The sequence below is a fragment of the Miniopterus natalensis genome, chromosome 1 (genome assembly GCF_054644295.1).
Source record: "Miniopterus natalensis isolate mMinNat1 chromosome 1, mMinNat1.hap1, whole genome shotgun sequence".
Taxonomy (NCBI): domain Eukaryota; kingdom Metazoa; phylum Chordata; class Mammalia; order Chiroptera; family Miniopteridae; genus Miniopterus; species Miniopterus natalensis.
Genome location: NC_142081.1, coordinates 54,043,163 through 54,179,088, shown reverse-complemented (window position 1 = coordinate 54,179,088; position 135,926 = coordinate 54,043,163). Strand labels below are relative to the sequence as shown.

The following is a 135,926-nucleotide window of genomic DNA, read 5'->3' as shown; positions in this document are numbered from 1 at the left end:
TCCACAGTCATCAAGGACTAAGGTTCTTTCGGTTTTAATCTTACACCGCCCTCATGTGAGGCTTCCATTCTGCGGGTCGCCCTCTGGCCCAAGATGGCTCTGTAGATCTAGGCATCTTGTGGGCATTGGAGGCCAGGAAAAAAGTGTTGCATCCAGAATTCTCACACAACACTTCTGCTCATGAGTGGGAACTTAGTCACATGACACACCCAACTGTAGGGGAGGTTGGCAAATAACTTTTTATTTGGGCTCACTGACCAGAGTTCTACTTCCAAAGAAGAGACTCTAGTGGCAACTAGAATGTGATCATCCTTCTAGCCTTGCATTGGTGGTACGTATATACTAATGGAATATCACTCAGTCATAAAAAAGAACGAAGTCTTGTCATTTCCAACAATGTGGATGGACCTAGAGGGTATTATGCTAAATGATAGGTTAAACTAAGAAAAACAAATACCATATGATTTCACTAAAAACCAAAATAAACAAGCAAGCAAAACAGAAACAAATTTATAGATACAGAGAACAAATTGATGGTTGCCATATGGGACAGGGTTGGGAAGATAGGCAAAAAAGATGAAGGCATTAAAAAATACAAGTTGCAGTTATGAAAATAGTCACGAGGATGTAAAGTAACAGCATGGAATGTAGTCAATACTATTGTAATAACTACATATGGTGTCAGATGGGTCCTAGACTTATCAGAGTGATCACTTCCTAAGTTATGTAAATGTCTAATCACTATGTTGTACACCTGAAATTGATACAATATTGTATATCAACTGTAACTGAAAAATAAATTTTTTAAAAATTCGAAGGCAAAGACCAAAAATATGAAGTCAAACAGAAAGTATAATGTGATTTTTAAATCAATTTGCTTGGCTTTAAAAAATTAAATGGCTAATCAGAGACATAGAAGCATGTAACAGACTCATGAATCTCGGGGTAGGGGGAGGTGGGAAGAGATTAACTGAAGAATTTGTATGCATATATACATAATCTTTGGACACAGAGTACGGTGAAGTCCTGGGGAGGGGGCGGGAGCAGGGAAGGGGGGGTCAATGGAGGGGAAAAAGGGGACATCTATAATACTTTCAACAATAAAGATAAATTTTAAAAAATTAAATGGCTGAATTTGGAGTTTCTAAACTTTAGAGAATTAAAACTTAAAAAGGAATTTATAACTTTAAAAAATACTACAGGTTATATTTGAAATCCATATGTAGTTTCCTTTTGCATCACAGAAGTTTATTCTGTGATGAAAAAGTGGATGTCAGTTATTGTCACTAGAAAGAAAAGTATAGTCTTATTCTGACAATCAACTACTTACTATCCCCCCACCCCCAACCCCATTGCTCTGCTTAATTTAGGAATCTATTTTTTAGCATTTAGCATTCTAAAAATACATCCTGAAGAAAGGACTCTACCAGTGAAGTGAAGTTTAGAATTAGGGCAATTATCTGAATAATCAAGGCTGAAATTCTACTTTCACCTCAATTATTGAAATAATTCAGATAATACCAAGGGTTTTGCTTGAATTCCTTAGATAATTGTTACATTTTTCAACTTTATAACGCAGGGGTTATTGCCCAATAACAGATTTACTTTTGATTTTTGCAAGAAATATTGGAACTTTCTTAGAAGACTAAAGATTCCTTTGATTCCCCGATGTTTATTTGAAGTCTCAATTTTTATTCATGTTCTAACTTCTTAATTTAAATAATTTAATTTAAATTTTTAATTAAATTTCTTAATTTAAATTTTTCTTCAGTCTCACCCCAGTAACTGCATGAAAGGGAGGCTCAGCAGAGCCAATTTTCAGAGTTCTGCCCCACTGCCCTCCCTGTGTGCAGTTACTCTCCCCACTTTAACAATTCCATGAACTGGGCTTTCCCTGTCCAAAGCCATGGATATTGTATGGTGATATTTTTAACCATTCTAAGTTTGGTATACTAACCCAAAAAGTAAGGTAGTTCCCCCTTATCCACAGGGGATATGTTCTATGACCCCCAGTGGATGCCTGAAATTGCAGATAATACTGAATTGTATATATATGTGTGTATATATATATATATAGTGTATATATACATAGTATGTGTGTGTGTGTGTGTGTGCGTATATATATGTGTGTATATATATATATATATATATATACTATGTTTGCCCCATACATACATACCTATGATAAAATTTAATTTATAAAGTAGGCACAGTAGGTGATTAACAAAAATAATAATAAAATAGAAGTTATAACAATATACTGCAATGAATGTTAAGTGGATGGCTTTGGGGCCATCCTGAAGTAAAAAATAAAGCTTACTTGAACACAAGCACCGAAATACCATGGCAATGTGATGACCAAGAAGGCTACTAAGAGACAAGGGACAGGTAGTGGGTAGAGTGTATGGGTGTGGATATGCTGAACAAGGATGATTCACATCTCGCGCTGGACAGAGCAAAATTTCATCATGCTACGCAGAAAGGCATGCAATTTAAACTTACAAATTCTTCACTCCTGGAATTTTCCATTTCATATTTCAGACCATGGTTGACCACAGGTCACTGAAACCGTGGAAAGCAAAACCAAGGCTAAGGGGGGACTACGATATTAATGAAAACGATTGCTTCATAGCAGTTATTGCTTTTAATGTAAAAACCCACTTTAGCAATATCATTCTTCAGTTTTTCAATCACAACATTTAAAAGAGAAAACAGATTTCTTAGAGTGATGAATAATAAAGTTCAATCCACATGCTGTCCAGTGCATTTGAAGGTAAGCCTATAAATGCTGATCATAGAGATGACTGACACAATCCATGTTCCTCTTCTTATTTAATAACAAAAATGTATTTAAGGTGACTGAATATTGCTGAAAGTCCACATTTCCTAGGCACACTTGAAGCTATGCATGCACAGGGCATAACCATGCTCCAGCCAGTAAGATATAAGCAGAAGTGTTGTGAGGACCATGCAGGAGGTTCCTTAGAAGGAACTCACTTAACTAGAAGAATAGCCTTTGTCTCTCTTGCCTCGTCCTGCTGTGGGCTTGGAAGGAGCAAATGATGTCTGTAGCAATAGCAACCAGGTTGGACCGTGAGGTGACCTTGTAATTGGAAGCTAAGTGCTGAAGGCGGTGTAACAGGAAAATAAAATTAGGGTCTCTGATGACAACATGAAGCCACAGTAACAACCCCCATATTCCTACCACAAACTTGTTTTCAAGAGTAGGAAATAAATTTCTATCCTGATTAAATTGCTGCTACTTAAATTCTTTCTATGATGCATAGTTTAACTTAATCCTGATGATCCTGATAATTTTTGTATTGAAATAACTGATTTGCTTCGATAGTTTCTTCTACATTGTGGTCACACAAACACTACTTTAAACATTTTTTTTTGTGGAGAGGTCATTTGCATTGGTTTTTGTTTGTTCCTTTGCTTTATGCTATAGAACACTACAAGTTTCCTATCTGATATACATTCTTCCTTGACCAAGCCACAATTCTGTTTAGAGTAGCAATGTGCCCAGCTAAAGTATGGGGCCATAGGACACAGGTCTAGCTAAGAAGTTATAAAAAAGAAATATGCTACAGGTGCTAAAAGGGTCTTTCCTAATAAGTTCTTTGTATTCCTTCTTTTCTGTGAGACTCAAGGGTGGAATATCCCTCTTGAAAGCATGAGGCAACAATTTTGAGGACAAAAACTACTAGCTAAGGATGACAGATCAGTAGTTTAGGGGACTGAAACATTGATGGCCTCATAGAACCATTGTATAAGCCCTGGATTGCCTACATCTGAAGTTCTTGTTTTGAGAGAAAAATTAACCCCATTGCCTTTAGGCATTGCCATTGGATTTGTTACCTCACTTTTATGAATCTGAACAGAATCCAAAAATTCTACCCTTTTTCAGCCCTTTTTAACAAGGGTCACACCATTCCTGATGGTTACTTATGAGCCCAGTTTGTTAGAAGCAATGATTTTTCAGTAGTATGCAAATGTGACATATTCTTCATGGTGTATTGTAGAATAGTAGGCTGAAATTATTTCATGTCATTACATTTCAAGTCACAAACTGTATAAACATGTTAAAATATATATGTGTATATATATATATGCAAATATATACACATAAATATGTATTTAAACAAACTTGATTAGGTGTATTTCTATGATGTTCATGTCTTACTTTATTCAGCAGTCAACCAGGAACAGAAAAAAAATTTTGGATGAAGTCAAACAATATAGATATTTCATGTAGGAATTAATGCACAAAGACTGAGAGATTTACCACAATAATTAGTAGGACTGGGGGAGCAAAGGTCTAAGAGGGATTGCCAATTTTTAAAAATTAAGAAGGGCAGGAATCATGGGGAACCATCACCAACGATCATGGTTGTCTGTGGCAGCAAGTCGCAAATTCTTCTTATATCCCAAAGCTACTGGGCATAACATCTCATCTCATCAACCATTCGCTGATACCTACAAGGTCACTGCTGCCAAGGTGGACGGTTTATTTGTCTTCCTCCTCTAAAATTTTGCACCACCGCCTCTCAGGGGTACAGTCCAGGTTAGAATGCTGCTGGCAACAGAGTCTGAGGAATGTTTTACACAAGGGGGAGCTTCAAAGGATAAGAATGATGCTGAGCATCAATAAGTGATATTTGACACACTTTCTAAGCAATACGGCATTGTTCTTAGATACTCAAATACAAAGGACAGAATTACTTCATTCATTCATTCATTCATTCATTCATTCATTCATTCATTCATTCATTGTGCCTGTTAGATTTAGGAATGCCTGCACTTCTAAATAAGAGTAAGTATGTAAAATCACTTATAGCTTACATTATTCTCTTGACTCCACTAACAAATCTCAATTTTGAATTCCCCTCGATACCCTTCAGATTACTAAGGAGACTCCATGGTGGACATCAAGGTGGATGTTCTGACAGTCCCGAGGTCGCTGAGGAATGGTACACTTGCATAAGCATAACAAACTGTGTAAACATGTTAAAATATATATGTACATATATACGCATAAGCATTCCACCTGTATTTCTGCACCTGGCTTCCTAATATTTCTGGAAACTAGTGTCAAAAACATATCTGTAACATCAGACCTTATCCTTCCCAACTGTTTATTGCTTTGCACATCATGGGGAACTATCACCAACGATCATGGTTGTCTGTGGCAGCAAGTCTCAAATTTTTTATGACTGTTTTGGGACAGTCATATAAGAACAACTATGTACTGCCCGCCTTGTGTGGCTCAGTGGTTGAGCGTCAGCTCGTGAACCAGGAGGTCACGGTTCAATTCCCGGTCAGAGCACATGCCTGGGTTGCGAACTGGATCCTCAGTAGTGGTTGTGCAGGAGGCAGCTGACCAATGACTCTCTCTCGTCATTGATGTTTCTATTTCCCCCCCTCCTCTCTCTGAAATCAATAAAAACATATTTTAAAAATAAATAAATAACAAAAAAACATAGGTGTACTATATATAAAATACTATGTAAAAATTATTAAAATTAATCAGTCCTCAAAACATTGTTTATACTTTATCCTTAAACTCTTCATATTTTAAATATTCTTTTATAAAATAGCCACTAACTTCAATTTATTTTATACAGACTTTCAAGTAGTATTGAAAGATAAGGCCCTTTTGTTTTTCCAATTGTCTTTTATAGTTGCTCAAAGTGACTTTGTATCTTACCAAATACTCATTCGGTTTAATTTTGCTTAACATATGAGAGTTGTGAATTTTATTTGGTCAGCTTAGATTTAGAAATCTAATATTAAATATACAAGTGTTTCAACTTTAACAATGCAAGCATTTCTGGAAAGAAAAAAAAAACCTATCATGTTCTACAAAATAATGTGCTAAAAATAACTGGAAACCTAAGAAAATGAAAAGATATATCTGATAGAGGACATATATTCAAAATATACAAAGAACTCTTAAAACACAATAAGAAAACAAACCACCGAATTAGAAAGTGGGAAAATATCTAAACAGACACCTCAGCAAAAAAGATATACAGATAGATAACAAGCATAAGATGTTCAATGTTTTACACCATTATAGAATAAAAAATAAAAACAACAATGAGATACCACTACATAGCTATTAGAATGCCTAAAATCTGAAACACTGACAACAGCGAATGCTGCTGAGGAGTGCAAAGCAACAGGAACTCTTATTATTGCCGGTCAGAATGCAAAAGAGCGCAGCCACTTTGAAACACAGTATTACAGTTTCTTACAAAGCTTAACATATTTTTACCACTTAATCCAGTAATCAGACTCTCAGCTATTTACCAAAATGAGCTGAAAACTTATGTTCACACAAAAACCTGCACATTAATGTTTAGAGCATCTTTAGACATAATTTCCCAAAACTGGGAGCAACCAAGATATGTTTCGATAGGCTAATGGTAAGTAAACTGTGATATACCCATGCAAGGAAATGTTACTAAGCAATAAAAGGAAATGAGCTATCAAGCCATGAAAAGTCATGCAGAAACCTCAAATGTATGCTGCTATGTGGAAAAAAGCCAGTTTGAAAAGGTAACAGAGTCTACATGACTCTACACATACATTCTGGAAAAGGCAAAACAATAGCTACAGTAAAAAGATCAATGTTTCCAGAGGTTGAGTGGGGAGGGGTGGGGGAGGGGAGGAATGAGTAAGTGGAGCACAGGAGATACCTAGGGGAGTGAAACTCTCCTGTTCTGATATATAATGGTGGATACACGACATTATACATTTTTTAAAATCCATAGGACTAAACAACACAAAGAATGAACTCTCATGTAAACTATGAACCTTACTTAATAATAAGGTATTAATGCCGGTTCATCAATTGTAACACACGCATGTACTAATGCAAGACGTTAATAACATGAAACTGTGGGATAAGAGAAAGGAGGTACATGGGAACTTTCTGCTGACTTTTCTGTAATCCTAAAGCTGCTCTAAAAGATAAAGTCCATTCAATTAAAAAACACATGGAATGATTTAGGGGGAAAATCATGCTGAGGAAAAATTGAATGTAAAACCCCTGCAACTTCACAACCAGACACTACAAGAACATTTACAAACCTAAGGAAAACACTAGCGCCGTTGAAAACGAAAGTTAAAAACATACATTACAATATATAGAACTTCACAAAAGATTTAGTTAAGAGTGATGAAACACTCTAAGGAAAGGTTGAATTATGAAAATAAGGGCAAACGCACAAAGATCAGGACAAAGCGTTCAACAGAGGAAGAAGCAGTGAATGGGCACAGTGTACAGGACTGCTTTCCTCCACAGCGACTTCATCCCGCGGGGTTGGCGGAGCTATGGGTAAACTGCTTTTGCTTGGTGGTCAAAACACTAATAGACCGCAGAACATCATGTATAAACCAATTGATTTCCACTTTTTTTTTTGGCAACCCTTCTTGCCCATAACTGACTCCTGTTACAGAAACATAGACTGTAGCAGAATAAACTGCTTTTGCTTTCCTGTTTCTTTAACCCAACAAAATAATTCAAGTCAATTAAATATATGATACTGTAGTTATGGCTCACACATTCATGAAGACTGTGCCCAAGGCACCCTCGCATACTCATTAGATTCAACAGTAAATATACTAGAGGACTTGAAGTACACTTTAAATGAATCAGTTTAAGGCTTAGGAGCAGTAAAAAATGAAACCAATTAAATAAAACGTCATAGATCACTCTGAATTGAAATATTTAGTACATTTTTCTTTGCAGAAAAGTTTACCAGTGAAACATAACATCTCCTTTTCCGTGGGACTTGTCGCACAGGCAACATTAGATCATTATGTACACTGAAGTGTCATCGTGCTCAATTCACTTACGGGTCCACTCAGATCATTTCTTCACTGTTGACAAAAATCCCACATAGCGATTTTCTAATCAAATCTAATCATCCTGTTACTGTGCTCTTTAATCCTATTTCAGCATATTCAGCATTGGCTACTTTCTAGAGATCAGACGGTAAAGCAACTCCACCTGATTTCCAAGGAAATCCAAGGGGGGAAAAAAAGACCAGAAAACAAATGGAATGGTAAGGAAAAAAAAAAAAAAAGAGGTATTTAAGTCAGTCAATACTTAGTTGCAAAACTGAGAATGAGGCCATGATCATTCATTTATAAGAGAAATTTTTAAATTGCTTCTTGTATTACTTTGGGATTACAGAAATGGATTTCCAGGGGGCCATGAATGCCTTGAGTTGTGAGAAAAATCATCTATATCTGTGTATTTTTAGGTAGAAGACATATATTTCTTATTGGAATTCCAAAATCATTCTTGATTCTCAAAAAATATTAAAACCACTTACGTGTGAAAAAGGTGTGGGTAGCTTCAAATGATACTCAAAATAGGTAGAAATGCATTTAAAAAAATAAACAGTTGACTCTTGGATATAGCTAATTATCTAATACCATCTAAAGCTAAATAAGCATTGGATTAATTTTTTAAATATTTATAACAAAAGTAAATTATATTTGTCTTTAATCATTTTTAGGTTTTTTATTTGAAAGTTTTGATATCTAACATTTGAGTAAATAACATTTGAAATAACAAGTCACAGCAATATTAAAACATTTTAGCTCATAAAGAATAATCACACTTCAGCCAGACAGATTTCCATGAAAAGCTGAAGGGGACATGTTGGTCTAATAAGCTCAAGAGGTGATCCCACTGTAGAAAATGAGAGCAAGAAGTCAACTGGAGGCTGGGTGGAAAGAATTCATAGCAAGCAAAATTTTCCTTTCAAAGGAATTCTGAGCTGACCTGTCAGAGGAAATTCTTGCTTTCAGTTCCTTTGTGATACCCTCATTCTAGAGTATATTCATTATAGTAGAGTTGTCATGTTCTTTAAATTTCTGTAGTTACCTTGTCTTCTAACAAGGCAGCTAATTAACATTTCTACTCTCTGACATAACAAAAGGTCCTAGTCATGTAAAGGACACTATTTATAGAAACAGGGAAACATAATGTTTAGAAATAAAGCTGATCTGTAGTTATATAAATTGAACTTTTCTTCTGATAGCTTAATATTTATTCTTTAGTCATAATAAATTAGATTTTATCTTCATAGCTAACTAGGTGATTTTTTTTTCTATATTTTAGTTTACTTGTTAAAAACAAATTTATAAGACAATCACATATACTCACCCAGTAGTCAAATTTTTTGGCCAAAAGGTAGAGAAATAAATGTGTTTATTTACTTATTTTGTATTTACTGACTCCATTTCTGATTTTCTGAGTACATTTACATGAGGACATATATTAAAACAGATAATTTAAAGAAAAGAATGTACCAATACTTGAGAAAACAAAATTGTATCAGTCAAGGCAATAGAGAAGACAAAAAAAACATATATAAAGGCCTTAAAGTCTTATATAGTTACTAATTTGTAGTTGTTGATTTGTCTCTAATCCCTGGTGACTAAAAGAAAGGGCAAATGTGATGAATGATATGATATAATACATTGTGTACAAGAAGAGAAAACACCACTTACCTCAGATGTTTTAAGAGAAGAGGAGGGATGTGAGAGTTCAATTCATGACATTGATAGTGAAAGAAATGTCTTTGGAGGGCTGTCATAAAGGAATAGAAAGTGATATGCTGGTCAAGCCTTTAGTAACAATTCTATAGATGACATAGAACAGGTTGTATAACAGACTGAGGGGTGTTTTATATAGAATATTTGTGTATAAGCTGAAAGTGTAATGCCAAAGCATAGTAAAGGCAATTCTGTTGAGGGAGGTCTAGACAATGACTCCCACATATTCACCTTTCTAATCATCTGGATTGCTCTGAAAATGAATCATAGACTATCCAGAAGTATAGGTTAACCACAGGTTCTTTAGAAGAGCATTCAACTCTTTCATATCTTTCAACAACTTAAAAAAAATAAAAGTTGGGCAGCAGACATTGGTAAGAATTTAAAATACAGGTATTCTGGGTTTTATTCTATTCTCCATTACTATTCTTCATACTTCTTTGGCAACAGAGAAGAAAATATACATTATTAATCTCTGTGCTTCTATAGAACTTTGTAAAAATTGCCAAGTTGTTGTGCAATGTATCTCATCAAGGGCAGATACTAAATCTCATCTATCTTTGTATCCCAGAATCTAGCAAGGGAAGTGGAACATAATGGATTTTTTAATCCACTATGCTTCCCTGAATAAGCCATTTTGCAGACTTTTCAGAACATCGCCCTTGTTTGTATAACTTGAAAGGGGTCAAGGTCATGCACCAGCTAACACCAAAGAACCCAATTTATAGTCAAAACTTTCCTTTGGCATCAATTCAAAATCATTAACTAAAAGCACTGTATCAACTGATGTAGGTATGGATTTTTTTAAAACACCAGAAAACCATTCAGAGGAATCTTCAAAATCTAACTATACCTTTATTATGTCAATGACACGACAGATCAACATTCATTCAAATGATTTATGAAATAGTGGCCAAATCCTACTTTCTAAACTGGGTGAGAATTATATCTGTAGCATCTAGATTTTTAAGATCAGTGTCATGAGAATTTACTATGGAGCCATATTTAAAATTATAAAATTACCAGGCAAAGGTCTCCAATCATAATACATTCTTGCAGTAGGGCCCCATACATCAAAAGTAGAATTATGTAACTTAGTCCTGCTTCCTTGAGCTGGACTTGAAAAGAGAATGGATGATTGCAGATTATAGTATGGAAATATAGAGTGTAGTAAACTATAGTGTGTGTCCAGACAATGTCAAAATCAAAATCAAATGATCAAATTCATGGAGTTTGTTAATATTGTGCAAACAAAAGAGTTAATCCCTGCACTTACTTGAATAAAATATTCTTGCAACAGTCTGGAAACATACATAGAATTCTAGATGGAAGAAAATGACCTCCTTTCCCATACTCTATAAGTGACTGCGTTGCCAGAATACAGTATCTCTAGCACCTTGCTACTTGAAGTGAGGTCCTGAGACTTGTAACCTCTGGCATCACCTGGAATATTGTTCAAAATGCAGAATCTGAGACCCAGCCTCACATTTGCTGAATGAGAATGCACATTTTAGCAAGATCCCCAGGGGATTCATATGCACATTAAATTTCAAGGGGCACTGCTTTAGCACCTAGTATATATATGTTAGTGATCTTTTAAAAAAGTCAGTAAAACCATGCTTATGAGATCATGTTACTGGAAGAAGATACTTCTATTTTTTTTTTTTTTTTCCCTGGGTGAGCAGTTAATTCACTTGCATTACAGGGTGTTTACTAGTTTTAAATGAAAAAGAATAACCTTTTTTGGTTTTAGTGTACTCTTGTATGAACTCCCAGTTCATTGTCCATTTTTTGTAATACCATAAAATTTTCTAAATTAGTAAGTACTCCAAATGCCCACAAAATTTGTCTTCACTTTATTATTAAACTATAGCACACCTTTACATTATGTTTTATTTTTATGCGAATGATGACCCGATTTGGCATTTACATCTTCCCCAGTCGCTGACAACTTAATAATTCATTAGGTCAATAATTAAGCGTTTAGGGAATCTACAGGTGTTTACAACTTGTAGGTTCTGGATACAGTATCCAAACAGGAATAGAGTTGGAACCTTATAACTGAGTTTGGAGAGAACGACAAGACCCCTCAGGAAGGAGAAGGTGAGAGATTTTTGCTGTTTTCGTTTTGCTTTGCTTTCTAGGCGGCGGAGGCCTGGATTCTACATATTTAACAGTGTGTGGAAAGCGTGTGTCCCAGCCGCATGGGGAGCCCTGTGGGAGCGGCGCTCGCCGGGAGCCGGGTCCTGCTGCGCAATGCTTCAGCACTACGGACAGCGCCCAGGCGCCTACTCCTGCGAAAGGGAGGGGACCCGGCTGGGTTTGCGTAGAGGGAGAAAAGGGGGGGCGAGGGAAAATAACCCCAAGTGCCGCATGCAGTCCCCAGTTAAACAGTTCGCTCGCGCCTTTCCCCTGTCGGAGGAGAAGACGTAAGGACCCAGAGCCCTCACAGCCGCACAGGCGCGCGCGCGCGAGTGTGAACACGCTGCCACATCGAAGAACCCCGTGCCCGCCTTCCCGCAAGTACACTCGCTCGCGCACACGCACTTGGCGGGCGCCCACGCCCTCTGCCTCTCACCGACAGACACCCTGACACAGGTAGGCCAGGAAAGCGCTCCCCGCGGTCCTGCGACGCCACGCAGGGCCCCGGACGCGCCTGTTACATTGTTGCTGAGCCGATCCGCGCGCGCAGACCAACCTGCCAACCCTTAGATGTACTCGCGGGATTCCGTCTCCATGGCAACAAGCATGGAAGGTGAGACAGCCCTGCCTCAGAAGTAACTTTCTCCCCCAACCACCGCATTAGCCGAATGGTTCCCGGGCAGGTGCAGATGAGAAGCATGTCCTCCTTCTCGTGTGTTTCCGAACCTAGGAAGAGGGACAGGAGGTGGGGGAAAGGAGCCTGCAGGTCTGGTGAGTTCCAATTCTAAAGGAGAAAGAGCACTGATGTGTCTGTTGCTGCTGCTGCCAAAAAAAAAAGCAAAGCAAAACAAAAGAGCGTGCGTGTACGCAGTTTGCTGATGTTTTCCCCATATTCCGTAGGAGGTTTCTAGGCTCCTTCGGTTTACTGTGCCCAAAGAGAACTGGAGACAAACAAGGCAGAATGATAGTGATAGTCGAGGTTTCTCTGGTGAGACATTTTGAGAATTTTCAGACAAGGGTTTCAGTGCTCTAAAAGGAACGAAAATCATAGTCCTTCAGGAATCATGCAAAGATTCTCTTAAGAAGGAAATTATCTTAAGGTTGAAATCTGAAAGGTTGGGGGTTGAGGGGTTCTGGCAGATCCCAAGGTTTGGGATCCCTGGGAAGGCCTGACATTTGTGCACTTCATCATGATGAAGACATCTGGGTTTGTAATTTAAGGTTTCCTTTGATTCCAACACATTCCATTCCTAATGATGAACCAGCTCTGTGCAGATGAGGCCTCAATAATGTTTTGTTTCCCCCTTTACTTTTAATGGGATTTAATAACCTTGATATACGGGGAGGGGGGATATGTGTGTGTATGGGAGTATTCATTATTTTTTAAGCTTGGGTTTTCTTATATGTCTCATTTCAGGAAATTGTGAATGTTCATATTATTAACATCAGAGATTATTATATCTAATAACCAATATCAACATACCTTTCACCCAGAACATCATATTCCACTAAACTAGTTGTTATATCAGATTTACTGTTTGGAATATTATTAATAGGTAAATAAATGGGGGGAAACCTGTTGATTAAAATAAAATATGAGAGGTTCTTTATTTTTAATGGGCAACATACTTTTCAATATTGGTCCTGCAACTGCACATTGCTGCATGCAAATTAAATAACTATATGTTTCTGAAAAATGAATTTTTATACCTCCAATCAGTAAACTTATTTCATAGAATAAACAAACATCACACATAACATTCATGTTTATAGAAGGCCATATATATATATCAGTTATAAAAATACTGTTATATTTGCTTGACTACTCAAAATGGTATGATTTATAAGACTTAACATAGAAATATTTTATTTATTGGTTAATAACTACAAAGCAACCCAGTGAGATTTGGGCCTTTTGGTATCTACAAGTATACCCTTGCCCAATTCTATGACTCGTCAAAACTTAGAGATTCCAGTTTTTGACAGTTTCCATGAAGGAAATGATGTGTTTTCAACTCAATTGTTCATTTCTAAAAGTACCTAAATATTTATTCCAGTGAATATGGCCTGAGGCAATATTTTATCATTTGCAATAGTACTATACAATTGTACTTAAATGCTTTAATCATAATACATATAGACCCTGATATTTAAACTGTACAGTGTTGATAATTTTACCCTTTTTTTGTGGAGCACGTTTAAAATGATTATCACACAATTTTACATTTTATTCTTTTTTGGAAATTTTATTTCTTAACTATTTTTTTCTCATTAATATTTATTCATGGTTTTGTAACTTCATGGTCTAATTTTGTCATTTTTCTTTCATTTACTATTTCCCAGTAAACAGGATTCCCTCTGATGTGGGCATTAAAGTGTTTGTTGTGCAGAAGGAAGAACTTGCTGATTTTTTTTTCTTTCCCATCTCCAGGAATTAGAGAAACTGAAAATGTATTGTTTATCCACAGTTGTTGAGTAATTTTGGATACTTATTAATTATGGAGAAATCAGTGTTGCAACTGAAGACTTCTATTTATTTTTAACAATAAAGTTATTAACATTGCTTTTATATTACATTATCCTCTACACCAATAGAAATGTGCGAAGCTCAGCACACTTAGCAGTATGTCCTCAAACACTTTAGGAGTTGGTGTTGAAATGAGACAAGTTGTTCATTTCACAGAGCAAGAAAGATGGAAAGTTTGGGAAAATATTTGAAAAATTTAGGCTTGAAAGTACTGGTATTTCAACTGCTATGCATATGGCTTAAATTACCAAGAGCATCTATTTGCTGAAGATATTGTTAGGCAATTCCTTAATTTTTTGCTTGCGTAGACACAGCCTACAGCAATGGCCAGACTTTCTTCAACCTTGAATATTTCCCTTTCCTTTATTCTCCTTGACCTGTATTTTGTTTTCATTTTTAGTAGAAAGAATTTTAAGATTAATATAAAGGTTTAAGTTCTTCCTTTAAAGACATTAACAAAGCATCTGTTCTTTCTCATCCCAAATTTTTTATTAAAAATGGAAATATCATAGTTCTTTTGAACCCCAAGTGAATTTACTCAGCTCTATTTTTAAAAACTGAATATATAGTCATGTCATTACTGAAAGCACTTAGTCTAGTGATCTCAACTTCTGCACTTTAACTTTTGTGCAAATAAAACTTCCTTTTGTCAAGTTTCCTTTACCACCTGACTCCATTTCTCTCTTCGTCCATCACTCCTAAACCCTCCTCAATTTAGTGCCCCTCCTGGACATTCAACTGAAATTTTTAAATGATGAAGAAATTCTAAGTGGCAATGCCCTGTTTTTTCAGTGCTTAGTTCCCATTACCTCTGCAGAATTTGACACTGTTTACTCACACTTTTTAGACATTCTAGCCTCTTTTGTTCCAGGGGAACTTCCTATCAGTACCCACCTGGCACCATATATAGTTATTACAATATTATTGACTATATTTCCTATGCTGTACTTTACATCCCCATGACTATTTTGTAATTATTTGTAAGAAGATACCTTGTTTTAATTTAATAGTGACAAATGAGCTGAGTGTCTTATTGCTGTAGCTAGAAAACACCTTTGTTTGTTTGTTTGTTTGGTCAGTTGGTGGGTTTTAATAAGACTAACAGTCTAGTGGATTAATCATTGGCTAAGAGCCAACGTAATAGGACGTATCTCTTCTAATAATTAGCTCTGACCTTGTGTCTGTGTCTACATTATGATTGTGAAAAACACATAAATAAATTTAGCTAATATCATTAAAACATCAAGTGGGAAAAATTTTTTGCTTCAATTCAAAAGTGCTTTCCCAACACTTTTGTTGTAGTTTTAGAATCTCAGTATAGCAGGAGCTTAGGTGTGAGAATCTCTTTGGGAGGGGACTGAGGAGCTTGCCTTGAAGCTACATTTTCATAGAAAACATGCTGCTTAATTTGGATTTTATGTTTATTTAGGGTATTCTGCAAGCTAATGGAGATGGTGGAGAGATGGCTAATGGTCCACAGTTACTGCTGCTTGCTTCTTGCGAGCTGCTATGTTGGGTACTGCACTTATAAACATAATTTTAAAAATATAATTTCTCTCTTTAACAAATTGAGATTTAGTATATGGAGTAGCCATGGAAAAGAAAATACATGGACATAAGTCTAAAAGCTAAGGAGTGAAAAAGAGAGAAGACATCGAAAAGATTAGAACCTGCATCAGACAAAATGGCACTAGAGAGAAACCTTGAAACATGGACGTCAGAGAATTTGACCAGCTCACACCCTGTTATTATTTATGGTAGTATCTACACATGTGAAAATTAGATGACAATTCGGGTCAAAGAATCAGTGACTTAACTACCTCGCAATGCTTATGATTAAAAGCTTGTAGGGTTAATCATTTGAATATTTACCTTCATACTTGATTTTATATTGAGTGTATCTCAGTACAGTTTTATGAGTCCAAAAGGGCAATTCTGTAATTACTACAATAGAAGTAGCATCTCCAATGCTAATTTGATCTTGATTCATACCTAATGATGTTTTCAAACATCTTTTGTGAGTTAAATCAAGAGGGTTTGAAAAATGCCAGATTTTATAAAATAATTACCTGTTCAATACCACACACGGATACAACTAAACTAATTCTAATTTTGTATCTAGGCCAAGAGGTGACTGCAGCTGGAATTCTAAAGAGCCATGACGATGTGACAGTGAATAATGAGTAGTACCTACTGCGGCAACTCTTCAGCTAAGATGAGCGTCAACGAAGTATCAGCTTTCTCATTGACTTTGGAGCAAAAAACTGGCTTTGCTTTTGTTGGGATTTTGTGTATTTTCTTGGGACTTCTTATTATCAGATGCTTCAAAATCCTGTTAGACCCATATAGTAGCATGCCTTCCTCCACATGGGAAGATGAAGTTGAAGAGTTTGATAAAGGGACATTTGAATACGCGCTAGCGTGACAGTTCCAGCTTTACGGATTTTAGTGTTAAGCTACTGGGACATGTGGTGGATACAATTATAATTATCTTGAGCATGCTGGAGAGAGGCTCATTTCATTCACTAAATTCAATAAACATGTGGGGTTAATTTATCCCCCATGCTGTGGAAATGATAAACCATTGTTGGGGTTCCTCACTTTCCTCTATCCCCTAATATTGAGGTATCTAATGAGTAGAGTAGAAGGATCACTTCAGCTTTATATACCATCTTTATTCTAATCTCAAATATCTGCCTTAAATCTCTGCTTCCTTTTTGTGCTAATGAACTGCGCTAGAGGCTTTCTGCTCCTGCCCCTCTGCAATGCCAATCTTCAGATTCCCATCTCCAGCCCAAGTAACATTAGAGAATCAGGTGGCTTAAACATAAGGGACCCTTGGTCCAAAGGACAAATCGGCCTGGCCTGGTGTGGCTCAGCGGTTAAGCATCGACCTAGGATCCAGGGGATCGTGTTTTGGTTCCCGGTCAAGGCACATGCCCTGGTTGCGGGCTCGATCCCCAGTCGGGGGCATGCAGAAGGCAGCCGATCAATGACTCTCTCATCATTGATGTTTCTATCTCTCTCTCTCTCCCTCTCCTTTCCTCTCTCTGAAATCAATAAAGATATATTTTTAAAAATAACAACAAAGGATAAATCTAATATGATTTTCCTAATAACAGCCATTGGTCAAAAATGTATATGGGTGAAAAACAGTATCACAAACCTACAAATAGCCAGAGGCCCTACAGATTCCCAAATCTCACAGTGCCCTGACCCTTCCAATTATTTTTCTTCTAGCATCTCTTGCAATAAAACTCCCTAGCTTGAGATCCAAACCAGACCTGCTTCATACTGATACTTCCTCCTCCTCCACCTTTTTAAATTAAACTTATTGGGTGACATTGGTTAACAAAATTATGTATGCTTCAAGTGCACAATTCTGTGATACATCACCTATATATTGCATTGTGTGCTCACCACCCAAAGTCAGATCTCCTTCAGTCACCATGCACTTGACTCCCTCTACCCTTCACCACCTCCCCACCCCCTTTCCTTCTGGTAATCACCATACTGGTGTCTGTGTCTATGAGTTTTTGCTTGTTTGTTTGTCTTGTTTGTCCATTTGTCACTTTCTGTTTTCTATCCCACATATGAGGGAAGTCACATTGTACTTGACTCTTTCTGTCTCATTTATTTCTCTTAGCATGACATGGTACATATATATACAATGGAATACTACTCAGCCCTAAGAAAAGATGAAATACTGCCATTTGTGACAATATGGATGGATCTTGAGCATATCCTTTTCTCCTTTTATAAAAAGCACAAAAAAGGGGGAGTTTTTAGCATGACCTAGTAGAAAGAGCACTTCTCCAGAAACTAGAAGTCCAGGCTCTGCCCTGCCCCCACTACAGCTATGCAAACATGGCTACGTTATCTAATCTCTGTGGGCTTCAGTGAGGCAACTAACTAGAGGATTTTTAATGTCCTTTCAATCTTAGTGTCCTATGAACTCTACGAACATGCCTGGAAATCCCAAGACATGAGAGGAATGCAGACTTAAGATGTGATGAAAACTTTCTTAGTTTAGGAGCCTAAACTCAGAGATATGATTTATAATGTTGGCCCAGCCAAGAACAAGCTGCATGACCTCAATATTTACCTAAAGGGGACTCCTCTTCCACACCTGCAAAACAACGATGAGAACACCCCCCCTCTCCCTGCGTGTCTTGCAGGAATGAGAGGACTGTCACATAATGAATGTGAAGGAATTTGAGAACCATAAAACCCAGGTTAAACATACCTTTCGTTATTTGTTATCCTCATTGGTAATAGTAATAGAGGTTCTCAAACCTTAAAAAGCAATGGTTTAGAGTAAATTATTCAAACTCTCTAGTCTTCATTGTCTTTATTTGATTAGTGAAAAGATAGAATTATGTAATTCCAAAATTTTTTCCAACTATAAAATTCTGACTATGATCACTGAATGGAGGACTAGCAGGAGATAAATACAAAAATATCTGTGTCACTTGAGAACAAAGAACTGTCAAACATACAAAAAAAGAATGACTGCCCCAGCCAGTGTGGCACAGTTGATTGGAGAGTCATCCCATGCACCCGAAGGCTGCAGGTTCAATTCCCAGTCAGAGCACATACCTAGGCTGTGGGTCTGATCCCTGGTCAGGGTGCTTTGGGAGGCAACCAATTGATGTCTCTCTCTCTCTCTCTCTCTCTCTCTCTCTCTCTCTCTCTCTCTCTCTCTCTCTCTCTCTTTCTCTCTCTCTCTCTCCCTCTCCCTTTCTAAGATCAATTTAAAAAAAGAATGACATATTTACTGAGAGTGAACACTAAATTAGATGCTTTCTGTTTATTATGTGATTTGATATTCATCAATTCGTTGAGTTCAGTATTACTAGTTCCATTTTATTATCTCAGTTTCACAGATGGGCAATTGAAGTTGAGAGAAACTATTTCCCAAGGTCACCAAGCTAGGGGGAAATTGAACTTGGGCAATCTAATGTCAGAGTCCTTGTTTGTAAACATCCTGCTGAACTCCAACACTGTCCCCATACTTCTACAAATCTTACAAAGATGATTACTGCTCAGGTCTATGGCACTCCACAACCAGCTGTCTCAGTGGGATTCCCAGATACTTTGTATCTCCTAGTAGATTTAGAACACATCTGTGTTGGCCATGGGTCTTCTGGAACAAGCTCATACCTCAACAAGGTTCTCTGAACCCCAGTAGGCACAGGAATGTCAGCCTGGGACATCTTGTAGCTAGTTAGTAATTTGGTCTGAGAACTCCTCATTGAGCCATGTCAGCTGGACACACTGAAAGCTGTATGTACCAGGACACCAGGCATATTCTTTGTGACCCACATTTTAAAGTACTCACTAAGATGTATAAGTACCGGATGCTCCATTTGTTTCCCAAGGAAGACACCTATCAAGACCCTTTATTTTAGTGACTAGAATATAACAAAGCCAGATATTTATTTCAAAAAGGAAAAAGGCCCAAAACCCAAAAGACAAGAACACTTGATGAAGTATGAGCATTATTTCTGAAAGTTCAACCTCCACAAGCTTTTTCAGATCTCTTCAACTTCACCATAATATTATTTCTATCCCTCTAAAGAGAAATTATTTTAACCAAAAGTGCCTTTAGCCATGGGATATATATGGCCTATTGTATGTCTTAGACTTTTTGGGGAGAGAGAAGAAGAAAGAGAGGTCAACATCTGTATTTTCAGAGCAAGAAACAATATAAAGGACATAAAAGGCTGGTTCTACTATGGACACAAGATAGAGATTTCCTGAAATGTTAAGCCTTCTAGGGATAGTTGTCCAATGTCACAGCCAGATTATCCTCTGGCTGTCCTTTCCCAGGAGCCCTGTCAGGGAAGACAGGAGGAAAGGGAGAGGAGCATCCCTCCAGACAGTTTCCTCTTGGTACCTTACTCACCTGTCTGGAATACCTGTATTGGGTTTACCATTCAAGGTTGGCTTTATAGATGGTGTAATTTCATCTTTATCCCCCAAAGCATCTCCTCAGTGCTCCAGGAAGTCTGAATTCCTTTAACAGAGAACAAAGACTTTCATTTCACAGTTAGGCTTAAAATAAAAATGTCTGCTTGATGTAAGACTAAAGCTAATTCACACTACTCTGTAGTCAAGTAGTCAGTCAGCAAGAAAAAAGGAAATTGACCACTATCAAAGGCATCCGCCAACTTTGGTAGAGTAAAAAGTATAAGAAGTAGGTAGAAAATATGATAATTCTATTTTTTATTAAAGTATAGTTGCATACAGTATTATATTAGTTTCAGGTATACAGTATAGTGATTCTACATTTATACACCTTACACTGTGACAGGTGGTCTGGTAACCAACTGTCACCATACAAAGTTATTATGATATTATTAATTTTTTCCCCTGTGCTGTACATTATATCCCCATGACTTATTTTATAACTGGAAGTTTATAGCTTTTATTCTCCTCTACATTTTTCACACATCCCCCATGTCTCCCCTCTGGGAGCCATCATTTCTGGGTATATACCCCAAGAAATTTAAAACAGGGTCTTGTAAAGATATCTGTACACCCCTATTCATAGCAACGTTATTCACGGTAGCTAAAAGGTGGAATCCACCCAAGGTATACCAATTGGTGAATGGATGGTTAATTGTGGTAAATGCACACAGTGGAATATTATTTGGCCTTGAAAAGGAAGGGAATTCTGCAATATGCCACAACATAGATGCACCTAAGGACATTATTCGAAGTGAAATAAGCCATTTACAAAGAGGAAAATATTGTGTGATTCCACTTAAGTGAGGTACTTACAGTAGTAAAAAATCACAAAAAACAATAGGAAACAGGGGAAGAATGGGGAGTTATTGTTCAATAGGTATAGAGGGGGCTTTTTACAAGATAAAAAGAGCTATGGAGAGGGGTGGTGGTGATGGTTGCACAGCCATGCGAATGTATTTAATATCACCGAATTGTACACTTAAAATGGTTAAGGTAGGACATTTTATGTTAAGTGTATTTTCCCACAATAAAAATGCAAAAGCAAAAACCAACAGCAGCAGGAAACCTGCCTATCACCATATCTGGGACATGGAATATAATAAATGTCCTGGAATATAATAAATGTCCATTGGACCCCCACCTTCCCCCAAAATAAAAAGAAAGACAGAAATAGGTAGGCTCCTGGAAGAGGGCGGGTGTTGGGGTAACAGCTGGAGGAAGGGAGGCTGGAGGTGGCGGAAGGAACTGCAAGTAAGTCCAAAGCTCCTGTCCAAGGCCGGTGAGTAGGACTTGTTTTGGGTTTCAGCCTCATCTCAGGAGATTTAAATAACCAGCCACCTAGCTGAGTCTGAGGTGTGACTCATTCCTATGCCTGACTACTTTCTATATGGGGAATCAGAGCCCTGTGTGGAACAGGCCAGTCAGTGCCTTGTCCCAGAGGCCTTTTGAGAGCAGAAGGAGTCATAGGCACCTATTTGTAATTCTGTCTCTATATGATACGGCTAGCCCCATGACATCAGCCTGACTGATTAGCATGACACTTACCTAAGAGCATCTAAGGGGTTTCACTTAGGTACCTCCAGCCCCCTTTCTACAGCCTGGTATCTGCAGGCCAAACTACATTTCTCCCTATTTTAATAGTCGTAGTACCTATCCCAGTCTCTAATGATTCACCCCAGAATCTTGGATGTAGCTGAGTAAAAGTCACCAACTCAAAATACTGCCAAAACAGTAAAAGTGAACGCTAAGTATGAACACAAATTGACTCATTTAATCCTCACAGTAACTCCACAACAAGGTAGGTACCACTATTATCCATAACTGCATTTTGCAGATGAGAAAATCAAGGTAGAGAGAGGCTGAGGAACTTGCCAGAGATCACACAGATAGGAAGCGGCTGGGTCAGGATGGGAACGGAGCATTCTGACTCCAGGGACTTGCTCTTAGCCACTGTATCTCACCACAGCCACGCTTGTCAGGCAACTGGAACTCACTTGGATCATTTCTTATAAATCACAGGGAGGACTCATTCAATCTTCACAATTGAAAACCATGACAGAGCCTGCACGGAGGGATTGTTTGTGCTGTCTTAATAATTACCACCTCACAGATGCGAGCCAAACCTTTCCCTCTACAAATCTCAAAAACCAGGTTTGAAAAAATTTTTCCCAAAGGGAGACAAAAAGGCCATTTAGCAGTGCCACTGGGAAACTTGCCCACTGTTTGATTTCTTCTTGAAACCATTTTCCCACTAGGTAGAAATATTTTCAATAAATCATTGACTGAACTCTCAATCTGCTCACTTCCCATGCAGACAAAAGTCAAAATAATATGTACTATAAGCAAGATAAACTAATGTCGGATAGCATTTTCTAGTTACAAAGTATAGAAACTATCTCTGGAGGACTATATTTTCTGCACATGCTGCACAATAGGAGGTCACGAAGGTTCATGTGAAATAAAAAGACGGGACTAAATTTATTTAGTTCCAAACAATTAAAGCACTGCTCGTATTTTGTTAAATAATTGCTGTTGAGTAATACAGCCCCCCTTATGAATTAAAGAAACTTTATTTTACTTTCTATCTAAAAGGATTAATGGTTTACTACTAGTTACTAGTTGATGTAGTACTTAAGGTTCCTGGGGGCTAATGACTGGGCGGGACATACAGTATTATTCCAGGCCTCTCACTGCTCAGTCATCTCCTTCAAGTAAGATTCTAACCAATAAGAAGAAGCCTAAGGTTCTGAGCTGAAAGCTGAGCGCCCCATATATGCCTGGGTGATGCTGAAGCAGATTATGCTTCCTGAGAAGGCAGCTCCGGCTGGTGAGTTAAACATTTCTGGGCAGGGTAAAAATGACACTTAATATTATGTCATAAAGTAGATTCTGAGGAGTGGAGTAAGGGCAAAGATATCGAGGACTCTAAAGAGAAGTGGGATATTCTATAAAAACTAAAGAGATAACAGATTCACTTAGGATTTCCCCAGGAAAGGTTATTTGAGAGTTGAAGTTGAAAAAAATTTTTAATTCAAATAAATAGTTTTAGTAATTTCAGGAGAGAGGCAAGTTTTTGGGTTTATCTTTCTAGAACCTTCTTGGAAAAGACAACTTTTAAGGTGTAAATAAATGACATTATTCTAAAGAAAAAACGCTCTAAGATGAGGTTGTACCATGGATTTTAAAAAATGATTATATAGTCTGTTTATCTGAAAGTTAAATATAAACTTCTTGGTAAAGATTCAGAATATTTCACTAAGAGGAATCAGTGGAGCATGATTATTTAACTTAAACATCACATACGACTTTATTGAGGACTGTGATTTATGTCCGTACCCTGAATAATCATGTTATTTTAAAGATTTTTATAATAGCTTTTGTAAAACAGACAAATTTATGAGAAAATCAAATATTTTGAAGGCAAGTAAAAGATCTGATAGTTAAAAGAGACATACTATCTTGACAGGACTTATTTTTAAAAACTAACAAGAATATATTTTTAGGCGTTTAAATATTTTAAAATTTTACTTATAATTTAATGTATATAGATATCAAGCATAAAAAAACTTTATTTAGTACTGTCAATGAACTGTGTTTCAGGCTAAGAATATTCTCATCAGCTCTTCCTGTACTAAATCGGTAGTTCTATCTTTTCTAAAGTCGTATTGAATCCAATCGCACAGAGTCTAAGCAAATACTACAAACACAGGTAGGAGTTTAATAACTCCACTGGAAATCCTTTTTGCTGAAGTGGGTCCCCAGTTATTTATTATAGGATTTAATTACTCAGGTGATTAAGGTTCCTGGACAGGTAATTTTTAATGAAATGAATTTAAAATTATATGTCTTATGAAAGAACACTCTTTCCTCACCCCCTCCCATTTCTACTTAAATATAGTTATATTACTTGGACCAAGTTTAATTTTCTTTTTCAATGACAGTCTTGAAGAACAATGTGAAGATCGCTTAGGAGACAATACATCAGGAATCTCCTTACTGAGTTCTTCTAACAAAAGCCGGGCGCTCCCTAATGTAAACATATTAGTGTTTATTTTGAGGAGAAAATATATAGTTTTTTTTTTTTTTTAAAAAAAAGCATACAGTAAATAGCTGAGTCCTCCCAAAACATCGAGTTGGAAGATGTCCCTGAACAATTCTTCCAGCGCATTTGTGGACTCAGCGCCCAGCAATACCAACCGCTTTCAGGTCAATGTCATAAGCGAGGGCCAGGAGGGCAGCGCCGCGGCGGAGAGCGCCGACCCCCCGCATTATGAGGAAACCTCCTTTGGGGATGAAGCCCAGACCAGGTTCAGAATCAGCTTTCGGCCTGGGAAACAGGAGTGCTATGACAATTTCCTCCAAAACGGAGAAACGGCTAAGACAGACGCTAGTTTCCACGTCTATGATTCCCACACAAACACATACTACCTGCAAACCTTCGGCCACAACACCATGGATGCTGTCCCCAAGATCGAGTACTATCGCAACACCGGCAGCGTGAGCGGGCCCAAGGCCAGCCGCCCCAGCCTGCTGGAGATCCACGAGCAGCTTGCCAAGGTAGGCGCCCGGCTCGCGCGGCCCCTCCCTGTCCTTCCCCTCCGGGGGGCATCTCCTGCTCTTCAGTGACACCCGGGATGTCAAGGCTGCCAGGGCCCCGGCCTGTCCCAAGCCGTCCGTCTCACTCACACGACTGGCCCTAGTTCCCAATAAACAGAAAATACGCAGAAGTGTTCCACAAATGTTTGCTGACCGAGGACAGGGAACTAGAGAATTGACTCTGAAAGTTAGGCAACATGTGGTAGCTTGTTTACAATTGCTGTCCACTCCATTCACACGCGGTTAAACATGTCAAACTGAATGCTAAGCTGATTTCACCTTAGGATTAATGCTTCTACAACAGTTGTAAAAAACAAAAACCAGAAAGAATCCCTGGTGCTTGCTGTAGTTAAGACTGTGGTGCCAGCCTTTAGTGCACATGGGTATTTTTTATATTCTTTAGAGGGACAGCAGAGATTTATAAGATTCAGCATTTTTGTCCCTTCCTCTTCAAAGCTTTGCCTGAGGCTCCCGGGTGCACTTAAGCATATAAAAGTAACTAAATTAAATTTAAGTACAGATGCAGCAGATGTGGCTAAACTTTTTATTATTTAAGGAATATAGCCACGGTTCCCCACTCTGCCAGAAACGTGAGGCAGCACTTTTTCTACTCCTGTGTCAAATCATTTGTAAGTTCCGTAGATTCCTTCTTCCATAGCTTGCTCTAAAATATGCTGATGGCCTTTATCTCCCTGTTCTTCTGGAGCGCAGTTGGGAATGAATATCACTCTTTATGGATATAATTACTTACTAAGAAGAATAGTTAGCTGTCACATGTCCAAATATAGTTTACTCTTGCCCAAGTGTTGCAATAAGGAAAAGAATTGATTGAAAAAATTTCTTTCATAGCCATTCATTCAACAATTTTTTCATTAAACGATTACCCTAAGGATTCTAGGAATACTGATCTTATGAGAGATGCTAATAAAGGTGAAAAGCTCCTTTTAGTTTCTGCTCATCCTTCTTTGCCCAAGGAAACCCATCCTCAAAGCTTGTTCCCCTCGGCTGTTCAAGGTCCCAGACCCTGGGTTCTAACCCCAGAGACCGAGTGACTTCCCAGGGAGGAGCCCATGCCTTGACCTTCGCTCACATCTCTCCCCACCAGGCCTGACCTGTTCCCTGCACCGTGTCGGCCACACTCCTCTGCACGGCTGGTTTCTTTACAGACATAAGACTTAGACTTTATCTGGGATGTTCGATGCTATAAGCAAAAGAAGTTAGCAATGTTGCAAAGTTGGACAAAATGACAGTCCCCAAGGAGATTTTTGAGAAGTTCTTGAAATTTGAAGCTCTTGAAGTCAGATTGAGGTGCCACTTTCCTTTTCTGAGGGGAGAGGAAAGGAGAGAAAAAGGGGAGAATAAATAGTGAGAAGAAGTCTGAGAGAAGAGGGTGCGGGAGCTTCCAAGATGCGGGAGGGGTGCAAAGAGAAATGTAAGGCCTTAGAGAGATTTCAGGTTATTCTGAAGAAGTAAATGACCCAAAATCCTCTTTAAAAAGACTGGAAATTCTACTACACCACACTCGACGTCATTACACACGGTAGTTTTTAAAGCTGCATCCTTCATAAAATTGTGATCAAAATTTAAATATTCTCATTCATCCCCTTCCCCAACTTACAACAAAAGAAAAGAAAATTTTAAGTCTATTAAAAAGAAAATGGAATAAACTCACACTGTTCTTAGGACTGATATTCTGGAGAGAAAAGAGTAGCTTATTTACAATTTCTAAAGCCATAACACGTAAATCATTATACATGGAAAGAAAAACTCTGGGGGAACGTTGTTCAAAAACCATCTGATTCAGTAGAAACGCAATTGCTGCATTTGACAAATGTGATAGCTGGGATATCATGTTCTCTTGGAAAAGATAAAATGAAACTGAGGATACAAAGGAATGGCAAATTAAACAAATAATTAAAAATTAGATTTAGGCCCCATGCCCTAAATAATCATTCTGAATTAGTACCTAATGAGTTACTCTTTGTATGAACTTGACCTTTACTTATCTAGGGTACTTGGTTTTGATTGAACCATACAGAAGTATCCACATAGCCAAACTGGAAACAGAATTCAAATACAACCGCAGCATCTGCAATGGGCACGTTCCTAGAAGCCGGGACCACTGTAGTGTCACTAAAGTTGTAGGGATAAGCCTGCCTCTCCACGTGTTCTACCCGGTGATGTCCTTTGACTGCAGACAATTACAGTCAGTGCCTTAGTCACTTCATCTCTTTCTCCCTTGCCAGTGAATTTGCTACCACTATTTCCCCTGCTTTTCTCTGCCCCACACCCCCAAATAAAAGATGAAAACCTGCAATATAATGTAATGTAACTCTACTGCCACCTCCTTGTAGTCCTTGACATTTTTTAAGGTAGTTTCTCAAGTCACAACTAGAGCAAACATTATATGGTAATACTCAGATAGGTCAAAGATTTTGTATACAAAAAAATTGTATGTGATAGTGTTTACTTAATTTAAAAGTGGGAAGTATATATATACACACACACACATATATATATTCTTTTTTTCAAACATGTTTAGGACATATTTTACACACTGTCCTGCATTCTGCTGTTTTCACTAAACAATATACTTTGGAGATTTTTCCATATCAAAACATGTGTAACGATTATTATATTATACATCTGGCGAAGGTTAATCTAGTATTTTTACTTTGTAAAAATAATCCCACTTTTAGTGTCCAGACTATTCTTATAGCTGCCTTTTCATATAACTTCTTTTCAGCCTTACTAATCACTGTTAGTAAAAAATATGATTATAGAAAAAATATGATTACTGTCAGAAAAAACATGATTACAAGGGAATCAGGAAAATACATAACCTTTCTATCAAAGTCAGTGTTCTGATGTCATTGAAATAAATTGTCTTTGAAATGTATAAAATAGTATAAAAATTAAGATAAATTATTATTTTAAAGAAACCAACTTTTAGAAATTGATTTAAAACAAAAACAATAGAATCACTTCACATTTTGGTCATTAGGTTGTTAGCAACTAAAAGAAACTTATGAATAAAAACATTAAGTGTGACTCCGATATATAACAACAAACTTTTTACTGAGAAATTTTATGTATCAGGCACGGTGCTCACACTTGACAAATTCTCACTCAATCCTTATAACAACTCTTCAAGTTAGGTATTACTATTATTTTTATTTTATAGAAGGTGAAAGTTTTTAAAAATCTTATGGACCTTAGAAGAGAAAACAATGACTTAGAGAACTCAAACCTGCAAGGTCAAGAAAGAAAGGTCACATGGCTGATAAGTTGAACCCATGCCTACACGACTCCACAGTCCACACTCTTTACTACTATAATTCAACCTAAGCCTACTCTCCCATGCCTGTTTACCTCAGCTTATTCCATGGCTATAGAAAATGATGGAACTCAGGCACGTAGAAATCGCACCTCAGTCATGATGGGTTGAGCAGGAGATCCCATCGCAGTTCCTTCCTTATTTTGGAGACTGTGCCAAAAGATTATGTTGCTTCCCCTACAGAATTAATTGTAGGTCTCAATTTTCATTGTCATCATCAAAAGCATTTATTAGCCATTTATTTACAAGAGCTGCTGTATAAAGCGAGTTAAAGAGATTTGACCTCCACTCTCTAAAATTTTATTTTATAAGTCAAGTGGCATTGCTGTGGGTAGAAATAAAGGATATGTAGTCAAGTTAACAAGCATTAAACCACAGGAGTCAATGTAGAAATGCTTATCTTCTGTAAAAGGACAAACAAAATGCACAAATGCGTTCTCTAGAAAATATTTCTAAAGTGTTTCAAAGCTCAAAGTTGGAACTTTAGCATTCAAATTGGGGATATGAGAAATATCACCAAGGCAAATAAAATAGACATTAAAATTGAGGCAATAAATTCCTTGAAGGCCAGTGATTACCAGAAGCTACCCTTAAAACATTCGTTGTAGTGAAACTCTGCAACTAAGGGCTCATTCTAATACCTGTCCGGTTTTTAGTGCTGAAGGCCACGCCTGGGAGCTCTCACTATTAAAATACTCTGTGGAAACAAACAAACAGAACAGATTAATTTCCCATTATAAATAGCTCAGTGATAGATGGTGAGTAGAGTAGGAGTTCCCTTAAAAGTATTCCTGGAAAATATTAAGAATCATTTCATCTCATTTTCTTTTTCTGGTTTATCATAGTTTATCACATACAGCTTACCTTTTGGTCCAAGTTATCAAATATATGTCAATTTGTGTGTGAGCCATGTGTTTTCAGATGTAGTAAAAATACTGTGATTATAAATTATACCATTGGTATGATTTAGAGGCAGGTCTATAGTAATTTTTAGAACAAGAAAAAAAACCTTATTTCTTTTTAAAAATTTTATTTTTATTTATAGTTGACTATATTACATTAGTTTCAAGTATACAACATAGTGATTAGATATTTGTATCTACCTTACGATTGATCACCAGGATGTCACCCTACAGTTATTACGATATTATTGACTATATGCACTATGATATTACATCCCCATGACTAATTTTATAACTGGCAGTTGGTACTAATCCCCTTCACCTTTTTCACCCCCCCCCCCATCTGGCAGCCATCAGCTTGTTCTGCGTATCTGAGTCTCTTTCTGTTTCTTTATTTTCACAATTTAAAACACTCCCCTTTACCGCAAAGGGCTAGAAATGTACAAACATAATAACATTGATTATTAAGATATAGAAATGTGGTTAGAATCAAGTTTTATGATTCTGAAATGAACCTTAGGAATTTTCAGGTCCTTACTGGAATTGGAGCTAAAACATGCACTGGCAGTAATCTGAGAGGGTGAGGGGAATAATATCGGCCGTATGTGGATAACTGTGGAAGCTGAATGGCAGGTACATGAGATATATTTGTCTCCCTACTGTTGCATATGTTTAAGTATTTCAATAATAAAAGAAAGTTTAAAACAATGGGAAGCGTATCCTGTAGGCCTAAATACTTATGGAACTACTTCTCAATGATGGTCTGAAGTTTCTACTATCCTGAGATTAAAGGCTAAAAACTTGAAAATGTATCTAGTTAGAACTTAAAGAATAAATATCTTAATTTTTTTCATTTACCTCTTACTTTATCTGTGATTAAAGCTTTATTAGTTTATCAGTATTAGGGGGACAAAGATTTTATCAAATGGTCTTTCTTTTTTCCCTTCTTTCTTTCTAATGCACTTTCTTTTACCTTCTCTGAATACTTAATGCACAGGTAAAAACGCTTAGTAAATAAATAATCATTCCCTAAAGCTATGCAATTTAAAATGCATTTGTGAAAGGTTGTGGGTCATCATTTATGGTAATGGAGTGTGAACAAACAAATTAATTCCAAGTATGAAGGAAAAAACTGGTTTCAGGCAGCCAGCATGAAACTTTTATTAGTCTTTGAGACTTTGGTCCCAAGAACATGGAGCAGCCAGGAGTCTGCTTGCCATTGATTATAGCTCACAGCCATGGAGTCCCCGCAAACCCTCTACCCGGAGTCTTGTTCAGCACTTTATAATTGCTCTTTGGGCTTGCAAAGGAGGCATTTATTAAGAAGTGAGACCAAGCTTTGCTTTGCCATGTCAGAACAGGAAGACAGCAAACATAGAAAAATGAATTTGCCTTAGAGTAAACTACTTCAAAGTAAGATTTTCAGAAAACCCAGTAGATTCATCCTCATTTGCAGTACCCAGGAAAGGTTAAGTAACTTGCTGGAGGACACACCCTGAATTAATTGCAGAGCCAAAACTGGATTCCAACTCTTCTAGTTTATATGGTGCAGCAGTGTGTCAACTCCCGCCTGAGCGTGGGCAGTGGAAATAGGGTCTGTACTTTTAAATTTACTATCAGACCTTTACAGTCAGTAGAAGAAATACATACATTCAAGGGTTTTTTCCCCCTCCAGGGTATGAATATATTTAAAACTTTGAAACTCCAGCAGTTTGAATGTATTTACGTGAAGGAGGGTTATACATCCAACATTGGCTTTATTTTGGAATAGTTGAGAAAATTATTGCCTTACTAATTTCCATATATGATGATGTCCCTGCCATGTTTTATAAAATATTCTTTTAGCTTTATATAGAGAGATAAATTGAAGAACTGTTAAACGTGACTAGGAGGGAATCAATCAGATAGAAATGCTCATTTAAGGGGAAATGTTAAATATACTTTAGCCTACTTGGTAAGATTTTTTTTACAGCCATTGGTATTCTCATTAATCCAGATCTAAGGGTCACAGTTACCCTCAGAGTTCATCAGAGAGCAGAGTAATTTCCTGGACCAAACACTCAAGTTCAGGTTTAATCATAAAGCATGGGTTTTATTCCCAGGACTGCCTTTATAAAGCAAGTAATTAAGGCTTTGTCTCATGGGGTCCCCAATTAATCCAGGAAAAGGAAATTGCCTTCTCCCTGAATGAATAACTGCTGATGGTCTGGCCATGGGATCTTTTTGTTCCAAAGCATATTAACACTTAGATAACAATTTTTAAATTAATTTATTTTCCAATTATGGTTGACATGCAGTATTATATTAGTTTCACTGTACAACATAGTACTTAGACATTTATATACCTTATGAAGTGATCACCCACCTGACACTATATATAGTTATTAACAATGTTATTAACTGTATTCTTCATGCTGTACTTTATATCCCACGATTATTTTTATAATGGGCAATTTGTACTTCTTAATCTGGCCATGGGATCTTGATTAACTAGAATATTGACAATTTTAAAAGTTTTTTCTCAAACTAAGTCAATAAGTGAATCTCCTAACCAAATAATCTCTACAACAGTCATGGACATTGTAACACATTTCTCAGTTCCCTGCTCTCATTGATTTTCCAGCTGTGGAAAATGAAAGTTGCATTTGATCCACGCAGCTGCCTTATGTGTGTAGAATCCTTTCAGAGAAAAGTTGAATATTTAATTGTCTGTTTCACCCATCTGTAATTGGCTGTGTAATATAGACATGTGTCATCCAATATGCTAACCACCAGTCACATGAGCCACTGAGCATTTGAAGCGTGGTTAGTCCAAATTGAGATGCACTGTCTGTGTAAAATACACCCAGATTTCAAAGACATACATAAAAAAAGAATGTAAACTATCTCATTATTATTTTTATATCTATCATATGTTGAAAAGATAATATTTTATATGGATTCTATTAAGTAAAATTTATTGTTAAGACAGTCTGTGATTCAGGTTCCTCCTACCAGGTGGGTGCCACAACTGTTAATGAATATTTGCCTTGCAAATATTAGAAATATGATATTCTACAGAAATTAAATATATTTTTAAAATTTAAGGGTTCACACCTGAACCCATGTTATTTTACTAATTTCTTTTTACCTTTTTAAAACTAGCTACTGAAAAATTGTGAATCGCGTACATACATTTGTGGCTGGTATAGAGCACAGGGTTCTGCTCTTCTAGTTCAGCCTCCAGTTCCATGGACTTAGTTTATCCATCATCTTACATTGATATAAACAAATGCTGTCAGCATTCAATTATCTGTGCAAACAGAAACTTAAGGATGCTTAAGATTAAAATATACCTCAGGTAATTCATAACTAAACTTTAACTGTTAATTTGTGTCCTTTGTCATTCAATTCCCCCCCACCCATGCTGTTTTAAGACAATAAAATAATCCATTTTGGGATTTATTCCTTTCCTTTCCCTTTTTAAATGTGGCCTGCACAAAGGAAACAGTGAGAAATGGAATACCCAATAGGGAAGAAAGAGAAAAAAATAGGAAGCAAGAATGAATAAGAAACTGTTATCTATTCCTAAGTGATAGGTGTCAGGTGGCCTTCAAGCCCACTTTATGGATTCAATACTGTTTATCGATGGCCTTCTGTGTGAGGCTCTCGGTGGGCGTTGAGGAGAAGTAACCCACGCCACCAGATTCCTTCAGTCACTTGATATACAATGGCTCTCATTGCATTGTGTTACGTTGGCTACCCAAGTGTCACATTAGAATCATGAAAAAAAGTCTCAAGTGAGAACAAAGTTGGGAGAAATCCTTACTTACAGGGAGAAGTACAAAAATATTCTGGAGGAAGGAGACAAGAAGTCAAAGTCAATTTGAGTAAACAGCCCAAATTAGGGCCAGTTTACGGTGAGAAGGCTAATGGTATATAGAAGCCCAAAGCAGCAAGAATCCTTGGGCATAGCAAGGGCGAGAACTTCGATCATCTCCAAATAAGGTTCTTATCATTAATATTGAATATTTATTTCATACCAGTTCCATTTTAGAAGGGAAAATGCCCTTGTCCAAGACCTCTTAGCTAGTAATGTCAGAACACATCATTCTAGGCTTAAATCAATTTAAAATATTTAAACAAACTAAAGCTGTTCTTTGATAATGGTAATTAAGTGCTGAATGAAAAGACTTCCCTAATGGACTCCAGACCCTTGCTGGGGAAGATTGCTTTGGGGAAGCATGCTGGGTGTGGTCTAACCACCAAAGAGTCAGGTAGGTGCCGGGTAGGCTAAATTAAGTGGATGCTCCTGAAGTTAATAAAAGTCATACCTAAAAGAGAAATTAAGGGGTTGTTTTTGAGAGAAACAGAGCTATTTCTTCCCCCACTGAATTCAGAGACTTCCTATAGACCAGGAAGGTCTTTCTCAAAATTAAGCCACAGGAAAATAAATAAATAAATAAATCAAGATGTTGACCTTTTTAAAATGTATATATTGATTTCAGAGAGAGGAAGGGAGAGGGAGAAAGTTGAAACATCAATGATGAGAGTCATTGATCGGCTGCCTCCTGCACGCCCCTCCCTGGGGATCAAGCCCGAAACCCAGGCATGTGCCCTGACCGGGAATCGAATGGCGATCCCCTGGGTCCTAGGTAGATGTTCAACCAATGAGCCATGCCGGTTGGGTGGTTTTGACTTTTTTATACTACTTACTTCTTATTTCTACTCAGCCTATCCTTCTGATCATGAGATTTCTCTCCTTCTGTACAATACCAGTAGCACAGCCGACAGTTCTGAGGCAAAGGCATATCACATCTAAAAGAAAGTTTTCCTACAGGAATAACATTCTTGTAGTTATAAGGTGCCTTTAAACCTTTCCTTAAAAAAAAAAAAATCTGTGTTATTTCATTGAATCTTCTTAAAGATACTCTGATGTGAGTAGAGAAGTTTTATTGTCATTTTTTTAGATGAATAAAATGAAGCCCAGAGAGGATAACGGAAGGGAAGGCCCAGTACTCTGGATTAGTAAGGAAGGTTAACTTTCAGGCCCTCTTACCAAGCCTTCTCAAAGACCCTCACTCTCTCCATAGACTTCCTCCCTTTACTGCATCCCTTCTCTCTTTTGTTCCTTTTATATTCCAGACAAATCCAAATCTGGTCATTTTTCCCTAAGGTACTATTCTCGACAGTAGAACTGCCCAGGTTCCCTCACCACAGCTGTAGTCTTGCTGCCTAAAATCACTCAGCTTCCCAGAACAAAAACTAATTATCTTGTTAAAATGTGTAAATTTCTTTTGTCTAAGCGTTTATGTCCATTGTTTTGATTTGCTCTGAAATTCTGATGGAGCCGTGTTTGTTGACCACATGCCGTGTTTTTGCTCTCGGTAAAAATGCAGAATGTGGCCGTGGCCCCAGGCTCAGCCGACAGGGTCGCTAACGGTGACGGGATGCCCGGAGATGAACAAGCTGAGAACAAAGAAGAAGAGAATTCTGGTGCTGTGAAGTTCGGATGGGTGAAAGGTGTGCTGGTGAGAAAGCTCCTATGTTTACAAATGAAGATAATCCATTCGATGTTCTAGTAGACTGTTCACAAGGCTTGAGCAGCAGAGTTACAGAGACCTGGCTTTGCCCCACTGCCACTTCTCATGTCCCTTTCAATGTTCCTTGAATCCGCAGGTAAGATGCATGTTGAATATCTGGGGTGTCATGCTCTTCATTCGCCTCTCCTGGATTGTTGGAGAAGCTGGAATCGGTAAGCATCTTTTTCTGCTCCTATATAATTTTTGATGTCTATTATCAGCTCAAGAAGCAATTTGTTTCACCATTAATGCTGAATGTGAGATGAAGGTCACAGAAGAGCATTTGGGCTCTTTTACTTTGCCTCTTAGACATGTTTGTCAGAGAGGAAAGGTGAAGCATTAACTCCCAGGAGACTGGAATTTTCCAGCTTGCCAACCAGATAAATGCTCAAGAAAATATTTCTATATTTTCATGGAGTTTTAGGTGTACAGGTATATAGATACACATTAATTTTAAATAATAGTATTCGTATTTGTGACATACTGACATTCATCAGAGTATCCCCCTTATGATTATTGGCAAAACTTCACTAAGTAAAAATAACTTGTGGAAAACAAGTGAAAATGTGACCTGACTAATAAAAACTCTGAACTGTTGAACATTTTCCAAAGAAAATAATTGTGTTACTTTCAGGTATCAGCAGTAAGAACACCAAGGTGAATAAAGTATTGCCAGATAGGAGCTTAAAGTGAGATCAAATGACTGATATTATGCCCAGAACACCTGCTAATTTTTCTAAATGGAAAGTGGATGATGTTGAAATTATTATGAGTGATTATTCAATGTTTTTACATATTATAATCCGTTTAAAGTAGTATTTCCTGTGGCAAATCTTTTTTATTGAGGGTGTATTAATAAAATTTATATGAAAAATTTATTTGAATTTTATCAAAGTTCCTGATTCAATGTGATAAAAATTAATGGTGTTCTACTCTATGTGTGGAAAATGCATTATGGATTCACTCTCGGGGAAGACTTATAAATCATTAGGATCAAGAACATAGAGGTTCGGATGTGCTTTCACATATTGTTCCAGAATGTATCTCAATTTGCATTCAAAAGGTACTTGGTCATAATTTATTGCTTTCGCTCCTCAAAACATATTGAGAATCATCAGAAGATGGAAAAAGAAAGGGCTGGGTTGTACATTGAAAAATTGGAACCAGTTCCCATAGTTTTTCCATGTTTCATGTTTGGCAGTTGCTGGGTTCCTGACAAAGGGCTGCTTGCTGGCTTTATGATGCATGTCAAATGAGTGCTTACAGCCGCAGGGTCCCAAATAAGTATATGCTGTTCCATGGAAAATCTGCATCTTAATATTGCCAAGTTGTTGCTCCAGGGCTTCATGCAAAATTAGGTTTTTAAGGGCAGTTTAGTAACTTATTGAGATCATCAAGAAACATTACTTTGTTTGGAGGTGTGAGCATAGCCAAGGGCAAAAGCAATTTTTTTTTAATGCAGCTTATTTAACATCCATATGTTTGGGCAATAATCTGAACTTTAATCAGTGCTTACATTACTCTTCATAGTCAGTCCTGTTTCATGTTTATTGCGAAACTGTCAAATATGAAGAATCCTATCTTCTGCTAAACTGTTTAATATACTTTCAGACATCAGTGTTGTTTTAATAAAGGCCTTTTACTTAAGTCGTTCAATCCTGCTTTAGAAGAGATAGAGTTCTACCTAAATGGGTGATAAATAAGTTTTGCACTACCCTTTCCTTGGAATGGAGGTGTTGGTTTTTTTCTTTTAATTCTCAGAAAATAGACGTTAGTGAGTAGTAGAAACTTATCACCGCCCTTACTCAGTTTTACCGACCTTTGCTCTAAACTTACAGTTAAATGAGTTCATTAAGTCGCCACCTGGGTCCCATCTGAGTTCCCTTTATTGGGGAAGAAAAGAAACAATACCTGTACAAGTAGTTCTTTTTTGCTTTGGGGATCTTTTGGAGAAGAAACCTGAATACACTAAGCCCAGGCCCTGGGAACAAAGCCAGAAGGAAGTTGGAGCCAGGAGTAACAGTGACTGAAGCCCTTAGGTAGCCATTCTGGGGTCATGAGTTTTGGCTGTCTTGTCATCAAAAGAAAATGGTAGAGTGAGCCAGTAATGCTGTCTACTTGTTCTCTGCCTGGCTCACTTTGGCTGGGGCCTGATGGTTTCCCATAAACTTAACCATCAGGCTGGAAAGAAGGGTGTGAAAAGCAGGTATGACCTGAAGCAAGTCATTTATACTCTGTGAGTGTCATTTTCTCATCTAAAAGTTAGGGAGCTGGATTAATTGTTTCCCAATCAATTATTTGAAGATAAATGCTAAGAACCTTGCTGAACAGACAGACACAAATTGAGACAGGCTGAGGGTAGTGCAGTCCTTTTCAAGCTGTGAGGTGAATGAGAATTACCTGGGAAGTTAAGTTATAAAACTGCAGAATCCAGGGATTCACCTTGAAAGATCTAAACTCAGTAGGTCTGGGCATTTTTAATAAGCACCGCAGGCATTTCCTGGAGCAGGTGATTAAAGGGCTGTACTTTGAGAATACTGTGAATCGAATGTTTCTAACCTGCCTTGTACCCTGGGATCTCATGTTTGTGAGAGAGAAGCAAATCCTTCTCTGTTTAAATGTATAAAATCTGTTTCATGATTTACACAAAATGTATGCAATGCCAAAGGATAAATTAAGAATTGTTGGAGAAATAGAGGCAAGGGGAAAATTAGGATAAAGAAAGAGTAAAATCAGAGTCGTTTTAATGCCCCAAATGCAAACTATATGGTTCTATACAGTTGCTGAAGTGAGCTGCACATTTGACATCACACATATTCAAAACAAAGTCAAGAGCGAAATGATCTGCAAAAGATGGAAAGAAATCACCTTCAGAGGTACAAAGGGCTGAGTCCACCTAGTGACGAAGAGGTGATGTTTTCCCCAGGATCCCACAATAGATATGGAAAATTTAGTGCAACTCTTTCTTACAACACCAAACTTTTAAGAGTGTACAGGGGCCAAAGCAATAATGGCCCACGTTTGCAGGCTGGGCCCACAGTTAGCCTCTTCCTACCGCACTTTAACCTGTAGAATCGCCCAGAGATTCTGCCAGAGCCAGGATCTAGCTGAGAGCATCAAAAGAGCCAGCCTCCTGTCCCTCGTTCCCATATCTGTCCTACCCGTCTTTAATCTCCCCAGCCTTCCGTTTCTCCCAGGCAATGTCCAGAGAGATCACAGCCTCTCTTGGCTGATGACCCTTCTAATCATCCTCGGAGCGAGAGAGCCTGCCAGCAATTATGGAGCATCTATTTTATGTCCGGGACAGTACAAAACAGTCCAGGCAAAAGCATCCTGGCTGGAGCCAGGGTGATTTCAGTGCCTGGGACCCCACAACTTCTCCCTGAATTCTGTGTCTCCCTTCATTGAGGGGGATATTGTAGTGGAGGAAAAACTGTTTTCCCTCCACCCGTATTAGGCTCATCGGCTGGAGCGCTGCAAGTTAGACGGACAAAAAGATTCACAAGAGAAAAGCAATCGGGAGGTTATTAACATGTGCAGTGAGAATACACAGGTGAAGACTCAGCAATGAGAAACTCGAAGGGGTGGTTAGAACTTGGGCTTGTACAGCACCTTCCCAAGAGAATGATACATTTTTAGAGAAGTGACAAGGGAAAGGAAAAGGAGTTTCTGGGTGGCCAGTGTGGGAAGGCAAATATATGGGGAAACTAATGGGATACAGGTTAAGTTTGTTATGTTCCTCTGGTGCCAATTCCAGCTGACAAGGGTCTAGAGTTGTCTCTGGTGCCTTCACAAATTTAGGCAAATAGAGGGAAGCATCTGCTTCTTCTCAATTGCCTTTATCTCAAAATAATCCTTAGCCTGGGGCACCCTTGCCTTCCTGGGGCACCACTCTCTTTGTCTCATATTCATTGACCTCTGTACCATAAGATTACTGAGGGCTGCTTTCTTCATTTCATTTTATTTGTTCCTTGCATTTCTCATGTTACCTAACACATAGCTGGATATAGAGTAGGCTTTTAATAAACAACAGTTATTATGACTAATGTGGATCTGATCACAAAGCAGTGCCACTTACAGCACTGTGTCCTCCGCACGATGCTAGCCACTTCACCCATGTATTCTTTTTCATTTCACTGCCATTTGGCTCCGAAAATAAGTAACTTGCAAGAGATCACATAGCCAGTGAGTGAAAGTAGTTCAATGTGATTCTTTCCACATTACTTCTCTGCCAGAGGAATGACTTGCTAGAATGTAGTAATTTTCAACTAGTACACAACCAAATGTACATAAAAAGATAGTTACCTAGAAAGATAAACATTTACTCTTTAGCTATATTAATAGCTTAGCATTGTGTAGACCAATTATTATATGCATAGGTGTCTTTAGGACTTCACCATCATCAATGGGGTTCCCGTTAAATTTTGATCAGCCATAGTGCTTCTGTTGCGTGCAACTTAACACTCCACATCTTAGCTCTTGAGTTTGTAGGATCTGTGCTACTTCCTATAGGCAGCAAACTTTAAAGCTGAGCACTTACTCTGTGGTGATTTTTAGGTCAACTTGTTAACTCCAGTGTGGTCCTTTGGTGATTACCCTAGACTTGTGGGCTTTTATGCAAACGATCTAATGGGTTGTTCCACCAATTAATTGCCTTTATTTTTCCTCTCCCAACTGAGGTCTTGGTGTGATTATCATCTGCTTAGCTGTGACAGTGACTGCTATCACTGGTTTATCCACCTCTGCTATTGCCACAAATGGATATGTCAGAGGAGGTAATTAAACTTGTGACCCACACGATCATTTGTAAGGTAAAGGCAACACAGGCTCAAATAGTTCACCAGTGACCTTTCTGGAGTGTTTTTGAAGGTAATCCAAGTTGGTTCCTCCCCCCACCCCCCGAGGCAAGAGAGATGCAAGAAGAATGGGGAAGGATTTAACCTTTGTCAACCTCTCAGCTTTCTCATTCAGGTTCCTCTCGAGCAAGAGAGAAGGTCAAATGCCATGTTTTCTCTTTTCACAGCCAGGGTAGTTTCTCTCCCAGGACACCAGCATAAGTCAACGTTTCCTTTTCAGGGCTGCAGTTTAGATTGTGTTTACTTTTGGAAACCATCCTTCATCATAATGAGCAGTTCTCCAACTTGATCTTTATGCCAGGCAAACCGGTTTCTCTTTAGCACAAAGGAACTCCGTTGGGGTCCAAGGCTTGGACATGAAAACCTAAACGAAAGGCAGTATAGTTGTGGCAATAGGGAATCCAAGGAGGAGAAGTAAAATGTAATATCTTTTATCTTTCATTGCTGACAGGTCTTGGAGTTCTCATAATTCTTCTTTCCACCATGGTAACTTCTATTACTGGGTTGTCAACTTCTGCAATAGCAACTAACGGGTTTGTGCGTGGAGGTAAAATTTCTAAGATATCTAATGCTCTCATCACTTGCTACGGGTAGGCAAAACTTTTTATATACATTTTTTTGATGGGAACAAGAAAGTAGCCCAGTGTTCTTGAAACTTGGTTAACTCTTTGGATGAGCTGGTTGCCGAAGAAACATTAAGGTACTGTGAGTAAAGTCCCAGTCCACTCTAGTCAGCTGTGGTCTCTCTTCTAATGGACACTCTGGCACATTGCAGGTCACAGTTTCCAGATGCTCAGATTCCTTGGGTAAATGCTCTATTTTTCAGGCTAGTCTACACTCCTCTTGCTGGTGTTTCGTGGAAAATCATTCCTGGACATGGCTTCAATTTTAAAGTTTAGTACATTTCAGGTGTTTCCTAGACCTTCGTGGAATGGGATCCTTTAGAACATTTCAGGCTTTTCATGGGGAGGCTGATCTTCTGTGACAAGAGTCAGACTGCTGCCTGCTGAAGAAGTACGGGGACTTCTTGAAGTACTGGAGCCAAACACTTTTTTGGGGGGCTTTTGCAGGTCTTGGAGTCATCATCATTGGCCTGAGTGTGGTAGTGACAACACTCACAGGTATTTCTATGTCTGCCATTTGCACAAATGGAGTAGTAAGAGGAGGTAAGCCAATTCATTTACTTATGACTGCAAACTTGGTTATGTAGTAGTGTCCAGAGTTGGTTTAATGTTGGAAGTAAAAATTGTATATTGATAGTCTCCAAAGCCTTAAAATAAAACAAAATAACCCAAAATTTAAGGAATAAGGCAAAATTCTTCTCCAGAAAAGACTTCCGCACCCCATTTCCCGCTATCAGACATGTTTATAAAGTAGAGAGTGAGCAGGTGTCTAGAAAGAAGGCATTGCTTGGCGCCTTGGACGAGCCCTGCTCGCTCTCCCCCAGGGCCCCTCAGTGTAGGTCTTCTCCAGGGCCCCAGCTGTCACTGCTGAATCTTCCTACTCACTAAGCCTCAAAGTTCACCCCAACACTATGTTTCCAGTGGCCAGCAGCCATGAGAAGAACTTTAAAAAGAAAAGAAAACAAATGAAACAAAGAGTTTCTTTCAAATTATCCAGGAATGGGCAAGCTTAAGTAGAAAATGAAGCGGCTAAAGTTTACCAACGTCCTACCTTTCTTGCTTTCCCTCCCAATTCTGCTTTGGCTCCTCAGGGTTTCTACTTGGGTATCTCACCCAGGTCTCCCCACCCAAACTTCTAATTTACCATCCTACCCACAACACACTTCCTCTCACAATTTCTGCCTGGCTCTCATTTTGACCAAGCCTTAGTAACTGGCTAGCCGATTTATTTAATGTAATCCAGACAAAGGAAATAAGGGGGATTTGCCCCACTTAGATAATAGGTTACATTTTCAGAGACGACTTTGACCCCTAACCCATAGGAGTTACCATAGTAGAGGAAATTCCTTTTCAGTAAAAGACTGTTTTGTTTTGGTTTTAGATACTTTGTTTATTGTCATTTCCCTATCAATTTTGCCCACCTCTAAGACTAGCTTGGTATAGGAAGTTATTAATTTACTATGGCCTGTGATAACATCTAGTTGTCCAGGCCTCTCAATATGTAGTCACTTTTACCTTCACTGACGTGCTCTCAGTTGAGCAGTTAACCAGCGCAGCTCTGTCTTTCATGTGCACAGAGGTGCCCAGCCATACTTAGAGCTACCTTTCCAAGGTCCGAGGGAGAAGCAGTTGTTCCAAACTCTCCCAGTCTTTCTTCCCATCTGTCACCTCCATACACACATAGTTATTTGGCAATAATCATGCCTTCTTGACCTAGAAACATTCAAAAAAACGCAAGTCTGATTTATAGAGTGGATAAAACACAGCACTCTACAGATACCTTTTTTACCCGGCAAATATGTACTAGAAAATTATAACAGAAAGGAAGTTAGAATAACAGTAATAAACTTCACCCAGTTCATTCTCTGCCTAGCCCTGCCTGTTCTTGGAAGTTTCAGATCTAAAATTTTACTTCAGTTACATTATTGATTTGAACTTTCCAATGGATTTTTACAAAAGACAAAGGGTTTTTAGTAAAGTTTGCTGTATTCTTATTTGTAACATTTGTGTATAATTCGGTTTCAATAAATTGGGTTTTATTAAGTCAGGATAGTCCTATTGTAGATAATATACAGAGTGCAAGGAAGGGTTAAGCTGTTCATTAAGGTGACACAAGATTCCTAAAATTATTAGGAAATTATAATATTTTTATTAGAATAATTAATATTTCAAGTGTTCTCAGATGTTCAAAATTAGTGGTTCCTCAATGTAAAACATATTCATTTCTGTTGCAGGTGGGGCCTACTATCTTATCTCCAGAAGCTTGGGGCCAGAGTTTGGTGGATCTATAGGCTTGATCTTTGCTTTTGCCAATGCAGTGGCTGTTGCTATGTATGTGGTGGGATTTGCTGAGACTGTGGTAGACCTTCTTAAGGTAAGTAAAAGCTTTTCTTTTTTTTCAGCCAAGTAAGATAATTTGGCTCAATTCATTTTTTCAGGGCACTAGGGCATATTATTATGGCAAGATGAGAGGAAATAGAGTTTATTCTGCAGAATGTGAAAGTTGGATATAATTGAAGGAGCCCAAGGCTTGACATCAGAACTGGCTTAGAATCCTGGCTCCCACATTTACCAGCTGAGAGATTTGGGACCAGTTCCTCTATTTATCTGAACTTTGTTTTCTAACTCTTTCATATGGGCTAATATTGCCCTATGCATTTCATAGAAATGTGGTACAGATAAAATGAAATAATGTACATGAAATACTGCATAAAATACAAACCATCAAGTAAATATCGAGTATTATTATCAGCAGCAATATAGTAGTCCCACCCTGTTCTCTGAGGATATGTTCTAAACCCTCCAGCGGATGCCGGAAACTATGGATAATACTGAACCTTATATATACTGTTTTTCCTACACACATCTATGATAAAGTTTAATTTATAAATTAAGCACTGCAAGAGATTAACCACAATAACTCAATAAAATAGAAAATTATAAGAATATGCTATAATAAAAGTTAAGTGAATGTGACCTCTCTCAAAATACCTGACTGTACTGTGCTCACCTTTCCACGTAAAAGAAGCACTAAGATTTCCCTTTGGCATGTCTGAATTTCCAGCATCACCACTCTTGCACTTTGAAACCATTAAGTAAAACAATGGTTCTTGAACACACACACCAAGATATCATGATACTTGGTCCGATAGAAGACTCCTGAGTGACTAACAGGCAGGCAGGTAGCATAGACACACTGGACGAAGGGATGGTTCACATCGTGGGTGGGACAGAGCAGGAGAGCACAGGGCTGCATCACATTGTTCAGAGCGGCACCTCATTTAAAGCTTATGAACTGTTTATTTCTGGATTTTTCCATGTAATAATTTTGGACCATGGTTGACAGTGGGTAACTGAAACCACAGAGAGCGAAACCACAGGTGGAGGGGGGGCACTACTATATTGACTATAGATTTCCAAACAGGAAGAAAGTCCAGGCAGAATAACACGGCAGAAAACTAGGCATTTCCTAGTGTAGGTGCCCCATCTGGATGGCATATATGTGTGTACGTGAATTAGCTGGTATATGACTTTAACTTCTAGCCCTCTTTTTGTAGTGGTGATAGCATTCACTGAATTTAATTGGTAACAGTAACTCTATTTAAAAATTAGATGAATAAGTGAGTGGGTTATACAGTTCACCAGTGCGCGCTCTTCGAGTCATGCATTATCTGCTTTGTGTAGTTTGTTCTTTAATTGAATAACACTTATGTTCCAATATTCACATTGGAAAACACTCATTTTCATTCCTCTAGGATTTCCCTGACACACAAAAATAACTAGCCATTCTTCTGAAACAAAACAGGCTATGTGTATGTACACACAGTTTTACTTAGTGCCATAATAGCTTCTACAGCTGTGGCTAGAATGAATCTCTAAGATCTCCAACTCTTAACTTTGGCTATCAATGTGAGGTTCTTTATCTTCTCACATTCATGAGCCCTGCATTTTTCTATTACCCTACATGGCCCCAGCTATTAGTATATAGTATCTCATCTTACTGTTAAATGATACAATAAAATATACAAGGAAAAAAATAAAAGCTCCATCTCTAACCATTTTTGTGATATTTTTTTTTCCAGGAGAGTGATTCAATGATGGTGGATCCAACCAATGATATCCGGATAATAGGCTCCATCACAGTGGTGATTCTCTTAGGAATTTCAGTAGCTGGAATGGAATGGGAAGCAAAGGTGAATTTTGCAAAATGAGGTTATCAACAGCTGCTGGCCGGGCCCAGAACAAATTGCAGGATAGAAGGAACCCCATATTTAAAAAGAATTGCTGTTATTACTTGCTATGGAAAAGTGGCAGGTTAGCGCTAGGTGGAACACCACCCCCTCGAAGCACGAGGTCCAGGGTGGTCATGACTCACACAGCTCCTGTGTGACGTGATCAGGCCTGTGCTCCGTCCTACTTTATGTATCATCACAGAGACACAGCCACCAAGGCTGGTGCCACTTTCATGCACAGATCCCTTTACGATCATAGCAACGGTACACGCTGGCAGCCTGTGTCTCTCCATCACACCCCTGGTAACCCTTTTCAGGGTGGCTGCGGGTGCTGAAACCCAAAAGAAATGGCAAGCATGTTGGGAGAAGGTAATAGAGGCAGAAACTATCATTCTCTGAGATCCAGTACTTCAGTAGCAAATCAGAGGGCGGCATGGGCCTTGGAACTAGAGAACACTTGGATTTAAATAGTAGTAAAACAGTTATTAAATTTCTAAATGGTGGAGAGCATGTTTTTTGCATGCTTCATAACTCCCTACAGTGGCTGGTATAATTGAAACTGAACTTATGTACCTGAAGATGCAGTAACTGGACTTCTCGCGCTGGCTGACAATGGAAAGATGGCCAAAGCCTTCCTCTTATAAAGCAATAGGAAACATTCCCACGTGGCACTTATTTATGGGCTATGCATTCACACATTGAACTGAAGTTGATTAAGTGCTTACATGTGCTGGGACTTTGCTAGGCACTGGCTACTTGGTTATGAATATAACAAGCACAATTCCTACCCTGGTTGAGTACATGGCCTATGAGTATATGAGTAATAATCAGGAGATAACCAGTACATATAAAACGGTAAATTGTAAAAGTACTATGAAGGCAATAAACAGGGCACTGAGACAGAAAATAACAGGGAATCTACTTTCAATGGCTTTATTCCCTGAGGACGGCAATGCAGTTTCACGGCAGTAGAGGGTAGAATTTAAAGCTCTGCTATCAAAATGCCTGGATTCAAATCTAGTTTACATCCATATGACCTTTAGTTAATTGCTTAACTTATCTTTATGCACCAGTTTCTTTATCTCTAAATGATGATAATATTACCTACTTCATATGGTTATTGGTGGTATTAGTTGTTTGAAAGAACACTGGTAAAGTTAAATTTGCAGCTGCTATATTGTAAGCCCTTGGTGAACGTTAGCTGTTATTAATGTAGATTCAGTGGTCATGAAAGGCCTGTCTGAGAGGGTAACTAAGGCTTGAAGGATGAGAGGAAGGAAACAGCTCTGCAAAGAGGAGAAGTGCCTCTTAGCAGATGGAACAGCATATGGAAATGCCCAGCCAATAAACACCTTGAAATGAATGGGAAACTAAAAAAAGACAATTTGGCCCGTCAACCTTGCGGATGTTTGTGCTGGGAACACATTGGCAGCCCAACATCAAACGTACTAATTGTCAGGAGAATTCTATAAGTCACTCTGTGTTCTCATACTCCTGCAGTTAGCAATGGGAATGGGAGGAGTCCACAGTGCTCTGCTAAAAAGGAAATAAACTCTATCAGTGTAACAACTCTGGGCTCCACTTATATTCCTGAGGACCCTGCAGTAAGTTACCTACCTAATACTTAGAATGACCTTGTAATGTCACCTTGAAGTGCCCAAGCACACATTCCCATTGAAAATGTAATATCTATACTGAGGTCAAATAGGGCTTATTAAGATGTCATTCTATAGGGATCCACTTATTACCTAATCTGAGTAGTAGAGTCTTAACTGGAACAATCAGACAGAGTCTTTCTTTAGTGGACAGCTAGCTTTCATGATTACGTGCAAAGTTGCTAAATAAATCTGATTTGGCCTCCTTTTGCTTTGCCATTCCAGGCTCAAGTGATTCTTCTGATCATTCTTCTCATTGCTATTGCAAACTTCTTCATTGGAACCGTCATTCCATCCAACAATGAGAAGAAGTCCAGAGGTTTCTTTAACTACCAAGGTACGTGTGACAAATGAGTTGCTTTGCAATAAATGGCTCTCCATTGCTCGCCTCCATCACCATCCCTGTGACCCCCACTCCAGCCTTGGAATCCCAGGGTGATCCAGGGCAGAGGCTGAGGTTGGATTCAGGAGAGACAGCCTGAGTCTCAACCCTGCTCCTTAGCAGCCTGACGGCTCCCCTAACATGTTTGTGTCTCAGACTTTTCTGGTAAGGTGTGAGTGAAAATAATAACTTCCTGAGGGGGTTTTTAAAAAGCAAATGGGATGGTGGATGTAAAAGCATTTTGAAAACCTTAAAGTGCTGGACAATTTGCTGCTGTTGAAAGAGTAGAAACAAAGTGCACATGTAAGGAAGAAGAAAGCTCAGGCCATTGGTTCAACCACAGAGAGCACTGAAGTCAAGCACAGTCATTTTTCCCTTGCTAGACTTTTCTGCACCTTGCTTATTAATAGCATTACCTAGTTAAGCATCAGTGTCAGGGTTTTAAGCATAAAAGGCTGTGGGAGTTAGGAGAGGGTCCTGTGACAATGCCAATGAGCATGGACTTCGACTTCCCTCCCTCATTTTCCTCCACTGACCCACTCTTTCCTAACTTTCCACTCTAGCTTCCTCGAGAATACACTGCTGAGATTTTAAAAATATTTCCCTTCATTCACTCAGTTGTCAGTATTCATTTCCTTCTTATATCACCTCATTGCTTTCCTTCTGACTCTTTTTCTTTGTAAGGATTGTCTTCTCTGCTTTGCACGTTCACATCTTTTTCCTCTTTATTATTTTCCCTCCTTCCAGCTCCTGCTGCTATAAATTTTCTTTCTTATTTTTACACTATTCCAGATTCTTGTTTTCATATTTTTCTTCCTTGTCTTCCTTCCCTTCCCTTTCTGTTTTTCTTCTAGATCATTTTCTTTTCATTTAAGTAACTTGGTGACAACCTAGGGGATAATATTATTTTATAATCTAAGCTCCTCATGATATTATCCTCCCATATATAAGAATTTGGCATAAGGATTTAAAATTCAATCTCAGCAAAGGGCGAGTAGGTCAGAATATTAATAGCAAAATTGTAAGGTAGGCTCAGACACGAGGTTCTTCAATTTTTTAAAAAAAGGCATAGGAAAGCAGTGTGTTAAGATTTTTATGCATGTGAGAATGTAGTTGTACATATACAGAACAGTGTGTATGTGTGGTACATTTGTGAGTGTGCCCGTATGACCATGAAAGAATTCTCCCTTTCCTCATTGTTCAGTCTTCTAGATTCAAAGAAATCAGGTGGCCTGGGTCTCCACCTGCACAAAATTTATTGATTTTTCAGGTCTCTGTTTTAGAGAGCTGAACCCTTGTGATATGCATTTTGACCTTTGACAAATATTACCATGAGGTTCATCAGAAGGACACCAACATCTTTGAGCTCATTACGTTTAAATTATAGGAACCCATTAGCATTTAGGGCTCTAGAAACCAAAGGTAACTTTATCTCCTACTCTGTAAAGAATGTCTACATGATAATTTTCTCATTATTTGTGTTGCAGCATCAATATTTGCAGAAAACTTTGGGCCAAGCTTCACAAAAGGCGAAGGCTTCTTCTCCGTCTTTGCCATTTTTTTCCCCGCAGCCACCGGGATTCTTGCAGGTGCCAATATCTCGGGGGACTTGGAGGTATGTGGTTTCCTCTGTCCTTGTAGCCCTGGGAGGTGGTGGTGCAGCTGGCAGGCAGCACAGGGAGCTATAGAGGTCAACAGTGACCATGTTTCTCTACAGCTTTCAAACCATAAAATTTCTGAAAGGTTTCCTGATTATTTAAAAATTTTCTTTAAGTGCCAAACTATCCTATTCCTGATAGTCCTTTCAAAAATCTTAATTGGTGATATTAGAAGGACAGAGTATGACCGTGTGTCACATTTCCAACAAAATAAATACACTTCAGTGAAAAAAATATCAGAACCACCACTTTCTCTTTTAAACACATAATGTGTAAGAACATTTAAGAAAAAAACCTAAACCAAAGACAAATTATTGCTGAATGCCGATATTATAGTCAGGATACATTCACTCGTTTAATTGGTATTTATTGAACACTCATATTATTCTATGTTAAGTACTGTAGGGAGCATTGTATTAGTTAGGATATTCCTTTGAATGTTTTGTTAAAAAACAAAAACAAACCAAAAAACCTACAGTAATTTTGACCTAAACAGGATAGAAATTTTTCTAGTGCACAAAAATTTGAGCTCATAGCCACCCAGTGGAGTAAGAAAGATCTGCTCCGAAAGGTAGCCCGGGAACCCAGATGACCTCCCTTGTTGTACCCATTCCCTTGGGGACTGCCTCATCTGCAAGGTCAAAGGTGACTGGTCATTTTCACGATCGCACTCCAGTCCGTGGGAAGGGGAATAAGGAAATAGAGGAGAAGCAACCCTTGGACCTTCAGTGGGTCGCTTCTGCTGACGTTGCATTGGCCAGCATTTAGCCAGAGGCCTTGCCTAGTTGTAAAGAAGGCTGGGAAATGCAGTCTCTAGCTGGGCTGCCATGTGTCCAGATAAAATTTTTGAAGGTTCTAATATTAAAAGAAAGAAATATTAAGAAAGAAATATTAAGAGAAAAAATATTAGGAGACAATAAACAGCATCTACCAGGCACACCCAAAGTAAAAGATACAGATTTTTACCTCAATAAATTTATAATCTACTTTGGAAGACAAGAAACATTTGCATGAGCCGTCAAGAGATGTATAAATGAAAACCGTATGCACTGCCAAATGGATTGCAAGATAAAAATAATGAAGAAATAATTATCAAGTTAAGAATGATTTCCTCACGGCAGTAACATTTGGGTGTGAACTGAAAGTAATGGCTAGGTACTGACTATTACTGAGAAAATGTACTTCAGGCAAAGACAAAAGAACAGTCAGGCAAGGGAAAACCTGGAACAGTGAGGGTCTCTCACAGTTTGACTGGAGAAGCTCTCATGAGGCTGGATAACCTTATACTGTAAGGAGAACAGCTCTTGGAGGGACATAAGCGAGAGGTGCTGGCCCTAGAGCATAACCCTGTGAAAGTGGAATCTTTGCCTTTGGTTTTGCTCATTGCTGCATCTTCGGAGCTAGTAAAGCTTTAATAAATATTTATTAAGTGAATGAATAAAGGTTTTAGGATTTGTTATATTAAGGACCTTGGTGCCACGGTAAATTCTTGAGCAGAGATACGGCATTAAAAAAGATTAGGCTGAGGCTCGGAAAAATAAAGTAAGTTGTTGGAAATGATTCAAGAAGTATGGCTGCTACATGAAATTTAGCTATGGATGTTGAGCTTCCAGTTTCTCAGATTTGGAAAAGTCTCAGATGTCACTAATTTAAGCCTCTACAAACTGTAAGTATGCATATGAATGAAAGAATACTATGCTTTTCTCAGACTCCTTAGAGACAATTTGTATTAGATGCTTAGTCAGTTCAGCTCAGCCAACACTTACTGAGCGGCTACTTACACTGGGCACCGGGGAAGCAAAGGAGAACTCAGTCCTTCCCTCCAGAAGCTCACAGTCTAAGGGGGAGACAGACTTACTCGAATTGAGGCATAAGAAGCAAAAACTGATCACGTGCAAGGTAAAGAAGAAACAGTAGTTGCTATTCCTAAAGAAGTAAGGGAAGGCTTTCAGAGGAAGGACACTCAATCCAGAATTCAAGGGCTGGAGTAGGAGCTCATCAATAGAACAAAGAAGAGAGGGACATTTGGAACAGAAGGGGTAGAATGTAAGAAGGCACAGAGATAGATGCTGCTGATGGGAATTATTTTACATGCAGAATGGGGCATGCAAGGAAAATCTTTTCATCAATACGCTAAACATATTTATAAAGGAGCTTTTCTGTGTCCCTGGCACTCGGAGAGTAAGTGAACTGAATAATATCACTATCTAAATAGGCAAAGCTTATAATTTCTCCCTAGATCAATGTTCACTTCAGTTACAAATGCTATACTAGTAAAGATTTTTACTTATCTATCAATCTGTACTGAAAAATCTCTGATTTTGATTTTACATGTGATGGAAATGCAGAGGATATCCCATCATGATTTTCAGGGCATGAGCAGTCATAGTATCATTGTAAAAAGTTTTTTTCTTTCCATTGAAAAATACTTTGGTGATTTTACAATTAAGCTTAACTTTCAGCCCATACCGGCATTTATACTATTAAATAGAACTCAGAGGTCCTTTACACTACAGACAGTGGAGTTTGGATAGTAACCCAAAACTAGCTAGAGACACTAAGGAGGTTAGATCAAGCAAGATTAGATATATGTTTTAGAGACAGCCTGCTAGCAGATTGTGAAGGATGGATTTTTGTGTGTTTGGGGGGTGTCAGGGAGAGGTATGATAGGTAAGGAGACTGGAGGCAAAAGATCAATTAGAAGATATCACAGAAGTCTGGGCAAGAGACGACATGGGTTTGAATTAAAGCTATGGCAGGGGAAATAGATCAAAGGCTCAGCTTTTGTTAGAGTTAGAAGAGGGAATGAAAAGGATGTTTTCTTTTACTATGTTTTGCAGTAAAAAACAAAAACATTGCTCTACCCAGTTTGGCTCAGTGGTTAGAACATCAGCCCGAGGACTGAAGGGTCTGAGGTTCGATTCCGGTCAGGGCACCTCCTGGGTTGCAGACTCCATCCCGGCACAGGCCCGGGCATGTGCGGAAGGCAGCCAATCTAGGAGCCTCTCTAGTCCATGTCTTTGTCACTCGCTCTCCCTTCCAATCTCTCTGAAAAGCAATGGGAAAAAAATACCCTGGGGTGAAGATTTAAAAAAAAAAAAATTAAACCACAACAACAACATTATACATCATAACCAAGTGTACACACACGGCATTTTCCTCAAGTAGTTCTTTACCAGTGATGCCCTCTGATTATTTTCACATCAGTTCTATTCTCCTGTATTTGTTTCGTGCTGGTTGCAACCTACTGAATTGATTCCATGGTGTAATAGGTGAGAGAAAAAGCAGCGGAGATGTCGGGCATGTAGCTGGCTTTATGAGTCAGGAGCTCTGGGAAGGAGCTAGGGCAGGACCAGAAGCCACGGCACGTGAGGTCAGCCAGGTCTGTGCAGAAGCGAGGAGCGGTGGGGACAAGGGCGGCAGCCAGGGAAGCAAACACTCCAGGAATGATGGTGGGGACAGACGGAGGGAGAGAAGCAGCTGCCTAAGACACAGGAGCCAGGGCGGCTGGGCCTGAGAGCCACGGCGGCAAGCAGGCGAAGGCCGGAGAGGCGACTGCCTGCTGGGGAGCGGCAAGGACATTTCAGGACATATTTCTCTCTGAGAGTGAAACTAAGAATAATCACACTGTAGTGGGTCCAGTTCAACTTAGTAAACATTTTGTTTTTTACACCACTGTAAGAATTTTGCAAGATGCTTCCTCCGCTCACAACTTAGCATTCTTCTGAAGGTGGCAGTCAATGAGAGTTGGCACAAAGTTCCTTCCTGAACCTTCTATTTGTTAACATGCTCATTGGTAATCGGGAAATGGGAGCCTGGGAGAAGATCTGGGAGATACTCAAATTCAATCAAGAGGCTTAAGATGCAGTTTCAGAGACGCAAGATTAGGATACGGTAGACGCACTCCAAAGGCAGCAACCTACTGAAACGGCAGTATTCTGTCTTAAAATACGTTTGTACTATTTAGGGAAGAAAGGTGAAGGGAAGTTAGAATTGGTAGGTTTGGGTTTACTACTGGGGGCATGGAAACTAATATTTAGAGTGTAAACTGAGCATTTGTCAAAGTCCTGAGCCCTGGGAGGAGGCTGGGGGCGGGGCGGGGAATGTTGCCAGGCCAGACAACGTGAACATATGATCACACAGTGAGATATTGGCATTCTGATTCATATCGGGCCAAGTTCGACCCTTATGTAAGTTCTAAATAAGTAATTTTAGAGCTTGTAGCAGGTAGTCCTAAATAAAAACTAAGCTTTTGTGTTTTAAGTACAAGACTGCCTCCATCTTTACAACTCTTGTCCTTACATATATTTCCTTTCTTCCCACTTATATCAGTTCTTTGCATTTCACTCAGATCCCAAGAAATCCTTAATCAGTAAATTAATTTTGAAATATAGCATGAATTAGGAGATGAGTGGGGCCACGGCAGCCATGACGGTCTTTTTCTTCCTTCCGAGTGCTGCTCGGTTGCACACACTCGCCACCTCCACTTCGGGAGACAATCGCTTGGAAGGAAGGGCTGCATATGTGTGTATTAGAACAGGGATTGTCAACCGGTGTGCTGCAAAAAGTTCTAAAACATGCAATACCTGACTATTTAGTCAGCGGCACTGACCTCTTTGTCCTTAGATTGTCAAATAAAAAATTGAAAACAGCCAACACAGCAACAGCCATCAGGTGTGAATGAATCATAATTATATCTTTTTGTGTATGTGTCAGATGGGTAAAAATATATATATATTTTGGTGTGCCACAGAATTTTAGTAATTATTTTATGTGTGCCGTAAGATGAAAAAGGTTAAAAAAATCACTGTATTAGACAAACCATGTGTGGAGATATTCCTGAAAGAGTGGGAAGGAATTAATGGTCACAAAGTGACTCCATGGGGATGGCTTACTCCTATGTGGACATAGATTTGCTTGATTATGCAGCTGTTGGGTTGAGTTTACAGTCACCATGAGTTTACCTTTCTGATGGATTTGATCAGCAGATTTAAGCTGAAAAAACCCAAACAAACAAAAAACAGCTTTATACTTTAACTGCATTGATTTCTTATTTGTATTGATGGGCCTCATGTCCTCTGGTGGGAGAACCAATGCCCACTGAGACTGTGCTTCCCTCAATTCAATATTTATTGACTCCTACTATATGCCAGGCACTGTCCTATATAGTCAATAAATATATTAGAATCTCTATTTAATAATCCCTGTTAAGTTGAATTCAATTATTTAGAAGTTATACTGCTTGGAATTGATTGTGATATGATTTAGTCCCCCAAACAAGATATAAAATGGTATATTGTAAATGGTGTAAGTTCAGCTCAGTGAATTTATATATGTTTATAAGCAAGAGAAAAGCCCATTTTCTGGCATAAGCTTCAATTTGCCTCTTTCTTTATGCCTATTTCTGGAAATTAAATATCCCCCATTGCAGTCATTCCTGAACTGGATTCCAAAGGGGAAATGTGAGAGATTGGAAATTTAGCAGATCATCCTTTTTGTTCAGTCAAAAGGGATTTTTTTTTTTTAAAGGCAAGCTTAGGCTTAGTACAAAACAAACACACACAGAGATATCATCACTGTGCCAGGTATGATTGGATATTTCTCCTAATCATCTAATGTTTAATAAATCTGCATGAAATTCACAGGAGATAAAGGAAAAAGAGGGGTGTTAGCGAGTGAACTAATTAGTATACTTTACTATAAAAACTCCCTCCTGGACAGTTAGATATCTCTTATGTTCAGCACAAAATTCTACAGATTTCTTAGTTCACTCCAAGCGCTTTGTCTTTATCCCGAAAGAACCTGAGCTCACCATTTTGCTATTAGCTTGATCTTCTCTTTGGAACTTGCTTCAGGAAGCGTAGCCTAAAAAATTGAAAATACTGAAATAACTCCAAGTGATCTCTGTTTCTTATTCCACCCTGTCTCCTTGTCCCTCCACATTCTTTCTTTAAAGGATCCCCAAGATGCCATCCCCAGAGGAACCATGCTGGCCATTTTCATCACCACCGTCGCCTACATAGGGGTTGCTATTTGTGTAGGTGAGTGGTGTGTCTCTGGTGTTGGGGTGCCAGATTTACAAGGGAGCCAGTGAATTTTCATGTCCAGTGGGCTTTCAATGGGACATAAGTTGAACATTTTAAAAAAGGCAACCACTTTAATTCTCTGTTTAGATGCTCTAGTGGTTTAAATGCAATAAAACTGTAACATGGGTGTCTCTGGGGCAGGGATAGGGTGGAGGTAATCAGATCCTCATTTCACCTGAACACAAAAGGGTCCCATTTTGCATCTCTAGATGATATGAATCCTATTGCCAAGGGAAGCACCCTCCTCCCTTACCCTAAGGAGGCAGCTGAGGAACAGAGAAAGAGAAAAGCAGCCCAGCCCTGGCTGGTGTGGCTCAGTCGGTTGCACTTCATCCTGTGCACCAAAAGGTTGCCAGTTCAATTCCCGACCAGGGCCTATGCCAGGGCCGTGGGCTCCATTCCCGGTAGAGGGTGTGCAGGAGGCAGCCGATTGATGTTCTGCTCTTGCGTTGATGTTTCTCTCTCCCTGTCCCTCTTCCTTCCTCTCTCTCTAAAAAAATCAATAAAAATATTTTTTTTTAAAGAGGAAAGGAGCCCCAAACAAAACAATAACAACAAAAGCCTTAGGAAAGTGTGAAAGATACAGAACTGATGGCTGTATCTCCTCCTTGCACTGCTGTCCCTAATATGAAAATGTCACTGTCACCAATCAGCAGGAAATCAGAACAAGACCCAGCTGTCAGCAGTGTGGGTGACCAGTCCCCATATTACCCACTGAGCACAAAATATGTGGATTGGCCTGCTGTGCCTAAGCTGACCGTTGTCCTACCTGCTGCCTGCAGCCACACCTCTCCCTGCTTGGGGGTCACCTCATGCTTGTGTGATTATCAGAGAGGAAGGGATGTAGAACATTCAGAGAAGAAAACTCTTTGCTCTGCACACTAGGGGATACAGCTCCAGCCTGGGCTACTACGGAAGCCTGGATGACAGTTTCACCAAAGGGCACATCTCAGTTGTCCTCTGTTTACTATGAAACAAACTGGGAAAGTACATATGTCTTGAGTTGGTTTCTAAAGAAAAAAGCAAAAGAATTCATTTAGTTTCTTGTTTCTCTCACTGCTCCTCATTTGAGGAAATTGGATAATGTTGTTAATTGTATTGTGGCATTTCCAGGTTTAGTTACATGTAAAGAGATTTTATTCCAATGCTTTAGTACATTGACACATTTTAAAATATCATTGAATTCACTTAAAGTTAAATTTCCCAAATGGTGTTCTTTCTCACACGAAGTGAAAATGTACAAATAAGTAAAGTTATAGACCTGATTTCAAAGATTCTTTCAGTTTTTGCTGATGATGGGTAGAAAAATCTGTACTTCTGTACTTTTCCCAGGATAGGAGAAGGGTAGTTATGGGGTCTGTGGCCAGTCGTTAATGTAAATAATGATTCATGGCTTGGCTTCATGGGAAATTGGTGAGTTTTATTATACAGAAGTTAAAATATGTGATTTAGAAAAGTCAACTCAACATAAATGAACAATGCAAAGTAGTAAAATCTAGAATGGATTGTTCTTCTTGATAACCAACATAATTTCAAGTGTTTACGCAGAGCTATCAGGCCACCTCTCAGGGCTCTATAAAAAAATTTCCTGCACTGACTATTTTAAGTGGTCCTTTCAACTTGAAGATTCTATGATACTTGTCTTTCTTGGATTTAAAGAATGTGAATTCATGGCTAAAATTGAGGTTCCCATTAGTACCTACTTATCACCGGGACCTCTCTTACAGTTCTGAGCAAGGAGTAAGAACTCACCCAGCCTAGAGTTTGAAAAGCAAAATGGACAGTTTTATTGGTTGGCATTAGTTTTTAAAGTATTTATCCTTCAGATAGTTCAGAAAAGTTTGCATATATTTCATACCTGGGTTCATATATTTCAATAATCCTATTAAATGCATAATGTCAGAGATTGCCATTAGAAAAATACATAAGGAATGTTGGTGATTAAAAAATATATATCGAGGATCTTTAAAAAGCTTATAACTCCATTTCTGGGAATCTACTGTAGAGAAATATTTTGAAATACAGGAAAAAAGTATGCACAAAGATGTTCATAAAATATTTATAATAGAAAATAACAGAAACACCTACATGTATGAAAAAATGGAATAAACTAAGGTAAATATTTGATAGAATATTATTTGACCATTACTATTACTTAAGAAATCTTAATATTTTATACCAAAATATTTTGTTATTTAAACCATTAAAATGGTATGTCAAGTAAAACTATAACTGTTTTTAAAATTATGCAAGGAATATCATTAGTTGAAAGCAAGGGCTTGGTTCTCTTAATTACCTGAATTCAATAATGCCATCCTTTGGTTCTCTCACAGATGAGACAATAAATCCTACTTGAAAAACACAGAATCAGTAGCATTAAGCTAGAAATCTGAATTGAGTATGTACTAGGTGCAAAGCACTGTATGTGCATTTTAAGGGGTCAGAAAGTAAGACATTCCAGAACCCCAAGGGTCTTACAGAAGTGGGTGAGAGCTGGGACTGAAACCACCCAAGGCAGTGGAAGTGGCAGCCTGTTCGACGCAGGGGGTGCTCCCAGGCTGCAGAGGATGTGAACCTCCAGCGACCATGCCCCAGGAAGCATTGGCAATGAAGACAGGATAGCCAGTGGACCTACTCAGACTCAAAACAAATAATTATGTTTTCAGAACAAACCCCTAAGGAAGCACAATGCTTCATATAGAGAAATGACAACCCACTGTTGTTTCCCCAGGGGCCTGTGTGGTCCGAGATGCCACTGGGAACATGAATGACACCATCGTTTCGGGGATGAACTGCAATGGTTCAGCAGCCTGTGGGTTGGGCTATGACTTCTCAAGATGTCAACACGAACCATGTCAGTATGGGCTGATGAACAATTTCCAGGTTTGAGCTGCCGTGATTATAATAATGTTTATTGCCATTGTTTTCATTTTTATAATATCATGTGTAATGAAATCTCTGACACTGCAACTGATTGATTATTGATTGATTTGAATTCCACAAGGAACAACTGGTGTGAGAGGGAAGGGGATCATACAGGCATATGTGTAGCAAATTCTGTGGGTACATTTACTGCAGTGGAGAGAGAACAGGTACTTTTATGAATTGCACCACAAAGGAAGGATCACCACTGGACATTGTGCATCTTCCAAGCAATTGTGTGAGAGTTCCTGGTGGGGAGGAGAGACTTAAGTTAGTTAGCATGGGGTGCATTTCAAGCTTGGGCTTCAGTTTGGGAAAGGCCTCTGCAGTGGTCCTGGGGAGCCTGGAAGACAAGGCCAGCAGGGAAATTGTGAGTGGCAGAGGGGGAGGTAAATGATGGGGAAGGAACAAGGAAAGTTGGGAAAACTGTAGGACTTGAAACATATTAATTTGTCTAAATGATTGGTAAGCAGAGGGAGAGGGAAGTCTGTCGTGAAGGCTTCATTCATCTATTTTAACAACCAACAAAGAGAAATTAACTCAGCTGAAGTCTCATTATTCCAAAATATGGCTTAAATGGATAGAATCTCATCATGTCTCAGATCTAAAATTATGTTTAATGAGCACAGAGAAGGCCAAGATTTGAAAAGCCTCTATGCCCAAGAAGAACGAGAGAGACTGATGCCTTTAAGAAGCTGTCGAACAGCTGAGTCCCTCCCCAAGCCTTATTAAAACACCACCTTCTGTGAGATAGAATTTTCCGTCATGAAAAAACATATGTTCACAAAGGACAGAGGGGGAAATGCTATCAAAATCCTTGAAACCTCTTTCCTTATTCCTTCCAGTATCTTCTGGATGTGTGGTGATGAGCATTTATTATTTTTATAATCAACAAAAAGGCCGTTTCCATTTTGAAATAAAACAACTCCAGAATGAAACGAGCAGGGTGGGGAGGGGGTTCTGGTTAGAAACAAGTAGCTTATAAAGGAGATTCCACATCACAGAAAGTGGAAAGGGAAGCATTTGGGTGAAAATCTGGCTATTTTTAGTTATTTGTTTGTTTGTTCATTTGTTTGTTTTGGCTGTGCATTGGATGAGTGTCCTGACTTGAACCTTTCTTCTCAAGGTCATGAGCATGGTGTCAGGGTTCGGGCCCCTCATCACGGCTGGCATCTTCTCCGCAACGCTCTCCTCCGCCCTGGCCTCCCTCGTCAGCGCCCCCAAAGTGTTCCAGGTGATCCAAGAGCATGTGTTTCTCCCTCCCGCTCTTGCCACTGAACAGGGATCAGGCTGAAATATTCATTCTCACCGGCAATCATTTTCCATCATTTTCTGAAACACTTTCATGTGTGCATCTGGCTCAAACGCTATGTCTGCCACAGAGTCGAGATCGATCCAAATAATATAAAGAGTGATGAACTGCAGTGTTAACTTGTGCCTCATATTGTGTATCGCTCCATCTCTCGCCCAATCTCCTTGTTTGAATCACCCAGGGAAAATGACTGTACATAGATATAAATGACTGATTTCTCCTCTCCTTTCCCATCAGGCTCTGTGCAAGGACAACATCTACAAAGCCCTGCAGTTCTTTGCGAAGGGATATGGGAAAAACAACGAACCACTCAGAGGATACGTCCTCACTTTTGTTATCGCCATGGCATTCATTCTTATTGGTTAGTAGTGTTCTTGTTCCCACCGAAAGCCAAAAAACTCTGCTTCTCATAAGGTTTCCCTTTTAGTTTGAGAAGTTACCTGTTTTATGTTCAATATTCCATTGGGGAATATTGGAGTCTGCCTAAGAAGGAAATGAGAAATTCTTGTCCGAAGAGGGCCTTTGAAGTCTTGAGGTGGATGTCGGACTTTAATCTCCTCTTTGAATCTGAGCGTTGGAAATCCACCCAACCAAATGTAACTGAACCCATCCCCCACCCTCCCTGTTATTGTCTAGCCCAGAGTGTTCCCCAGCTGCCACCAGTCTTTCCACCCCCCAGCCTGGCAGCTGTTCTCAAATGTGGTCCGTTGACCACCTGTGTCAGAATCAGAATCACCTGTGGGTTTGTTAAAGTGCAGGTTTTTCAGGCACAACCCAAGAGTTAGAATCAGAATTTCTGGTGACAAGTTTGAGAGCCACTTAACCTAGACTTTAATCTCATCTGCTCCCTAAACAAATCTAGAAACAGCTACATAATCTCAGAGAGGCACACACATCAGTGTAGCCTCACTGCTCCCTAAGGCATCACTTTTGCTGGTGAGCACATTAGAGGAAAAGACACAAGAGGTAAGGGTGATGGTTACTGTGCATAGATGGGCGGAGTCTTCTTCAGCACAGAGGTGCCAAACAATGAGGGCTCCTCCTTATCACAGAAACTCAGGATGTGACTGTAGTTCCTGAATCTTCAAAAGATTTCCACAAGGCTAAAGATATTTGTTACAGGTAACAAGTTTTGAGAGATGTTTTAAAATTTTTTGTATAGAAGTGATTCTGTATAGATGTTTCAATTATGTAAAGTAAGCTTTAAAACTTCAAATCATTGCCCTATATACTGCATTTAAGTGACCAAATAGACAAAGTTTTAAAAATTGTATAAATTAAATAATACCCTTAAAAATCACTCTTTTAGAACAAGGCAGGTTAGCTCCATAGCACCAGCGTTGTGGCAGCTATTTTTGCCTGCTTCCTCGCTGGCTTCCACACCCAGCTGCCACCTGTATTTGCATCACCAGGGTTGATAGACACCTGACATTCAGAGAAATAGAGCTATCTCTAAATTATTTCTTCTATCACAACAATTCAGCTGGAATTAAATCATACTGGCTGGCTACAGCAATAAAACATTTTTTTGACAAATTTGAGAGGTAGAACTCTCTAGAGATGTAGAAAAGTACAAATGACTAACAAGGGCTCTGAAAGTCAGAGAGAGCAAGTTGGGTACATGCAGAGAGATTTCCAAGTAGGCATTTCTGCTGCACTAGTATTTAACTAATCTGTCACCCTTCAGCCTTGGCATGCATAGCAGATAAAGAACACGGGATTTGGTTCCTCTGGAATAGCCACAGGGGAGTTTATCATCTGCCCGGTCCCCAAACCCTCTCTCCATTCCCACTCAAATTTTTTGCAGGTAGAGGTCCTGTTTGCCAGTTTTCTGATTGGTAGGTTTTTTTGCTTCTTACTTTATGGAAAAGAAACTCTGACTAAGAACAGGTTTTAAAATGAATGCAGCCCAAAGAAAAATCACTAACTTCTTAAACTTTGACAGATGCTAGCTATGTTTTCAATCTCCAAATACAGTCAAGCTTCCAGGCTGCAACAGCTGTTCAGCCCCTGGTCTCATCACTCATATGTACATGCTCATTTCTGCTTTGTTCACAGCGGAACTGAACACCATTGCTCCCATAATCTCCAACTTTTTCCTGGCCTCATATGCACTTATTAATTTCTCCTGCTTCCATGCCTCTTATGCCAAATCTCCAGGTAAGTCGACTTTTCAAAGCTAAAATAAGCCTCAGCCAACAGTTAGTGTCAATAAAATGAAGTAAATCAGTGAAAGTGCTTAATTTGTGCTTATTTGTTTCCTTATATCCTAGTGGGCAGTGTAACCCACTTTGTTTTGGTGAGTCGGGGGATGACTTCGGAAATAGAAAAAGAATCATTTGAGCAGTGGCCTTTCTCACCAACCGTAAAGTCAATTTTCTCCTGCGGCAATAAATTATTCATTGCAAGAGAAACCACATTTATTTCAGCAGTAGAAAAACACCACTGTTTATTTCCATGGTGAAAGTGACCACAGAGGTGGAATAAATGTATATATTTGAAACTTCCCTACTATCAATTTGTTTCCTGCCCGTAGTGCAGAAGGGAAGGATGAGTAGCTCCCGTAATTACCTGCTGAGAGTAGTCAACACAGACTCACAGCGAAGCTGGTGACATCCCTGTCCTCTCAGCCTGTGGTTTAAAGTGCTGCAAAATTACACACCAAAGGGCCTTCCCCGGTCTAGTGGCCCCTCACCTCTTGTTCGCTTCCACTGCCAACAGATTTCTCCTGCCTTTCCCACCAGAACAGGGACTTGTATGGACCTGCAGAAGGCTCCTCGCCGTGAGCGCTTGGGTCGGTCGGGGGTCAGCACATCTCGGCCTGTTTAGGGCCTGCCACAGTTGAGCCCCTTTTGGAGAAGCTGCTGTCACTAAGACAAACGGTAGATGGAAGGGGAGCCTTCACCGCCCAAGGCCACTGGAGGAGCGGAAACACTGAGGGCTTCTGTGTCTGTGGTGGTGTCTTCCTTTAAGCGGAGAACAGAACGTTCTAGTCAGATACCACGAATCCCAGACACGTGCGCCCCGCGCCATGCCATGGCCATTTTCGAAAGACAAGGCCCAGGGAGAGAGGCGGGCGGGGAAAGGCTGAAACGGGAGGAGGGCAAGAGGAAGAGGGAGGAAGAGGGAGGAGAAACGGAAAGGCCGCAGGAGGGAGATGTACAGACATTCAGGCCCAGACACTGACACTCCCCCCACCTCTCTCTTTCTCTCGCCCTCGCTCTCTCTTATCTAGTTCATAGGCGCGCACACGCACAGGCGCACACACACACACAAAGCCGGGCTCCTGAAATAAGGGCATTTCCAGTGACGTTCTCAAAGTGCTGTATCCATCTTGTGGCCATTTAGGAAATTGCTTCAGAAGACGGAAAGCCCTGCTGTGTTTTGGCAACTCCAGATTTTAAATGTACTTCATCTGGAGACCAAACGTACCCTTCAAATCAGAGCTTCCCCATGCTGACCCTGCTCTCTCCCAGCTTCTATAATTTCTTTCTTTATTTTTTTTTAAAATATATCATTATTAATTTCAGAGAGAGGAAAGGAGAGGGAGAGACAGAAACATCAATGATGAGAGAGTCATTGATCGAGCCCGCACCCCAGGCATGTGCCCTGACCAGGAATCGAACCCCGATCGCCTGGATCCTAGGTCGACGCTCAACCCCAGAGCCACACCTGGCTGGGCTTCTATAATTTCAGGGAACTAATAATAAAACATGGGAAACCCCCTTGCATATATGAACCATGAGAAATATTTTCATTGTAGGTGCAAAACATATTAATGCATTGGGTTTAAGAAGACAGTGCAGACAAATTTCTCCCTCTTTTCCCATCGATTATTTCTTCTGAATGGGCAAGCTCTGCCCTCTTAGGTAAAGGAAGAGCTAGCAGGGAGTTAACGGGTTGACTTGATGACTGCTCTGCCTTCTTCATGGGAGAGTAAGCCCATTGTCTTACCCTCCTCCTTCTTGGCCCACCAAGGAATTCCTCCTACCCTCCCCACAATTCCCCACTTTTCCATTGCTCCTGCCACCTTTTAGCTCCTAATGACGTAGATATCAGATACTCAAGATTTCCTAGTTTGGGAAGACAATTAGGGGGCATGCAAGAAGTGAAGAGGGGCCACTAGAGACATTTTTCTGTATTTCATAGCATCCCTATTTGGTATAATTACACTGTCATAGGCCAGGGACCCAAGATTACAGAAAACTAATAACAGAATTAGAAACTTGACCTAAAAGCTCTGATTTTTTATGCTAGGAAGAAACATGTTACCTGTATTCTGATACTGTGCGGTGGCATGGTGTTGGTAGTGTGGAAGATTTTCTTGTACACATAGATTTAAAAAATTTTTTTTTTTACTTTCAGGATGGAGACCTGCGTATGGAATTTACAACATGTGGGTATCTCTTTTTGGAGCTGTTTTGTGCTGTGCGGTCATGTTTGTCATCAACTGGTGGGCAGCCGTCATCACCTACGTCATTGAGTTCTTTCTCTATATCTATGTGACCTACAAGAAGCCAGGTAAGATAAGAAGGGCTGTATAGGAGTAGGCTTACAAAGCAGCCTCTAGCTACTCATTTATTCAACAAACAGGTATAGAGCAGCTCCTACGTGCTTAGGTGTGCCATGTGTATGGTGGATACCAATAATATAATGTAATATAACAATAGTTAACTTTGTTGAGCATTTATCATATATCATGCTGTACATTAAGAATTATTAGATCCATTTTACAGATGAAGAAACGAGTTCAAAGAGTTGACCACTTGCCAAGGTAACAGTCAGGATCTGATGGAGCTGACATTTTAACTGCAGTGTCTACGATACCAAACCCCACAAGCTTCCCATTATATCACCTTCTAATGTCCTGATGAATGAGATAAAGTCCCTGTCCTCAAGAAGTTCAGAGATCCACATATAAGTAATGAACAGTTAATATAATATGATATAATATAACATATATAATAAATATAATATAATTAATATAATATAATTAATATAACATAATAATATAAATATCACATGTAAAGTGAGAGTTTACATGAATGAATTGCTGAGAAAAGGAGAGAAATGGATAGACTGCAGGAGGGGGAGGCTGGAGACCACAGAGCCAGGTACTGAGAGGCCCAGTCTCAGGGGCCGGAGCCCCCGCCACACTCCTCTTACCCTTACTCTGCAAGTAAAGCAGAGAAGGTAGCAACTACCTTCGAGGGGCCTGTTTGTTGCTCAGTCTTATCACTTCATGTATTTTTAGCATAATTTACATAGAGTAAAACTCACCCCATTTATTTATTTATTTTTAATTTTTTTTTGGGTTAAAGTAAGTCCACCTTTATTAAAGTTATATACAAATGTGGCTTCAATGATTTCTTTCCTTTTCAATAAAAATCTTAATAATGTGCAATCAGTAAGAAAGTCACAATGCCCTTAATGTGTTGGGTTGATGTTGACGTGTCTTTTGCCATTTAATATCTAATTGAAGAGAACATTTGGAAATGGCAGCTGAGTATTGGACTCTTTCCCTCACAAGTGTTTCCCACTTTGGATTAAATATTTTGTAATTGGAATCTCAGTGAACTTGAGTGATACTTGCTCCAACTCACCCCTTTTATGTGTACAGTCTATAACTCTGACAAACTTCCAGTCTTGTAACCACCACCGGAATCAAGACAGGGCATTTCCATCATCACTATAAGTTTCTTGACACTCCACGGTAGCCATTCTCTTCTCTACAACGTAGCCCCTGGCAACCTCTTTTCTGATTTCTGTCCTAATAAGGACATTGCCTTTTCCAGAATATTATACAGAATCATATATTGTATAGCCTTTGTGTGTGCTCCCTTTCACTTGACAGGATACTTTCAGATTCATCCATGTTGTTGTGTGTATAAGTAATTGTTCTTTTTGTTGCTGAGTAGCATTGCATTGTGTGAATATGTCTCAAAATTTTTTTAAAAATGTATTCACCAGGCCCTGGCTGAGTGGCTCAGTTGATTGGAGCATCATCCCGTACACTAAAGGGTTGCGGATTCGATTCCCAGTCAGGGCACATACCTAGGTTGCGGGTTTGATCCCAGGTCTGGGTTCATATGGGAGGCAACAGATCCATGAGATCCATGTCTCTCTCTCTCTCTTTCTCTCTCTCTCTCTCTCTCTCACCCCTCCACTCTCTCTAAAATCAATAAACATATCCTCTGGTGAGCATTTTAAAAATGTATTCACCAGTTGATGGGCACTGGGCTGTTTTCATCTTGGGGTGATTTTATGTAAAGTTGCTGTTAACATTCACACACAGGACCTTATGTGGATCTATGTTTTGATTCTCTAGGAGTGAGATTTCTGATTATATAATAAATGTAGACCTTATAAGAAATTGCCACAGTAGCAGTATCATTTTCCATTCCTACCAGCAATGAATGAATGTCCTAGTTGCTCCATGTCCTAGTCAGCACTTAGTATTGTCAGTTGATTAGAAACAAACAAACATTCTAATAGATGTGAAGTACTGTCTTACTGTGGCTTGGCTTGCATTTTCCCAATGACTAATGATGATGAACACTTTATTTACCAAACATATATCTTCTTTAGTCAAGTGTCTCTTTAATTCTTTTGCCCGTTTTTTGAGTTGTTTTCTTATTATTCAGTTTTAAAAGTTCTTTATAAATTCTGGGTACAAATCCTTTACAGCATGTGTTTTGCAAATATTACCTACAGGTTTGTGACTTGTCCTTTTATTTTTCTTATAGTTTGCTTTGAAGAGCAGTTTTAATTTCTGTAAAGTTTAACTTATTAATTTTTATTTTATTTTGTGGTTTGACTTTTTGCTTCTAATCAAGGTATCCATCCCTAATCCAAGGTCACAAACTTCTCCTACAAGTTTTAATGCTTTAAATTTTAAATTTATGCTTATTATTCATTTTTAGTTAATTTTTGTATATAATGTAAGGAATACTTCAAGGTTCTTTTTTTTACATATAAATATCCAATTGACTAGTAGCATTTTTATAAGGATAAATTAACTTAAGGTATGCTAAATGCCTTGTGCATAGTAAACACTTAATCAATTTTAATCTTCTTTATCTCGAGATAATGATCCTCCACCATTTCCCTGACTTTTCAAAGCAAGACTGGGGAGATGGCTCTGTCTGCCATCTGGAGTGAATCTGTACATTCCTATCAGGGACTGACTCTTATAAAATTTAGAGAATCCATCTAATATTTAATTTGTTCAAGAAAAAGGCAAAGTACAGTAGTGCTTACATCCCTTATTATGAAGATTGTGTCTTAAAAGATAAAACTAAAGTGCTTAATAATGATTGATCCTCTTCCTGGACAACCAGAAGTAAGAATTACTGAGCTATTCAGTTTTACAATTCTAAATATAAAGATTGTTGCATACTATCTGTGTATACAAATGCCTCTTTTTTTTTCCAGCTTAAGAATTTGTGAAGAACTCTTGAATTTATTCAGGGGCCCATCGTTTTCTCAAGCCTGTCGTCTGCAGTGTGGCTATCACCCAGGCTCTCCACAGAGCAGGATTTGGGGGGCTGCAGCCTTCAAGCCTGAGCTAGAAAGGGAGGTCTCACGTCTAAGAATTCACAAAGTGCTCATAGATGAACAATGCTCTTTCTAGGCAATACTGCATTATATGTTCTCTAACTTGCACACTCGTCACTGCTGCCATAGCCAGAGAAAATCATAGAAGGGAATCGCTTATGAAAATTACGCACAGTATACAGAGGGAAAGTCAGTATTTTTTATGCCATACTCCTTTCTTCCGCAGATGTGAACTGGGGCTCCTCCACACAGGCTCTCTCTTATGTGAGCGCTTTGGACAATGCTCTGGAATTAACCACAGTGGAAGACCATGTAAAAAATTTCAGGTAAAACTGACTTCTCAGGCATCCTGCTGCTGTTCCGCATTAGAAGTTGCTTTTCTTTATGGGGTGCAAATGCACTAGAGTGGTTATATGCTCTATGGGTATAGTTAAGACTAGGCAGTCATGCAAGCTCCCACATTTCATGACAGCACCTCCTGTCAACAAGTGTTTCTTCTCAGCTACGCCCACCCCCACTAGAAACCCTCATAGTGCCGAGGGTCACCTTCCGTGCATGGGGATACAGAGGTGACCTAAGTGACATGATTTTAGAGAGATGTCTCCACATGCCCACAAACCTTGATCCTTGGTGATGTCTCCATTCAGCTTAATGCTTTGTGGCTCACTAAATTCTCTGAGAAATGACACTTTAAGCTCTTTATTAGGTATGTCTTATTTTGAATGGACCCTCAAAGCACAAGTTTTGCAAGGAAGATGAAGGACAGTACTGTGTGGAAAAGGGAAGGCTGTGCTAGATTTGGACTAGGATAGTGTCCAGAGGAACAAAGACAGGGGCATCCCAAGACCACCTTTCCTTATTTACATCTTAGCTGTCACTAACTGAACTAAGGATACACAGATGGCAAGAAGGCCAGGCAGGATGATTTAAAACTTCTGGTGAGAAACCCAAGAAATATGCAGGGGAGAGTTGGTTCCATTTTGCCAGGCCTTCTGTCCCTGCCATTTTCATCGGGGTGGTCCTGAGCTCATAAGCTTCTTGCAACAGTCAGCTCTCACATGTTCTTTTCTCCACTTCCAGGCCCCAATGCATTGTCCTAACCGGGGGACCCATGACAAGACCTGCTCTCTTAGACATAACTCATGCCTTCACCAAGAACAGTGGCCTCTGCATCTGCTGTGAAGTCTTTGTGGTAAGAGCCACTTCATCCCAGAAAAGCGCCTTTTTCTCCCTGCTCCCCTTGTGTTATTTTGGATGAGCCGAACGGGTACACACGGTGATAGGAGGATGGCAAGGCAGCCTGGACAAGAGCCTTTTTCCTTGGTTCATATAGCAAGGACTAGCAAGGGCCCGTGATCCTGAATTTAAATGAGTGGATAAAATGTGCTTCTGATTTCACAGGAGACCAACTAAAAGTGATAAATATTTCTAAATGATGGCCTTTGAGTCAAGAAAAAGAGAACTGGCTCAGAAATAAATAAATAAAATGAAGGCATTTGGGGTCATAACTGTCCACAGAAACATAACAGGATGAAATGAGCCAGAGGGTGCCATTATACAGACTACCTTCTGGAGAGAACCAGACCTAATGGCCTTAAATAGAGAGCACATAGAATTTAGATTAGATATTTGGATGAACTTGATGACACTATAGATATCTAGGGAATTAAACCAGGTTTTCCATGTCTTAGATAAACATCATTCAGAGCCAAACTAATTCCTTTTTGTTCAGGAAGTGTGCGGTAGACTAATGATAACTTACGGGTGGTCTTCCCAGAAGATATCTAAATAGATGCTAAAAAAATAACCATAATTATTGACTGATAACCAATCTGTAAAGTGAGGAGAAAAAATTATAACAAAATAATAAATCTAAGTCCTTCAAACCAGTCTATCTCTACTTGTATCTGGTGTTCCCGTAACTCACTCTCCCCCTCTCACACACTCACCGCTCAAAATTCTTATCTACTTCAACGTATTTTATAATAGTTACCTATTCTTCAAAGCATTTTCCTACAGTTTTTATTTGACCTACATAACAGCTTAGTGAGGCAGAAAGCAAAAGAAGCCTTGTTCTCTTCACTGATGGGAAAAGTGAAATTCAGGAAAATTGAGTTATTGCACAGGGTCAAATGACAAGAAAGGGACAGAGCCAGGGTGTCAGTCCAGACCACCCGATTGTGCTCTGTTACATCATGAGAGAAAGCTTTAGCAGACTTGTGCCCTGAGAGCGTTATTAGAATCAGGTACCACTAAATATCCACTACCTGCCAGTGAGTGATAGGGCCATGAGGAAGCTATGTAACCCTTGGGCCAGTCCACTGTGCCATCACGCAGGGGTTAATTTATCAAATGTCGTCATGACCAGCACTTAAGCATCTTTTTACACTTGGCAGTACTCTAAATGCCCTATGAAGCCAGTTGGTCATATTATCTTTCCTCTCGGTGCTTATGTGATAGTAACTTAAACAATATAACTCAATGCAATTATCCAGTGTGGGGTGAAGGGGATCCTACAGAATACATGAGATTGACAGGTTAAGTAATGACCAACTGCGACTCCAGAGGATTTAAAAAAATCTTATCAAGCACCCTTTTCTCATATTATCAACTTTGGTGCCCTGGATGAGTGGATTTCATTTTGGCCAATATAATACAGGAGTGGGTTTTGATGGAATAAGCAGTTTGGGGTGTTTTTCTTCTCTGGCAATTTAGAGAAAACTTAGTTTAGCAGGCAATAAGATACCTTCAGGGCAGGAGAAATGAACTGGGAGTATAAACAGTCATATATTGGCAAGGGAGGAAAGGTCTTTTTATAGAGACAAAAGATATTGCTTTTAATTAACCCTTTGCTGCTTTAACTATAATAAAAGAGTATGATTCTGGAATATCATTTCATGTAAAGTAGGCACCTAAGTCTGTGCCTCCAACGGCCTGGTTGTTTGATATGCATATTGGACCATATTATACATCACTGCGCTGGTCTCTCTGAGTCTTACTCCCAGGTACTGAGGTTCTCTAGGGGACAGAAAATAGATCCTGCTCCAGTTAATGACTTTTCAGTTAGTTATTTTCTATGAGCTCCTGGGGCTGCAGATACTGTCAGCATTTTTCAATCCATGTTTGGTCTTCAATCATCTTTGCAAATAAACAGATGGAAGGGGACGTGGGGAAAGTCACCATTAGAGAATTTTTTCCAAAAGCACAGTGGTTGGTGGTTAGACTAACCTTGTGGAAAAGGTTCAATAGTAACAGTGATGTTAAGGGATGACAATTTAATGTTTAATGCTAGGAAGCTAGTGCTCATGGGCTTTTGAGACACACGGTCAAGACCTGAATCACTGTTTTGCCATCTATTAGCTGTGAGTCCCTCAGGCACATAATTTAGTCTCCCTGTGCCTCAGTTTTCTCAGGGTTGTTGTGAGAATTCTGTAAGATAAGCTCTCTAGTGCTTAACTCAGTGTTTGTCAAATAATATAGGCTCAATGAATTTGAATTGTTATTGTTGATATTGTTATTATCATTATCATTATTTTGGTAATTACTGCAGTTGCCATTTTCATTTCAAAAATATATCCCCTTCAACAGAAACCTAAAGCACTCTCCCTTAAACAAACCAGGTCCAGACACTGGATCTTGGCCTTTTTGGGTACCCAACAGCTTGATCGTGATGGAACAGTGAGATATGTACTCCTATGTCTCCGCAGTCTCCGTGCTCTGTCCCTCTGGTGGCCTTCAGTTATTTGAAGTGCTAGCTTGAGGTGTGGTTACTCTACAAGGAAGGAGTAAGACTCAGCTCACTGACATTTTGATGCTGGTGGGTAGAGGAAAAGCATGTGGTTACGGCTGCCATTTCCTACGACCAAGGCATTTTTAAAGGACTAGTCATCATAGCCCTCAAGGCTGCTGAAATTGATAGAAGAGAGTTATTATTACACTATAGCCCATACTACAGCCTCCCAGCTATCCAACTAACTCTTACGCTCACCATTAGAGCCAGTTCCTGCTCTCGTGCCTTTTTCCTACTCAGCTAAAGATTTCAGATGAGGAACCCTTTATTAAAACAAATTTGGGGACCTTTTTAAGGAACCCAGCTTGGTAATTTAATGTCTATTTTTGAATTCTATATAGTAAATCAGTGACATATTTATATCCCAAGAGGCTTTATATTCTACTTCTCCTAATAAACAACTGTTAACTTTTTTGTCATATATGCTTCTATTCACTTTTTAAGTGAAATAAACCATACAGATCAAGCTGAAGTCCCCTTTGTAACCACTTAGCCCCATGACTCTGCCCCCTCCCCAAAGGAAATGCTGTCCGAATTTTATTGACATTCTTCCAGTCATTTCACATATGTGTACCACGATGTACATTTACCTTGATTAATGGTTTTTTCTTTTTAATATTCTTTAAACCTTGAACATCCTGTCCTTTCCTCTCATTGTAAAAGAGGGTAGTTCAAGCATAGATAAGCCAGGGAAAACTAAAATTCTAATTCTTTCTTCTATCTTCAACGCTTTCTTAATCTCAGCCTTCATATCAACTAAGAAGAAAATACATTCTTCTTCAGATGCATCTATTCTCCTTAAGTCAATAAGTTTCTGTCATGGTGTTAATAAAATAGTGATATGACCGAATACAGGAAGAATGAAATGACCTATGAATGGGCACTAGGATTCATGTGAAATAAAATGTGGATAAATCAGCAAAGGAAAAATTCTCTTTCCCACAGTTCCAGCCAGAGGGGTAATAAAGCACAAGGAGAGCAATAGGACTCTCAATGTTTTGAAAAATAAAAATTGGAAAGGACACTGCTCTTGGCCCAAATCCCTCTATTTAATCCTGATGATATTGGAATTCTTTTGTAAATTCTTTTTCATAATATTCATTTATTTGAAGTAGAGTCACATCAAACTTCTTCTCCAGACTAAATAATTATAATTTCTTTACCTTTCTCTCAATAAATGTCAAAGTTATAATATATTCAAGATGTTTAGAGCTTCTTTGTTCAAGTCCTCAATTAATTTATATACTCATGTTTTGGATCCTAACTGAGCTAATCTCCGTAATATTTGAATAGGGTGGTAAAATTCATTTTTGTGACTATGACATATTTGAATGTTGAATAATTATTTTCCAGTATGTCTTCCCTCTTTGTTAGTTTACTTCTTTCTTACTACATTTGTATTCGGCCTTGTCTCACATTAATAAGTGTGCTAAAAGGATATTATAATTTTTTAGCCAAGAGAGATTCAATATGAAATATTTTTATGACTTCTCAATATGGTAAACTTAGGCATTAAAGTAAATCTGTCTGTCACAGTTAATGTTTAATCTGGATTTCTGTATTATAAGTAGACATATGTTACACTGTATTTAGTTAAAATATAATAAATGGCGGTTTCTTCAGGGGTTCACAGTCACTGTGGAGCAACTCAATATACTGATGGTTCAATACTTTTCCTAGCTGTTGGTTTTTCTTCGGTTTCATGGCTGTTGTTACCATTGAGCCTACTTGAATAAAATATTCCTTCTTACTTTTGAAGTTGATGGAGCCTAGAATGCCCAAGAAGGACTAGTAGTTCAAAATGCATTGACAGTCTAGAACCCTGAGGAAAATTTAACCCATAATGACATATCTTTAGGCTAAGTCTCCTGTAACTATCCTCCCTATATCTTTATTTTCTCCATCTTCATTGAACGTTCTTGTTTTTGAACTTTAATGTAAGTCATCCAAACGGTTTTGAAAAATTGTCACATGTTCTAGAAAATATTCTGGTAAAAATAAGTACATAAAGAATCTGATCAATTCAATTTAAATAGAATATTGAAGTGGAAGGGACCCCAGGGATCATCTAGTGTGGTGTAATACAGAGTTAATATATGCCACAAATGTAATTCAAAATTTTCTAGCAGCTAATTAAAAAAGTAAAATGAAACAGATAAAGTTAAATTTTAATATATTTTATTTAATGTAATATATTCAGAATATTATTTCAAAATGCAATCAATATAGCCCTGGCTGGTATGGCTGAGTTGGTTTGAGTGTCATCCCATACACCAAAAAGTTGAGAGTTCAAATCCCAGTCGGGGCACCTACCCAGGTTGAGGGTTTGATCCCTGATTGGGGTATTTTACATTTCTAGCACATGTCAATATGGACTAGCCACATTTCAAATGCTCAATAGTAACATATGGATAAGGGCTATTATAGTGGGCAGTGAAAACCTAGACAATTTCCTTATTCTTTTAAAGTATAACCCACATCCAAAGAGGACGAGTGGCATACCCAAGGTACTGGCTAGTCAGTAACAGAGCCAGGCCTAAACCCAGCACTCTGGCTCCCGGTTCAGCCCTCTTGCGTCTCTGTTGTAGAATCAGGTTGGGGGCTTCAGTGAGATTGCAAGCACTCAGTTCAGAAAATAAAAAATCAACTTTGGACAGGCACTTACTATACTCTAGACACTATACTAGGGACTTTATCATGACTACGTAAAACAACCTTGCAGGATAGAGATTTTTATTCGTGTTTTCAGAATAATATCTAAATGCTCCAAGATCATCAGGTACCTCCAGAGTGGCCAAGCTTAGATTTGAAACCAGTTCTGTCTGACCACAAAGCCTGGTGCCTTTTTCACGCATCCAGAGCCCTTTCTCTCCAATCTAAGACCCTCTAAGGCTGCCACTCCAAGTGTGGTCTGAGGACCAGCAGCACCCATGTCCCCAGGAGTTGTTAGAAATGCAGAATCTTGAGCCCCATTCCAGACCAACACTGCATTTTATCAAGTTCCAGGTGGATTGTAACCGATCTAAGACAATTCAACAAAATTCCAAAAATAGTTTCTCAGGAAAATAATAGATTTCTACCCTGTCTGCACTTAGTAGATTACTAGAAATACCTTTTGGATGGATTTGAAACATTGAAGGAAAAGTTAGCTTGGACCTTTAAAGTAGGAAAGATGAGAATAAAGTTTTTAGTTAAAAATGAGTTTCTGGAACTCAAATCTTGAAATTATAAAATGCTTCGCCTGCCACAACGCCTGCCTCCTTGTCTTCATTTCTTCCATTCTTCCATTGCTGTGGGTAGGTGAGCTTTTGTTCCCACCAAATGGGTTGAGTGAGTGGGCCACGATGATTTATCGGAGTGGGAGTACACCAGCATCACACGGGGAAAACGGTGCAGGGTTTCCTTACGACACACAGAAAGCAACCGATGGGCCTAATGGAACTGTCAAGACGCGAGGACGTGCCAGGCCGAGGCAGGCCAGGCGGGCCAGCAGGCCCTGCTTCCCGAGAGTGCGGGCCGTGTCGCGAAGCTGGGCTCTGACTCCCACTGGTGTTCTTAGCAGTGGCCCTCGCTGTTGAATCAAAGGGTGATCGTATATTTATCCCGAACTTCTTCAATCACATTTTCACTCTTTTCCCCGTGCGTTGGTGCCCTCAGCTCTCTCTTCCAGTCAGCATGCGCGGGTAATTAAGCAGGTATTTGCACACCTCGACCCCGGGGTAGGAGGCCAGTGTCAGGAACCGCACAGGTCGTCTCCAAAAGGCTGAGCCTGCGGGAACCCCGTTTACTGCGGTGCTTTCCCTCTTTCCCATTTGTTAACTCAATGGGGCACTGCCAGCTATTTTCGCCTTCCAGCGAGCAGCAGCAGTGCGGTGCGCACCAGCAGGGCTCCTGACCAACATTTCTTCGTGTGACACAGGGGCCGCGCAAGCTGTGCGTTAAAGAGATGAACAGCGGCATGGCGAAAAAGCAGGCCTGGCTTATCAAGAACAAAATCAAGGCGTTTTATGCTGCGGTGGCCGCAGATTGTTTCAGGGACGGTGTCCGGAGCCTCCTCCAGGTAAGGCCAGCGCCGAGGGATCGAGGGCACAGGCCAAGGACAGTTAGCGCTGCGCGTGAACGAAGCCGGCGGGGCGAGTGGCTCCCGGGCTCATCCTGAATCCCTGCGGACAGGCCAGGAGAAAACAGAAGCAGGAGGCCCTGTCACTGCGAACTACCAGTGACTCACTGGCGATGGAAAAGGAGGTTGCCTTTGGCCAGCTGCATACATTGTGTCCCCATATCTATTGAAATGCAAATTTGTCCCCGATGGTTGAGGACACTCAGGATCCTATTAAAACTTCAAATATTTTCGCATCTAGCCATGCTCAAGTCAGGCTTTCTTTTTCTTTTTTCTTTTGCAAGTGGTGTGAGGGCCGCTAGGCTAAATAAATGTATGGCGATCTGGACGAAAAATCCCCCTATCCTCTTAAATTATTTCTAGAATGTTGAATAAAATGTAAAAATCGGTGGTTCAACACTAAAACCCACAGTTCTCCCATCTTTTCTCAGTTATTCTTTCTTTTTTCCTCCCCTTCTATAGTAAGTACATAAATTCTTCTCCTTGTTCTGATCTTCATAATTTAGAGTGTCAGTTTCCTTAACATAATCCAAGAGACTGGCTTTCTAATCATTTTGGCATTAGCATGGCTGAATAGCCCTGATTCTACATATACCGAATGAGTCATTTGGCTTTCAGAGTTGCCACACACAGGAGTGTCAACATTCAGAACTGCATCCAGCTAACTCTGGCGCTGGTGCAGGCAGGAAAGAAAAATATGGATTAGATTGTAATATTTGGAGATTAAGAGTTTTCAATGCATTCCTGTCTCTAATATCCCTGACGAACACTTGCAAAGTGGCTGCGCATGCAGAGAAACCATTTCTGAAAGACCTAGTGCACCCAATGAGCCTCTTTTCATCTGTTATTAATTTGCCAAACCATGGAAATAGAAGTCATTGCAAGATGCTGATTTTTCTTTCAGTATCGAGCTACTTTGCAGTAGCTCTTTGGTTAAATATGTTGTAAAGGTTGCAAATTAACGTAAACTTATCACAGAAGATTGGAAAAATAGTAAAAATGTTCACTGGGAATAGGACAAAAGACATAGAATAGGAACAGGGAGAAAAAAGACATAGATATGAAAGACAATTCATATATTAATCCAGAAGAAATTATTTTAAAAATGACAGTGCATAAAGCTTGGTCTCACGAGTTTCTTCAAAGAAGGGTGGAGTTTAGAAGGGTCATGACAAAGGGCACAACAGAGGGGTAACAAAGGGAGGCATCGACAATGATACCATTTTGAATAAAGCCTCCTTTGCATCTAAGAAATTATGTTATGTGTGACCACATCCCCAAACTGTAGTCATGGAAAGGCCTGCACCATACTGCCTTATATCTGCCTAGGGCCAAAAGAGCTATTCTGTTACCTGCACATTTTTAAGAGCAATCCACCAAATGTGGTGGATGCAAAGCTTATTTTAGGAACCCTCCATCAAGGCCTGTCATCTCTACTTGCTACGGTCCTCTCTAAAATGTCCTGTTCTGGTCATTTGTTTCACTATGTCATCACCCAGAATGTCCTTCCTTCGCTCCCACTGCTCTCCTTATCTTTACTTGTCAACGTCTAACCAACCTGCAAGATCCAGGACAAATGCCACCTCCCCCATGAAACCATTCGTGAATCTTCAACTGGAATTCAAGGTTTTTTTCTTTATGCTTCCAGATGAGTTCCTGCTGCATTTGCACTTGAACTAAAATTATTTGTGTATCACTTGTTTCTTCCACCTTGTTCTAAGCTCCTTAAGGCCAAAGACTATGCCTCACCACTGTCCCACAGCACCTAACATAGTACTCTGCAATTAATAGGTGCTCAATAATATTTTCTGAGTTAAATCTAATTAACTGGAAGTCATATGCTGTCATCTAAAGGGGGGAATGAAACTTCTGATATGGAAGATGGCTATTAATGATGCTGTCACATAAAAGAATTAGGTTCTGGAAACATAGCTCAGTTACTCTTCAATAAATAATGGAAGTAGAAGTTTCAGTGATTTTTGTACATAAGAATTTTCCAAACACGGATTTTTATTGCTAATGACATTATGGCTGTAACAGGTGGAAATTAGCTGTGAACCACTAAGTTATAACACGCATGCCAACAGTTAAGCCAACCCTCACTTGATTTTAAATTATTGAAGCATTTTAATGAGTGTGTCAGAAGAAATGCAAATGACTGCTAATTTAGAAAAGCTACATTTCTGTCATCTAAAATCCATTTATGGCTGAGATGATTTAGAACTAATCTTCCTATTTTATGCTTGGGTATGAGCATGAAGGACATGCACTAAAATGTAATCTAATCTTCGGAATCATCAGAACATTCCTCCAGTGCCCTTTCGGACATTATTTTTCGTTTGCCGTGGTGGTTGCCTGGTATAGTAAGGATTGCCCATGTGTTTACCTCCTCTGTTTAGGCCTCGGGCTTAGGAAGAATGAAACCAAACACTCTGGTGATTGGATATAAAAGAAACTGGAGGAAAGCTCAGTTAACAGAGATTGAAAACTACGTGGGAATCATACAGTAAGTGGTGGCTTTCTAGACGTGTTTCTGTTTGTAAAGCACTAACCAGGGCAGTACATGACACCGTTACACTAGATTAAATTGCCTGAGAAGAGGACATTCCCCTGGTACTCTGAATTCTTTCCCAAACCGAAAAACACTGCAAATAATAGGACTGGAGGGAATCATAGTATCAGAGGAAACAGCGTGGGGAAATTCAGTGTCAAAGAAAAAGATCAATACTAAGAGTTACAACCTTAAAATCTATTTATGAGATTAAAAGCAAAGGACGAGTAGGTAAGAAAGGGGTTTTTTTTCTTTCAAACCAACTGGAATCTTGGACTAGCTGCTGTGCCCAGTTCAGCCATTGTCTTCTCCTGAGCCTTGGGGAAAGTAGTCACCAGCCCAAAGCCTCAGATCTGCCTTTGTTGATGTGAGGGCCCCATGTGCCAGTTGCCTCTGCCACGTAGCAGTATTGGGTTATGCACAGAAAGTGAGTTTTAAATGGTATGTGACATCTGATATGTCAGTATTGGAAGAGTCTTGGGATAAAGGTAATGAGAGTCATTGAAGGATGAGTGGGTACCGGGCTAATGTCCTTAATATGATTTACCCCATATACTCCTCACGAGAAGACTTTTAAGTAAGTACTACTACTGTTCCATTTTATGAGTAGAGACATAGACATCAAAATTTAAGTACCATGCAGAAAACGACAGAGGTGTGTAAGTGACAGACCTGGAATTTCTGCCCAGGGCCATCTGAATTCAAAGTTTAAGCTCCTGACCACATGTTTTGCTGCCTCCTGACATATATATGTATGTGTCTTATGTATTTCCTGGCTTTGTCCCTTCTTTTGCATAAGAGAAGACCAATGCTACACCTATAGAGAGGCACAGGGTGTCCTCAGTGACCATTCTAGAAAATTGATCCTTTCTTCCAGGCTTGAAAATACTTAACCAGATTCATCTCAAGGGAGGCAATGTTAGCTGTGGCTTTTTTGTATCAACAGCTCTGAAAATGGAAGATTTCCTTGGCCCGGGCCTGGCTTTGCTATGATTTCATACCACAGGGTAGAGAACATGCCCTGAGAGGTCTGAAAAGTCCATAATACATAGGAAAGAAATCCTCACCCATCAAAACAAGCACATACTCAGTGCTTCTCACACCAGGCTATGTTCTCTGGCCCCTGCTAGAATGAGCACCACCTTTATCATCATTTGGGGGAGATTTAGGCAACATAACAAAAGCAGCCTCATATTGGTTCTGCTGAAAAGAAGCATAAAAAATAATTTTTATTTTCTGAAATTATATGCATTACTGACCAAACAGAAATTCACTTAGTCTTCCTAACATAGAAGACCCATGCATTCAATGCATTCTCCTGAAATGTGTCCTGCGAAGTCCAAAGTCAGGATGCTATGTGCTGCCATCTGGCTCCTGCTGGTGCTCTAAGTGAAGTAGGTTAAGCCTAAACCAGGTGGTCAGGGTTAGAATTTTGCCAGGCTCAGCAAATGGCATTTTGATATGTGTAGAATCACAGTCAGTTGGTGACCTGATGTTCTTGGAAATGAATTTAGATCTCTCTGTTATCGAGATTTTTCAGTAAATTTCATCTTTACCTTTGGGAGAAAAAGGGCTGAAGGGGAAAGAAATTTTATCTTTACTTTTGGGAACAATAAGGGGTGGGGCATATAAGAAGAAATATGTAAATCTTTAGTCATAGAGTCCATTATTTGATAGAAAATTACCTGGAATCGTCTCCTAACCTTCCCACCACCCCAAAGAGTCTAGAAATTCAAAGGAACTAAAATAATCAATAGTAATATTAAGCTGAGGAAACCTCTAACTTTCATACCAAATTAATAATTGATCTTCTTGGTAATAAAGTTCAGTGTTTAGGTGGCTCATATTTGTACTAGTATAAAATTTAGCTGGCATGGTAAAGTTAAGTAACTTTACTACCATAGCAGTAGGGTCAATATAGAAGGAAGACAACCATACAACCATATTGTACGAGTTTTTCTTTCTGACTTTTTAATTTTGTTTTATTTTATGACTTAAAGCACAGTATTATTGTAATCATAAGGATATTTTTACAATAGTTTAGTAATTTACCATTTTTCTTTGAATAAGAGATTTTAAATGCCTGTAATATTCTTAAGTATGGTTTAATTTTAATTAGAATCTGTACTAGTTTTGTTGGCTGCATTAACAAATTATCTCAAACTTAGCAGCTTAAAACAACACAAATTTATTAGCTTACAGTTGTGTGAGTTAAAAATTCGACACTAACTACTGGGCTAAAGTCAAGGTGTGGGCTGAGCTATATTACCTTCTGGAGGCTCTAGGAGATCATTTATGGCCTTGCCTTTCTAGAGTCTAGAGGCTGCTCATTGCTCATAGCCCTCTCCCTCCATCTTCAAAGCCCTTGATGGGTAAAGTCCTTATCATATCACATTACACTAACCTCTTCTTCAGCTCCCCAATTTCACTCTCAAGGACCCTGGTGATTATACTGGTCCCACCCAGAAAATCCAAGATGACCTTCTCACCTCAAGGTTCTTAACCTAATCACATAAGCAAAATCCCTTTTGCCAGGTAAAGTAACATATTCACAGTTTCCAAGGATTAAAATGTGGATGTCTTTGGGGGTCTGAAATTATTCTGCCTAACACAGAGTCCAAATATTTTTTGTGGAACACATTGTCTACTTTTTATAATCTAGGACAGTTAGAAACAAGATTTATCAGGAATTTACTTTGTGGCAACTTTTGTTAGAATGGATCTATTTTGTTAAGTGATCACTTATGGTTTGAATTTTAAATGAATATTCATATTATACTGAACATCTTTATATAATTATTTGAAAATTCAGGTTTACTTTGGCTATTGAAATCTTGTTTATATATAGTGAGTTAATCACAAACTGCATTGTTTCTGGGGGAGGGTGACCCAATGGAAAGGGTCCTAGGCTCCAGATCCATAGAAGATTGAACAAAGGAACTCCCAAGGAGAAAATTTTAAATGAACTCAAAGTACTAATTGTTTTGCCCCATATTTATGGGCAAAAAAAAAAATCTTCTACAAGAATAGAGATAAAAGAAAGCCTTTCTTTCCTGTCTAGTTTACCTAATTCCATTGGGTTGGGTGTAGACAAGGCATACAGCCAACTTCAACAGCATAGGGTTGCCACGAAAAAGTGTTGCTTCAAATGGTCTGTCCAAAGTCAATGGTGAATGTTATAGGATTCCTCCTCAATGGGTGAAGAGATTTGGTTGATAATTTCCAAGGGTTTTTGCAGTTGGAAGACCCTCTGTTCTAAACATTTCAGTGACTGCTTTATTTATATTAAAAAAGAATCAATTTTTTAAAAGTATGTTACAAGCTCTTAATCAAAACTCTAGTTGATAGTATATTTGAATAAATTGGTTCCAGAGTAAATGAATAAGTTACCTTTACTCAGAATATGTTTTTTTTAAAGGTATAAAGGGAAAAAAAACTAAGAGAAAGCCATCAACTCTTGGTTGTATTTGAAAGTGAATTTTCTTAGTTTAATTACATTAAAATCCTAGAAGCAAGTTTCATATTTGTCCAAAGCTTGAGGATTAAAGAGTCATTTAAATCACTAACCACTTTGTTTCTATTTTCAGCGATGCATTTGATTTTGAGATTGGTGTGGTCATCGTCAGAATCAGCCAAGGGTTTGACATCTCTCAGGTTCTTCAGGTGCAAGGTATGTACTTTCTTTATTCAACCAACAAATATTTATTAAGCCCTTACTCCATGGCCGGCATGGAGTTCTAGGTGCTGGGGATAGACCAGTGCACCTTATGGACAAAGCCCTACAACAGTGGAGCTTACGTTCTTGTGCAAACCTGAGGCTTATACACTTCCTGTGCTTTCCCCATTGCTAACACAGGTGGCCTTTGTCCTGCTAACCAGAAATATTGAGTAATCCAGGGCTGTCATCAATTATTCTCCTTACCACAAAACCACAAAGCCAGCATCACTGAAAATAAACATCTTCGGTAAATTAACCTGCCGAATTAATTTCTGCAAGATGTTTCAGAAAAATGAAGATTAATTCTTTCCTTGGAAAACCATGTAGTTTGTTTTTAAGAGTCTATGATCTTGTTTACAACCAACATGGAAATGAGCCTGAATGTATCATGCTAGGAATCACTAATCTAAGTCAGAGACAAAATCACTAATTCAAATGAGTGACTCTGCTTTTTCCCTATAGAAGATAGTGGACCCATTTATACAGGATTTTTTAAATTGACCTGCACAGTTCAATTGACTGCAGTTCAACTGAACCTCACAGTTCAATTGACCCATGCAGTTCAAACCCGCTTTGCTCAAGGATCAACCATACTTGTTTAGTCTTAAAGTTTAAACTCTTGTGCATAAAATAAAGAACACATCTAAAAAGTCACTGAAATATTAAGATGGGACACTAATCCATGACTTATCTCTTTAACTAAACTTTACAATAGAGTCCACTGATGACGTGGCACTAAAACAAAGGATTTTGGGGGTACCTCTTATGTAGCAGCTATGATGTAAGTATCGGTACTGGGTACACTAAGACTAGCAAAAGTCTGTGTCCTCAACAGACTTAAAGACTCATAATGAAAATGAATATATGATTAGTGTGATAATGGGTATACGAGTAGGGTATTGTGGGAAAGAGAAGAGGCATCTAACCCCAAGAAGGCTTCCTGGAAGAAATTACCTTTGTGTTGAGATCTAGTGAATGAGTAGGAGTTAACTAGGCAATGTTGGGGAAGGAAAAAAGGAGAGAGTTTGGAGACTGGCATTCCTGGCAAAGAGGAGAGCCTCAGCCAAGGTGTGAAGACAAGGGAATAGGGCGGAATGCGGCGGATGGGCAACCAACAGCAGATTAATGTTCCATGAAAAGTTGAAGTGGACAAGAGTGAAATATAAGGCTGCTGGTATCAGATCCTGACTTTAAAAGCCTTAATGTGCCATATTAAAACATGCGGATCATGTTCTGAAAGTGGTGAGGGACTATTAAGGAGATTTAAGTGAAAGAGTGATGTGGTTGAATTTAGGTTTTCAGCCTCATATTCTTTCCGTTACATTGGCCTGGACTTAGTGAGGACCATAGATGGAAACAGAAAGACAAATCAGAAAAGATTTTCATATTAATCAAAGCTAGAGAAGGTGACAGCCTGGACTAGAGCTAGGGATGGAGGGAAAAACACAGAAGTACTTTGGAGGTACAAAGAGCAGCATTTAGGGCTGGCTGGCTGTGCAGAGCATGGGACAGGGAGGGGTGAACACAGGTTCCTTGGCTGACTGAATGGTGATTCTACCAAAGGAAATGGGAAACACAAGAAGAGTAGGTTTAATGGAGGGATGCTTGGTTCAGTTTTAAACAATCTCTTGCGAGAAATTCTACTGGAAATGTCCAATAGGCTGATAGTCCTGGTCTTGAAGTAGAATTGTGAGCTGGAGGTGCAGATTTAGGTGATATTATGGGCCAAATTGTAAGTGACATTATGGGCCAAATTGTATCCCCCCAGAATTCATATATTAAAGTCCTAACCTCAGATGTGACTGTATTTGGAGATAGGACCTTTAAGGAGGTACGTAAGGTAAAATAAGATCATTAGGGTGGGCCCTGATCCAATAGGACTGATGTCCTTATAAAAAGACATTAGAACACAGACAGGCACAGAGGAAAAGGGCATGAGGGCCATCTACAACCAAGGAGAGAGGCGTCAGAATGAAACTAACTGTGCTCAAACCTTGATCTAGGACTTCTAGTCTCCAGAACCATGAGAAATGTATGCTGCTTAAACCGTGAGTCTGTGGTATGTGTTATGGCAGCCCTACCAAACTAATATGGAAGACATCGCAGTGAAGGTGGAACTATGACACCAGAAAATATAATACAAAGAGTGTGTGTAGTCGAGAGCCCCGAGGCACAGGAAAAGGGCCCCGAAGAAGCGGCAGGAAAGGAGCTGTCAGAAAGGCTAACGAACCAGAAGACTGTGGTGTCACAGTAACAGAGTGCTCAAAATGAAAAGAATCATCAACTTTGTTAAATACACCAGAAAATACCAGAAAGATTTGGGAATAAAATGTAATTGACACAGCACAGATAACCTTAGTGAGAGTAATTCCTGTAGACCAGTGTTGACGGAATCGAGATTACAGTGGGCTGCAGAGAGACCAGGAGATGATGGAGCGGAGACCATGGGTGTGGCCAACCATCCTGAGGAGTTTAGATGCTGAGGAGAGGAATGAGGCTGGAGAGGTTTCCTGCAGGGAGGCCTGGAGACCTTAGAATGGGAGAGAGGCCCGTGGTTTCCGACTGAGAATATGGGCCCAAGGAAGTGGGAGAGCTGGAAGCTAAAAGGTAAAAAAGGGGTGAACCATGGAGTAAGACGCTGGAGGAACAGGAGGAATCAAGGGAAGAGAAGGGATGGAAGAGTTGGCTTGAAACAGAAGAAAAATGCTTCATCTTCTAAAATTAGAGCAAAAGAGGTGAAGCGTGATGACGAGATGAGGTGTGTGGTTTTGGAAGAGTGGAGGGATAAATTGAGGAGGATTGTGCACAGTAGCCTCCATTCTTTTTTTTTTTTTCTTTTTTGAAGTTGGAGCAATTTCTCTAGTTCTCTAGCAGCATTTGGCCTCCAGGGTATAAGAGGATCAGGGTTTGCAAGGTAGGTCCAGCAGAAAGGAAGAGCCTGCGAAGGATTTCAGGGCACTGATTCCCGATGGGTCCAGCTGCTATCTGACCATTTTATGATTGTCTCCATCACAACAGATGGAAATGTGAGTGGATGAGGTGGATTTTCTGATGTAACCGCTCTGGTGCGTTGGAAGAGGGAAGAAAAAAGAAACTAGGGGCCATGAGTTTGCACAGGGTAGAGAACCACTATCTGATATGTATCCTCTATGATTATATACCAAGAGCTTTAAAAAACTGAGAATAGAGTGCATCTTATGCAAAATTGTAGCATGAAGGTTATCTTTGGTACCTCCGGTCTCCCTTTCTGCCTGTTTCATGTCCACTTTCTCTTTATATGGCCCTCGTACATTTACAGACCAGACACACTAATTCCCTCTCAGTGTTCAGTATTCATGATTAGTTTATATATTCCTTCCTAGTTGAACTTAATATGCTAGTAGCAACAACAGCTAACATTCTGAATATTTACTACGTACCATGTATTGTAGTTCATGTTCACATGTATTACAACATTTATCATCCCCACTATCCTATGAGGAAAGTACAATCATTGGCCCCATCTTACAACTAATGAATGTGAGGCTGGCCCACGATTCACCGGGCTTGTAGTTGGTAGAGCTGAGACTCAAACATTTGTCTGTCTGAAGCACTGTTCTACCTTTTTAAAAGGAAAACTAGAAGCGACAGTGATTTACATAATGTGAAGCACTGGTAAAATCTGAGATATGGGAATGGAACAAAGCTATTTCCACCTATTCCTTCAAAAGCCCAACATAGGGGCTGCCTGTCTGTGGTAAGATAGACATGGCATTGAGGACAACTATAAGAACCTAATGTGAAGAGACCTGTTGTGTTGCTAAATTTCTATAATTTACTCTAATTTTATCTGCCTTTTGTGCTTAATGTTTTTCCATCTAACCAATGAGAATACAAAATACGATTGTATTTAGATTACATATTTGCTTCGCATGTTATGTTGGTCTCTTAAAGCTAAAAGATGTGATGTCGCTGAAAATATATGGCTCCCACCCTCACTGCTCCACCCGCCAAAATGCACCATCAATTTAGTTCTATAAAGCAATACAGAAGCTCATTCTGTATGTAGTATTTCTGAAAGAATCCCAGCAGTGAACTGCATCCCCTTTTAATTTCCCAAGGGATGTATCTGATTTATATCAACTTTGATGTTTGAAATATTTCTGCTTCTTAGTCAAGAAAGGGAAAATACAGTTGGATGCTAATAAAATAATTATAAGTAGCAATTATCTAGGGTAAACAAAAAATGTTACACAAATACATGAAGAACATGCAGAAAAACAACAGCATAATGATAGAAATTAACTTTACGCCACATTTCCATGCATTGTTTTGAAGTTTATGTAATTTATGACACAACCCTTGTATTAGATTTTGAATTGGAAGAAATAAGCTTGTGTTTCATTATATTATACTGTAATATAAGGCTTAATAAGAGCCTGATAAATCTTAAGTATTGCATTACACTATGTTAATGATTATCACCATAGCTTTTCCAACACAGGCGCCAAGGTGTCATCACACATTATAATTTAAAGAAAATATTAGCAATCCTGAATGTCCATAGACTGTAGTTAATAAAGCAGTGAATAGAAATCAGCTTTATAGGTAATTTGCTAGCTAATGACAACTATTTCTATCCTGTGTCACTGGCTTATGTGAAATAACTTTTTCTAGAAGTGAGATCGATGCTCCTGACACTCTAACTTGTATACTGCAGCAACTCATCCAATACTGGTGGCTGATAGTGTCTCCTAATAAATTAATTTATTACCCGACAACACACACAAAAAAATGGTATTTCATGTTGTTCACTTCCCAGGGGTATTTAGCAAGTTTGCCAACTTCAACAAAGAGTCCAAATTATTCTGGTAGGAACTAAAGTGATGACACGTGCTTTGCAATATATTGCGGTCAAGTGTTCCATGTAAGAGCTGCACGATTTATGACCATCTCAGAGCACGGGGATTCTGCTGTGTCTGAGGAAGTGGCTTAGCAAAATAAAGACAGATGGCAGGGTGGTAAATAATAACTTGACTGGAAGGTGACCACTGCAGGATTGCTTCCTGCCTTCAGTTCGGCTAGACTTCACCGGGCTGTGGCACGTTGATTCATGTGAGCATTTACAGCTTTGAGTTGATTGACCAAGGAAAGAAGCATAACTTAATAATTAATGGAGAAGGATGCTGTGAGGCGGGAGGGGAAGCCATTCCTCAGGGGGTTTCCCTGTTCTCCCTGTTATGAGATAATTGCCTACTCTCTCTCCTTAAGATTCAAAGGGAATTGTAGTGAGTAGACTCCTGCCTATTTCTAAAAGACATCTTAAAAAAAAAAAAAAAAGACTGAGGATAGAACATTGGAGGCAATCTTGGCAATAAAATTGAATTTCAAAATATGGTCACTCCAGTTGGTTACCATACAATCAATTTATAAACCACTTGAAGGTAGAGTAACTACTACTCAAGTGATCTGGCATTTCCATGAAGATGGGGCTCAGGATTCACTCTCTGTTTTTACTGTGAGAACTGTTTGGGGCTCTGTACGAACAATAGGTTAGAAACCCACTCAACAGAGAGACCCTAAAGCCTAAATTTTTCCACCCAATCTCTGGGATTCTCTTAATCTTGGAATGAGAGAAGAGCAGGGTTTTACTCTCTCTCTCTAGTATTGTGGCAAATTATGACGGAGTGTGGAATTTTCTAACATGGGAGATTAAAATTCCCACCTGATGCTCAGGGGGTGGCCCTTTCCAGGGAAAGGACCCCTTTCCTTATCTCTCTCTTCCGATGAGTCTCACCTGTCCTTCCTTCTGTACATTCCAGCCTGGCTTATACCCCCAGGCCCTGCTGGCTCCTCTTTTTATTCCTCTGTATAAAGCAGTAACTCCACTTCTCTCAAGCATCGTCTTTTGTACCTACCCCCTACGCACACACACATTACACACACCCCATCCCTGAGAACTGTTCATTCATTTTTTTCCCTTTATAGAGAAAATACTTTCAAATGTTTTGAATTGTATTAACAGCATGGACCTGTTCTTTCATTTCAGCAGACTGTTCTTGAGTATTCATTATGGCGTGAGCTCAACTAAGAATGTGAGAGGGACTATGTGAAGTCTATACACAGGCTTTGGAATCTGACAGGCCCGGGTTCAAATCCCGGTTTGACCCTTTTTGGCTGTGTAACCTTAGCCAAATTTTGGTCCTCTCTGTGTTTCACTTCACATTTTCAAATTGGAATCATTATGGTACCTACCTTACAGAGTTATTATTTTGCATTAATAGATAACATGGCTGCCAAGTGTTTGTAGTCTAGTGGGGGTAAAATACACATGTATCTTAAAACTCTATTCTGGGTCCCACAGTGATAGTTACTGAAATAAAGGCAGAAGCAGAGTATTATGGAAATGTAGAGAGTTATGTAAATTTCTCTGATTGGGAAATTTTGGGGTGGTTTCTTAAAAAAAAAAATGCAGATTGTGTATTCCTTCAATAGGCAGATATTGGCAGTCAGAGCACATCACTGAGGAACGGTAATAAAGAGGCACGAACACCAGAACGGAAGCAGAAAGCTTGGGTCCCCAGCTGTGCAACTGTGGACACATCACTTCGACTGTCTGAACCCAAGTTTCCTTTACATTAAAATGGGGAGACTATTACTAGCCCTGCCTGCATCCCAGCATTGGTGTTGGGATCAAATAAGATACGATGTGGAAAGGGCTTTGTAAATCCTGAAGATCACAAAGAGAGCAGTGGTGGTGGTGGTGGTGATGAAATGAGTCATTTTCATTGTCAGTGTTGTGGGGCTCAGTTTATATCTGTCCATTCACTCTGCCTTGGCTCACCCGCCTTGCGCCTAGTGGCCGGCTAGCCAGCACTCCCGTTGAAAGTAATGTTTTGACAATTCTGCTTTGATTTCTTAAGCAAACAGAGGCAAGTGGTACACCAGGCAGACAGCTCGGAACAGAGCCTCACAGCACCAGTGCTCCTTAACGCCGAAATGAGAAAAAGAGGGAGTGAGCCGAAGGAGGCCTTAGATCACCTACAAAGTGAATAATTAAGAATTAACTCTAATAAGAACTTGTGAAATCACTGTGCCGAGGATCATACCACTGTGCAGATCCAAAAATTCCAGATGTCCGAGCAAGCGGGGTTTGGCCTTTACGGTGGACTCCGTCTCCAGGGTCTTTGAGGGAACTGCGGAATCTGCCTCATTCAGCAGAGCCTGGTTCTGTCTGTCAGTCGGGAGCCTGCCGTTTGCTCCGTCCAGGGTGGGCTCCGTACCCCCCTTCAAGCAAACCCCTGGAGCACGCAGCCGGCTGCCTCTACCACAGAGGGGGGTTGGTCTTCTTTTCTCCTTTGTCCAAACTAGACAAAGGCCACGCCAGCTAGTGGCTAATCTCAGGTTGTGCTGGAGCCGGCCAAAAATGGAAAACAAAGGAACCCGCTCCCCATCTCTCCTTGAAGTCGCCCCCAAAGAGGCTCACAAATGGGCACCTTCCAGATGACTGCAAAGAGCAGTTACTCCACAGCTGCCCTGCAGCACCCCGAATGTGGATGATAGCTGGGGGGCTGTCACCCAGATCCAGATGTGGCTGATGTGGCTGCTCCGGGCAGCCTGCGATCTGAACCTATATCTTTAGGGTCCTCCCTTCACAATGATATGTTCGAGGGGCTGTAGTTTGGGAGAATTAACTTGGCATTCTACCATGTGCCTGAGAGGGTTCAGGTTCCCCTGATGAGGAAGAGTTGGAGGTTAATAGGACAACTCTGAAATAACAGTAACAAGCCAAAAGCGAAAGGTCTTCACAGTTGGAAGCATGCAGGATTTGGAATCGAGCAGGCCTCTTTGTAGCTGGACCCTGTTACTTGCTGGGTGATATCAGACACATTACTCAACCTTTCTGAGCCTCACTGTCTTCATCCACAAAATGAGGATAGTCATAGTAACTGTCTCAGAGTTATTGCTAAGGAATAACATACAGCACAGTCCCCAGCACCTAGAAAGTGTGTAATAAACAGTAACTGCTAAAATAACCCCCAGGCTTTCCAACACGCTCAGTTTGCTTTGCACAAATGCCCAGGAGTTGCATAGAAACGCAGCCTATAGGATGCACTGGTCGCTTTGCTCTTTAAGGAGCTCCGAAGCACTAAGCAGGGACTGTTGTTTATTTTTTTTGCAATGCTAGGGAATGGGGAAGGTTATGATTTTCCATTTCGCAGATAGGAAATCAGAGGCAGAGAGAAAGTCAATGACTTGCTTAATGTCACATAATGCCAGCCTCAGAGCTGTAATCGGTCACGACCCCCGGGGCAATGCAGCTTGTGTTCACCTTTCAAAAGTCAGGGGTAAGCAACTCCTGCCTGAGCTTTAATACCATCAGTCTAATTTCTCAGATTTCCTATAGCTGCTGATCTTGAGAACCTTTGAAGCTTTGGGGAAATCACATGGGTGATTTGACCTTAAATCTCATGCCACTGGCAAAAGATTAATTGCTGAGACCTGGAAAGGGGCCAGACAATTCTGTGCAGCTGAATAACAGCACCGTCTAGGGATGTGACTGTCCTGACAGATTTAGTTAGTGCATAATTGATAAATCTAGAGTTTGTGTAGCTTTGCTTCCCAGATAGATAAGGCAACTGGCTCCGAGGGCTGACATTTACAGAAGCCCTACCGGTGTTTCGTAACGTTGAATCTAGGTTTTCCTCTCTCCGTCTCGGAACATCGCTCATTTTCTAAGGCTCTGTTCTCAGCAGACAAGATGAAGGGATCTGACAAGAAGGCCACCGTGCTCACTGGAAGAGAGAATGCCCGCCACTCTTTAGCACTGTCGCACGACTGCTTTTAAAGTCTTTATTTACCCGGATCCAATGCAGGCTGAGGTCAGAGAATGATGCAATGCATTACACAGCAGCTAGGAATTTTTTGTCACAGTCGAAATCCAAAAAGATAAAAGGCAGCCAGACACAGCATCAAAGTTTGGATGGTGGGCCTGAACCACGGACAGGAAACTGCGCAGCCCGACCCTGACTCCGGACTCGAGCGGCAGGGACCCTTTTCAGTAATCCAAACTCAGGCAGGCACGCGGACATCTCAGCTTTTGCTTCTTTCGCTTGGGCCACTCCAGAAAGTATTTTGCTCATCGGGAAGGATTGTTGGTGGGCATTTTTCACTGTAATTTGTACTGAGAGCCCCATAAAGTTTATGGTTATCTTTCCTTAATTCTCGCTCTCTGGGTTTAGCTGTCAGTTCTGGAGGCATCGTTGTGTGCCTGGTATATACCCAGGATGCTTCTGTCATTTTGTCACTTCCACCGGTAAAATATCTCACCCAGTAGCTCAGGTCAGTAAATAACTGGCTTTCAGGGCATAAGATCTTATGTACAGTGGATCTGGCTTTGAGGTTTTTGCCGAAGTGAATAAAGATGGCATTAAACAGCCCTTACAAATAAAAACCTAGTGACTCATACATTATAATTAACACATAGAGCTATTTTTCTCGGTAGTTATTATTTTCTTAGTTTACTGACACGCATTACTTTTTAATAACAATTCAGAAAAAAATCATATAATGTTTGTTTCATTGCAGATACACTATTTCTTAATATTAAAAGAGTTTATAAGACTGTTCCTAAAGCCTTTGTCTCTCTGAGCTTGGTAAGTGAGCTTGTCTTCTCTCACCAGATGAATTGGAGAAATTAGAACAGGAGAGGCTGGCTTTGGAAGCCACCATCAAAGACAATGAAAGTGAAGAGGGGGGTGGCGGCATCCGAGGCTTGTTTAAAAAAGCTGGCAAGTTGAACATTACTAAGCCAAGTTCTAAAAAAGGTAAGTACTTTTAAATGTATAAGTACTACTATAAGGTGAACTGCCCCCCCACAGACGCGAGTGTCTGTAGGGGTGAAAAGTCAGCTTCTAAGATGTTAGGGGCATCAAGGAAGGACTGAAGACATCTCTTTCGAGAAGGTAGAAAAGTCAAAGCTGCTGTCATTTATCAGCAATGCTAAGCCCTTTCTTGGTACCATCTTACTGTAAAAACATTCTTTTGAAATAATAATACTTGGTTTGGAAGCAGATTGGGTGGCATAAAATAGAAATTTCTTAGTTAAGGTGGAAAGGGGATACAGAGTTAAAAACCAATACCTAAACCGGTTTATCTACATCCCCCGCGTGTGCGTGCACGCACACACACACACACACACACACACATGCCCCTTGCAGACATTTCAGAAGAGATCCAGCTGGAAATCCAATTTCAAAAACACATCTTAGTAACAAACCAGAATTCTGGACTTGCAACTTTATTGATACTAATGAGCTGTAGATTTTGGCTGAGTAGTACACTTATATCTGAATATCAGGTATACATCCCGGGAACAGGGAACTGGAAAATGAGAAATCTTGCTTTAAGTTTTATAAAGAGATGAATCAAACATCTGATTTTTTTTTTTTTTTTTTGAAAATTGCTCTTTCCAGAAACACTGAAGTGTGAGGTTAATGAGGTCCACAGCGACCTCTGCTGGTAGAAAATTAGAATGTTAATATTTATTTCTGTCCACAAATAATCCTATAATTACTGAAGTCATTAACTGGTGTTTTAACTGAGATTTAGCAGGCTTCTGGGCTAGGCTGACAGAATCCAATCTGTTGAAGAGGCTATCTCTTACCCTGGAAAAGGTTTGGTTTTTGTTTCCTTGTTTTCCTGCTATAGCCAAAGGATGAAATTTAACTTGTATATAACATATATATTATATACCCCTTCAAATACTAGAGGTACCCTTGGGTACCTGGAATATTACATGGGCTATTAAAAGAGCCAAATATGTATTGTCGCCCTTAAAATGCCATTTTCTAGGAAAATTAAGTATTTAGATCTAAAGTTGGTAGTATATCAGGACTTTAAAGGTGTAAATATTAGAATAAGACTATCAGGATGCTGATTATTATCTTTTTTCCTTTCCAAATACTTGGTTTATTTGTGGGAAGAGTTAACTATCCACTAAATCTGCTCTATTCAATAGCACAGTCTGGAAAAGCAAAGGAAAATTCAGAAGTCGTAGTCCAACACTATTCATTAGCTGATGGGGAGGAGGGAAGCATTAAAGTACATATTAATGAAAGGGAACTTGTTATTTATTCTGGAAACCTGTTTCTGCATCTCAATACTTTTGGCAAAAATGTACTACTCTGAAAGTCAACATGTCTTATTGTTTGGAAAAGCAAAATAATGTTATGTTTTATATCCAACACCTAAAATTTCAGACACAGCTCTAACGTAGGCCCTCTCACTGCTCTGGGCTTTTGTTGGTTAACAACTCTTTTGAGTTCTAGATCAAGACCAACTCTACCTCCAGGTGCTCATACTTGAGTCCTCTGGATGCTTTGATGTGCACGTAAGTGGGAGCAGAATCTGGTCCATTTTGTAAATGCATTTACTTTCTCCCTCAGCAGTCCTAGGGAGATAAAAACAATATAAGCTAATTGCTTCAGAATGGACAGGCCCAAAACATGAAAACAGAAAAAGACAGAACAAAGGATCTTTAGAACCTCTTAGATCAGAGAGGAAGCTCTGAGCGGCTGTCAGCTCTCCTCTAAGCACTACGGTGACACCATCTCTTTGAAATAAGCAATAAAGTCACAACTTTGAAAGACATGGAAATATGAAATAATATATACGGTGTAACAAAGAAACCCCTACTGGCAAATGGAAACAAGGATCCAATTCAAACACTGGCCTAGTTCCCTGGAACACTTTCATTGTGTCCATGTTCGATTGGAAATTACATTAAATTTTTTAAAAGTATTTTATGTGCACCCTTAATTATAACTCAAGTAAAGGAATTTTATCTTTCCGTATTTTCTGGCTTTTTCATCTCATTCACAGAAATTCAAATAGCTCAACTGGCTTTATCCTAGCATCCCAAGACTCCTTGAAAAGAAAGCAGAGGAGAAAGCAGGCTGACATTAGGACCAAAGGGTCATACGAGGTCAAGGTGCACAGTATCCCTGGCCACCTTTCTGGTCCAGGCATTCGTGGAATAAACACCAAAGTTGCACTCGAGTGAATGAATTACGTCTGACTTAACTGCTTATTTCCAGAAAACTGATCACCACATGTTTTACTTTCAAGTAAATCTAAAAATATGATTAAATTGAGTTACATGTGAAATTTGGAAAAAATCAGAATTTTTTTCAGGTAATTTAGCATTGTTATATGTCTAAGTAATAATTCCACTCTGAGACCAATTACAAAGGACCTGAAAATAATCCACAATGAAAACTATAATCATAAAACCAATATTGACAATTTTTGAACTGCTGAAGGTGATATAAATTACTGTGGGATTGGACCTTTATCATGCCTTTTAGGAGAAAAGAGCTCACTATTTACCTATAAGTATTAAAAAACAAAAACAAAAAAAAACACTTAGAAATTCATGACCCTTCTTCTATTTTCCTGAATAGATTTATTGGAAAGTTATTTTGTTTCTTTCCTCAAAAGACAAATGGACATGCCGTTTTTTCTCTCATTACAGAGAGCAGTCCATGCACGATCCAGTCCATGCACGTCGGGGAGTTCAACCAGAAACTGGTGGAAGCCAGCACCCAATTTAAGAAGAAGCAAGGAAAAGGCACGATTGATGTTTGGTGGCTGTTTGATGATGGAGGTAACGTTTTCTGGAATATACACTAGGGAGCAGAATTTCTGTGTTGATAAATTTAACAAACAGCATGGGAAGGTATATGAAAAAGATACCAGTTAAAGAATAACATGTCTGTGTTCTCCAAAGACTTTAAATTATTTAGGAGCTGTGAATGTGGGGATGAAAAATAATGTAAAGCCATTCATTTCCTTTCCGTGAGAGATACTCATCTTTTCTGTCATAATTTACTCTTTTTTTCAGGGTTAACACTCCTTATTCCCTATATCTTGACTCTCAGAAAAAAATGGAAAGATTGTAAGTTAAGAATCTATGTCGGAGGGAAGGTTAACCGCATTGAAGAAGAGAAAATTGCGTAAGTAACTTATCACTCGTGTTAGAACATTGTGGATGTTTGATGTTCTAATGCTTTAATTTATAAGAACTTTAAGTGTCTTTGAGGTACAACAGATTTAAAGACAAAGCCTTCAGGATAGGCCTTATGGTTACTTGGTTTTCTGGTCAATAAATTATCTGTGTAAGTTTTCTAATCATGGTCTTCAAGTCCTTTTATCTCCTGCCACAAATGCTTTCAAAAAGGAGTTTGGCACCGAAGCCTCATCTCAGGTCTCGAATGAGAGAATCATTATCTCGTATAATGTTCATGGTGTTCTGACTGGTTAGTGTACTCCAGAAGGAAGAACCTGAAGGGATTTGTGTCCAGTAGCTTCTTTTGGGAGACGCGAACTTGTTCATTCCCAGCAGTCGCTCTAGCACAGCTCACTTAAAAGGAACTGAGAGACTGCACCTGGCCTTTGTCCCAGACCTGCCACCAATGAGCTGCAGGACTTTGCAACAGTCACTACACACACCTGGGTCCCCAGTTTCTCAATTATAATTGGGAACAATTTAAATAGATGACTATCGAGAACCCTTATAATTAAAAAAAAAATGAAAAGGTGTCTGCCTGGCCGGTGTGGTTCAGTGATTGAGCATCAACCCATGAACCAAGAGGTCGCTGGTTCCATTCCCAGTCAGGGCACGTGCCCGGGTTGCTGGCTCGGTCCCCAGTTGGGGGTGAGCAGGAGGCAGCCAGTCAGTTTTTCTCTCTCTATCCCTCACCCTTTCTCTCTGAAACCAATAAAAACATTTAAAAGGTAATAAATAAATAAAGGGTCACAGTACTAGTCCATATGTTTATTAATTTATTCATAAAGAGCTGATGGGTAGTCGTGAGAACAATGAGCATGCCAAGAACGTGTGCAACCAAAGGTCTCTGGCGGGAATCCGAAGGAGGCCCTTCAGCAGCACTCAGTCCCTCACGGCATGTCAGTCCTGAGTCCTTCCTGGAACCCACTTCCAGAAATCACAAAATAATGATGGGTTCTTATTCAGGGATGTATCTTCTCCCCCTTCTTAAGAGGTATTTTAGATTTAATTTATCTTAAAGAGGGTCATGTTAAAATGGAAACAAACATGATGTCTATAACAATTATATTTTCTTAAAGACTCGAGTGTCTTAGTGGGACAACTGAAAACGGTTAGTGGATTAGATGACAGTATGGTATCAATGTTAAATCTCCTGATTTCAAAAATCGTACAGTGTATGAGAGAGTATATTAGGTAGGTAGGTAGAAAGCAAACACATAAAAGAAAAAAGGAGAGAAAGAAAGATGTAGATAGATATAGACATAGAGAAAGAGAGTAAGTGAAATGGAGCAGAACATAAACAGTTGATTAACCTGGGATTTCCATGCACTATCCCTGCAATTTTTCTGTAACTTGGAAATTATATCAAAATATTCAGTTAGAGGGGGGAAAAACCCTCTAATATATAACAACATATTGTCAAGCAATAGTTCTTGGCATCAATTCAATGCCAACAGGAATGCCCAACTTGGGGTGTGTTGAGGAAGAAACTTTCCTCAGTTCAAACAGCTCAGCTGTGATGCAGCACGGCTGTGAGAACAGCACGGTTGTGGAACAGCTCAATGGTGTTAGAGCTCAATTAGGAAGCAGCACGGCTGTGGAAAGGCACGCTTGTGAGGCAGCCCTGGGGGGAGGTGGCCCTGGGGCCAGGTGGCTCTGCCCTGCCCCAGTCTGCACCGCTTGCATTGGCCTGCTCTGTGCCAGCGGGCTCTTCCTGCTCTGCTTTGACTGGCTCCAGCGAGGCTTCTTTGCTGGTTCAGCTCCAGCTGGGAACAGTGTCTGCCTGGTAGGAAGGGAGAGCAGCACTCCCCAAGCCGGCGAGGAGCAGGCTTTTATAGAGGGTAGCCCCCTCCCCTGGTCCCTGACTGGCCTGTCCTCATGCAAATAAGTACTCCAAATCCCCGCAGTTGGATTGGTCAAAAAAGCACTGTCTTGATTGGTCAGAATGGAGCTGCTCTGATTGGTCAGTTACAGCTGTGCAGCTCTGATTGGACCAGGAACGCCCCAGTCCTATTGGTTGAAATATAATTCCAAGAATTTCTTTATAAGGGCCTCGCTCAGGCGGCAAGAACGCTGGGCGCAGGCAGGCAGTTCAGGGCAGGCTGCTTTCTGAGGTGCGGTTTATGGGAGAGGCTCCTGTTTAGAAACAGTTGCAGGTATATTCTTCCTCAGGATCCACAATATAATTATTAGTTTGTCAGTATTTTGATAGTAAACTCTAAAAACTATCAGCAAAATAAAAGTATTAAAATATGCCCTTTTTTCAAATAATAACACTTGGACAGCTCTACATTATTTTCCTTGAAACATAAACTCAGAGCTGGGTTTGCTCTTTCCAGTATCTGCACCTACAGGAATTTCTCTTTGCCTTCAGTGGAATAGCTTGGTCCACACTTAATATATCCATCAAGCATGATAATGAAAATCAAACACTAACCAAAGCCTTTGTCTAAAAGCTAAGTGGAAATAAGACATGATTGCTTAAACACAAAACCCTTTGATTGAAAAGCAGCTGAATATGGAATGACGCAGTGCTTTTTTCTTATGTTTTCAGGATGGCTTCCCTTCTGAGCAAATTTAGGATAAAATTTGCAGACATCCATATCATTGGTGACATCAACATTAAGCCAAACAAAGAAAGGTATGCAACATTTAACAAGGTCCATTTTTTTAATCGGTGATACTCTCTGATCTCTTTTGTGTTGATTATTAAAGGGTAAAACTGTTACGTATTTACTGTATTATATCCTGATAGGATATTATAAAAAGGGACTTCAAATAATTATGACATAGCACTGTCAAGTACATCCTAATGCAAGGGAAAGTTTTATGGTGAAGATGAGCTTGAGAGGGAGAACTGTGGAGACAGTTTAGTAGCGTTTTAGAATTGCCCTTCGTGTTCTTGATGTCTATGGTGGCAAAAATAGCAGGAAGTAAGTACAAGCTCAGAGGATTCTGACCTGAGCAAGCAGGGCAAGTTTTCATTATTTGAAGTTACTGGTGGGACATCCCGGATGGAGAGCTCCAGGGGAGAAGATGTGGAAGCAGCTTGTGTCTTCTTGGCACAGTGACAGTGCCAGCCCTCCGTGGCTGCTTTAGTTTTAGGCACTAAGGATTCAACGCTTCAAGCCGATGAGGGCCCCCAAAGGGGTTCTTTAAAACTATCTGAAGCCTGGCAAGGAAATGTAAGCCTGGCTCCAAAATTGAAAAATAACAAAATTGAAATAATTGCTTAAATGTCTTCAAAACATGACACCATTTTAACCCTCTTTAATTGTTAAATTTGTCAAGTCCAGGATATTTAAAAGCAATTTATAGATTAGATCTTCACAGGAGTTCCCAGAGGTGCAAGAGGATGATCTGGAAATTATAGCTGGTTGTAAGTTAAGTGAACTGCTCAGAGCAATAAGTTGACAATTATAAGGTGTTTTCAATTTTATGTTGTTTATTATGTTTTTATTATTGCCTCCGGACATAATTTTATACGTTTGATTTGGTGTGCATTGGGGCCTCCAAGGGTTAGAGTAGAGAGAGTCACAGAGGACTCAGTGTGGCTCGGGTCCTCGCCCGCCTGTTGGACATCTTATTTCTGTTCACCATCGTTTCTCCTTCCTCCTGCTGCTCTTGTTGGGTTGCCGTTCCACATTCCTCAAGTCTTCCTGCCCTTCCCTTATTTTGATTCATTGTTATCCTATATGAGCTTAATAACTAAATGAAAATCATCGAAATTTAGGATGCATTTTTATTTACTAAACAACTTTTAACTTCATGCTGCATGAGGATATTCATGATTCCTCCAAGTCGATGGGCCCCTTAAAAGGGCTTTACAAAATACTTTTACTGCTATAAGCTACAGAGTCAACCTAGGTTATCACTATGTAGTATTTCCTCACATATATACCACAAATGCCTTGCATTCCTATATTTATAGTTATAACAGATTTATGATTTTCCTTCATAAGTGGAATTAACATTTTTGATATGAACTGGGCTATCATGTCATGCAATAATCTTTGGTAGCCTTCCACATTGCATTTGAAGAATTTTAATTCCTAAGTCATTGCCTCTTGGCATGTGCAGTGATATGATCAAATGAGCTCATTGCATGGCTCTAATTGGTGGAAATGTATTCTCTTTCATAACACAGCAGTTCTGATGATTCCCTAGTATGTGCCACTTAGGAACAGGCCAATGCTCTGCAAGTACAGGGCCATTTACTGTCATTGTCCCCTACTGACTTTGGATTTTCTATAACGCCTGGCTCAATCCTGGGCACAAAATTAGTCACCTACCTGTAGCTGAATTCTTGTTGTTATTTGTCTTACCGGCAGCTAAGGATTGCTTGTGCTTGCTGATTAATTTGTTCCTGTATCTTTGCCTTTTTACCCATCAACATGGTTTTCTATACCCAAGTCCTTGTTTCCTTCCCTTCCTTTTGTGCTAGTCTCTGCCATGGTCACCCCCTCATACCCATCACTTCTGTCCTGTCATCAATAATGTCAATGAACCTCTTCCACTAGCCATGCCTCTTCATTTTTTGATTCCCAGCATAATCTAGCCTCCCTTCATTTTACTACCCCTGACCTTTCTGCCATGGTTTCCTCTTTTCAGGGATCAAACTCTATGAACAGTAGTAAGAAGCAGAGACCCAGGCATCTTTGCTTTTTTCCTGGTGTCTGAATCTGGTTTTAGACACCAGTTTAATTGGGTGTTTCTTACACAGCCTCTTCACCCTGCAATGAAGACATCTGTTTCCCTTTCTCAGGAAAAAAAGAAAAGAATTTGTTTTCACAATCTCAGAGAATTTTTTCCTGGTATTTCAAGGTGTTAAGGAAGATGTGGGAGCGGGGGGGAGGGAATCCATTCTTACTGGAATTAAAGAGTTTTCAGTCATGTACCTTGGTACAAAGACAAGAGGCCACAAGAAGAGGTGTGCTGGAAGTGCCACCCTCCTCTCTCCAGCCTCGGCTATAACGGATGCCATATTACTTTATAAAGCAGTCACATATCTGATGTTGGCAATAGCCATTCCAGTATTTGAAGGTAAATTTTAGAACACAGAATGGTCATTCAGTAAATTTCACATCTGGCCACTGGTAGCACACCTGGCACCTTTGTGATCATTTCAAAAAGGCAGCTCCTGTGAGGGGTTCAATTAGAGAACGAGAACTCTTCCTCCGGGCTGGTGCAGCCCTGCTCCCAGGGTCCAAAGCTTACAGCACTCAATTTCCGTTCCCCTTGGGTCTTCTTGGCCAGGCAGCCCTCAGCTACCACCAACAACTATCTCCTGATCACTGGCTTTTTATTTTTGGTCACCAGGTGACACAGATGTCAAAAATAGTTTGTCAGTGATTTCCGTGTTGGAGGCTAATGTGAAATGCCCTTAAATGGCATTTAACAAATCTTTCAACTACCCATAAAACATCAGTAAGTCTTGATGGAGACATTTTATCATAGAACATTATCTATAATATGATAGGGCAAGGGTGAGAGGGAGTACAAAAGCAAAGTTAATGAGAAACTAATTGAGCCAGGAAAAACCGAAAAGCTCTTGTGGTTGAATTTCATTTTTTATTGTATAGACTGAATTGAAAGTCATAGGCCAAAAAGACAACAATCTTTATGTAGAAATCAAAGAGAAACTAAAAGCAATTAACAAGCTAATGTAAAGATGCTAGAGTGGTCATAAAAACAACTAGTACATTAATTGGAGAGAAGAAATCTTTTATGAATTAGGGGAAATTTTTATACAATTAAACTTTTTTAAAACTTTGTTGTTAACAGAATGGGGAAGGCAGAACAGCTAGAAGTTATTTTAATTGAATTAATTCTCATTTATTTTTAATAGCATGTAATGCTTGGCCTACTCTAGAGTCAATTAAAAATACTTACAAGAAAAATTACATATAATGAGAATCAAAATGGAAATTTTGAGCTAACTTTGAATCCACCTAGCTAGGAGATAGAAAATGACCAATTCAGGGGTGAACCTTAGGGTGAAAAAATTAGAGGTGAACATAAGCAAAGGGCAGTAAGGGTTCACAGAAAACAAATGGGCAAATATAGCCCCATGATTACCTTCTGTGTCACTTCAGCATGTTCCAGTTGCAAGTAAAAGAAGACTCATAGTGATCTAATAGAAATTATTGTCAAACATCACTGAAATCCAAGTATATTTTGGATTTCAGGCAAAGCTTGATCTAGGTTAATTTTGTAATCAAGGACTAATTCTCTTTCGTTCTCTCTACTCTACCTTCCATTATAAAATCATCAGTCAAAGTTGATTTTGCTAATAAAAACAAGATGACTACCCATAGCAACCAGGACTACATACTTGCTAATTTATGTTCAGTAAGAGAAAATGTTTATCTCTTCTCCAGTCATTGAATTCAGGTCATAGGCACCATTTAGGCTACACCAGTCTAAGCCACTGCACCCCTCACCATGGCCAAGTAGAATGCTAGGTCCCTATTTGTCAAGCTTGCCTGGGTTATGTGCCCATCTTGACCAACCACTCTGGCAGAAGAAACAGAATCTTGCTGATTGGCTGATGCTGGAGATGGAGTCATTCCCACCCATACTTCAATGGGGAAGCAAAGCATAAATGCCAGGGAGACAACCAGCAACCTTCATTCCACCTTCTATCTCGTAGGAAATTATTTTTGAACTGGTCTTTCTGCACCTGGGCTAAGATGCAAAGAAAACTCTTATCCTGATCAAAATAAGTATATGGGGAGCTTAAACAGAGAGCCTCTCGATTGCTCACCTCAGTGCTGTGGCTGTGCAGTAAATGAATGCCTTGCTTTTACAGGGCACTGGCACATTTTTTCATAGCACTATCACCCAAATCATCACACTGACTCTCATACCAATGCTCATGCCAGCTCTGAGCAGCCATCATTACCCCCTTTTACAGGCAAGGTTACCCATGCAGAGGAGGACAATGGAAGAGCTGGAGGGAGGGCCCAGGCTCTTCTCTTCTAGGCCAGCACCTTAGCACTGATTACCGGCAAAGGTCTCTGAAAGCACAGCACTGTTGGAATGAACTGCAAACAGAACGACTGTGTGGTTGAAAGAATAATAGGGCATATCAGCCTTGTTCCTTCTCTGTTGTTGTCTACCACTTATATAAGTCAAAGTGTCAGAAATCTACTGCATTAAGTATCTTTCCAGTCCCTTAAAGGCACACTGGTGTGGACATACTACTCCTTTGTAACATGTGCACTTTGATCTGAGAATCCCAGATCACTCCAACTAATGAGGTCATTGAACTCATGGCTTCATGTTTTAATTTCTTAGCTTAACAGCACATTGAATCTAATTAGCACTTGTTCCAAAGTTGCTAAATTACAAGTACGCTGCATTATATAAAACCAAAAAAAATTATTTATATGTGAGATCATCTTAAAGTAGCATACCAAAGACAACTACTCTCATAAATTATAGGCTTTGTTTTATTCTATCGTTTTAAAAATATATATCTTATGAGATTGTTGTGAAAGAAGCATGAAGTTTTTCAGCAATTTTTAAAATGTTCCACAGAGCTGACATACCACTGCTCCTAGCCTTCTAATAAATTATTTTTCTTAATTACTCTAAAATGGCCTCAGATTTTCAGACATTAAAATATTATTGATGCTTGGCCAGGCGTGGCTCAGCAGTTGAGCACGACCTAGGATCCAGGAGATTCTGGTTCAATTCCCAGTCAGGGCACATGCCCCGGTTGCAGCTCCAGTTGGGAGCAGGCAGGAGGCAGCCGATCAGTGACGACTCTCTCATCATTGATATTTCATCTTTTTCTCTCTCCCTCTCCCTTCCTCTCTCTGAAATTAATAAAGATATATTTAAAATATATACATATAACATGCACCCAAACAACAGTCATTTGAAAAGCTCAAACAACAGCAGAAGGACAAAGCTGCGTTATTTGCAGCAAACATTCAAATTGTCCTATAGCCATTAAACTTGTGGGAGCCCTTGCTGGTCTCCCACCTGCCCGCTGCCTCCCGCCTGCCGTGAGCGGCAGTTGCCATGTGGACCGAAGGTGAGGATGGCAGCCCCAACCACCTCCCAAGGAACCTAGTTCATCTCCTACATTAGTTCATGCAGGTCTTCCATGGGACCTGTAAAGTAAGCTGGTGGAAACTCATTTATGGGACAAAGTGTCTACATTACAACTGTGTCTTTGACTATACTATGTAGAAAATGTATTTACAGAATAATTACTACTGTGTGTTTGTGGTTAGTATTGAGGACCAAGAAGGTTGACAAGGCTTCAAAGATGGCAATGCCTTTCCTTGGGCAGGGAGGTAGTGCTATAGTCACGGTTTTACTCACGGGATGTCCCTGGCACTCTTAGAGATTTACATGACATTCAGCTTGGATTCTGCAGCCCGCAGAGCCAGTCGGACCTGGAGTATCTGTGAAATAATGAGCTAGTTTCCCATCATGAGGCCTCCTTTATAATTCCAATTTCAGCTGGAAAGTCTTTGAAGAGATGATAGAACCATATCGTCTCCATGAAAGCTGCAAAGATTTAACAACTGCTGAGAAATTAAAGCGAGAGACTCCGTGGAAAATCACCGACTCAGAACTGGAAGCAGTCAAGGAAAAGGTAGGCTTGGCTTCCTTCATTTCTTCTTTGCTGTATAACTGTCTGAAAAAGAAAACAGTGGTTGATTCAAAGATCAAGAAGTAATATATCTGTTACAGAATTTCATTATTTAAGATCCAGGATTCCTGAGTTTTTCAGTGTTTTTCAATTTTATTACTAGATATGAGGATTTAGAAAACTTTTTATTTATTAAATTTAAAATCAATTCCTTTTAACAGTTCAAAAGACACAGTTTTTTGGTTGGTTGTTTTGTTTGTTTTTTAGCCCTCACCTGAGGATATTTTCTCATTGCTTTTCAGAGAGAGTAAAAGGGAGAGACAGAGGGAGAGAGAGAAACATCGATGTGAGAGAGACACATCGATTGGTTGCCTCCCACACTCACCCTGACCAGGGCGGGGAATCGAGCCTGCAACTGAGGTAGGTGCCCTTGGCCGGCACTGAGCCTGGACCCTTCAGTCTGAGGGCCGACGCTCTACCCACTGAGCCAAACCAGCCAGGGCAAGACACAGGTTTTTGATCCATATTGTGAAGTCTCTGTTCAAGTTTAATATTATAGAACAGGAGATAGACCCCTCAGTCTAAAATAATTTAAGTCAAGTCAATATGTATGCAAAGGAGATAAGATAGATAGACACACAATTTGACGCAATAACAAAGTTTTAACCTGATAAAGATAGCTATGAAAACTAGCCTAGGGACCTGAGAAAATATGTGACTGGAATAATGAAGCTGAAAGAGTGATCAGGCACATGTTGTAGGATGGATATAAAATGCTGAGCTTTTCTAGAAAACCCAGCAGGATGGGTGTTACCCCCATCCGGCCTGCACTTGAAAGAAGTTGTGATGATGAGGAAGATGGAAGGGCAGGGACGTAAGAAGAGAGTAGAAGAAGTGACATTTGAATTGGATTGGACATTCAAGGAAGAGGGCCAAAGGACCTCCAAACTACAAAATTTAAATAAACTGCATTCGGGGCTGAAGCTGGAACAAGTTAGAGCAAGAGACAGTAAAAGCCTTTCAAATTTAGTAGGAAAATTACTGAGCTAAGACTCATGAACTATGTGTAATAAACTGCCCGGTTCTAACAGAGACTTTTCATATGATTGAGCAAATCACACATCTGGAATCACATTTCTAAAAACAGTAAAATATAAAATATATTATTACTCTTATTACTGCGAAATAGTTCATTGTAATTGTTTTCCCAAGTTGGTCTTTCTGTGCCTTTTTAGTTGCAACCACTCCCCTATGCTGATAAAATACCCAAAGAACTTAAAGAAAGGTGGATTAGGGTATAATCTTATAGTCTTAAAATATCAAATTGGTACCAAGATTAGGATCGTTTTCTTCAACCACAAACCTTGTCCCCAGGACTAGTCATTCTCATTTTCTTTGTACTGTTATCCAGGTGTTTTGCTTGGTGTTTTTGTTGTTGTTTTTCTGGTTTTTTTCCCTAGAAATTAATAAGCCACTATATAGCACAGGACAAACTGCTTTTATACCTTGTATTTCCAAAGCTTTTCATGAGTTTTTAAAACACTGTACGTTTCCAAACCTGAATGAAATAATTGTAATATTTTTTAAAAGTGAGGTTTTTCTACTTGCCCACAATTTGAGGTAAGAAGAGAAATTCTTATTCATAATTCTGGGAAAACTGCCCACAACAAAATCTGAATGTCGTCCACAGAGTTACCGCCAAGTTCGCCTGAATGAACTCCTACAGGAGCACTCGAGAGCTGCGAATCTCATAGTCCTGTAAGTATCATCGCAGACATTTTAGAATGTTCTAGACAAATCTTAGGCAAATGAGTTAATCAATTTAAAAGATCATGCCTATTCAGGTGCCAAGTTTCAAAAAACAAAAAGGAACATATGGAATTTTAAGTAGTGAATGCAAAATCAGTGCCACCCTGAGACCTAGAAAACTGGGGCCTGTGGGCTTTAGAAGGCCCCACTTGCTCTTTGCTCCAGGTGTGCCCCGCCCACGGGGCCAGGGAAGGGCCCCCCTAGAACCCCAGCTGTCCCTCCAGATCATGCTCCAGGAAACTGACCCTGAATTCCTTGCCTAACAAGCTTCAGGCCAGCCAGTAAGGCTCACAGGCCCCTTCAGTAGGTAGGTGCCCCTGAGGTGCGGGGTCCATTGCATGTTCACGAGGCTACTTGCCGTGTAGGAAGAGACCAAGGAGAGACCCTCCACCCCACAGATGTTAGGGGTGCACCTGCTGAAAATATTGTTTGTCTACCTAAAGATGGATAGCTAAATCTGAAGATCTCCAATTATGTCACATTGATAGCTCATGAACTGAGTCATATGTACAACAATAGTATGTCTTCAAGCAAGGTCTAGCCTTGAGGCCTGTCTATCAAAGATGCAGAATGGTCTCCTGACCTGAGTGGCTCAAAGAGCTGGTTTCTGAGCTTTCTCCCAAGTATAAGAGCTTTAAACTATTGGGAAAAATTATTTCTTCCAGAAAAGGGGGGGAGGGGGGAGTATTGGTTGATCAAATTTTCTATTTAAAAAGGAATGAAAGCTTATAGTTGTGTTTTGTCTCTACAATGCCCAAGCCTAATTTTCTGGTTTATAGACATTTGTATTCTCTGAGAAATACATCAGTGTAATATTTATACTCAAAATAATTTCAGTGCTTTCATTTTGGGGAGGAGGGGTATAAAAGTGTCAGGCCACTGCTTATTAAATAGCACAGACAACTAGGGATGTTAGTGACTGTAGTAACTGTCACCTTTGTTTTCTGTTTTTCTTCCATGCTGTCAGGAGCCTTCCAGTGGCAAGAAAAGGATCTATATCAGACTGGCTGTACATGGCTTGGTTGGAAATCCTCACGAAGAACCTCCCTCCGGTCTTACTAGTTAGAGGAAACCACAAAAATGTCCTGACATTTTACTCTTAAAACATGAAAATGAGAACACACTTTAACTAATGGATGGATACTTAAGATATCTGTCCAGTACTTCATATTGTAAATCTGATCTGCAGTTATGCAAACCTCCACAAACTATACATACCACGGGGTTCTACATAAACTTTGTCACTATTTTTTATTAGTTAATGGGAGCTATTTTCTTTTCTGTCAGCTTATGGGCAGTGTCAGAGTTAATGGTACACCTTAAAACATATATTTGTCATTGCTGATGATAAACAAGAAAATTAAGCCAATCCATGCTGATGCTCATAAACCAGCAACTTGATTGTCAGCTTCTCCAGGCAAACCTAATCTTTTGTTTGCTTCTAGGCCCCTGTAGAGCCCTCAGCCCCACGGCAGGTTCTCATTAAATGCTTATTGACAGGCTGGTAGAGTAACATGGGTGGTTATCAAAGGAAAAGACCAACTGGGCAGGAACTGTGATTATGCTCGCCCTTCTGAGAGGCTTATACCTACAAAGGAGATTTGAAAATCAATAACTGAAAACTTTAAGAAGTATTTGAGTCTACAAAATGTTTAAAGCAGTTACCTAAATAAGGTTATTTAATGTAACACAGATTATATACTTAGAGTGATCTGAGCGATCATTGATAACATATGGCTTCAATTTGCTGCTGACTGAAATGTATATTAGCTGGCTTAGAAGGCAACACATATTCTAATTAAATGAAATATACTCCATTCTTAATGTATAAACTTTAACTTTTCTCCCTATTAAATATTTTGAAATTTCCATCATAGCATTACTTTACATATTTTTTTCTAATTAAGTGGTTAGCACAGATGAAATCTTCATAGATGTCTAGTAATTGAAAACCAACCACCACAAATTTTCAGGCATTATAAAGAAATATATACTGAATAATTTACTTGATTACTTTATGTAGTGATTGTATAGATTTAAAAGAGCAATTAAAATTTGAAGTGGACAACCTTGCAAAATTTGAAATATGTAAGTACTGATTTTTTTCCCCATTTTTGTTAGTATTTCTATTATACTTAATCACATTGAAAAAACAACAAAATTGTATTTTCTGATGAATGACTTGATTTTTTCCTGACATGTTTTGACTGTTTATTCTGATTAAATGTAAGAGGAACAATGAACATGAAATAAAGCACTGGAATACATTCACTTTGGCCTAAGCCATGTTTTTATTTCTCACTCACTCAGATTACAGTGCAGTGGTGTAGCAGATGTGAGCCTGAAATTTTCTATCTTTTGCCTCATCTGAAGTTCGTCTAAAACCTGGATTTAAGATAAGGACTTCAGCCTGGACTCAGCTCAGGATGACCAGGGAGGCGAGTCAGCAAGGCTTCAGCAGCAGGCCCTCCCTGTTACCAACGTGGGAGCACTTGACTTAGCTCAGCCCTGGATTACACCCTCTCTCCTGAGCCCTCTGCACCCGAAATCCAAATGACTAGCCACGACCAGGGGCAGCTGCTCCCAGCCTCATCTGGGCCTGACATTCTCTGGAACACTTGGGAGGGTCTCTGTAACAGCAAAGTCTGGCTCTTTTTTCCTTTGAGAGGCTATTTCGGTTTGTGTTCCCTGGGGAACACTCTGAGAGAGAGTTTAGTGTGGAGCATGTTTACTAAGGAGTGCCCCTGGGATCAACACCAGTGGGAGGGCGACGGAGGAGGCAAGAAGTGTGGAGGAAAAGGTGAGCTGTGATGCTGACCCAGGGACAGCCTCAGATGACCCCACGGGATGCCCTGGAGACAGAGGGCCCTTCAGAGCAGTCCCAGGCAGGGCTGAGAGCACCAGGCCTTCACCCTCCCTCGCGGATCTGTCATCAGGTGTGCCTGCCAGGAGGGGTACGAGCTTGGGCGAGACAGCTCTCTGAAGGGCCTGAGAGCTGAAGCCTGTCTGCGGACAGCGTTCCCAGCTGCTGGGGCACGAAGTCCTTCATTAAACAGGGTCTGGGTGGGACATCACCATGCCAACCAAAGGAGGCCGCGTAAAGTAGTGGTTAAAACAGAACACACACGGGCACACACAGAAACCTTCACACTGCTCTCACCATTTATTAGTCGTTAGACTTTAAACTAGTTATTTAATTTTCTGTGGGCTACTGGCAAGAGAGTGACTAAAGTAATGTCCCTTGGTTTCTAAGTTAACAAAGGAGAAGGGCCTGGACTGAGAGAAAAGGCATGGGGGGCGGTAAGGGGTTGACGACGTTAAGGTCAGGAGCAGCTGTGCTGGGAATAGGTTAGAGTGGCAGAAATTTGCAAGAATGGGGGCTGTGGTCAGGTACAAGCAGATTTTTGTAGCCCTCAGTGTCCTGTCATTGTCCTTTGCTTCCCCCAACTCTATTAACCCACCCACCCACCCACCACGTCCACGCCTGCACTCAGCTTCTCAGCAAGGAGAGAGTTGCACAAGTATGTGCATCGGTGTCCAACTTTCTCTGTCCTCTCACCTTGTTTACATTCCTCATCAGCTTCCCCCACAGTGACTTCAAAATCTTCACCACTTTTTCAGTTGATGGCCCTGCCACCATCCCTACAACATATCCACGTACACACAGACATAGCACTTGCCTACACTAATGGGGCCATGCTGGAAGCATTGTCTTGCAAGTTCTCTTAATATTCAATTTCAGGAATCTTTCAATGGAAGCTTTAAACAAAGACTGTGGATTCTTGGACACCACCAAAGGCCTGCTAAATTAGACTCTCTGGGAGAGAGGTGGGTGATCTGCAAGATTTTGAAATTGCTGCTCTAGGCAGCCTCTCCCATTCCAGGGACTTGACTGCCACCACATGCTGATAGCCTCCAAATTTCTATTTCTAACCCAGATCTCCCCTAAGTCTCAGATACATATATTCAATTGCTAGTTTTCACAGTGTTTCTCTTCATAAGTCCTGCAGACATCCTAAATGCAGGATGACCAGACTTCTGTTAAAAAAAAAAAAAGTAAAAAACTCAAACCACACCACAGGAGCAAAGGCATTTAATTTTCCTTCTCTGTTGTCTATCAGATTCCCCCTGAAATGACCAAAGAAACATAAAAATGGGAAAAATCAGCATCACAGTAGGGTACTAACCTAGGATGCCATCCGTATAGTAACATTTTTTAAAAGTTTACTTGGGAGAGATTGGAGGAAGCTATCAAAGGTCAGCTTGCAACCAGTGTTCCTAAGAAAAAAACAGTGTGTCACAGAATCATTGCAGGAGACCTTAGGAAGATTCCACCAGCTCCTCTCCAACTTGCACTGGAGGTGAGAAGCCCAAGGTAGGAGAGTGCAACACTGAGTGGGATCTCTTTTTCTAGATGCCTGGTGAGGCCCAACCGTGTGCTTGGTGGGCACCTGAGGCAGACATGGGTGCTGCAGTGGGGCATCTCATGGGTGCCCTTGAAATGTAACAGGAGGCTAACTGCCTGCCATAGGGCTGAGCCGGAGAAAGAGTCAGCCCTCAGCTTTTCCTAACACAAAAAAGAAAACTTGCAGGAGTGGAAGATCCTGTCCCTGGGTCTCATGGCTCTCAGGCTGCTGGGTTACCAAACTGGCACTGCAAATTGGTACTAACCAGGCCTCCAGCTAAGATCAAATAGGGGGACTGTAACAATGCCAGGTGGTGTGGTGGAGGTCCCTGTGCCAATCGCAGAAGACCAGCCACACCTGTTTGTTGTCAGTGGGTGTACAAGACTTAGCACCCACAGGGTCCCTGCTGGCTGGATGTCGAGCACGGGTCACCTAGACCAGCCCACCTTGGTATTTCTAATGTTTCCTCTGCAGAGATTTAGGGCACACTCTGACAAAAAGGTGAGACCTGTCTGGGCTCCACAAGGGGAGGAGAGGAGAGGAGAAATTCTTCTTTGGGTGAGACTCACTTTGGTGCTAAGATGTCCCAGTTACTGACAGATCGTGGCATCCCCATCAGTGGCAGGAAGAGCCAAAGGGTCACACCCCTGCTCCAGGCCCAGCATCTGACCCAGGCACTGTCGCAGAGCCTCCGCCCCCCGCCACGCCAGCCTGGTCTGCAGGTAAAGCCCCTTCCCCACAGCGAGGTGTGGAGTCCATCCTGCCTCTTAGAAATTCTGCTGTTGAAACGACAGTTCCAGTCTTCCCTTCCTTGTGCAGAAAACGTGTTTTCAAACAGAACATAAAAGATTTCATCTCATTTGCGACAGTTTCTGAACACACCATCATTTTAGGTCCCACTAAGGAAGAAAAATCTCTGCCGTTTAAGCTATGACAAAATATTCTAATACTTAGCATTTTTGTTGTATTAATTGAGATACCTTTGTAAGGCTTATAGAGGTATAGAATTTAAAATCATACACCATACTTGTGCATATAAAAAAAGGCAAGAAAGAAACAACTTTGATTCTGCTCCTGAGTCCTACTCGTCTATTGCCCTTTCCACTCAACAGGACTCCGTGCCACCAGGAGTGCCAGGGATGCAGCATTTCTTAATAAGGGAAAACCAATAGACACCATTTGATTATTGGTACTACTAATTTGGATAATTGCAGACTCGAGTATGATTTTGTTTAAAGTAGCTTAAATGTCTTTTAATGGAATTTTAAAATTGTGTGTAAGTTCCAATACATAAAGAGCATAAAAATGAGAAAAACCCAAAAGAGAAAAGTCAGAAAAATTCTCATTAAAAAGAGAGAAATTATACAATATAGTAAGATCATACAATAGACTAGAATAGAAGAAAGATCACAAGAACTAAGCAAAAAATATAAATATGTTTCTTTCTTAAAGACTCAAATTTAAGAAAAATAAGTAAATTCAAATTATCTGCTAGCTTCATATCCTGTTATACATCAAAAAGGCTAAAAACAAAAGAATAAACAAAAATATATAGAAATATTCAAACAAAAAGAATAGAGTTGGCAATATTCAGAGTTTAAGATTAAAAGAATTAGAAAGGACAGGAGTGTATTATTTCATATTTATAGAATATCTATAGGCACCATATAGCTATAATAATAATGGAGTTTTATGTAAACAAATAGCATGGTATTGACATAAATAATACAAGAATTGTTTGAAATATAGGAAGAGAGTTACAGAAAGTCAATTTTCTTAGGAAACAGCTCACCTATATCACCACCTTTGACAGATCAAATATAGGAGAATTCAAACTACATAACAAAATGGATTTAATAGGTAAAATAGTGCTCATCCACAGAGAATACATCATGTTTTAAAAACCTATAGTGTTTATAAAATATTATATATTAGATAACTCAGTAAATTACAAAATGTAGAAATGGTAAATATTACATTTATATCACAATGCAATAAAACTAACATTATTTGCAAATATATAAACAATAACATCAAAGCCTTACACACTGGGAAAAGAAAATTCTTCTAAATAAGGCAGGTCAAAAATACGTAATTTTAGACTAACAAAAAAGACGTTGAGAATTCCACATAACAATGTATTTTATGCTGATCAAGCAGTACTCAGAGGTAGATTTATACCTATAAATAAATTTATTAATAAGTAAGAAAAATGAAAGTTTACATTCCACTCAAGAAGTTAGAAACTGTGCAAAGTAATTAAAGGAAAGCATGAAGAAGAAATTAAGGAAGGAAAGTAAAATTAAAAGCCGAGGTACCAGAGTCAGAGAGAAAGGAGTCGAATCTCAGTTTCCCCACTTGTTAGTAGAGGGATCATTACCAGGCCTCCTGAAGAATCCGTTTTCTCATACATAACTTGAGGTTATTAAAAGAATCTCCCCTTGAGGGTTGTTGCAAGGAAATAAGATGACATGTATTAATAGCTAAGCACAGTACCTGGCTGGCATTTTGTGGTAAACACTTGATGAAGTGTTGGACATCACAGCGCCACTTGGTTTCGAACATTTCAGAACTCAACCGGTCCCCCGGGACGATGACAGTCCAACACCGAGGCACCTCTGTATTAGTTTCGGAGAAAAAACAGGCCAGCTGACAAACTCAAGGGCTGCTTGGTGCTATTGTTAAAAAGAAAGAAAGAAAGAAATGTCAAAGGATAAACTATAAATACACAAATTTACAAACGAGCAAGGGACCTATGGGTACAGCTTTGGAGAAGAAAGCTCTTTAAAACTCTAGGCTGGTAAGTTATTAAATTCCAATGAAATGTATCATTTGCTAGTAAAATATAAATTACTAAAATTTACACAATACTTCAGAATAAAACCCAGGATTATATAAACTCTAATACTTCAGGATTTTCAAGGAATTAGCTCCAAAAGAGCATCAACCGAAAGGATTTTTTCTGGGTGGATTCTTTTAAATTTTCAAAGAAAATATAATTACCATTATATTTAAGCTATTGCTGAACAGAGGAAAAGAAAACGTTTTCTTTCTCTTCCTCATTTATTCTGTGAAACTAGCATAAACTCAATACCAAAATATGACAGACTACAAAAACTGGAAAGTAAAATCACTTTCTCGTATGAATAAATATGTACAAATCCAAAATAAAGTATTTTTATTTTTATTAATATATTCAATTTTATCAATATAGTCAAATAATAATCCACTATAGCCAGGAATACAGGTATTATAGGAATATAGAAAGATCTTATTGTTAAGAAATCAGTTAATCTGATTAGTAACATTGAGAGGTGGTTAATAATTAATAGTTAATAATTATTCATAATTATTTGAAAACTTATTTGTAATTGCATAGAATACCTGCTGAAGAATGCACAAGAAACTAGTAACAGTTGATGCTGGAGAGGAAAATGATATTAATAAGGGACAAGTATGTGAAAGAGATTTACTTTTTACCATATACCAATAATAATTACTCAAAAATAATATTTTAAAAACTAAAAATTAAATAATTATTCACTCATGTTTGAAGTGACATTTATTGTAAAAGTCATATGTAATAAACTTTAAAAAGTTTTATAAAACACTCAAAAATGTAAGATATTATATGATCCTTATAGTCTGTGTGCTTATAAAATAAGCAACTAAAATATCACTTTTAAAAAAATAAGTTGAACCTACCACACACCTACTGACAAGTTTAGTTTTATTTCATTTTGGTTATTTAAAAAACATGAGTTGTGGGGGTTTTTTAATATGATTCCTGGGTGAAAAAGGTGATAGAGAAGAGAAATGTTGGGTTGGATTTACCCCTGGAGCCCTGCGTATTTTATTTTCTGAAACTCAGGAATGACAAGTCTAACCTTAATAGATTCTGGGGTTTTATTTCCTGGGCTGAATAAAACTCAGAGTTGATATTATCCATAGTAGGATGGGAGAATTATAATAATGTAATTAAGTTTGTGTGAACCCATGCATTTTAGCAAGTGCAGTAGGTTCTTTTGCCCTTTTAAACACAAAATCCAAATAGGATGCTGTATTAATTTTCTATAAGTGCATAATAAATTATCACAAACTTATCAGCTTAAAACAATATCCACTTATGATCTCAGTTTCCATGAGTTAAGAGTACAGACACAGCCTAACTGGGTCCTTTGCTCAGGGCTTCACAACACTGCAGTCACGCGAGACTGGGACTAAGGTCCCATCTGAGGCTCAGGGCCCTCTTCCAAGCTCACGTGGTTTTGGTCAAATTCACTTCCTTGCTGCTATAGAACTCATGTTAGCTCGCTTCTTCAAGGCCAGCAGGAGAGAAAACCTCTTACCTCTAGATCCTCTTTTAAAGGGCTTGCCTCAGAGTTTGAGCATCGACCTCGGAGCCAGGCGATCGGGTTTGATTCCCAGTCAGGGCACATGCCGGGGCTGTGGGCTCAGTTCCCAGTCGGGGGCGTGCAGGAGGCAGCCGATCAATGACTCTCTCATCATTGAGGTTTCTGTCTCTGCCTCTTCTTCTCCTTTCCTCTCTCTGAAATCAATAAGGACATATTTCTAAAAAATTAAAAAATAAAATAAAGGGCTTGCTTGATTAAGTCAGGCCACCTGGGTCAGTACCCCCTTTGATTGGCTGAAAGTCAACTTATTAGAGACTTTAATTACATATTCAAAAATCCTTTCACCTTTGCCAAACATGCAAGGTAACCAACCTAATCACTGTAGCGGCATCCCATCATTCTCAATAGGCCCTTCCCAGACTCAGGGAAGGAGATTACACAGGGTATGAACATGATGGGGCAGGAAACTTGGGACCATCTTAAAACTCTGCCTCCTGCAGATGCTCTCTTACATTTCTGAAGATCGTATCTCAGCTACTAAGACTCACTCTGGGAATCAGTAAGTTAAAATGGCCTGTGAGGTATCCAAGTAAATGATCCACTATCTATGTGCAACACATCATGCCCATTTTTCAGGAAATCTACAACCAAAAAAATAAGTTAAAGCTGAAAAGGACCTCATAGGTCCTCTACTACTAAATCGGGGTTCTCAGACAGAACATTTGTACACAATTCTGTTTTCATGGTTTCCCAGTCAGTATTTTCCAGCATGTTAAACGAGCAGTAACCAGCAATACATGACAGCATGGACAATGCAGCAAAGTGTCGAAAACATTTTTTAAAAGCAAACACAAGCCTCAAAAACCTGTTCGTCTGCGGTCATACGTTTAGGAGGCACAGATCCTACATTCCTCAAGAGAGCCTGAGGACATCCTCACTTCATGAGAGGATAGCCTAATGGCAGAAAAATTCAATTTTGATCCATGCACTCTGGTTAAGAAAGCAAGAACATGTGCAGCTCATCCTCAGAAAAATCCTCCCTCATTTGGTGGGCATTGTAGGATGGCTCAGCTTCAGTTATCTGGAAAATTAATTTACATGGAATGACTGCGGTGAAGCAGCGAGTATGGCTCTTGCGTAAGACTTAAAGAGTGTGTTTTCAGGTTGGGTGCTTCAAGACGAGGAATGTGGAAGGACTCAGAGGTTGAGGTCAAGATCCGGGTAATGAATGTCACTGCTTCAGAGGAGTTGACAAGCAGTGACATCTGGAGCAAGGAGACTGCTTTCTTTCTCAGCCTGGAATATCTCTCAGCAGAAGGTTGTTCAACTTTTTAGAGAAAGACATGAGTAACTACCAAGCTGTGGACTCAGCTGCAGAGCCCTGGGGCCACGGCACAGGCCTCTGTTCAGATGCAGCTCTTTCTCAAAGTGGGAGGCTCTCCTGAGCTCCTGAATGCGGTTCATCTGCTTTTAGATGCCCAGGAGATCAGGAAACAGAGATATTTCACATACGAACTTCTCAGTTATTATTTCCAAAGCAATTATGTACTTGCATTTTCTAATTTTCCTTTTGTACCTCTCCCAGCAAAGAAGTAGTAGAAATATTCTCAGGGAAGGTGAGAAGTTCAGAGAAGTAAGCAATATCACGTCTTGAAAGATGTTAAACTACTCCAGCCGCTAATGCGACCAGAACATTGGAAAGATACAGTCAGCAGTTCTACGATTTCCTAATGCTCACAGGTATATTTACAAAATGAATTCTATTTTAATTTATTTTTAATTTTAATTTTTGGTTTTTCAGAGAGAGAGGAAGGGAGAAGGAGAGAGAGAAACATCATTGATGTGAGGATGTGAGAGTGAAACACTGATTGGCCACCTCCCCCATGCCCCCACTGGGGATTGAACCTGCAACCCTTTGATGCACAGGACGATGCCCAACCAACTGAGCCACACCAGTCAGGGCAAATTCTATTTTTAAAGAAGTATTACTGTGCACTTTGTGTCCAAAACTGAGCTCTCGATCTTCTTTCCCAAAGCAGCTCTTTAGCACTCTTCCAAATCTCATACAATAAATGGCAACCCCATCTTTGCCATAAATCTTGGAATCGGCTTTGAATCCTTCCCCTCACCTCACATCTGACCCAGCAGCAAATCCTATTGGCTTCAGAATATATCTAGAATCTAAGCACTTTTCTCCGCTGCTCCCTGCCTGATCTGTGCCACCACCATCTTTTCTCACCAGGATCACTGCCTCAGTCCTTCACCCTTTTCTGTCTCATTTGAGCATAACAGCCCAAGCACTCCTTTAAATGAATTAAAATCGACGTAAATGAAATAGAAGGTGTCCCCCGTCTTATCAGAATCTTCCAATGGCTTCCCATCTCACTCGGGGAAAAGCCGCTGTCCTCATGAAGGCTGACAAGGCCCTACAACTGCAACCTTCACCCTCCCCATCTGTGAGCTCATCTCCTGCAACTGTGGGACCCCTTTGCTGCTGTTTAGACCACGTCAGGCTTCTTAGGGGTGAGTCTGCAGGTCAGGGCCTGAGTGCTTGCTGTGCCCTCCACCTGCAATGCCTTGTCCCCAGATATCACTCCCTCCAATTTTGGTTAAGCACCTGCAGCTCCCCCATCCCTGCACCTGGCAGGTAGCATATTCCCGCCGAGGCCTTCCACGGCCACTCTGTAACTCACAGGCCTACATTCCACGCCTCCCTCTCCGGCTTCACTTTTCCCCTTAACGCTCAGCACTGCTTCAATCACTTTTTCTCTACTTACTGTCAGACTTATTTTTGTCTGGCATGTTCCCTGGCTACGTCCCCAAAGTCTAGACCAGTGTCTAGCACATGGAAGGCACTCAACAAATACGTGCTGAAAGGATGAATCAATCAGGGATGAGATTGTATAAAGCGCACCCTCCTTTGGGGGCGGGTCTCTGACTCTGTGCAGCTTCACCCCCCAGCTCAGCTCAGGCCAGTCACGCCTCACCTCCCACACACCTCTGTGTGTCTCTCAACATGCGGGCCCAGCTGTCTGGGATCTCTGACTCTTTCCTGCTTATCTCACTGTTATTTTCATCCTCACTTATTTCACTACCAGTGAGGTAATTACTAGACAGTTTCTTGAAAGTTTATTGGCCATCTGGTATTGCTTCTTTTGTCAATTCAATCAAAATGTGCCCGGGCTCTAAAGATATAAAGACACATTGTTCTAAGCTCTTAAGATAAAAGACGACCATGTTCCCTGCCCTCAAAAAGTTTATGGTCTAGATAGACAAGCAAACAAGTACACAAAATACTTTTGGATTATGAAAAATACTGTGAAGGAAATAAAGAGGAAACGATGACAGAGTAATGGAAAGGGCAGTGCTTAGGGTATTCAGGGAAGGTATCTATGAAAAAAGCATTTGACGAGAAGGTGCTAACAATGATGAACCTTAGCTGAGCCCTATGTTCTTAGAAAACTGTGATACTTAAGAAATTTCCCCAACCTCCCTCCAATTCCCCAACCTTTTGTGTTCTAGAAAACAGCTAACTGCAATGAACCACCATTCCCCACATGGCTTAGGTAAGACTTGCTGTCCAATCTTTCTCATGATTCCCATAAGACTCGTAGGAGACTTCCATGTTTACCTATGACAAAACCAAACCCAGATGGGTCCCTTTTGGCCTGAATCTGTTGCATCATGAATGATAAACAAAGACTTGAGTTGTTTGTCCCCCTGAAAGTAGCTAGAAACAAAAACATTTCCTGTTTCACTGAAACTTCTTGAGATTGAAAAACAATCCCAACTATAAATAACCCCACCTGTAACTTGCCTACTCCTTCCTATAAATATCTAAGGCAAAACCACCCTGCCGAGGCACGCTGTAGTAGGCTGGATAATGAATTACCCCTAAAACATTTCCACATCCTAATCCCTGAAATCTATGAATGTTCCTGTATCTGGAAAAGTGAGATTGAAAATCTCACTTTTGAAAGTGAGATTGAAAAGCTTGAAATGTGATAATTATCCTGGATTATCTGGGTGGATCCCAAGTATAATTATGAGTATCCTTGTAAGAGGGGAGCAGAAGGAGACTTGACAACAGACAGAGAGAAGGTGGCCCTGGAGTGGAAACAGAGAGCAGCAGAGTCAGAGAGAAGATGCTATACCACGGGTTCTGAAGATAGAGGAAGGGGCCATGACCAAGAAATTCAGCTATAGATGTAAGCAAAAAAGCCAAGAAATAGATTCTCCCCTAGACCCTCCAGAGGCAGCACAGCCCATTGAGATTCATTTTGGATGCCTGGACTCCAGAACTAATAAGAGAATAATATTCCATGGTTTTAAATCACTCTTTTTGTGGTTATTACAGCAACCATAGGAAACTAATATACACTCTAATCTTGAGACCTGGGGAGCTTTCCCAATTGCAAAGGCCTGAGTAAAATCTATCTCCTCACTTACTGGGTTTTGTCTTTGACAGTACTCACCAAATGAAGAGCAGGGAGCAGAAGAGTCCAGACAGAGTGAGTAACATGGGTAAAGGTCCTCAGGCAAAGGAGGAGTTGGTGTGTTCCAGAGCCTAGGAGATGAGTGTGATTCATGATGACCAAGTGAAATGATAAGAGCCTGATCCTTCAGGGCCTTGGGCCATGGTAGGGAATTTGGATTTTATTATACTTGTGATGGGAAATTGTTAGGAAATATTGAGCCATAAAGAGTAGAGGTGGGGAGATCACTTAGTCCTGGTAAGAGATGATGGTAGCCCCATAATGTGGGAAGAATTTAGAAACAGGACTAGATGAATCCAATGGTGTTTCTGTAAGGGTTGTAATATGAAGTAGCACAGTCCACTTAGGATAACTGGAGGAAGATTAGCTAAAGAGGGTATTTGTAAAGGTGTGGGCAAGGTATGGCTAGTCAAAACCACAAAAGAGAGTGCACTACCCTGAAGCTTACATCAGTGCCAGGCCTAAAAGGAAAGGGGGAGAAAGCAGTTTCCAGAGCCTGGAAGAAAGGGCAACATAGACAAGAGCAGTGGTCTTCAGTAGAGGGGCATGGCCATGCAGAGGGGACCCTGACCTTACCCTCCCCTCTCCTTCTGACCTCCTGCTGAGGCTCTCTATTGTCAAACCCAAATGCAAACCAGAGGACAAAAGAGCTTACTGGTGAGGCCCACACAGATCAGCCTCCTTGGGCAGAGAAGACAGTAGGCAGGGACAGAGAGTGGGCCTGGAAGGAAAAAAGAAAGATCTGTTGTAAAGATGTTCCAATTAATCCAATTTATTAAAAGGAAATGTTGAGACTCAAATTTTCTGTACTATTTCCTTAATACTCAATTTCACTTAGCTCGTGCCTACAGGCTCAAAAACAATGGCCTTTCACCTTCCTGACTTTTCTTTGAACATTTATAACTGCTCCTTTGTCCTAAAGGCAATCAGAAAAGACAGTGATTAAAACATTATATGGTCTAATAATGCTATCTTCAAAGTTCAGTGAAAAACCTCTTTTGTTAAAAGTATAAAATTTGAAGAAATGTTGCTACATAAAAAATGGATAATATCTACTGAGGACTGAAGAGAATTGAGCTTGCACAGCCTAGTGAGTAAAGGGTGTTTGACAGGGGCAGAATATTGAATCACAATGAACCGAAAACACAGCAAGCCTAATTCACACATTTCTCTGCATGGAAACCCAGATTTTACCGTTGTTTTGGTTTCCGTTTTTTGTTTTGTTTTTTTGTTATTACCCTGGAAGATAATTCAATTAGCATTGCACATGTCCTCACAGAAATTTTGAATCTTATGAATATAAAAATTGTGAACTTGGCCCAATTTTATTTTAATCAGTTTTTCTGTTTCCTAATTCAGGATTAACTTCCCAGGATACATGCAGAGATTTAGTAGCAAGAGCTACAGTGCGCACATTAAAATATGGAGAGTCTCAGCAGCAATTTGAGTTACGGAAATCTGGATTTGTTTACACAGACATGAAATGCATAACCTTTTAGTTCCTTTTCTTTTTATTTTTCAATTTGGAAAATCTGGTGCAACAACAAATTGAAAAATAAAGAGATCAAAACTGTCTGAGGTAGTGTCTCAACTAAGAATCCCTTCTCCTGGCGCCACCCCCGGTGGTACTGAGAGACTCTCATGCTCATATTCTGCTCAGAATGACCGCGCTGCATTCACCTCACCAGATCAACTACCCAGTGGATCTCCACTCACATGCTGATTTCACTGTGGCCCCAACATCTGCTTCTCTTTTCACAGTCATTCTCCATACCCTGCTCCTTGGTCCCATTTGCTCCATTCAGGAAGTGGGCCTGAGTGAGTTGGGGCCATGTGAGAAAAGGGGGGCAGAAAAAGGGAGATGGCCCCAGCAAGTGGGGGCCAGTGAGAGAGGCACCAGTGCTCTCAGAGAAGGAGAGAAAATAAGCCCATCCCTGAAAACACTCATGAACAGACCAGGCCTGCTTTTGTAAGGCTTGCTGATCCTAGATCTAGATGCTTCCCCCAAGATATCCATTGTTTTGTGACTTCCAGGAGTTTCCTCTTGAAGGCAGCACACAGACAGACCTTCACGTGTCTTAGAATAGTGGAAGTGGGTGAAATTACCCAAATGACTAATGCTTGATTTCAATATCTTTTTCCACCTCTTCCACCCCTTTTTCATACCAAACTGACTTAATGTGCCATCAACCCAGCTAAAAGGAAAGTTCTATTGATTGCTTAAAATATCTGCTCTAGGAATTTGTTAGACATAGTAGTGGCCCCCACAGATATCCATGGAATCTGTGAATATACTGTCTTACATAGCAAAAGGGACTTTGCAGATGTGACTAAGATTTGAGATAGAGAGATGATCCTGGATTATCTGGGTGGACCCAACCTAATTACATGAGTCCTTAAAGGAGAAGAACTTTACCCAGCTGTGATCAGAGAACCAGAGAGATGGTGACATAAAAAGGAAGGGCTCAACCTGTTATTACCTTCTTTGAAGACGGAGGGTGGAGGTCACAAGGCAGGGAATGTGGTCAGCCTATCGAAGCTGCTGAAGGCAAAGAAATCGGTTTTCTCTTAGAGATTCTACAAAGGATTGAAGCCTTGGCCATACCTTGATTTTAGCCCAGTGAGACCTGTGTCAGAGTTCTGACCCAAAGAACTATATGATCATAAATGTGTTGTTTAAGCCACTAAGGGGATTTTGATGTGGTCATTTGTTACAGCAGCAATAGTAAACATATATAGTCTTTATCACCTCAAGCTTGGATTAGCACCACAGAAAATTTCCAATTTCTCCAGCCTCTCTAGTCTCCAGGTCATCTTAGAAGTTCTTATTCCATACACTCTTATCAAATATCAAATTTGACCTCTCTGTTCAAGAGCCTACAAATGGCATTTTTTCAGACTAAGTTCCTCTGAATATCAGAAGATCTGAGGTGCCTCCCCTGGACCTGTCAAAGGTGAGGCTGGAAGGTTAGTGAATATTGCTGAAGCTAACTTGAAAAGATTCCTGGCAGAGATAGGCGGGAATTTTCCAGGGATTTCATCATCAAACGTTTAACAATAGTAATACACTGGATGGTTTACGAAGTCTCACAGTGTTTGCCAGTTACACTGCCCTACTGATAAAAATAGTCGGTGTGCTGGACTAAAACCAGTTCTGCCACTCTGTCCAGAGTCAATCATACAATTAACCTCTGAACGAGGAACTAGTCAGTAAGGATGTTTACATGATAATACATTATATGGCCAATTTTCCAGTCTAATCAAATGCTTTTCAAAGATGAGAGAGACATGATTTGAAGGAGATCATATGAGCCAGAAGAGACAGCAGAATTCTAGCACTCAGTCCTTGAACAGTTTTCCAGTTTAGTCCATATAATCCCCCTTCCCCCAACCCTTTGTCTAGTCTTGCAATTAAAACTGTCAAATATATCAAGTTTCTTATTGCTCAAAATTCCACTTTATATTCTACAGTAAGTTTCAGACTTTTAATCCTATTTAACATTCGTGAGGCACTTTTTGTAACTTGCTTTAATGGTCTCCATTTGGCTTAACCAAAAAACAAGCAGATATTCTGACTGTTGCCTGGTCTGCAATTATTCTTAGTAAAAGTATGCTCCAAATTGATTACTAAGAATAAAGGCCTTGGCCCTGCCTCTATATTTAAGTAATGGAGTCTCTATCAAAACAGTCCAGAGTACAGTGGTTTCAGTAAAGCTAGTAATATTGGTTAAATGTAAAGGAATTCTTTCCAGCATGTCTGGATCCCAGCAGATTCTCTAGAAATCAATCCCCTAAGCAGTGGTTCTTAACAAGGAGCGAGCAACAAGAATCACCCTGGAGATTCTGAGCAGTTCTCTTGTAGTGGGGTTTGAACATGTGCACTTGGCCAAGCTTTCTAGGTGATTCTCTTGTGTACCTGGTTCTTAAGCCATCTGCTTTTATTTTCTTTACTTCCTGAAAACTCAATGATGCATTAAAATCAAATAACAATAGTCCTTCCCTGGGATGTAATTACAGAAATTTCACCTCCTGGTACTCCTACAAACACTGGCATAATTCAGAGTCAACTTTTCAATGATGATGATAATAGATTGAGCATTCAGTGTGTTAGGGAGAACTGTAGTTCCGAGTTTGTATATTAACTATTTTCATCCCCTCAAACTTTTGTAGTACGACACAGCAGTAACTTGTTAGTCCAAAGTAATTTTGTACCAGTAAATGCTTGTTTGGTGGACCAGCTGCTAGCTCCTTATTTGGCTCAACTTTGTGCCAATCTCATGATCTTCTTATATGCTTAAGATCCATGTGCTGCGTGTGTCTCATCTTTATGTTCTTCCCAACAGCCTGGCGGACCACCTTTGTGGGGTTCGTAAGTTATGTGCTGGTTTCATGTTTTTATTTTATTTTTAAATATATCTTTATTGATTTCAGAGAGAGGAAGGGAGAGGGAGAGAGAGAGACAGAAACACCAATGATGAGGGAAACATTGATCGGCTGCCTCCTGCACACCTTTGACTGGGGATCGAACCCACAACCCGGGAATGTGCCCTGATCGGGAATAGAACCTCGATCTCCTGGATCCTAGGTCAATGCTCAACCTCTGAGTCACACCCAGCCAGGCTAGTTTAGTGTTAAATTGAGCTATAGATGCTCCCTAGGGGAACACAAGGCATTCCAACAGGCATGCCGATGGTATTATGGACCAAAGATTTTAAAAGAATGAATTTCCAAATAGTCAACATACGTATGTACTTTTTACTGAAATTGAGCTGCCTGTATACTAGTTCTCCTTTCCCACCTCCCTTGTTTCCAAAGGTAGGCACACATCACACATGCACACACACTATCACACACACACACCAGTTTTACTCTGGTGCTTTGTCCATGGTGTAAAAAATGGATATATTCTGGACTTGAAACAAAGAACTTCTAAATTTTGGTACCAGAACCCAAAGTACTACATTTCCTTGGCTTACAGATATTTCTAGTAAAAAAGAAGTGTGGCATGATGAATGAGGTATTTTGGCCTGTTTTGGAACATTCTGAATTCAGATCCAGTACAGCTGTGCAGTTGTGGAGAATTATGATTACTTTCCATTAATGTTCCCACCTCTTCCATTCCTGAATGACTGTCAAAGAATTTCATTCCCCTGGGGAAGAATTCACAAGTTTCATTCGAACTGACAAAAACTGAGATCATTCACCTAGCGGGGAGCCTCTCCTTAGGAAGTGTGAGCAAAAAGATAACGCCCCCAGGTGGAGACGTGAGATGCAGAAGGTAAGCAAAGAAAGTGATAAAAGTCTGTGTTTCAGTCCTTTAAATGGAGACAAAAAGTAGTGATGATGATAGTGCTTATTGAGATTCAAAAAAAAAAAGACACTTAAAAAACTAGACAGTCATATGTACGCCAAAGGAAGAGTTAACAGAGGAAAACCTTCTAAGGTCCTTGTATTATGTAGGAGAAAGGTGATAATTTTGTTTTAGATTTTAGACCCTGATGAATTAAGAATGCATGTTTTAATTTATCTAAAACAACAGAATTAGAGAGTAAACCTTTTAAATTAGTATAGGAGAAAGTGAAATAATAAAATAATTAAAATAAAATTTAAAGAAGGCAAGAACGAGGGAAAAAACAAAACAAAAACAATAGAGAACATCTGGAAAAAACAAAGAGACAACGAAACACAGAACATCTGAAATGAACCGAAGTTAAGCTGGTTTAAGTCCATCATGGAGCTTACATGCTAGTGGAGAAAACATGCATCTGAGAAGTGAAATAAGCAAACATGTAATTTCAGTATAGGCTATGAAGGGAAATCAAACAGGGTAAAGCATTAGGAGGAGGCTTGTTTTTTAGATAAGGGAAGACCTGAGAGAAAGAGAGAGAAGCAGCAAGACTCCCAGACCTTTTATCTCGAGCAGGAAGAAAGGTTGAGAGGGGAAGAGAAGCCTGGACGGAGGCTGCGAGGAGGGAGGCAGCCAGCGAGGTGGAAGAGGCCTGTGGCCAGGGAGGACCTGTTCCAACAAGGAGGGCCTGAGCGGCTGTGAAACTAAGAATACCTGGTTAACTGACTACACACACCTTCCCCAGGCTTGGGGAACGCAGCCAAGAGCAGGCTCAGCATCGGAGTCAGCACAGCCTCAACAGGGCACATAAACCGACAGAGCGGAGCGGCTAAGTACGCAGGCTCCGGGGCCTGACCAGCTGAAGCTGAACCCTGGCTCTAAGGACAGAAAAAAACAATCCTCTCTGTGCTCCAGTTTCCCATCCGTAAAACGGGGATACAACAGCACTTGTTTCTTCCAATTGTGATTAAATGAGTTAGTATCTATAAAACAGAATAAACCTGGCGTAAAGTTAGCACCATGCAAGTCTTTGTTAAAAAGAGAGAGAAAAATCCCTATACGGCACAGTTCTCCCTTATCGGAGGGGGAGGCGTTCCAAGACCCCCAGTGGACACTTACAGTAAACCACAGAGAGTCTGAACCCTACATATGATGTTTTTTTCCCATACATATATGCCTATAATAAAATTTGATTTATAAATTAGGGGCAATAAGAGATAAACATATAATAGAACAAATAGAGTGTAATAAAATCATGTGAATGTGGTCTCTCTCTCTCAATATCTTACTGTACTGTGCTCACCCTTCTTGTGATGGATGCACTGGTGGATCATTCCATAAGCAAGGTGCTGCCGTGCTTTCTGACTGTGCTGCCAGAACAGGCAGATGATTTTTGGTTTTGAGAGCATGTGGGTCCTTTGCTATACACGATGCCTGGCTTTATCACATGCCCTGTACCGCGGCCAGGGTGAACCTGTCCCTCCATGTTTTATGCCGATGCCTCCTTTGCACTTTTATGAATGGAGGTTCCATGGGGTATCTTCTTCCAGAGTCTGGTTTCATCACAATTGAAAACTGGCTCTGGGTAGTATCCTTTCCTCTTCAACATCTTCGACTCTGCTGGAAATACGGCAGCAGCTTCCTCATCGGCAGATGCAGCCTCTCCAGTAATGTTTGTATTTTTCAGTCCAAGCCTGAATCTATGAAACCATCCCTTACTTTGCAGCAAATGGCTCGGTGTCACTCGTTTCAGGGGGTCCCTCGCTGACGTTTGCCTGCAGGCTCAGTGCTTTCTGCTGCGACACGCTGCTGTCAACTGGAACACATTTTCTGTTCATGTCTTCTACCCACAAATTTAATGCCTTTTCCATCTTAACTAAGCACTTATCACACACTGTGGCTGTAATTTTTTCAGTCTGAGGTGCAACAGTGAAATTAGCATGAGTTTCTTCTTACTTCTTCACAATTTCATGGATAGCAGATTCATTCTTACTGTTAGGTCTTAGCAACCTCAGCAAACGATTTATTTTCACTCCTTAGCAAGCTGAAAACTTTCACCTTTTCAATTAAAGGAAGCACTTTATAGCTCTTCTTTGGCATATCTGTACTCTTGGGCTTTGGGGCCATCAGTACGTAAAAGATTACTTGAACACAAGCACTGAGATACCACGACAGTCTATCTGATAACCAAGATGACTAAGCGACGTCCAGGCCAGGAGCGCATAGAGCATGGACACACTGGACAAAGAAACGATTCAAGACGGGGCAGGACGGCGCCCCACAGAGCAAGATCTCATCACACGACTCAGAATGGCTCGTAATTGTTTACCTCTGGAATTTTCCATTTATTTTCAGACCATGGTTGACAAGAGTAACTGACACTGCTGAAAGCTAAATCACAGTTAAGGCAGGACTACCGAAACGGCAGAGGCGGAACAACAACTTTGGTTGTAATGACTTGCACTTGCAACAGGTTTAGGTTGGCATTAGACTTATGTAACTGAATTAATCAACTAGACTGATGGGATAGTTGAATTAAGCAGCATGACTGAGAGGATAAATATATTCTGATAAAGAAATAGCATGAAATAACCTGTGATTGGGACATGTTTAGTTCTTTATTGTAGCATTGTTGTTTGTCACAAGAAATGTACCATTAAATACTTACTGGTTCAGAACTCTAACCTTGTTACTCCTTTCCAGTTGGATTATGCCCTTTTCTCTTTTCAGTTTAAAATAATCTCAGAAGAAAAGTGACAATAATAAGTAAGCACTTTCTGTATCCACATTAACAGAAGAAATAGCTGTATACTTTCTTGCTGCTAGGTATTGTAAGGAGCCAAACAAATAATTTTTGTGTAAAACATTGAAGTAGGTGCTTTGAAGGATTCATAAAACTTTATGACTCCTACTAATGTGAAAGATAAAATTATATACATGAGACAATTACACAATTAGAGTATATGGCTAATGAATGATATAGTGTTCTAAGAGATAAGATAATGCAGAGTTCACTACTGGCTGTAAGGACTTTTCATGAATGAAGTGTGATTTTTATCTGGGCCTGGGTAGTTACAATCGTTACATTTTAAGATATGCGAGGACTCAAATGATTTCTCTCCTGTGAACTTCTTTAGAAAAATACTAGAGAAAGTACTGCAACAAAATGGGGATGTAAAACTAAGAGAAAGATACTACGTTCATAAAACCAGGGCTCTAATACAAAAGAGGGGCAAGTCCCAGAAAGTCTCAGGATGACAGGTATTCGGCAGGACTAGAGTAGAGGGTCACTTGCACACATTGGAGCAACAGAATAAAGTAAGGGAAAGGAAATGGAACTGATAAGAGGATTTGATGTGTTTTAGTGTTTCATTTGCTGTGATAGATGTTTAAGGTATTGGATCTACTGGAGTATTTGATAAAAACAAGCAAGAGATGAATGAAAAACACTACCATCAAGGAAGACAAATAGAAAAACAAGGCAATTTTTAACTTGAGGGGCACAGGTGAAAAAATATAATCACGTCACATTTATTTGTCTCAGTAATGAATGATACTTACATAGTCACAATAAAGTAAATACAGTGGTACCTCGGTTTTCGAATGTCTCCGTTGACAGAACATTTCGGTTTACAAACACCGTAAACCGGGAAGCCAATGCTTCGGTTTTCGAACATGCCTTGGAAGTTGAACGCGCCATGTGGCTTCCGCTAAGGGGAAGATCCTGAGGCCCAGCTGTCGACTGATGATCCCTCGGTGGGTTTTTGAATGTTTCAGAACTCAAACAGACTTCTGGAATGGATTACATTCGAAAACCAAGGGACCACTGTACTAGCTATTGGAAGAATGGCGTGGAGAAGGGGGTAATAGACTGAATCTCAATAACCTTAATTCATAAGATAATTTCTATGCCATTAAAAAAAATAGCAACATACAATTTAGAAATAGGTAGGTAAATTCCAGTAGAGTGCCCCCAAAGTTGGAAGTATTGCCTCTGAGGAGTGAAATTGTGCGAGGGGGTTGGACAGGGATGGCTGTTTTTCATTGTAGGCCTCGTAAAAGCATTATATGGAAAAAATACTTTGATTAAAAATTAAAGGACTAAACAGAAAAATCAAGACTTCAAGAAGTGATCATATTATACAGGAGCCCAATGGAATAGGCAATAGACATCTCTATCAATCATTCACATAACAAATATTTATCAAGCACCATTTCAGTCAGGCACTAAGCTAGACCCCAGAAATACAATGGTGAATGAAGACATGTGTGGTCCTAGCACTCATAAAGCGTATGCCTACTAGAGCAAAAAGTAAACAAGAAAACAAATACATAAAAGAAGTACAGGTTGCAGTAATAAGTGGTGTGATTAGAAAAAAACAGAAACAAAAAACCCCACACTCATTGCTGTGAATGGTGGTGCGGAGACAGGGCAGCTACCCCAGTTAAGTTTGTCAGGGAAGGCCTTTCTGAGACAATCTGAGACTTGAAACACATGAAGCTCAGACCAAGGAGGGATGTGTATAGATTCCCAAGCGGGAAAGTCTGGTGGGTCTAAAAACTGTTCAAAAGCCACGTGGCCAGACCACCACCAGAGGGGAGCGGGATGAAGGCTCCAGATGAGGTTGAGGCAGCGGCCCAGATCATGTTGCTATAGGTATAAATTTGGGCAGTCCGCAGGGTATAGGTAATACTTAAAGCCATGGGAAGAGAGAGCAAACAGTCTAACCCATAACCTCATCCAGGGGAATTCCAACATTTAGGAGCCTGAAAAGGTGGGGCCTGCCTGCAAGGAAAGGCACAGCAAGGAAATCTTAACGCTTCCCCAACAATGCTCTAACATTTCGGTCATCTTTCTAAAACTGCACCCCCCCCACCCCCCCACCCCCGGTCCGCTACTATAATTTTGTATTTGTTTTGACAATTGACAAAGTGCATTACAATTTGGTATTGAGATTTCTGCGTCGGTTCCGGAGATAACTGGAGGTATCCGTATCCATGAAAAATAAGTTTACTATTATATAGAGGGTGATTTGCCCATCCCCACTGTAAGTTCTATACCAGCGTGTCCCAGGTCTGTTTGAGTAACAGTCACGTGGGGGGGGCAGGGCTGAGGGGGGTCACCCGAGGCAGCGCTAGGGTTTCAACTGAGCCGTTGCAATTTTCCTTGAGATCCTGCCCCTGCCCCCCTTCAGGACAATACACCTGCACGCTGGGCGCCTAGGGAAGCAGAGCGCGCGGCCGCCCGCAGCCCCGGCGCGGCACCGAGCGCAGCGCGCTCCCCCGGGATGTGATGCGGCTCCGGGCCTTCTGCGGCCGCGGGAGTTCGTACCTGGGCAGGTATGGCCGCGGGCGGCGCCGCCCCAGGTGAGTCAGCAGCGGGGCAGCACCCAGGCAACGGGCCTCGAGGCTAGTTTCAGAAAAAAGGGGGCCAGAAAAAAAGTACGAGAATAGAAGGAGGGAGGCACAGACACCCGGAGGCGGCGGCGGGATCTCGGGCACGGCGAGCGCGGCGTCCCCGGAGGCGCGGGCCCTCGCCCGGCGGGGGACGGCGCCGCACCGCCTCCCTGGACCGCGGCGGGTACTGCTTCCGAGGTCACCGTCGGAGGCCCGTCGCCAGCGAGCGGACCCGGCTGCAGAAGCGGAGCAGCCAACCAGCGCCCGCAGCTGGCGCCGATGCCTCCCTTCCGCCCTCGCCCCGGGCTCGGCTACAGTTTCCCGACGTCGCTGCTCCGCTCAGCGTTTAACGGCGCCCGCGGCGCACCGCCGAGCGCAGAGGTGGCGGGACTGCGCCCCGTCCCCCCGGGGGCGTCCTGGCTGCTCTCGGGCGCGCGCAGCCTGAGACAGAGATGTCGCGGCGCCAGTAATGTCGGGGCCAGGCTTCCTCAGGCGCGGGGAGGATGGGGGCCCCGCGGGTTTTCCGCGCGCCCGCCCGCGGGCCTGGGAGGGAGCCGCGGGGAGGTCGGGCCCGGGGCAGCCCCGCGGCCGTACTTGGCGCAGTGCCGGGGAGGGCGCACAGCCGCCGCTGCGCGGGAACGAGTCCATTTAGGTGACCCCTGGGGTTGGAATGGTTTTCTTTTGTGTGCGGGGGAGGCCTCCGAAGCCCCCTTGCTTTAGACGCGTGCGCTAAGTTTGGAAAGTTGAAAAATGCTCAATAGTTTCCGATCCCAAATTGGCTTTGGGAGAAGGGTCTCCGGCCACAAATTTGAATCGCTCTCCCCCGCTCTCAGCCAAATTGTCGGCTCGCCTAGGAAGAGGGGCGGGGCGGGGCGGGGCTGGCGGGAAATGCAAAATTTGAGCGCGGTGCAGGGGCCGGGGCTCATTTTGCGCGCTCTTCTTCCCCCTGCGCCCACCTCGGCCCGCGTTCTGCTCCGCTCGGCCATGCCCTGCTCCGAAGAGTTTGCCGTCTCCCCCAGCAAGCGGCCCCGGCCCGCGGAGGAGGGCGGCCTGCGGCTCCGCTTCGTGCGGCTCTCGGAGCACGCCACCCCCCCCACCAAGGGGTCGGCGCTGGCCGCGGGCTACGACCTGTACAGGTGAGTCTCGGCGACGCCGCGCCCCCGAGGAGCGCGCCCGCCCCCTGCCCCCGCCATCCCTGCCCCACGCGGAGACGGCCAGTTCCCGAATTTCAGAGCTTTCTGTTACGTTAGCAAGGGCATCCAAGCCCTCTGCTGCTATAAGTTTAAATTTTAAAGTAAAAGATTACAGAGGCAAACGTTTTTTGCATATATATATGGTTTCCGACTTTTTTATGTTGAAAATTTTAGCTTTCCTCTTCAGCATGAATTCAACAGGGATTTGGGAAAGAGTGTAGAATAGTAAGTAAATATTCACAAATGCCCTCTGAGGCGTTGTTTTGCAACATTTATTGCACCCTCCCCAAGCAGAGATGTCTAAGGCCCATCTTGGCCTTCAAGGCCTGAGCGTGACGCTGTGCCCAATAGAAAGAAAAGCCAGGGTGGAGCCTAGGTGCTTAGTATGAAAATACCTAAGCAGGGTTCATGAAGGCTGCTTTTGTTTAAAGAGTTAATATTTAAGTTTGCCCCAAGACTGGAAATTTCATAAAGGGGTTGAATATGAATCAGGGATGTTAGTAATACTACCACGTTTTCATTTGTATTCTTTTTTACCTATGCTAAAAACTTTTCTATAATATTTTTTAAATCCTCACAACATTGTGAACAGGTGAGTGGAACGTTTTACAGGTGAGGAGATTTGTAAGGTGCTGAATTGATAGCCCAAAGGCTTGAACGTAATAGAATTTTTGTCCCTGAATTTATTGCCCGCCCCCGCCCTCCCCCACACTGCTTAGGACCATTAAGGTAAGTGAAAAGTGATATTGGAAGTAGGGGTGTCCGAGCCTTAGGATATATTTTAAAGCATTCCAGGTAATTCTAATGTGAGAACTACTGGTTTAAGTCGTAAGTAAGTACAGGAGAAAGGAGTGTGTGATGATAGGAAGGGAGAAAAGAAAAGTGAGGTAGACTGTTGTAGCTGAAAGGGATATAGTTTAATCCCTTAATTTTCATGAATAAAAATAGTTTGACAACATGTAGTCTAACTATACCGTGTCTGAGCACTGTTCTGAGTCTAAGGAGAGACTTTGACTTAAGGTACTTTGAGCATCCTCATATACTGAAATAGACATGGAAATAACATCTCTTTAATAAATTAGTGGTTAACTATTTGAAGGGTGCAGATTCGTTGAAGGAAGTAAAAATACACTAATGCTTTACCAGTCTTAATGAAACTCATTACTGAAGTAGACATGGAAATAACATCTCTTTAATAAATCAGTGGTTAACTATTTGAAGAGTGCAAATTTCGTTGAAGGAAGTAAAAATACACTAATGCTTTACCAGTCTTAATGAAAGTCATCAAAGTAACTTCCAGTTCTGCTTATCTTTAAATTTCTATCAAGCAGGTGGCTACAGTAATAACAGTAGCAGCATCTGCTGGGTGGACCTTAGAGATCAGTTCCTCAGCAGTGTGCACCTCCAGGGCTGGTCACAGTGATCAGCTCTCCCCCTCTAGCCAGTGAAGATCCTGGCCACAGTTGGGCATGCTTGCGAAACCACCAAGCCCAGCAGAGCAGATGCAACCCAGCTCTGCCCCCTATGTGGTCCACCCATTTCCGCCTTTCCTTCTGCATGGTTTTCATAATCATAATCCCTTAGAGGATTGTTGTGAGAATAACATGAGTTATGAAAAACAGAACTGTGCCTGGGCGATAGTAAGGGCTTAGTAAATGTTAACTGTTACAGTCCTCTCTCGGTTCTCTATCTTCCTCTTCATACCATGTTAGTGAAGCATATACCTTCTAAAAGTCCCGTCTTTTCTGCCTCTCCTGTTAAATAATTACCTGAATTCCCCAACCAAATTTTGTTTAGGGGAGAATACATTTATATATTGTCGCCTCTTAAACCATAAAAATTCACAGAGAATTACTATATCTAAATACCAGTTATTTTCTTCTAATTCCTTCCTAGTGCCTATGATTACACAGTACCACCTATGGAGAAAACCCTTGTGAAAACTGACATTCAGATAGCCCTTCCTTCTGGGTGCTATGGAAGAGTGGGTAAGTGATTTAAGATTTGTCATGCTCTTTGTGATACGTCCCTTCATCTTCGTTTTATCTGGGGTATAAATGAGGGAAGGAGTATTTCTTGGCCTGTGTCCTAAAATAAGGAAGTGCCCCCTGTGATGGCAAATGCAGCCATTTGAAAATTTCATTTACTGTTATACTTTGGAGATACTGCGGTTTCCATTTCAAACCACTACAATGAAGCAAATATCACAATAAAGCAAGTCACATGATTTCTTTTGGCTTTCCAGGTCATATAAAAGTTAATGTTTACAGTATATTGTAGTCTGTTAAGTGTGCAACAGCTTTATGTCTAAAAAAATATACATACCTTAATTTAAAAATACTTTTTTGCTTTAAAAAAAATGCTAACTATCATCTAAGCCTTCAGCAACTTGTAATCTTTTTGCTGGTCGAGGGTCTTTAATTTGTAAAAAACATAGTATCTTCAAAGCACAATAAATGAGGCGCAATAAAACAAGGTGTGCCTCTATCTCTGCTATTTTTCCGATTCCTTACTTGCGCTTTTAGAGGCTCACATTGGCCCAAGAGGTTCTCACTGTGAGAACAACTAAAAATATAGGTGATTTTTAACTGGCACTTTTTCCAGTGTTAGCACCAACTCCCCCATCAGAAATCAGATTGCATATAAAGTCAAGATTTTTGTGGAGATGGTGATGAGGATGGCTAATACTTTTATGTAAGAAAATAGAGACAAGCTTAGGATAATGGCCCATGGCATTTTACATGAGAGAGAAACTTCTAACTCCTGTTGGTGGCACAGTATATCAGGCCACTTAGCCTTTTCGCCTTTGGGGTTTCCCCCTCGGGGTGTGTTAGGGTGAGGGATATTCTTTAGTGAGGGAAACACCTCACAGAGGGAGGAGCTAGGACTAAATGGAGTGCAAGCTCACAGGTTTGACTTCCCTGGAGTGATTCAGTTGTCACTGGAGAGTTTAAAACTTCTTTGCAGGAGCATAATTACTTTCTGGTGACCCACCCTCTCCTCTCCAGGGTTGGGGTGGGAGGTGATAGCAAGATTACCGCTATCTTATTAGCCATGAGAACTGCTAATACTTCAGCCTTTAAAGGAAAATTATGAGCTCTCTTTATCTCTTTTTTGGCAGCTTTGACCACATTTTTAGTGTATTTGGTGGAGGTTGGTGGGGTGGGGGATCAGGAGATGAAGTGAAATAAAAATAAAGGCCAGAGGGGGCAGCATTTATTGACAAAGCTTCCTGATTTAAATGATTCTGGAATAAAATACTGGAAGTTAGGATAATTAATGGTAGGCTTGAGGTCAAGGTAGCAAGTAATAAGGTATAAAATTAGCTTTTTATTTTTCATTTTAAGAATAAAAGGCATAGGAATAAAAAGCATAGCAACTTGAGTTTTCTAAGGTTTAGTTTTTGGCATTTTGCTTAACTGATAATAAGCCTTTTACTCTGGTTTATTTATTACATATAGACATGACTTTTGGCATCTGTGTCATGAATCGGAGTCCCAAGTTCCAGGCTAAGTTCTGCTACTCTTTGGTTAGGCTTATGCCCCCCCCCCCCCCCCTTCCCATCTACATTGCAACATGTTCAGAACTCCCATCTTAAAGCAAAAGTCCTTTTCCTCAGTTCCATGTTCTTGCCAGCTACAGTCCTCCCCTTGTGGCCAGGCTTCTTCATAGAGTTGTCTGGGGTTGTCCCCACTTGCTCACCTCAGTTCATTCCAGCAGTCCATGGCTACGACACCCTAGTCCTCAATAGACTGAACTTGTGTGGGACTGGCTTAAGTTGGCTTCGACTTAAACCTCGTCAGTCTTGTCTAAACTATTATTTTCTGCTTTTGTCATACAGTATAAGTATGCTCTTTAATTCAGAACCACCTGCTAAAGTTAAGGTGAAGATATCAGTGATGGGAAATAAGAGTAATAACATGCTTAAATTGTGTCAGTTATATCTGGTAATTGCCCTTCCCTTTAAAATAACCAATTTCTCCTCTTTGTTTTTTAGCTCCACGTTCTGGCTTGGCTGCAAAACACTTCATAGATGTAGGAGGTATTATATTTACATTTTTATTCTGAAAATATTTCCAAGTATTTACTTTGCATTTGCTTAAGAGGAATATATAAATAATCAAATATAAAATTGTACTTTTATCTTCAACAAAAGGAAATGGTTTCATTGTGTCTTTTAGAAATTTCTATCTGATTAAGACAATTATGATACAGTTTCAAATGCTGTTTGAGTGTGTTTAATTTTTAAATGACTATTATTTGAAATGCATGTTATTTTACTACTATGCTAACTAGACACTATCTGACAGGTGGGATTTCGGCCTTGGTTTTACTGATAATCTGCATTTAGTCCAAAAATGACTCCATGCATAGAAGAAAGTTTGTTATTATAAGAGAAGGAAAAGCTTTTATGTCATTTAAGCAAAGGGTTCTAGAAAATGCAGGTTTGTCTTGTAAGATTTTTCTTATCTCCTTAAGAGAGGTATCCATGTTTGGCAAAAGAAAGAGAGAGTCTTTCCCTGAAGTGAGGAGAGAAGACCCTGTGCTTTCCTGTCTCAGTTCCTTGCTGAGCAAGTCCTTCGTGGCTCCTACTTCCTTATAACAAAGCCTTACTCGTGCCTCCTAAAGCCTGCAACTTCCTCCTCAGGCCCCTTTCATGAGGGAGCCCTAGGCTCCTCTGCTAGCCACCCTTGCAAGATCTCTAACTGCTCCTTCCTGTATGGAAATTCTCACCTTCCTGATATGCCTCCCTTTTGCTTGGATCTCCTCATTATTGGGGTACATACCCCACTGACAGGGTTCTCATGTCCTGACCCTTCTTTAGCCCCATTAGCAGTAGTGAGTGCTCCACTAAGAAGATGCCTTGGCCCTTGGATAAGTAGATATGCTAGATTCTGCCTCCCACCATTTTTACATAGCTGCTTTTTTTTTTTTTTTTTTTTTTTTTAAATATATCTTTATTGATTTCATAGAGAGGAAAGGAGAGGGATAGAGAGATAGAAACATCAATGATGAGAGAGTCATTGATCGGCTGCCCCCTGCATGCCCCCGACTGGGGATCGAGCCCGCAACCCACACATGTGTCCTCATTGGGAATCGAACCCTGATCACCTAGATCCTGGGTCGATGCTCAACCGCTGAGCCACGCCCGGCCAGGCCATAGCTGCTTTTGACAGATGAGAAAACTGACTCAAAGAAGAGCCCAAGTTGGCACATTAAAAACTGGAATCTTGCCCAGCCAGCATGGCTCAGCCGTTGAGCATTGACCTATGATCCAGGAGATCTGCTGTTTGATTCCAGTTTGGGGCACATGCCTGGGTTGCGGGCTTGATCCCCAGTGTGGGACGTGCAGGAGGCAACCGATCAATGACTCTCTCATCACTGATGTTTTTCTATCTCTCCTCCCCTCTCCCTTCCTCTCCCCCCCTCCATTCCTCTCTCTGGAATCAGTAAAGACATATTTAAAAAACAAAACAAAAAACCCTGAAATCTCAATCCATGTGATTCCAATCCCCTTGTTCTTTTCACCACAATTAAATGCTGTGGATCACCCTGCCCCATCTACCACCAGCCATACTCTGTCCTGAGTTAGCTCTTTGTCACATGCACTGCATGAGCAAGCATGGGATGAGGCCTGTCCTTGGGCTATCTCCTGCCTGCCCCTCAATCTCCCCAAAGTGTCACTAGGTGGTGCTATGGGGCAAGACAGGAGCTCAGTTTGACACAACAGGGATGGACTGCCCACTCAGGTTGAGGATTGCCTGGGCTCAGTTATGTATACTTTTAAAAAATACTTTTACAAGGTCAAATATGGTAACCTAGGAGTGTAACTTAGGGATGTAAAAAATTGTATATTTTTTAAAAAGAAATTTCAAAGGGTTAGGAAAGGAACATGGGCTTTGGAGTAACACTAATGAAAATTAGTGTGCCCACCTGTGAAGGGATGGAGGCTTAAATGATAATGTATGTAAAGCATCCGATACTATTTGGTACATATTACATCCTGGAAGTTATATTTCCTGTGCCCTAGGGACTTCACAGATTTTTTTCCTTTTAATGTGGAAACTGTGTTACTAATTTTTGCTCTATTGAAAACAACCCTCTAAAAAAAACCCATGTAAAGGAAATGGAAAGTTAGTTTGCCTGGTGGTTGGTTTGGTATAATTTATAAGATCACATTGTGGTGTGTTTTGGGATGCAGAGTATCTTAAAAATGTCTTTTAGGCACAAGTTTATCATAGTTGGCCACAGCTTTTATTTCAGAGGAGGGATGTTGTTAGGAATCCCAGCTGTAAGTGAGGGTCAAAGGGAACAGTTGAGTATACAGGGTTCTGTTCAGAATTCACATCTGGTAGGTGTGGATAGTTTTCACAAAAGGTTTCCAACAAATGACATGCCAAAGTCTTGACACAGTAAAACGTTGCCTGAAGTCAGTTAATCACTCTGCCAGTTCCAATGCATGCTTTTTCCAGTGATAACTTCAAAATACTTGCTGCTTTCTCATGAAGAGAAATATCCCTGATGTGATTTATGTCCCTTACGTGGGTTTTTCTTGAAGGTCAAATTGCCTTTGAGCAATAAATGAACTTGGAACTATTGGATTTTTTTTATACTTTTGGTATTCATGCTAAGAAAAATTTAATTGAGAGCCTTTTTCCCCTGCCATACATTTTAATCGACTTCGAACAACTTCATTTCTTTCAGTTAGTTGAAGGCTTTCCATGCCTGTGTGCCGAGCATAGAATCTTGGTAGGTCACCTGGCATTGCGGAATTCAAAGCACCCGCCATTTGAGTTTGATAGAACCACTTGACAGATAGATAGCAAAGGCCTTTGCACAAAGGGAGTGTTTTTGTGCTGTAGAAGATAGCATAAACTAAAAACAATAAATATTTACAAGTCGTATGCAAAAGGGTTAACTACCCAAAAGGATAAGAAGACAATACCGTAGAATATAGAGGACAGGCAAGTGTGCAGGTGTCATCTGAGGAGGCCAGTCCGTCTTCGTTAGTCACCCGGGACATGGAGCACCGCCAGGGGCCCCTTTCCTCACGCGTCACACTGGCTGGACTTCAGAAGGTTGCTACCGTCTGGTCCTGCAAGGAGCTTGGAAACGGGCCTCCTTAGATATCCTTGGAGGAAGTTTGAAGTGCCACACCTTCTTTGCAAACTGTCCGTAACATTT

At 40.2% G+C, this 135,926-nt stretch overlaps 3 protein-coding genes and 1 long non-coding RNA gene across 8 annotated transcripts in view; 3 read left to right on the top strand and 1 right to left on the bottom strand.

Moving 5' to 3' along the window:
* The first annotated feature begins 16,427 nt into the window (after window positions 1-16,427).
* Window positions 16,428-16,673, top strand: CTXN2 (cortexin 2). Its single transcript, XM_016211852.1, has one exon. It carries the CDS (start codon window positions 16,428-16,430, stop codon window positions 16,671-16,673), a length of 246 nt encoding a protein of 81 aa, XP_016067338.1.
* Window positions 16,674-24,361: 7,688 nt separating this feature from the next.
* Window positions 24,362-104,650, top strand: SLC12A1 (solute carrier family 12 member 1). Of its 4 annotated transcripts, XM_087821629.1 has the most exons (27): window positions 24,362-24,778; window positions 34,435-34,566; window positions 34,715-34,790; window positions 39,925-40,020; window positions 40,544-40,639; window positions 42,331-42,470; window positions 44,179-44,289; window positions 46,209-46,320; window positions 47,853-47,980; window positions 53,980-54,064; window positions 56,841-56,992; window positions 58,158-58,265; window positions 58,581-58,704; window positions 60,402-60,503; window positions 62,709-62,864; window positions 66,127-66,226; window positions 66,981-67,092; window positions 73,610-73,750; window positions 76,210-76,316; window positions 79,949-80,031; window positions 89,742-89,885; window positions 92,594-92,725; window positions 92,963-93,074; window positions 95,682-95,768; window positions 101,606-101,741; window positions 103,429-103,496; window positions 104,515-104,650. In XM_087821629.1, exons 1-27 carry the CDS (start codon window positions 24,362-24,364, stop codon window positions 104,648-104,650), a joined length of 3,393 nt encoding a protein of 1,130 aa, XP_087677755.1. The 4 variants fall into 4 exon arrangements, with proteins under 4 accessions (XP_087677755.1, XP_016066602.2, XP_016066594.2 ...); XM_016211116.2 differs by lacking the exon at window positions 39,925-40,020; XM_016211108.2 differs by lacking the exon at window positions 40,544-40,639.
* On the bottom strand, window positions 98,686-112,482 carry LOC107535624 (uncharacterized). Its single transcript, XR_001603040.2, has 3 exons — window positions 112,303-112,482; window positions 110,450-110,628; window positions 98,686-101,783 (listed from the first exon to the last, which is right to left on the bottom strand). It is a non-coding gene; the product is annotated as an uncharacterized LOC107535624 (long non-coding RNA).
* A 14,976-nt stretch (window positions 112,483-127,458) lies between these two features.
* Window positions 127,459-135,926, top strand: part of DUT (deoxyuridine triphosphatase) — an 11,822-nt gene continuing 3,354 nt past the window's right edge. The window contains exons 1-4 of one of the 2 annotated variants that reach the window (XM_016211127.2): window positions 127,459-127,518; window positions 128,549-128,684; window positions 130,638-130,729; window positions 132,739-132,783. In XM_016211127.2, coding sequence (XP_016066613.2) covers window positions 127,494-127,518; window positions 128,549-128,684; window positions 130,638-130,729; window positions 132,739-132,783 — 298 coding nt within the window. In that variant the 5' untranslated portion in view covers window positions 127,459-127,493. Of the gene's footprint in view, window positions 127,519-128,203; window positions 128,685-130,637; window positions 130,730-132,738; window positions 132,784-135,926 lie in introns of those variants that run through there. The other variant, XM_087821646.1, reaches the window with a different exon arrangement.

Excerpts from the sequence above, each read along its gene's own strand:
- CTXN2 (XM_016211852.1), top strand. The coding sequence starts at position 16,428 with ATGAGTAGTACCTACTGCGGCAACTCTTCAGCTAAGATGAGCGTCAAC.
- SLC12A1 (XM_087821629.1), top strand. The coding sequence starts at position 24,362 with ATGTCCCTGAACAATTCTTCCAGCGCATTTGTGGACTCAGCGCCCAGC. Across the intron at positions 40,021-40,543 it reads TAACGGGTTTGTGCGTGGAG|GTCTTGGAGTCATCATCATT; the intron begins GTAAAATTTCTA and ends GGGCTTTTGCAG. Across the intron at positions 56,993-58,157 it reads GGCTGATGAACAATTTCCAG|GTCATGAGCATGGTGTCAGG; the intron begins GTTTGAGCTGCC and ends TTTCTTCTCAAG.